This window comes from Cyanistes caeruleus, chromosome 37 (genome assembly GCF_971803275.1).
Source record: "Cyanistes caeruleus chromosome 37, bCyaCae1.hap1.1, whole genome shotgun sequence".
Lineage (NCBI taxonomy): Eukaryota > Metazoa > Chordata > Aves > Passeriformes > Paridae > Cyanistes > Cyanistes caeruleus.
This window is the reverse complement of record NC_141738.1, coordinates 495,973-601,999: the sequence shown is the minus strand read 5'-3', so window position 1 is coordinate 601,999 and position 106,027 is coordinate 495,973. Positions and strand designations below refer to the sequence as shown.

Here is a 106,027-nt window from a genome sequence, read left to right as displayed (position 1 = left end):
GCCCCTCCCAGTGCTCCCAGTACCCTCCCAGTACCCCCCAGTGCTCTCCCAGTTGATCCCAGTATGCCCCAGTTACTCCCAGTACCCCTCCAGTATCCCCCCAGTTATTCCCAGTACCCCCCCAGTATCCCCCCAGTATCCCCCAGTTACTCCCAGTGCCCCCCAGTATCCCCCCAGTGCCCCTCCCAGTATCCCCCATTACCCCCCAGTACCCTCTACAGTGCTCCCAGTACCCCCCAGTTACTCCCAGTACTCCCCAGTTACTCCCAGTACCCCCCAGTATCCCCCCAGTATCTCCCAGTGCCCCCCCAGTGCTCCCAGTTGCTCCCAGTATCCCCCAGTACCCCCCCAGTACCCCCCAGTATCCCCCCAGTACCCCCCAGTATCCCCCCAGTTACTCCCAGTGCTCTCCCAGTATCTCCCAGTGCCCCCCCAGTTGCTCCAATACCCCCCCAGTATCCCCCAGTACCCCCCCAGTATCCCCCAGTGCCCCCCAGTATCCCCCCAGTATGCCCCAGTTGCTCCCAGTGCTCTCCCAGTGCCCCCCAGTACCCCCCCAGTGCTCCCAGTTACTCCCAGTCCCCCCCAGTCCCCCCCCGCTGACCCCCCCCATTCTCCCGCAGGTTTTGGGGGGCTCTCGGGGGGTCCTGGTGCTGCTGGGGTCGGAATCCCAGTGCTCCCAGTGCCCCCCAGTATCCCCCAGTACCCCCCAGTGCCCCCCAGTACCCCCCAGTACCCCCCAGTACCCCCCCAGTACCCCCCAGTACCCCCCAGTACCCCCCAGTACCCCCCCCAGTACCCCCCAGTGCCCCCCCAGTGCCCTCCCAGTACCCCCCAGTACCCCCCAGTACCCCCCAGTACCCCCCCAGTACCCCCCAGTGCCCCCCCAGTGCCCTCCCAGTACCCCCCAGTACCCCCAGTACCCCCCAGTACCCCCCAGTGCCCTCCCAGTACCCCCAGTACCCCCCCAGTACCCCCAGTGCCCCCCAGTACCCCCCAGTGCCCCCCAGTGCCCCCCCAGTGCCCCCTCAGTGCCCCCCAGTATCCCCAGTACCCCCCCGCTGACCCCCCCCGTTTCCCCCCAGGTTTTGGGGGGCTCTCGGGGGGTCCCTGGCACTGCTGGGGTCAGAATCCCAGTGCTCCCAGTGCCCCCCAGTACCCCCCCAGTCCCCCCAGTATCCCCCCAGTGCCCCCCAGTGCTCCCAGTACCCCCCCAGTGCCCCCCCAGTGCCCCCAATATCCCCAGTCCCCCCTCGCTGACCCCCCCCGTTCCCCCGCAGGTTTTGGGGGGCTCTCGGGGGGTCCCTGGCGCTTCTGGGGTCAGAATCCCAGTGCTCTCACAGTGCCCCCCAGTGTCCCCCAGTACCCCCCCAGTGCTCTCCCAGTGCCCCCCAGTGTTCCAGTACCCCCCCAGTAACCCCCAGTGCCCCCCCAGTGCCCCCCCAGTATCCCCAGTCCCCCCCCGCTGACCCCCCCCCGTTCTCCCGCAGGTTTTGGGGGGCTCTCGGGGGGGTCCCTGGCGCTGCTGGGGTCAGAATCCCAGTGCTCCCAGTGCCCCCCAGTACCCCCCCCAGTACCCCCCCCAGTACCCCCAGTATCCTCCCAGTGCCCCCCACTATCCTCCCAGTATCCCCAGTATCCCAGTCCCCCCCCGCTGACCCCCCCCGTTTCCCCGCAGGTTTTGGGGGGCTCTCGGGGGGTCCCTGGCGCTGCTGGCCTTGGAATTCCTGGGGTTCCTCTCGGGGGTCTCCATGTTCCACCCGGCCCAGAGCCTGGGCTGTATCCTGGGGGTCCCGGGAATGGGGGAGAATCCCGGGAATTGGGGAAAATCCGGGAATTCGGGGGGAAACCGGGAAAACTGGGGGGAAAAACCCGAAAATTGGGGGGGAAATGAGAAAAATTGGGGGGAAATGGCAAAAATTGGGGGAAAATAGCAAAAATTGGGGGGAAAATGGCAAAAACTGGGGAAAATGGCAAAAATTGGGGGAAAAATCCCGAAAATTGGGGGGAAATGGCAAAAATTGGGGGAAAATGGCAAAAATTGGGGGGAAAACCGCGAAAACTGGGGGGGAAATGGCAAAAATTGGGGGAGAAATCCTGAAAATTGGGGGAAAAATCCCGAAAATTGGGGGGGAAATGAGAAAAATTGGGGGGAAAAACCCGAAAATTGGGGGGAAAAACCCGAAAATTGGGGGGGAAATGAGAAAAATTGGGGGAAAAATCCCGAAAATTGGGGGGAAAATCCCGAAAATTGGGGGGAAAATCCCGAAAATTGGGGGGGAAATGGCAAAAATTGGGGGGAAAATCCCGAAAATTGTGGGGGAAATAGCAAAATTGGGGGGAAAACCGCGAAAATTGGGGGAAAACCCCGAAAAATGGGGGGGAAATGGCAAAAATTGGGGGAAAATCCCGAAAATTGGGGGGAAAAACCCGAAAATTGGGGGGGAAATGAGAAAAATTGGGGGAAAAATCCCGAAAATTGGGGTGGAAATCCCGAAAATTGGGGGGAAAATCCCGAAAATTGGGGGGAAATGGCAAAAATTGGGGGGAAAAATCCCGAAAATTGGGGGGGAAATCCCGAAAATTGGGGAAAAGCCCGAAAATTGGGAGGGAAAATGGCGAAAATTGGGGAAAATTCCCAAAACTGGGGGGGAAAAACGCAAAAATTGGGGGGGAAATGCTGAAATTTAGGGGGGAAATCCCGAAAATCGGGGGGGAAAATCCCAAAAACTGGGGGGGAAATCCCAAAAATTGGGGAAAATCCTGAAAATTGGGGGGGAAATCCTGAAAATTGGGAAGGGGGATCCCGAAAATTGGGGAAAAGCCCGAAAATTGGGGGGGGAAATCGCGAAAATTGGGGGGAAATCCTGAAATTTGGGGAAAATTCCCAAAATTGGGGGGGAAATCCCAAAAATTGGGGGGAAAATCCCGAAAATTGGGGGGAAATTTCAAAAAGGGGGAAGAAAAGCTGAAAGTTGGGAAGAAAATCCTGGAATTTGGGAAGGAAAATCCCCAAAACTGGAAGGGAAATCCCGAAAATTGGGGGGAAATCCCGAAAATTGGGAAGGGGGACCCCGAAAATTGGGAAAAATCCCGAAAATTGGGGAAAATCCCGAAAATTGGGAAAAATCCCGAAAATTGGGGAAAATCCCAAAAATTGGGAAAAATCCCGAAAATTGGGGAAAATCCCAAAAATTGGGGGGTGAGGCCAAAATGGGGGAGGGGCTGATCCCGGAATTTTGGGGGATTTGTGGAGGGGGTCCCTGTGGGATTTTTGGGGGTCTCAGTGGGAATTTGGGGAGGGGTCTCAGTGATATTTGGGGGTCTCGATGATAATTTGAGGAGGGGTCTCAGTGGGGTTTGGGGGTCTCAGTGGGGTTTGGGGGTCTCGGTGATAATTTGGGGAGGGGTCTCAGTGATACTTGGGGGTCTCACTGGGGTTTGGGGGGTCTGTGGGATTTTGGGGAGGGGTCTCAGTGGGGTTTGGGGTCTCAGTGGGAATTTGGGGAGGGGTCTCAATGGGGTTTGGGGGTCTCAGTGGGAATTTGGGGGGGTCTGTGGGATTTGGGGAGGGGTCTCAGTGGGATTTTGGGGTCTCAGTGGGATTTGGGGGGTCGGTGGGATTTGGGGAGGGGTCTCGGTGATAATTTGGGGAGGGGTCTCAGTGGGGTTTGGGGTCTCAGTGATATTTTGGGGGTCTCAGTGGGGTTTGGGGGTCTCAGTGGGATTTGGGGAAGGGTCTCAGTGGGATTTGGGGGTCTCACTGGGGTTTGGGGATCTCAGTGGGGTTTGGGGGGTCGGTGGGATTTGGGGAGTGGTCTCAGTGATATTTTGGGGTCTCAGTGGGAATTCGGGGAGGGGTCTCAGTGGGATTTGGGGTCTCAGTGTGATTTGGGGAGGGGTCTCAGTGGGATTTGGGGAGGGGTCTCAGTGGGATTTGGGGTCTCAGTGGGATTTGGGGAGGGGTCTCAGTGGGGTTTGGGGTCTCAGTGGGATTTGGGGAGGGGTCTCAGTGGGATTTGGGGAGGGGTCTCAGTGGGATTTGGGGTCTCAGTGGGATTTGGGGAGGGGTCTCAGTGGGGTTTGGGGTCTCAGTGGGATTTGGGGAGGGGTCTCAGTGGGGTTTGGGGTCTCAGTGGGATTTGGGGAGGGGTCTCAGTGGGATTTTGGGGTCTCAGTGATAATTTGGGGAGGGGTCTCCATTGTTCCGGTCCATTTTCCGACCCCTCCCCAGCGCTGGGCTCTCACGGGGGGGGGTCAGTGTGATTTGGGGAGGGGTCTCAGTGGGGTTTGGGGGGTCAGTGGGATTTGGGGAGGGGTCTCAGTGGGAATTTGGGGAGGGGTCTCCATTGTTCCGGTCCATTTTCCGACCCCTCCCCAGCGCTGGGCTCGCACGGGGGGGGGTCAGTGTGATTTGGGGAGGGGTCTCAGTGGGGTTTGGGGGGTCAGTGTGATTTGGGGAGGGGTCTCAGTGGGATTTGGGGAGGGGTCTCAGTGGGGTTTGGGGGGTCAGTGGGATTTGGGGAGGGGTCTCAGTGGGGTTTGGGGTCTCAGTGATAATTTGGGGAGGGGTCTCAGTGGGATTTGGGGTGTCTGTGGGATTTGGGGAGGGGTCTCAGTGATATTTTGGGGTCTCAGTGATAATTTGGGGAGGGGTCTCCAGTTCCGGTCCATTTTCCGACCCCTCCCCAGCGCTGGGCTCTCACGGGGGGGGGGTCAGTGGGATTTGGGGAGGGGTCTCAGTGGGGTTTGGGGGGTCGGTGGGGTTTGGGGGGTCAGTGGGATTTGGGGAGGGGTCTCAGTGGGAATTTGGGGAGGGGTCTCCATTTCCGGTCCATTTTCCGACCCCTCCCCAGCGCTGGGGTCGCACGGGGGGGCCGCGCTCGGTCTCACCCTGGGTTGGCTCCAGGCCTGGGACGGCCCCGCCCTCTGGGCCGCGCTCGCGCTCAGGTGAGCCCGGGGGTCCCGGGGGGGTTTTGGGGACCCCCCAGACCCTCCCCTGACCCCCCCTGACCCCCCCCCAGTGTCCCCCCGGCCGTGACGGAGCTGCTGCTGCTGGGGCGGGTCCTGCTCTGCCAGAGGGGGGCGCTCTGAGACCCCCCCCGGGACCCCCCCAAACTGCCGGGACCCCCCCGGGACCCCCCAAACTGCCGGGACCCCCCCGGGACCCCCCCAAACTGCCGGGACCCCCCCCGGGACCCCCCCAAACTGCCGGGACCCCCCCCCCAACCTCATCCTGGGGGTCCCCAAAACACCCCGGACCCCCCCAAAGGGTCCCCAGCCTCGTCCTGGGGGTCTCCAAAACCCCCCAGCCCCACCCTGGGGGTCTCCAAAACACCCAGGACCCCCCCAAACCCCCCCCAGCCTCATCCTGGGGGTCCCCAAAACACCCCGGACCCCCCCCAAAGGGTCCCCAAAATCTCCCAGAACCCCCCCCAAGGGTCCCCAGAACTCCCCGGCCTCATCCCTGGGGGTCCCCAAAATCCCCCCAAAGGTCTCCCAAGGGACCCCCGAACCCCCCGCAAGGGACCCCAAAATCTCCCAGCCCCACCCTGGGGGTCCCCAAAACCCCCCAGCCCCACCCTGGGGGTCCCCAAAACCCCCCCAAGGGTCCCCAAACCCCCCCAAGGGTCCCCCAATCCCCCCCCAGGGGACCCCAAAATCCCCCAGCCCCACCCTGGGGGTCCCCAAAACCCCCCCAAGGGTCCCCAAACCCCCCCAAGGGTCCCCCAATCCCCCCCAGGGGTCCCCAAAGGCTCCGAGGGTCCCCAACCCCCCCAAATTTTTCAATAAATTCCAATTCTGGCGCGAAAACCACCCGTGGCCACGCCCCCTGATGCAAATGAGCGCCGCGGGGCACGCTGGGAGCAAAACGCGGCCTCGTTTTGGGGCGGGGGTCGCCCCAGAGGGGGAAATTTCGGGGTGGGGGAGGGGTCGAAATGGGGGGGGGGGGAGGGGCTGCGGGGAGGTTTGGAGGTCCCAAAAGCCGCCCCTCCCCCCCCACCGAGGGTCCCCAAAATTTGTGACCCTCCCCCTCCCCCAGCCGAAGAGGTTTGGGGGGGGGGGGGGGGTCCCCAAACTTCCGGAACCTTCCCCAAATCCCCTCCCCCACCCCCCGACACCCCCGGGGGTCTCCCTGACCCCTCCCCCCCAGCCTCATCCTTGGGATCCCCAAAACCTCCCGGGGGGGGGTCCCCAAAATCCCCCCAGGCCCCTCCCCTCCCCCCCTCACCCCTCCCCCTCCCCCCCGCCCCCTCCTTGGTGTCCCAACCCCTCCCCCACCCCGTTAAATCCCGTTTTTAGCGCGAAAACACCGCCCTGGCCACGCCCCTCATGCAAATGAGCGCCGCGGTGCACCCTGGGAGCGAAACCGCGCGGGGTTTCGGGGGGTCGCTCCCCGGGGGGGCGGAATTTTGGGGTGGGGGTGGGGGCGGCGGGGGAGGGGGAGGGGCGGGGTTGGGGGAGGGGTCCCGGGAGGGGTCGCGGGGGGGGTCGCGGTGACCTCGGTGGGGGAGGGGAGGGCTGGGATCCCCGCTCGGGGGGGAGGGGCGGTATCGTCAGTGCGGTACATCCTGACCTGCCCCGCACACGCGGGCAGCACGTGATGAGCGCGGCGTGATGACGTCAGTGATTACGTCAGACGCGGGGCGCGGGCCGCGCAACAACGGCCCGCGCTGCCATTGACTCTGACTGCGCCTGCGCGGGGCAAAGAGGCGGGAAAAACCGCGGGGTCACGTGAGCGCCTTCTGTGCGCGTGACTTCCTGACATGGTGACGTAACCGGTTTAAAGTGGTTTGTACTGGTTTACACTGGTTTATACAGGTGTAAACTGGTTTATGCTGGTTTGCACTGGTTTGTATTAGCGCATACTGGTTTGAACTGGTTTACACTGGTTTATACTGGTTTGTATTGGTTCATACTGGTTTGAACTGGTTTACACTGGTTTATACTGGTTTGTATTGGCTCATACTGGTTTGAACTGGTTTACACTGGTTTATACTGGTTTGTATTGGCTCATACTGGTTTAAACTGGTTTACACTGGTTTATACTGGTTTGTATTAGCTCATACTGGTTTGAACTGGTTTACACTGGTTTATACTGGTTTGTATTGGTTCATACTGGTTTGAACTGGTTTACACTGGTTTATACTGGTTTGTATTAGCTCATACTGGTTTGTACTGGTTTATACTGGTTTGTATTGGCTCGTACTGGTTTGTATCAGTTCATACTGGTCTATACTGGTTTATACTGGTTTGTATTGGCTCGTACTGGTTTGTATCAGTTCATACTGGTCTATACTGGTTTATACTGGTTTGTATTGGCTCGTACTGGTTTGTATCAGTTCATACTGGTCTATACTGGTTTATACTGGTTTGTATTGGCTCGTACTGGTTTGTATCAGTTCATACTGGTCTATACTGGTTTATACTGGTTTGTATTGGCTCGTACTGGTTTGTATCAGTTCATACTGGTCTATACTGGTTTATACTGGTTTGTATTGGCTTGTACTGGTTTACACTGGTTTATACGGGCTTATGCTGGTTTGTACCGGTTCATACTGGTTTGTACTGGTTTACACTGGTTTATACAGGTTTAAACTGGTTTACACTGGTTTGCACTGGTTTGTATTAGCTCATACTGGTTTGAACTGGTTTACACTGGTTTGCATTAGCTCATACTGGTTTGAACTGGTTTACACTGGTTTGTATTGGCTCATACTGGTTTACGCTGGTTTATACTGGATTAAGCTGGTTTATGCTGGTTTGTTCTGGTTTCCACTGGTTTGTGTTAGTTTGTACTGATTTAAACTGGTTTATACTGGTTTGTACTGGTCCATCCCAGTGTCTGTTTGTCCATCCCTGTGTCCATCCCTGTGTCCGTCCTTGTGTCCATCCCTGTGTCCGTTTGTCCATCCCTGTGTCCATGTCCCACCCCCATGTCCATCTGTCCAGCCCTGAGTCCATCCTTGTGTCCATCTGTCCATCCCTGTGTCCATCCCTTTGTCTGTGTCCATCCCAGTGTCCGTTTGTCCATCCCCGTGTCCGTTTGTCCCTGTGTCCATCCCAGTGTCCATTTGTCCCTGTGTCCATCTGTCCATCCCCGTGTCCGTTTGTCCATCCCTGTGTCCATGTCCCACCCCTATGTCCATCCCTGTGTCTGTTTGTCCGTGTCCACCCCCTTGTCCATCCCCGTGTCCATCCCTGTGTCCATCCCAGCGTCCATTTGTCCATCCCCGTGTCCGTTTGTCCATCCCTGTGTCCATCCCTGTGTCCATCCTTGTGTCCATTCCAGTGTCCATCTGTCCATCCCTGTGTCCATCCCTGTGTCCATCCCAGTGTCCATCTGTCCATCCCTGTGTCCATCCCAGTCAGTGTCCATTTGTCCATCCCTCTGTCCATTTGTCCCTGTGTCCATCTGTGTCCACCCCAATGTCCATCCCTGTGTCCACTGCCATGTCTGTTTGTCCATCCCCGTGTCCATGTCCCACCCCCATGTCCATCCCAGTGTCCATCTGTCCAGCCCTGTGTCCATTCCTTTGTCCATCCCTCTGTCCATTTGTCCCTGTGTCCATCTGTCCATCCCCATGTCCATCCCTGTGTCCATCTGTGTCCATCCCTGTGTCCATCTGTCCACCCCAATGTCCATCCCCATGTCCATCCCTGTGTCCGTTTGTCCATCTGTGTCCATCCCCCATGTCCATCCCTGTGTCCATTGCCATGTCCGTTTGTCCATCCCCGTGTCCATTTGTCCCTTTGTCCATCCCCGTGTCCATCCGTGTGTCCATCCCCGTGTCCGTCTGTCCATCCCCATGTCCGTTTGTCCATCCCTGTGTCCACCCCAATGTCCATCCCCGTGTCCATCCTTGTGTCCGTTTGTCCATCTGTGTCCATCCCTTTGTCTGTGTCCATCCCCATGTCCATCCGAGTGTCCGTTTGTCCATCCCCGTGTCCATCCCTGTTTCTATCCCCATGTCCATCCCAGTGTCCGTTTGTCCACCCCAATGTCCATCCCTGTGTCCATCCCTGTGTCCATCTGTGTCCATCCCCATGTCCATCCTTATGTCCATTGCCATGTCCGTTTGTCCATCCCCATGTCCATCCCAGTGTCCATTTGTCCATCCCCGTGTCCATTTGTCCATCCCTGTGTCCATCTGTCCACCCCAATGTCCATCCTTGTGTCCATCCCTGTGTCCGTTTGTCCATCCCCGTGTCCATCCCTGTGTCCATCCCAGTGTCCATTTGTCCATCCCTGTGTCCGTTTGTCCCTGTGTCCATCTGTCCACCCCAATGTCCATCCCCGTGTCCATCCCCGTGTCCGTTTGTCCATCCCCGTGTCCCCCTGGAGGAGCGGGGGAAGTTTCGTGGAGTTTGGGGTGGATTTGGGGGAGTTTTGGATGGAATTTGAGGAGTTTTGGGTGGAATTTGAGGAGTTTTGGGTGGATTTTGAGGAGTTTTGGGTGGATTTTGAGGAATTCTGTGCAGATTTTGGGGAGTTTTGGGTGGAATTTGAGGAATTTTGAGGAATTCTGGGCAGATTTTGGGGACTTTTGGGCCGATTTTGAGGAATTTTGGGGAATTCCATGCAGATTTTGGGGAGTTTTGGGTGGACTTTGAGGAATTTTGGGGAATTCCATGCGGATTTTGAGGAGTTTTGGGTGGAATTTGAGGAATTTTGGGTGGATTTTGGGGAGTTTTGGGCCGATTTTGAGGAATTTTGGGGAATTCCATGCGGATTTTGGGGAGTTCTGGGCAGATTTTGGGGAGTTTTGAGGGAATTTGAGGAGTTTTGGATGGAATTTGTGGAATTTTTGGCAGATTTTGGGGAGTTTCGGGCCGATTTTAAGGAGTTTTGGGTGGATTTTGAGGAATTTTGGGGAATTCTGTGCAGATTTTGAGGAGTTTTGGGTGGAATTTGAGGAATTTTGGGTGGATTTTGAGGAATTCTGTGCAGATTTTGGGGAGTTTTGGGTGGAATTTGAGGAGTTTTGGGTGGATTTTGAGGAATTTTGGGGAATTCTGTGCAGATTTTGAGGAGTTTTGGGTGGAATTTGAGGAGTTTTGGGTGGATTTTGAGGAATTTTGGGGAATTCTGTGCAGATTTTGAGGAGTTTTGGGTGGAATTTGAGGAATTTTGGGTGGATTTTGAGGAATTCTGTGCAGATTTTGGGGAGTTTTGGGTGGAATTTGAGGAGTTTTGGGTGGATTTTGAGGAATTTTGGGGAATTCCATGCAGATTTTGGGGAGTTTTGGGTGGAATTTGAGGAGTTTTGGGTGGATTTTGAGGAATTCTGTGCAGATTTTGGGGAGTTTTGGGTGGATTTTGAGGAATTCTGGGCAGATTTTGGGGAGTTTTGGGCAGATTTTGGGGAGTTTTGAGGGAATTTGAGGAGTTTTGGGTGGAATTTGAGGAATTTTGGGAGGATTTTGGGGAGTTTCGGGTGGATTTTGGGGAATTTTGGGCCGATTTTGAGGAATTTTGAGGAATTCCATGCAGATTTTGGGGAGTTTTGGGTGGAATTTGAGGAATTTTGGGGAATTCCATGCAGATTTTGGGGAGTTTTGGGTGGAATTTGAGGAATTTTGAGGAATTCCATGCGGGTTTTGGGGAGTTTTGGGTGAATTTTGGGGAATTTTGGGTTTCTTTCCCCCTGGAAACGATTCCCGAATTTCCCAAAGCCCTCGGGAGCGGCCGGAGCCGGGCGGTGCCACCGGGACGGGGAAGTGACGTCACCGAATTCCAGAAAATTCCAGAAAATTAAAAAAAAAAAAAAATCCAGAAAATTCCAGAAAATTAAAAAAAAAAAATAAATAAATACAGAAAACAAAAGAAATTATTAAAAAAAAAATCCAAAAAATTCCAGAAAATTCAAGAAAATTTCCAGAAAATTCAAAAAAATTCCAAAAATGGTTTTAATTGTCACGCAGTCACCGACTCCCAGTATCCCCCAGTATATCCCAGTACCCCCAATTCCCATTCCCAGTGCTCCCAGTGCCCCCAGTTACCCATTCCCAGTATCCCCAGTATCCCCAGTGACCCATTCCCAGCGCTCCCAGTACCCCCAGTCACCCATTCCCAGTACCCCCAGTACCCCCAGTTACCCATTCCCAGTGCTCCCAGTGCTCCCAGTTACCCATTCCCAGTACTCCCAGTGCTCCCAGTTACCCATTCCCAGCGCTCCCAGTGCCCCCAGTTACCCATTCCCAGTGCTCCCAGTATCCCCAGTTACCCATTCCCAGTTCCCCCAGTACACCCGGCGTACACCCGGTAGCGGTGGTTGAGCCGGGGGTGCCCGTGGATGCCGTAGCGCGTCCCCAGCGCTCCCAGTTACCCATTCCCAGTGTTCCCAGTATCCCCAGTTCCCATTCCCAGTACCCCCAGTATCCCCAGTTACCCATTCCCAGTGCTCCCAGTACCCCCAGTACCCCCAGTTACCCATTCCCAGTGCTCCCAGTGCTCCCAGTTACCCATTCCCAGTACTCCCAGTGCTCCCAGTTACCCATTCCCAGCGCTCCCAGTGCCCCCAGTTACCCATTCCCAGTGCTCCCAGTATCCCCAGTTACCCATTCCCAGTTCCCCCAGTACACCCGGCGTACACCCGGTAGCGGTGGTTGAGCCGGGGGTGCCCGTGGATGCCGTAGCGCGTCCCCAGCGCTCCCAGTGCCCCCAGTTACCCATTCCCAGTTCCCCCAGTATCCCCAGTTACCCATTCCCAGTGCTCCCAGTACCCCCAGTTACCCATTCCCAGTGCTCCCAGTGCCCCCAGTATCCCCAGTTCCCATTCCCAGTGCCCCCAGTCACCCATTCCCAGTGCCCCCAGTACACCCGGCGTACACCCGGTAGCGGTGGTTGAGCCGGGGGTGCCCGTGGATGCCGTAGCGCGTCCCCAGCGCTCCCAGTGCTCCCAGTTACCCATTCCCAGTATCCCCAGTATCCCCAGTTACCCATTCCCAGTACCCCCAGTGCTCCCAGTCACCCATTCCCAGTGCTCCCAGTATCCCCAGTTACCCATTCCCAGTGCTCCCAGTACCCCCAGTTACCCATTCCCAGTATCCCCAGTATCCCCAGTTACCCATTCCCAGTACCCCCAGTACACCCGGCGTACACCCGGTAGCGGTGGTTGAGCCGGGGGTGCCCGTGGATGCCGTAGCGCGTCCCCAGCGCTCCCAGTGCTCCCAGTTACCCATTCCCAGTGCTCCCAGTATCCCCAGTTACCCATTCCCAGTACCCCCAGTTACCCATTCCCAGTACTCCCAGTGCCCCCAGTACACCCGGCGTACACCCGGTAGCGGTGGTTGAGCCGGGGGTGCCCGTGGATGCCGTAGCGCGTCCCCAGCGCTCCCTGGGCGCGGCTGCTGCCGTAGAAGACGCGGCGCACGCGGGCGTGCAGCAGCGCCATGGCGCACAGCGCGCACGGCTCCCGCGTCACGAACACGTCGCAGCCGCGCAGCAGGTAACCCCCCGTGACGTCATCGCCGGCGACGTCGTCGCCGACGGCGGTGACGTCATCGGCGGCGCCCACCTCGGCCGCCCCCGGGATCACGTGACCCGTCAGGTCCAGGGGGACGGCGCCCAGGGAGGCGGCGAAGTCGTCAAGACGGCGGATGACGTCATCGTGACACCTTGTGACGTCATCGTGAGCCCCTCTGACGTCATCATTACACCTCATGACGTCATCGTGACCCCTTATGGTGTCATCATTACCAGCAATGACGTCATCGCGACCCCTTATAACATCGCTGTGACCTCTTATGACGTCATCGTGACCCCTTATGACGTCATCGCGACCCCTTGTGACATCACTGTGATCACTCATGACATCGTCATGATCCCTCATGACGTCACCATGACTACTTATGACATCATTAACCGTTATGACGTCATCATGGTGGTTTATGACGTCATCACGACCCCTTATTATGTCAGCATGACTGGCGATGACGTCATTGTGATGGCTTATGATGGCGGTGGTGGTGACGTCATTGCGGTCGCCGATGACGTCATCGTCCCCAAACCTGGCGACCTTGGCCCCGACGCCGCCGTCGTCGTCCCCGGGGTGTCCCCGCCGCCGCCGCGCCCTCCCCGTGACGTCACTGTCCTCAGCGATGACGTCACCACGCTGTCCCTGACCACGTGATGCCCTCCCCGTGACGTCACCGTCCTCAGCGATGACGTCACCGCGCTGTCCCTGACCACGTGATGCCCTCCCCGTGACATCATCACCCCTCCCCATGACGTCACCACCTCTACCCATGACGTCACCCCCGCTCCCAGCGACGTCACCGCCCTTCCCGATGATGTCAGCGCCCCTCCCCATGACATCACCACCCCCAGTGCTGACATCACCCCTCTCAGCTATGACATCACCGCCCCTCCTCATGACGTCACTCCCCTTCCCTATGACATCACCACCCTTCCCCACGACATCACCCCCGCTCCCGGTGATGTCACCGCCCCTCCCGATGACATCACCCCTGCTCCCGATGACGTCACCCCCGCTCCTGATGACGTCACCGCCCCTCCCGATGACGCCATTCCCACTCCTGGTGATGTCACCGCCCCTCCCAATGACATCATTCCCACTCCTGGTGACGTCACCGCCCCTCCCAGTGATGTCACCACCACTCCCGGTGACATCACTGCCCCTCCCAATGACATCATTCCCACTCCCGGTGACGTCACCGCCCCTCCCAATGATATCACCGCCCCTCCCGGTGACGTCACCGCCCCTCCCGCTGACGTCACCCCTCCCGGTGCCGTCCCCGCGCCGTCTCTCTCTGGCGGCGCGGCCGATGCAGTCGATGGCGGCGTGCCGCAGCGGGTGTCGCCCGTCCCCGCTCTCCCCTCTCCGGTCCCAGCCCACGGCCAACACCCGCCCGCTGCGGGGGTCCAGCGCCGCCGCCCCCGCCCCGCGCCCCGCGCCCGCCGCCCGCGCCACCGCCATGGCCGCCCGCGCCAGCCGTGCCTCGCGCCGCGACAGCGCCGGGGGAACCGGCACCGGCACCGGGGCCCGGCGCCACCACGGCCACAAACCCCCGGCCGCCGCCGCCGCCGACTCGGCACCCGGAGCGGGGACGCGGCCGGGAAGGCGGACGCGGAACGGGGTACCCAGAACAGGCGGAGCAACAGGCGGAAAGAGCGCGGAGCGAACGGCGGGCGGCCAGCGGATACCACCGGGGACACCGGGACAGGTGGCACTGGTGGCACTGGTGGCACCGGTACTGGTGGTACTGGAGTCACCGGTACTGGTTGTACTGGTGTCACTGGTACTGGTGGTACTGGTGTCACTGGTAGTGGTGGGACCGGTGACACCGGTGGTGCTGGTGCCAGTGGTACTGGTGTCACTGGTGGTACTGGTGCTGTTGGTACTGGTGGCACTGGTGTCACTGGGACTGGTGGTACTGGTGGTACTGGTAGCTCCGATACTGGTGTTACTGGTATTGGTGGTACTGGTGGCACTGGTGTCACTGGGACCGGTGGTACCGGTGGTTCTGGTGCTGGTGGTACTGGTGGTACCGGTGTCACTGGTGGTACTGGTGTCACTGGTACCGGTGGTACTGGTAGTTCCGATACTGGTGTTACTGGTATTGGTGGTACTGGTGTCACTGGGACTGGTGGTACCGGTGGTTCTGGTGCTGGTGGTACCGGTGGTACCGGTGTCACTGGTGGTACTGGAATCACTGGTACCGGTTGCACTGGGGTTACTGGTACTGATGGCTCTGGTACCGGTGGTACCGGTGGTACCGGTGGTACTGGTGGTACCGGTACCGGTGGTACTGGTGGTACCGGTAGCACTGCAGCCACTGGTACTGGTGGTACTGGTGGTACTGGTGGCAGAGATGTCACTGGTACTGGTGGTACCGGTGGTACTGGAGCCACTGGTACTGGTGGTACTGGTGATACCGGTGTCAGTGGTACCGGTAGCCCTCATACTGGTGTTACTGGTGGTACTGGTTCCACCGGTAGCAGAGGCGTCACTGGTGGTCCTGCTGTCACTGGTACCGGTTGTACTGGTGGTACTGGTTGTACTGGTGTCACTGGTACCGGTGTCACTGGTACTGGTTGTACTGGTGGTCCCCATGGGCATGCTGGTACTGGTGTTACTGGTGTTACTGGTGTTACTGGTACTGCTTGTACTGGTGTCACTGGTCCTGCTGTCACTGGTACCGGTTGTACTGGTGTCACTGGTTGTACTGGTGTCACTGGTCCTGCTGTCACTGGTACCGGTTGTACTGGTGTCACTGGTTGTACTGGTGTCACTGGTCCTGCTGTCACTGGTACCGGTTGTACTGGTGTCACTGGTTGTACTGGTGGTACTGGTACCGGTGTCACTGGTACTGGTTATACTGGCAGTACCGGTTATACTGGTATCACTGGTACTGGTTATGCTGGTGGTACTGGTGTTACTGGTGGTACTGGTTTTACTGGTGGTACTGGTGGTACTGGTGTTACTGGTGTTACTGGTTTTACTGGTGGTACCGGTCCATTTTTCAGCCCCGGGGGTCGCGGTGACGTAATCGGTGACGTAATCGGTGACGTCATCATCGACGGTGATGTAATCGATGGGGGTCCCATCGCCTGCGCCCAGGGACACCAGTGAGACCAGTAAGGGCTCCCAGTGAAACCAGTAACGGCTCCCAGTGAAACCAGTAACGGCTCCCAGTGCTCCCAGTAACGGCCCCCAGTGAGACCAGTAACGGCCCCCAGTGAGACCAGTAACCCCCCAGTGAGACCAGTAAGGGCTCCCAGTGAAACCAGTAACGGCTCCCAGTGCTCCCAGTAACGGCTCCCAGTGAGACCAGTAACCCCCCAGTGAGACCAGTAACCCCAGTGACCTCCCAGTCCCTCCCAGTCCCCTTCCAGTCCCTCCCAGTCCCCTTCCAGTCCCTCCCAGTCCCCTCCCAGTCCCCCCCAGTCCCTCCCAGTCCCCCCCAGTCCCTCCCAGTCCCTCCCAGTCCCTCCCAGTCCCCTCCCAGTCCCCCCCAGTCCCTCCCAGTCCCTCCCAGTCCCTCCCAGTCCCCCCCCATTCCCCTCCCAGTCCCTCCCAGTCCCTCCCAGTCCCTCCCAGTCCCTCCCAGTCCATCCCAGTCCCTCCCAGTCCCCCCCATTCCCCTCCCAGTCCCTCCCCAGTCCCTCCCAGTCCCTCCCAGTCCCTCCCAGTCCCCCCCAGTCCCCTCCCAGTCCATCCCAGTCCCTCCCAGTCCCCCCCAGTCCCCCCCAGTCCCCTCCCAGTCCATCCCAGTCCCCCCCAGTCCCTCCCAGTCCCTCCCAGTCCCTCCCAGTCCCCCCCAGTCCCCCCCAGTCCCTCCCAGTCCCTCCCATTCCCATCCCAGTCCCCCCCCATTCCCATCCCAGTCCCTCCCAGTCCCTCCCAGTCCCTCCCAGTCCCTCCCATTCCCCTCCCAGTCCCTCCCATTCCCATCCCAGTCCCTCCCAGTCGCTCCCAGTCCCCCCAGTACCGTGGGGGGGGTCGAGGCTCAGCAGTAGCTCCGCCCCCCCGGGCCCCGCCCGGACCCGTTTGAGGTGGGGCAGGTGGGGGAGGGGCGGCAGCTCCCGCAGCAGCCGCGGGGTCTCCCGGGGGAGCAGCAGGGGCGCCGCCCATCCCCCCAGCACCGGCAGGCCCCGCCCCCGCCCCTCCCCCCACCAGGGCACGGCGCGAGGGGGGGGAGGGGAGGGGGGGAGCGGCCCCTCCCCCACCTGCGGCATCGACCTGGGGAGAGGGGGAGGGGCTGAGAGGGGGAGGGGCTGAGAGGGGGAGGGGTGAGAGGGGGGAGGGGTGAGAGGGGGGAGGGGTGAGAGGGGGAGGGGTGAGAGGGGGAGGGGCTGAGAGGGGGAGGGGCTGAGAGGGGGAGGGGTGAGAGGGGGAGGGGTGAGAGGGGGAGGGGTGAGAGGGGGAGGGGTGAGAGGGGGAGGGGCTGAGATGGGGAGGGGCTGAGAGGGGGAGGGGCTGAAAGGGGGAGGGGCTGAAAGGGGGAGGGGCGGGAACCCCCCCAGAGCCTCCTCCCAGTGCTCCCAGTACCCTCCCAGTAACCCCCAGTGCTCCCAGTTTAACTCCCCAGTTCCCTCCCAGTGCTCCCAGTAACCCCCAGCAACCCCCCAGTTCCTCCCAGTTTGTCACTCCCAGTGCTCCCAGTAACCCCCAGTCCCCTCCCAGTGCTCCCAGTTCCCTCCCAGTACCTTCCCAGTGCTCCCAGTTCCCTCCCAGTCCCCTCCCAGTGCTCCCAGTTCCCTCCCAGTTCCCTCCCAGTTCCCCCAGTTCCCTCCCAGTTCCCTCCCAGTACCTTCCCAGTGCTCCCAGTTCGCCGCCAATTCCCTCCCACCGCTCCCAGTTCCCTCCCAGTAACACCCCCAGTGCTCCCAGTACCCCCAGTTCCCTCCCAGTACCCCCAGTTCCCTCCCAGTAACCCCCCAGTACCTTCCCAGTGCTCCCAGTACCCCCCCCAATTCCCTCCCACCGCTCCCAGTTCCCTCCCAGTACCCCCAGTTCCCTCCCAGTACCCCCAGAGACCTCCCCAGTCCCTCCCAGTCCCTCCCAGTACCTTCCCAGTGCTCCCAGTAACCCCCAGTCCCCTCCCAGTACCCCCAGTTCCCTCCCAATACCCCCAGTACCTTCCCAGTGCTCCCAGTTCCCTCCCAGTACCCCCAGTTCCCTCCCAGTAACCCCCAGTTCCCTCCCAGTACCTTCCCAGTGCTCCCAGTAACCCCCAGTTCCCTCCCAGTCCTCCCAGTCCCCCCAGTCCCTCCCAGTCCCCCCAGTACCTTCCCAGTTCCCCCAGTTCTCCCCTCACGCGTCGCTCCCGCCGCTCGCCGCTGATTGGCTGCGGGGCCGGAATGGGCGGGGCCAGAGCCGGAACCACCGAGAGGGGGCGGGGCCAGAGCCGGAACCACCGAGAGGGGGCGGGGCCAGAGCCGGAACCACCGAGAGGGGGCGGGGCCAGAGCCGGAACCACCGAGAGGGGGCGGGGCCAGAGCCGGAACCACCGAGAGGGGGCGGGGCCGGGCCTGCAGCGCCCCCTGGCGGGCGGGAGGAGCCGCCGCGCCCGATCCGACCAGGACAGACCAGTGCTCCCAGTACAGACCAGTTCGGACCAGTACAGACCAGTACAGACCAGTTCGGACCAGATCCGACCAGTTCAAACCAGTTTGGCCCAGCTCGGCCCATTTCGGCCCAGTTCTGGCCAGTACAGCCCTGGAGCACCAGTTTGCACCGGTGCCCATCCCCATCCCAAACTGGGAGCACTGGGAGCCCCAAACTGGGAGCACTGGGAGCCCAAACTGGGAGCACTGGGAGCCCCAAACTGGGAGCACTGGGAGCCCCAAACTGGGAGCACTGGGAGCCCCAAACTGGGAGCACTGGGAGCCCAAACTGGGAGCACTGGGAGCACTGGGAGCCCAAACTGGGAGCACTGGGAGCCCAAACTGGGAGCACTGGGAGCACTGGGAGCCCAAACTGGGAGCACTGGGAGCACTGGGAGCCCAAACTGGGAGCACTGGGAGCCCCAAACTGGGAGCCCCAAACTGGGAGCACTGGGAGCCCCAAACTGGGAGCACTGGGAGCACTGGGAGCACTGGGAGCCCCAAACTGGGAGCACTGGGAGCACTGGGAGCCCAAACTGGGAGCACTGGGAGCCCAAACTGGGAGCACTGGGAGCACTGGGAGCACTGGGAGCCCAAACTGGGAGCACTGGGAGCCCAAACTGGGAGCACTGGGAGCCCCTAACTGGGAGCACTGGGAGCCCCAAACTGGGAGCACTGGGAGCCCAAACTGGGAGCACTGGGAGCCCAAACTGGGAGCACTGGGAGCCCCAAACTGGGAGCACTGGGAGCCCCAAACTGGGAGCACTGGGAGCCCCAAACTGGGAGCACTGGGAGCCCCAAACTGGGAGCACTGGGAGCACTGGGAGCACTGGGAGCCCCAAACTGGGAGCACTGGGAGCCCAAACTGGGAGCACTGGGAGCCCCAAACTGGGAGCACTGGGAGCCCCAAACTGGGAGCACTGGGAGCACTGGGAGCACTGGGAGCCCAAACTGGGAGCACTGGGAGCCCAAACTGGGAGCACTGGGAGCACTGGGAGCACTGGGAGCACTGGGAGCCCCAAACTGGGAGCACTGGGAGCCCCAAACTGGGAGCACTGGGAGCACTGGGAGCACTGGGAGCCCAAACTGGGAGCACTGGGAGCCCAAACTGGGAGCACTGGGAGCCCCAAACTGGGAGCACTGGGAGCACTGGGAGCACTGGGAGCCCAAACTGGGAGCACTGGGAGCCCCAAACTGGGAGCACTGGGAGCACTGGGAGCACTGGGAGCCCCAAACTGGGAGCACTGGGAGCCCCAAACTGGGAGCACTGGGAGCACTGGGAGCACTGGGAGCACTGGGAGCACTGGGAGCCCCAAACTGGGAGCACTGGGAGCACTGGGAGCCCAAACTGGGGGCACTGGGAGCCCAAACTGGGAGCACTGGGAGCCCAAACTGGGAGCACTGGGAGCACTGGGAGCCCCAAACTGGGAGCACTGGGAGCACTGGGAGCCCAAACTGGGAGCACTGGGAGCCCAAACTGGGAGCACTGGGAGCACTGGGAGCACTGGGAGCACTGGGAGCCCAAACTGGGAGCACTGGGAGCCCCAAACTGGGAGCACTGGGAGCCCCAAACTGGGAGCACTGGGAGCCCCAAACTGGGAGCACTGGGAGCCCAAACTGGGAGCACTGGGAGCACTGGGAGCCCCAAACTGGGAGCACTGGGAGCACTGGGAGCACTGGGAGCCCCAAACTGGGAGCACTGGGAGCACTGGGAGCACTGGGAGCCCAAACTGGGAGCACTGGGAGCCCAAACTGGGAGCACTGGGAGCCCCAAACTGGGAGCACTGGGAGCCCCAAACTGGGAGCAGTGGGAGCCCCAAACTGGGAGCACTGGGAGCCCAAACTGGGAGCACTGGGAGCCCCAAACTGGGAGCACTGGGAGCCCAAACTGGGAGCACTGGGAGCCCAAACTGGGAGCACTGGGAGCCCAAACTGGGAGCCCCAAACTGGGAGCACTGGGAGCACTGGGAGCCCAAACTGGGAGCACTGGGAGCACTGGGAGCCCAAACTGGGAGCACTGGGAGCACTGGGAGCCCCAAACTGGGAGCACTGGGAGCCCAAACTGGGAGCACTGGGAGCCCAAACTGGGAGCACTGGGAGCCCCAAACTGGGAACACTGGGAGCCCAAACTGGGAGCACTGGGAGCACTGGGAGCCCCAAACTGGGAGCACTGGGAGCCCAAACTGGGAGCACTGGGAGCCCAAACTGGGAGCACTGGGAGCCCCAAACTGGGAACACTGGGAGCCCAAACTGGGAGCACTGGGAGCACTGGGAGCACTGGGAGCACTGGGAGCCCAAACTGGGAGCACTGGGAGCCCCAAACTGGGAGCACTGGGAGCCCCAAACTGGGAGCACTGGGAGCACTGGGAACCCAAACTGGGAGCACTGGGAGCCCCAAACTGGGAGCACTGGGAGCCCCAAACTGGGAGCACTGGGAGCCCCAAACTGGGAGCACTGGGAGCACTGGGAGCACTGGGAGCCCAAACTGGGAGCACTGGGAGCCCAAACTGGGAGCCCAAATTGGGAGCACTGGGAGCCCCAAACTGGGAGCACTGGGAGCACTGGGAGCCCCAAACTGGGAGCACTGGGAGCCCAAACTGGGAGCACTGGGAGCCCAAACTGGGAGCCCAAATTGGGAGCACTGGGAGCCCAAACTGGGAGCACTGGGAGCACTGGGAGCCCCAAACTGGGAGCACTGGGAGCCCAAACTGGGAGCACTGGGAGCACTGGGAGCCCAAACTGGGGGCACTGGGAGCCCAAACTGGGAGCACTGGGAGCACTGGGAGCCCCAAACTGGGAGCACTGGGAGCCCAAACTGGGAGCACTGGGAGCCCCAAACTGGGAGCACTGGGAGCCCCAAACTGGGAGCACTGGGAGCCCAAACTGGGAGCACTGGGAGCCCAAAACTGGGAGCACTGGGAGCCCAAACTGGGAGCACTGGGAGCCCCAAACTGGGAGCACTGGGAGCACTGGGAGCCCCAAACTGGGAGCACTGGGAGCACTGGGAACCCAAACTGGGAGCACTGGGAGCCCCAAACTGGGAGCACTGGGAGCCCCAACTGGGAGCACTGGGAGCACTGGGAGCACTGGGAGCCCCAAACTGGGAGCACTGGGAGCACTGGGAGCCCAAACTGGGAGCACTGGGAGCCCCAAACTGGGAGCACTGGGAGCCCAAACTGGGAGCACTGGGAGCACTGGGAGCCCCAAACTGGGAGCACTGGGAGCCCAAACTGGGAGCACTGGGAGCACTGGGAGCACTGGGAGACCCAAACTGGGAGCACTGGGAGCCCCAAACTGGGAGCACTGGGAGCCCCAAACTGGGAGCACTGGGAGCCCCAAACTGGGAGCACTGGGAGCCCAAACTGGGAGCACTGGGAGCCCCAAACTGGGAGCACTGGGAGCACTGGGAGCCCAAACTGGGAGCACTGGGAGCCCCAAACTGGGAGCACTGGGAGCCCCAAACTGGGAGCACTGGGAGCACTGGGAGCACTGGGAGCCCCAAACTGGGAGCACTGGGAGCACTGGGAGCCCCAAACTGGGAGCACTGGGAGCCCCAACTGGGAGCACTGGGAGCACTGGGAGCCCCAAACTGGGAGCACTGGGAGCACTGGGAGCACTGGGAGCCCCAAACTGGGAGCACTGGGAGCCCAAACTGGGAGCACTGGGAGCCCAAACTGGGAGCACTGGGAGCCCCAAACTGGGAGCACTGGGAGCCCAAACTGGGAGCACTGGGAGCCCAAACTGGGAGCACTGGGAGCACTGGGAGCCCCAAACTGGGAGCACTGGGAGCACTGGGAGCACTGGGAGCACTGGGAGCCCCAAACTGGGAGCACTGGGAGCACTGGGAGCCCCAAACTGGGAACACTGGGAGGAGCGGGGGAGGGGCAGGCCCTGTGTCCCCCCCCCGTTTCTCGCCCCTCCCCCAGTGACGTCACTCATTAATCAGCCCTCAGTCATTAATTAATCAATTAATTAAAGGCACTTTATTAATAATTACAGCCCCGCCCCTCCGGGGGGGTCACTGGGGGGTCGGGGGTGGTCAGTTGGTCACTCTGGGGTCAGGGGGTCACTGGTGGTCAGTGTGGGGTCACTTGGGGTCACCCAGGGGTCAGTCAGTGGTCAGGGGTCACTCAGGGGTCACTCAGGGGTCAGTCAAGGGTCACTGGGGTCACTCAGGGGTCACTCAGGGTCACTCAGGGGTCACTCAGGGTCACTCAGGGGTCAGTCAGGGTAACTCAGGGTCACTAAGGGGTCAGTCACTGGTCAGTGGTCAGGCACCACTCCAGGGCGTTGGGGGTCATTCAGGGGTCACTCAGTGGTCACTCAGCAGTCAGGGGTCACTCAGGGGTCACTCAGTGGTCAGTGGTCAGCGGTCAGATGCCACTCCAGGGCGTTGGGGGTCACTCAGTGGTCAGTCAGTGGTCACTCAGTGGTCAGTCAGGGGTCACTCAGTGGTCAGTCAGTGGTCAGTCAGTGGTCAGTCAGGGGTCACTCAGTGGTCAGTGGTCAGCGGTCAGACACCACTCCAGGGCACTGGGGGTCACTCAGTGGTCACTCAGCAGTCAGGGGTCAGTCAGGGGTCACTCAGCAGTCAGGGGTCAGTCAGGGGTCAGTCATTGTGGCCAGTCAGGGGTCAGTCAGTGGTCACTCAGCGGTCACTCAGCGGTCACTCAGTGGTCACTCAGTGGTCAGCGGTCAGACACCACTCCAGGGTGTTGGGGGTCAGTCAGGGGTCACTCAGGGGTCACTCAGCGGTCACTCAGCGGTCAGTGGTCAGCGGTCAGACACCACTCCAGGGCGTTGGGGGTCACTCAGCAGTCAGTGGTCACTCAGCGGTCAGTGGTCAGTCAGTGGTCACTCAGCGGTCACTCAGCGGTCACTCAGCGGTCAGTGGTCAGCGGTCAGACACCACTCCAGGGCGTTGCGGAACATCCTGAGCCAGGGCCCGTTGCCGCTCTTGCTGCGTCCGGCGGCGGCGGCGGCGCGTCCGGCCCAGGGGCTCTGCCAGGCGCGCACTGACCGCTCGGGGTGCGGCATGGCGGCCAGGTGGGGCCTGCGGTCACTCAGGGGTCACTCAGGGGTCAGTCAGGGGTCACTCAGTGGTCACTCAGCGGTCAGCGGTCAGACACCACTCCAGGGTGTTGGGGGTCACTCAGTGGTCAGTCAGGGGTCACTCAGGGGTCACTCAGCGGTCAGCGGTCAGACACCACTCCAGGGCACTGGGGGTCAGTCAGGGGTCACTCAGCAGTCAGGGGTCAGTCAGGGGTCAGTCAGTGGTCACTCAGCGGTCACTCAGTGGTCACTCAGTGGTCAGTGGTCAGACACCACTCCAGGGCGTTGGGGGTCAGTCAGGGGTCACTCAGCAGTCAGGGGTCAGTCAGGGGTCAGTCAGGGGTCAGTCAGTGGTCAGTCAGTGGTCAGTCAGGGGTCACTCAGCGGTCAGTGGTCAGTCAGTGGTCACTCAGCGGTCACTCAGCGGTCAGTGGTCAGCGGTCAGACACCACTCCAGGGCGTTGCGGAACATCCTGAGCCAGGGCCCGTTGCCGCTCTTGCTGCGTCCGGCGGCGGCGGCGGCGCGTCCGGCCCAGGGGCTCTGCCAGGCGCGCACTGACCGCTCGGGGTGCGGCATGGCGGCCAGGTGGCGGCCGCAGGGCGAGCAGAGCGCGGCCACGCCCAGCGCCGAGCCGTTGGGGTTCAGGGGGTAGCGCTCGGTGGGGACCCCGACGTCGTCGACGTAACGCAGCGGAGCCAGCCCCGAGCGCACGCACTGCGCCAGCGCCGACGGCGGCCGCGACACGAAACGGCCTGGGATGGACAGAGGGGACACTGGGGACACCGGGGACACCGGGGACACTGGGGGAACTGGGAACACTGGGGATACTGGGGACACTGGGGACACTGGTTAGAGACACGAAACGGCCTGGAGCGGAGAGAGGGGACACTGGGGACACCGGGGACACTGGGGACACTGGGGACACTGGGGACACTGGGGATACTGGGGACACTGGGGACACTGGTTAGAGACACGAAACGGCCTGGAGCGGAGAGAGGGGACACTGGGGACACCGGGGACACTGGGGACACTGGGGACACTGGGGACACTGGGGATACTGGTTAGGGACACGAAACGGCCTGGAGCGGAGAGAGGGGACACTGGGGACACCGGGGATACTGGGGACACTGGGGACACTGGGGGAACTGGGGACACTGGGGACACTGGGGACACTGGGGACACTGGGGACACTGGGGACACCGGGGACACTGGGGACACCGGGGACACTGGGGACACTGGGGGAACTGGTCAGGGACACGAAACGGCCTGGAGCGGAGAGAGGGGACACTGGGGACACCGGGGACACTGGGGGAACTGGTCAGGGACACGAAACGGCCTGGGATGGACAGAGGGGACACTGGGGACACTGGGGACACTGGGGACACTGGGGACACTGGGGACACCGGGGACACTGGGGACACTGGGGACACTGGGGACACTGGGGACACTGGGGACACTGGGGGAACTGGTCAGGGACACGAAACGGCCTGGAGCGGAGAGAGGGGACACTGGGGACACCGGGGACACTGGGGACACTGGGGACACTGGGGACACTGGGGGAACTGGGGACACTGGGGACACTGGGGACACTGGGGACACTGGGGACACTGGGGACACTGGGGGAACTGGTCAGGGACACGAAACGGCCTGGAGCGGAGAGAGGGGATACTGGGGACACTGGGGAACTGGGGACACTGGGGACACTGGGGACACTGGGGGAACTGGGGATACTGGGGACACTGGGGACACCGGGGACACTGGGGACACTGGGGACACTGGGGACACTGGGGATACTGGTTAGGGACACGAAACGGCCTGGAGCGGAGAGAGGGGACACTGGGGACACTGGGGGAACTGGTCAGGGACTGGTTAGAGACATGAAACGGCCTGGGATGGACAGAGGGGACACTGGGGACACTGGGGACACTGGGGACACTGGGGACACTGGGGACACTGGGGACACTGGGGATACTGGGGACACTGGGGACACTGGGGACACTGGGGACACCGGGGACACTGGGGACACTGGGGATACTGGGGACACTGGGGGAACTGGGGATACTGGGGACACTGGGGGAACTGGGGACACTGGGGACACTGGGGACACTGGGGGAACTGGGGATACTGGGGGAACTGGGGAACTGGGGACACTGGGGATACTGGGGATACTGGGGGAACTGGGGGAACTGGGGGACACTGGGGACACTGGGGACACTGGGGGAACTGGTTAAAGTGGTCAGGGACTGGGTACAGAGCAGTTAGAGACTGGTTAGACTGGTCAGGGACTGGTTAAACTGGTTAGGGACCAGTTAGGGACTGGTTAGGGACTGGTTAGACACCAGTTACACCGGTTAGAGACCAGTTAGGGACCAGTTAGAGACCAGTTACACCAGTTAGGGACCAGTCAGGGACCAGTTACACCGGTTAGAGACCAGTTAGGGACTGGTTAGACACCAGTTACACCAGTTAGAGACTGGTTAGAGACTGGTTAGACACCAGTTACACCGGTTAGAGACCAGTTAGGGACCAGTCACAGACTGGTTCTAGCCCAGTTCCAGCCCAGTGACACCAGTTAAACCAGTAACGCACCAGTGACCTCACTGACCACCCAGTGCTACCAGTCCCTCCCAGTGCTCCCAGTACCACCAGTATCCCTCATTCCCAGTGCTCCCAGTGCTCCCAGTACCACCAGTATCCCTCATTCCCAGTGCTCCCAGTATCACCAGTATCCCTCATTCCCAGTGTTCCCAGTGCTCCCAGTCCATCCCAGTGCTCCCAGTATCACCAGTATCCCTCATTCCCAGTCCCTCCCAGTACCACCAGTATCACCAGTGTCCCTCATTCCCAGTGCTCCCAGTGCTCCCAGTGCTCCCAGTCCATCCCAGTGCTCCCAGTACCACCAGTATCCCTCATTCCCAGTGCTCCCAGTCCATCCCAGTTGCCCCCAGTACCTTCCCCATGCACCACTCACACCCCGAGGGTCGCCCCCTCCATCCCCCAATCCCTCCCAGTCCCTCCCAGTTGCTCCCAGTACCACCAGTATCCCTCATTCCCAGTGCTCCCAGTCCCTCCCAGTCCATCCCAGTTGCTCCCAGTACCCTCCCCGTCCCTCCCAGTCCCCCCCAGTCCCCCCCAGTTCCCCCCAGTCCCTCCCAGTCCATCCCAGTGCCCCCCAGTTGCCCCCAGTACCACCAGTATCCCTCATTCCCAGTGCTCCCAGTCCCTCCCAGTCCATCCCAGTTGCCCCCAGTCCCTCCCCGTCCCTCCCAGTCCCCCCCAGTTCCCCCCAGTCCCTCCCAGTCCATCCCAGTCCATCCCAGTCCCCTCCCAGTCCATCCCAGTCCCTCCCAGTCCCTCCCAGTCCCTCCCAGTCCCCTCCCAGTTCCCCCCAGTCCCTCCCAGTCCCCTCCCAGTCCCTCCCAGTTCCCCCAGTACCTTCCCCGTGCGCCACCCACACCCCGAGGGTGGCCCCCTCCATCCCCCGCAGCATCAGCGCCGGGCCCGGCTCCACCCGCACGGTGACGAACCGCGACTCGAAACGGCCCGACAGGTTCGGCTGCAGCGCCAGCGCCGGCGTGGGGACAGACCCTGGACAGGGGAGTGACAGCAGTGTCACTGAGTGTCACCAGAGTGTCACCGAGTGTCACCGAGTGTCACCCGCACGGTGACGAACCGCGACTCGAAACGGCCCGACAGGTTCGGCTGCAGCGCCAGCGCCGGCGTGGGGACAGAACCTGGGACAGGGGACACCAGAGTGTCACTGAGTGTCACCGAGTGTCACCGAGTGTCACCGAGTGTCACCCGCACGGTGACGAACCGCGACTCGAAACGGCCCGACAGGTTCGGCTGCAGCGCCAGCGCCGGCGTGGGGACAGACCCTGGACATGGGGACACCAGAGTGTCACTGAGTGTCACCGAGTGTCACTGAGTGTCACTGAGTGTCACCGAGTGTCACCGAGTGTCACCGAGTGTCACCCGCACGGTGACGAACCGCGACTCGAAACGGCCCGACAGGTTCGGCTGCAGCGCCAGCGCCGGCGTGGGGACAGAACCTGGGACAGGGAGTGACAACAGTGTCACCGAGTGTCACCGAGTGTCACCGAGTGTCACCAGGGGTCACTGAGTGTCACTGAGTGTCACCGAGTGTCACCCGCACGGTGACGAACCGCGACTCGAAACGGCCCGACAGGTTCGGCTGCAGCGCCAGCGCCGGCGTGGGGACAGAACCTGGACAGGGGGGTGACAACAGTGTCACCAGAGTGTCACCAGAGTGTCACTGAGTGTCACCGAGTGTCACCCGCACGGTGACGAACCGCGACTCGAAACGGCCCGACAGGTTCGGCTGCAGCGCCAGCGCCGGCGTGGGGACAGACCCTGGGACAGGGGACACCAGAGTGTCACTGAGTGTCACCGAGTGTCACCGAGTGTCACCAGGGGTCACTGAGTGTCACTGAGTGTCACCGAGTGTCACCGAGTGTCACCCGCACGGTGACGAACCGCGACTCGAAACGGCCCGACAGGTTCGGCTGCAGCGCCAGCGCCGGCGTGGGGACAGAACCTGGACATGGGGACACCAGAGTGTCACTGGGTGTCACCAGGGGTCACTGAGTGTCACCAGAGTGTCACTGAGTGTCACCGAGTGTCACCGAGTGTCACCGAGTGTCACTGAGTGTCACCCGCACGGTGACGAACCGCAACTCGAAACGGCCCGACAGGTTCGGCTGCAGCGCCAGCGCCGGCGTGGGGACAGAACCTGGACATGGGGACACCAGAGTGTCACTGAGTGTCACCAGAGTGTCACTGGGTGTCACCAGAGTGTCACTGAGTGTCACCGAGTGTCACCGAGTGTCACCGAGTGTCACTGAGTGTCACTGAGTGTCACTGAGTGTCACCAGAGTGTCACTGAGTGTCACCGAGTGTCACCCGCACGGTGACGAACCGCGACTCGAAACGGCCCGACAGGTTCGGCTGCAGCGCCAGCGCCGGCGTGGGGACAGAACCTGGGACAGGGAGTGACAACAGTGTCACCGAGTGTCACTGAGTGTCACCGAGTGTCACCGAGTGTCACTGAGTGTCACTGAGTGTCACTGAGTGTCACCGAGTGTCACCCGCACGGTGACGAACCGCGACTCGAAACGGCCCGACAGGTTCGGCTGCAGCGCCAGCGCCGGCGTGGGGACAGACCCTGGACATGGGGACACCAGAGTGTCACCGAGTGTCACTGAGTGTCACCGAGTGTCACCGAGTGTCACTGAGTGTCACTGAGTGTCACCGAGTGTCACTGAGTGTCACCAGGGTGTCACTGAGTGTCACTGGGTGTCACTGAGTGTCACTGAGTGTCACCGAGTGTCACCAGGGGTCACTGAGTGTCACCGGGTGTCACTGAGTGTCACTGTCATTGAGTGTCATTGAGTGTCACTGAGTGTCACCAAGTGTCACCAGGTGTCACCGAGTGTCACTGAGTGTCACCAGGGGTCACTGAGTGTCACTGGGTGTCACTGTCATTGAGTGTCATTGAGTGTCACTGAGTGTCACCGAGTGTCACCAGGTGTCACCGAGTGTCACTGAGAGTCACTGAGTGTCACTGAGTGTCACTGAGTGTCACTGAGTGTCACTGAGTGTCACTGTCATTGAGTGTCATTGAGTGTCACTGAGTGTCACTGAGTGTCACCAGGTGTCACCGAGTGTCACTGAGTGTCACTGAGTGTCACTGAGTGTCACTGAGTGTCACCAGGTGTCACCGAGTGTCACTGAGAGTCACTGAGTGTCACCGAGTGTCACCAGGTGTCACCGAGTGTCACTGAGTGTCACCGAGTGTCACCGAGTGTCACCAGGGGTCACTGAGTGTCACTGAGTGTCACCGAGTGTCACCGAGTGTCACCAGGTGTCACCGAGTGTCACTGAGTGTCACCGAGTGTCACCGAGTGTCACCAGGGGTCACTGAGTGTCACCGAGTGTCAGTGAGTGTCACCGAGTGTCACTGGGTGTCACTGTCATTGAGTGTCATTGAGTGTCACCGAGTGTCACTGAGTGTCACCAGGCCAGCGGGGACATCACCTGCGACACAGGGGTGGCACCAGAGTGTCACCAGGTGGCACCAAGGGGGAGGGGACATTGCCTGTGGCGCCAGAGTGGCACCGAGAGTCACCAGAGTGTCCCTGGGGTGGCACTGGGAGGTGTCACTGGGAGGTGGCACTGGGACACCTCAGGGACACCCCAGGGACACCTCAGGGAGCCCAGAGTGGCCCCAGGTGGCACCGAGGGGGAGGGGACATCAAGGGGACACCTTGGGGACACCTCGGGGACACCTTGGGGACACCTTGGGGACAGCTCAGGGACACCTTGGGGACACCTTGGGGACACCTTGGGGACACCTTGGGGACATCTTGGGGACACCTCGGGGACACCTTGGGGACACCTTGGGGACATCTTGGGGACACCTCGGGGACACCTCGGGGACAGCTCGGTGACAGCTCCAATAGGGAAACCCCAAAGAGACAAAGCTGGGGACGCTTTTGGGGACAGCCCAGGGACACCTCAGGTGCCCCAGGTGTCCCCAGGTGTCCCCAGGTGTGTCCCCAGGTGTCCCCAGGTGTGTCCCAGGTGTGCCCCAGGTGTCCCCAGGTATGTCCCAGGTGTGCCCAGGTGTCCCCAGGTGTCCCCAGGTGTGTCAGGTGTCCCCAGGTGTCCCCAGGTGTGTCAGGTGTGTCACAGGTGTCCCCAGGTGTCCCCAGGTGTGTCACAGGTGTGTCACAGGTGTGTCCCAGGTGTCCCCAGGTGTCCCCAGGTGTGTCAGGTGTCACTCACCTGTGCTCCCCACCCAGCCCAGCAGCGCCATCAGCTGGCAGCCGTTGCACACCCCGAGGCTGAAGGTGTCCCCAGGTGTGTCACAGGTGTGTCACAGGTGTCCCCAGGTGTGTCACAGGTGTGTCACAGGTGTGTCCCCAGGTGTCCCCAGGTGTCCCAGGTGTCACTCACCTGTGCTCCCCACCCAGCCCAGCAGCGCCATCAGCTGGCAGCCGTTGCACACCCCGAGGCTGAAGGTGTCCCCAGGTGTGTCCCAGGTGTGTCACAGGTGTCCCCAGGTGTCCCCAGGTGTGTCACAGGTGTCCCCAGGTGTCACTCACCTGTGCTCCCCACCCAGCCCAGCAGCGCCATCAGCTGGCAGCCGTTGCACACCCCGAGGCTGAAGGTGTCCCCAGGTGTGTCCCAGGTGTGTCACAGGTGTGTCCCAGGTGTGTCACAGGTGTGTCCCAGGTGTCCCCAGGTGTCCCCAGGTGTCCCAGGTGTCACTCACCTGTGCTCCCCACCCAGCCCAGCAGCGCCATCAGCTGGCAGCCGTTGCACACCCCGAGGCTGAAGGTGTCCCCAGGTGTGTCACAGGTGTGTCACAGGTGTGTCACAGGTGTCCCCAGGTGTCCCCAGGTGTCTCAGGTGTCACTCACCTGTGCTCCCCACCCAGCCCAGCAGCGCCATCAGCTGGCAGCCGTTGCACACCCCGAGGCTGAAGGTGTCCCCAGGTGTGTCCCAGGTGTGTCCCAGCTGTCCCCAGGTGTCCCCAGGTGTGTCCCAGGTGTCCCCAGGTGTCCCCAGGTGTCCCCAGGTGTCCCAGGTGTCACTCACCTGTGCTCCCCACCCAGCCCAGCAGCGCCATCAGCTGGCAGCCGTTGCACACCCCGAGGCTGAAGGTGTCCCCAGGTGTGTCACAGGTGTGTCACAGGTGTGTCACAGGTGTGTCACAGGTGTCCCCAGGTGTCACTCACCTGTGCTCCCCACCCAGCCCAGCAGCGCCATCAGCTGGCAGCCGTTGCACACCCCGAGGCTGAAGGTGTCCCCAGGTGTGTCCCAGGTGTCCCCAGGTGTCCCCAGGTGTCCCCAGGTGTCCCAGGTGTCCCCAGGTGTGTCACAGGTGTGTCAGGTGTGTCACAGGTGTCCCCAGGTGTCACTCACCTGTGCTCCCCACCCAGCCCAGCAGCGCCATCAGCTGGCAGCCGTTGCACACCCCGAGGCTGAAGGTGTCCCCAGGTGTGTCACAGGTGTGTCACAGGTGTCCCCAGGTGTGTCACAGGTGTGTCACAGGTGTCCCCAGGTGTGTCACAGGTGTCCCCAGGTGTCACTCACCTGTGCTCCCCACCCAGCCCAGCAGCGCCATCAGCTGGCAGCCGTTGCACACCCCGAGGCTGAAGGTGTCCGGCCGTGTCCGGAACCGCTCCAGCTCCGCCCGGACCCGCGGGTTGAAACGGACGGAGGCGGCCCAGCCTGGAAACGGGGCAAAAACCGGGGAAAACGGGAAAAACGGGGGAAAGGGGGAAAAATGGGGAAAGAATGGGGGAAAATGGGGAAAAATGGGGAAAAACGGGGAAAGAATGGGGGAAAATGGGGAAAGAATGGGGGAAAATGGGAAAAACGGGGAAAGAATGGGGAAAAATGGGGGAAAAATGGGGAAATAATGAGGAAGAATGGGATAAAGAATGGGGGGAAAAATGGGAAAAAATGGGAAAAAAATGGGGAAAAAATGGGGAAAATAATGGGGGAAAAATGGGGAAATAATGGGGGAAAAATGGGGAAAATGGGGGGAAAAATGGGGAAAAATGGCGGGAAAATGGGGAAAGAATGGGGGAAAATGGGGAAAAATGGGGGAAAATAATGTGGGAAAAATGGGGAAAGAATGGGGGGAAAAATGGGGAAAAATGGGGAAATAATGGGAAAATAATGGGGGAAAATTTGGGAAAGAATGGGGGGAAAATGGGGAAAATTGGGGAAAGAATGGGGGGAAAAATGGGAAAAAGAATGGGGGGAAAAATGGGAAAAAATGGGAAAAAAATGGGGAAAAATTGGGAAAAAAATGGGGGAAAAATGGGGAAAATAATGGGGGAAAATGGGGAAATAATGGGGGAAAATGGGGAAAAATGGGGGAAAAATGGGGAAATAATGAGGAAAAATGGGATAAAGAATGGGGGGAAAAATGGGGAAAAATAGGGAAAAAATGGGAAAAAAATGGGGGAAAAATGGGGAAAATAATGGGGAAAAATGGGGAAATAATGGGGGGAAAATGGGGAAAATAATGGGGGGAAAAAATGGGGAAAAATGGGGAAAAATGGGGAAAAATGGGGAAAGAATGGGGAAAAAATGGGGGAAAAAATGGGGAAAATTGGGAAAAATGGGGAAAAATGGGGGAAAAATGGGGAAAAATTGGGAAAGAATGGGGGGAAAATGGGGAAAAATGGGGGAAAAAATGGGGGAAAAATGGGGAAAAAAATGAGGAAAGAATGGGGAAAAATGGGGAAAGAATGGCAAAGGAATGGGAAAAATGGGGAAAAATAGGAAAAATGGGGGAAAAACAGGGAAAAATGGGAAAAACGGGAAAAATGGGGGAAAAATGGGGGAAAATAATGGGGGGAAATGGGGGAAAATGGGGAAAAACGGGGAAAAATGGGAAAAAATTGGGAAAATCAGGAAAAAAAATGGGAAAGAATGGGGAAAAATGGGAAAAATCAGGATAATGGGGAGAAGAATGAGGAAAAAACAGGGAAAAAAGGGAAAGAATGGGGGAAAACCAGGGAAAAATGGGGAAAAATCAGAAAAATGGGGACAACTGGGAAAAAGTTTTGTGGAATTTTTCCCCTGTTTTTATGGAATTTGGGGTTTTTGGGTTTTGGGGGTTTTTTTGGGGTCGTTTTTGGGGTGAAAATCCCTAAATCCTCACCTTTAGCAGAGCCACAGTTGAACCCCAAAACTCCCCATAAAAGGGAAATTTTGGGGTTTTTTTGGGGATTTTTGTGGGATTTTGGGGTTTTTTCCTCATTTTTATGGAATTTGGGATTTTTGGATTTTGGGGTTTTTTTGGGGTCGTTTTTTGGGGTGAAAATCCCTAAATCCTCACCTTTAGCAGAACCACAGCTGAACCCCCAAAACTCCCCACAAAAAGGAAATTTTGGGGGGTTTTTTTTGGGATTTTTGTGGGATTTTGGGGTTTTTTCCCCATTTTTATGGAATTTGGGATTTTTGGATTTTGGGGTTTTTTTTGGGGTCGTTTTTGGGGTGAAAATCCCTAAATCCTCACCTTTAGCAGAACCACAGCTGAACCCCCAAAACTCCCCATGAAAGGGAAATTTTGGGGTTTTTTTTGGGGATTTTTGTTGGGATTTTTGGGGTTTTTTCCCCATTTTTATGGAATTTGGGGTTTTAGGATTTTGGGGTTTTTTTGGGGTCGTTTTTGGGGCCAAACCCTCACCTTTAGCAGAGCCCAGGACGTCAGAGCAGCTGAACCCCCAAAACTCCCCACAAAAAGGAAATTTTGGGGTTTTTTGGGGGGATTTTTGTTGAGATTTTTGGGGTTTTTTCCTCATTTTTATGGAATTTGGGATTTTAGGATTTTGGGGTTTTTTGGGGTTGTTTTTGGGGCCAAACCCTCACCTTTAGCAGAACCACAGTTGAACCCCCAAAACTCCCCATGAAAGGGAAATTTTTTGGGGTTTTTTTTGGGGATTTTTGTGGGAATTTTTGGGGTTTTTTCCCCATTTTTATGGAATTTGGGATTTTTGGATTTTGGGGTTTTTTTGGGGTCGTTTTTGGGGCCAAATCCTCACCTTTAGCAGAACCACAGCTGAACCCCCAAAACTCCCCATGAAAGGGAAATTTTGGGGTTTTTTTGGGGATTTTTGTTGAGATTTTTGGGGTTTTTTCCTCATTTTTATGGAATTTGGGATTTTAGGATTTTGGGGTTTTTTTGGGGTTGTTTTTGGGGTGAAAATCCCTAAATCCTCACCTTTAGCAGAACCACAGCTGAACCCCCAAAACTCCCCATGAAAGGGAAATTTTGGGGGGTTTTTTTTGGGATTTTTGTGGGATTTTTGGGGTTTTTCTCCCCATTTTTAAGGAATTTGGGATTTTAGGATTTTGGGGGTTTTTTGGGGTCGTTTTTGGGGCCAAACCCTCACCTTTAGCAGAGCCCAGGACGTCGGCGTAGCTGAAGCCCCCCACAAAAACGAGACCCCTGAACCCGTCCAGGGAGGCGGAGCCGGCGCAAAGGTCCTGGGTGGTCACGTCCCACACCTGGAAACCCCAAAAACCCCGGGTTTGGACCCAAAAAACACCCCCAAAACAACCCCAAAAAACCCTAAAAAACCCCAAACAACCCCAAACAACCCCAAAAAAACCCCAAAAAACCCAAAAAAACCCCAAAAAACCCAAAAAAACCAAAACCACCCAAAAAACCCCAAAACAATCCCAAACAACCCCAAAAAACCCAAAACAACCCCAAACAACCCCAAAAAAACGCCAAAAAACCCCAAAACACCCCAAACAACCCCAAAAAACCCAAACAACCCCAAAATCCCCCCCAAAAACCCCAAAACAACCCCAAAAACCCCAAAACAATCCCAAAAAACCCCGAAAAAACACCAAAAAACCCCAAAACAACCCAAAAAGACCCGCAAAAACCCCAAAACAACCCTGAACAACACCAAAAAAACCCAAACAACCCCAAAAACCCCCAAACAACCCCCAAAGAAACCCCAAATAAACACAAACAACCCGAAAAAACCAAAACAACCCAAAACAACCCAAAACAACCCCCAAAAAACCCAAACAACCCTGAAAAAACCAAAAAAACCCAAAAAAACCCCAAAACAACCCCAAACAACCCCAAAAAACCCAAACAACCCCAAAAACCCCCAAAACAACCCTGAACAACCCCAAAAAAACTCCAAAAAACCCAAAACCACCCAAAAAACCCCAAAACAATCCCAAAAAACCCCGAAAAAACACCAAAAAAACCCAAAACAACTCAAAAAGACCCCCAAAAACCCCAAAACAACCCTGAACAACCCAAAAAACCCTGAAAAAACACCAAAAAAACCCAAAAAACCCCAAAAAACCCCAAAAACCCCCCAAAAAAACCCCCAAAAACCCAAAAAACCCGAAATCAACCCCAAAATAAGCCCCACCCTAAAAATCCCAAAAGGGGAGTTTTCCCCCCAAAAATCCCCAAAAACCCAAAACAACTCCTAAAAAACCTAAACAACCACAAAAAACCCCAAAAGAACCCCAAAAAAAACCCCAAAACAACCCCCAAAAAACCCCAACCCCAAAACAACCCCAAAAAAACTAAAACAACCCCCAAGAAAACAAAAACAACCCCAAAACTCGCCCCAAACCACGAGTTAGCCCCAAAAAACCCCAAATTACCCAAAACAACCCCAAAAAACCCAAAAGAACCCAAAACAAACCCCAAACAACCCCAAAACAACCCAGAACAACCCCCAAAAAACCCCAAAACAACCCCAAAAAACCCAAACAACCCCCAAACTACCCTGAACAACCCCCAAAAAACCCAAAACAACCCCAAAAAAACCCCAAACAACCCCAAAAAACCCCAAAACAACCCCAAAAAAACCCAAACAACCCCCAAACTACCCTGAACAACCCCAAAAAACCCCAAAACAACCCCCAAACAACCCCAAAAACCCCAAAAAACCCAAAAAAACCCAAAAAACCCCAAAACAACCCCCAAAAAAACCCAAACAACCCCCAAAAAAACCCCAAACAACCCGAAACAAGCCCAAACAACCCCAAAAAAACTCCAAAAAACCTAAAACCACCCAAAAAAACCCAAAACAACCCAAAAACCCCGAAAAAACACCAAAAAACCCCAAAACAACCCAAAAAGACCCGCAAAAACCCCAAAACAACCCTGAACAACACCAAAAAAACCCAAACAACCCCCAAAGAAACCCAAAATAAACACAAACAACCCCAAAAAAACCAAAAAACCCTAAAACAACCCAAAACAACCCCCAAAAAACCCAAAAAACCCCAAAAAACTCCAAAAAACCCAAACAACCCCCAAACTACCCTGAAAAACCCCAAAAAAAACCCAAAACAACCCCAAAACAACCCCCCAAAAACCCAAACAACCCCAAAAAACCCCAAACAACCCCAAAAAACCCAAACAACCCCAAAAAACCCAAACAACCCCAAAAAACCCCAAAAAACCCCAAAAAAACCCAAACAACCCCAAAAAACACCAAACAACCCCAAAAAACCCCAAAACAACCCCAAAACAACCCTGAACCCCCAGAAAACCCAAACAACCCCAAAAAACCCGAAACAACCCCCCAAAAAAACCCCAAAAACCCCAAACAACCCAAAAAACACCCCAAACAACCCCCCAAAAAACCCAAACAACCTCAAAAAACCCGAAAGAACCCCCAAAGAAACCTCAAATAAACACAAACAACCCCGAAAAAACCCAAAACAACCCAAAAAACCCCAAAAAACCCCAAAACAACCCCAAAAAACCCCAAAACAACCCTGAACAACCCCAAAAAAACCCGAAATGACCCCAAAACAACCCAAAACAACCCCAAAAAACACCAAAAAACCCAAAACAACCCAAAAAGACCCCCAAACAACCCAAAACAACACCAAAACAACCCCCCAAAAAACCCAAACAACCCCAAAAACCCCCAAACAACCCCCAAAGAAACCCCAAATAAACACAAACAACCCCAAAAAAACCAAAAAACCCCAAAACAACCCCCAAAACCCCAAAACAATCCCAAAAAAATCCGAAAAAACACCAAAAAAAACCAAAACAACCCAAAAAGACCCCCAAAAACCCCAAACAACCCTGAACAACACCAAAAAAACCCAAACAACCCCCAAAGAAACCCCAAAAACCCCCAAAAAACCCCAAAAACCCCCCAAAAAAACCCCCAAACAACCCCAAACAACCCTGAACAACCCCAAAAACCCCCAAAACAACCCTGAACAACCCCCAAAAAAACTCCAAAAAACCCAAACAACCCCAAACAACCCAAAACAACCCCAAAAAACCCCCAAACAACCCCAAAAACCCCCAAAACAACCCTGAACAACCCCCAAAACCCCCCCAAAAACCCCAAAACAACCCCAAAAAACCCAAACAACCCCCCAAAAAACCCCCAAAACCCCAAAACAACCCCAAAAACCCCCAAAAACCCGAAACAACCCCCAAAAAAAACCCCCAAACCAGAGGATTTTGGGGTCCCCCAGGTGGATTTGGGGTCATTTCGGTGGTTTTGGGGTCATTTTGGGGTCATTTTTGGGGTGTTCTTGGGGTGTTTTGGGGTGTTCTTGGGGGGTTTTTGGGGTGTTTTTTAGGGTGATTTTGGGGTGTTTTTGGGGTAATTTTGGGGGTCATTTTAGGGTGATTTTTGGGGTGTTTTGGGTGTTCTTGGGGTGTTTTGGGGTCGTTTTGGGTGTTTTTTGGCTGATTTTTGGGGTGTTTTGGGGTCATTTTGGGGTGTTTTTGGGGTGTTTTTTGGGGTGTTTTTTGGTGTGTTTTGTGGGTGTTTTTGGTGTGGTTTTGGGGTCATTTTTGGGAGTTTTTGGGGTGATTTTTGGGGTGTTTTTGGAGTAATTCTGGGGTTGTTTTGGAGCGATTTTGGGGTGATTTTTCGGGTGTTTTTGGGGTCGTTTTGGGTGTTCTTGGGGTGGTTTTGGGGTGTTTTTGGGGTGTTTTTGGGGTCATTTTAGGGTGATTTTTGGGGTGTTCTTGGGGTGTTTTGGGGTAGTTTTGGGTGTTTTTGGGGTGTTTTTTAGGGTGTTTTTTAGGGTGATTTTGGGGTGTTTTTTGGGGTAATTTTGGGGTCATTTTAGGGTGATTTTTGGTGTGTTTTGTGGGTGTTTTTGGTGTGGTTTTGAGGTCATTTTTGGGAGTTTTTGGGGTGTTTTTGGGGTGGTTTTGGGGTCATTTTTGGGAGTTTTTGGGGTGATTTTGGGGTGTTTCTGGGGTGATTTTTGGGGTTTTTTTGTGCTGTTTTTGGGGTCATTTTGGGGTGATTTTGGTGTGTTTTTAGGGTGATTTTTGGGCTGTTTTTGGGTGGTTTTGGGGCCATATTGGGGTGGTTTTGTGGTAATTTTGGGGCTTCTTTGGGGTGTTTTGGGGTGTTCTTGGGGTGTTTTGGGGTCGTTTTGGGTGTTTTTAGGGTGTTTTTTAGGGTGATTTTCGGGTGTTTTTGGGGTAATTTTGGGGTCATTTTAGGGTGGTTTTTGGGGTGTTTTGTGGGTGTTTTTGGTGTGGTTTTGGGGTAATTTTTGGGAGTTTTTGGGGTGTTTTTGGGTGGTTTTGGTGTGTTTTTTGGGGTGATTTTTGGGGTTTTTTTGTGCTGTTTTTGGGGTCATTTTGGGGTGGTTTTGGGGTGGTTTTGGGGTGGTTTTGGGGTGGTTTTAGGGTGATTTTTGGGCTGTTTCTGGGGTGGTTTTGTGGTAAATTTTGGGGCTTCTTTGGGGTGGTTTTTTGGGGTGTTTTTGGGGTCATTTTAGGGTGATTTTTGGGGTGTTTGGGGGTGTTCTTGGGGTGTTTTGGGGTCATTTTGGGGTGTTTTTGGGGTGGTTTTGGTGTTTTTTGGGGTGTTCTTGGGCTGTTTCTGGGGTGTTTTTTGGGGTGATTTTTGGGGTGTTTTTGGAGTAATTTTGGGGTTGTTTTGGAGCGATTTTGGTGTGTTTTTTGGGGTGTTTTTGGGGTGTTTTTGGGGTGTTCTTGGGGTGTTTTTGGGGTGATTTTGGGGTGTTTTTTTTGGGCGTTTTTGGGGTAATTTTAGGGTGATTTTTGGGGTGTTTTGGGGTATTTTTGTGGCAATTTGGGGGTGTTTTGGGGGTGTTTTTTGGGGTGTTTTTGGTTTGTTCTGGGTGTGATTTTGGGGTGTTTTTAGGGTGATTTTGGGGCATTTTTCGGATGTTTTGGGGTGATCTTGGGGTCATTTTTTGGTGATTTTGGGGTGTTTTGTGGGTGTTTTTGGGGTGGTTTTGGGGTCATTTTTGGGAGTTTTTGGGGTGGTTTTGGTGTCTTTTTTGGGGTGTTCTTGGGCTGTTTCTGGGGTGTTTTTTGGGGTGATTTTTGGGGTGTTTTTGGAGTGATTTTGGGGTGATTTTTGGGGTGTTTTGGGGTGTTCTTGGGGTGTTTTGGGGTCATTTTGGGGTGTTTTTAGGGTGTTTTTTAGGGTGTTTTTTAGGGTGATTTTCGGGTGTTTTTGGGGTAATTTTAGGGGTAATTTTAGGGTGATTTTTGGGGTGTTTTGTGGGTGTTTTTGGGGTGATTTTGGGGTTGTTTAGGAGAGATTTTGGGGTGATTTTTGGGATTTTTTGGGCTGTTTTTGGGCTGTTTTTGGGGTGGTTTTGGGGTGATTTTGGTGTGTTTTTAGGGTGATTTTTGGGCTGTTTTGGGGGTGGTTTCGTGGTAATTTTGGGGCTTCTTTGGGGTGTTTTTGGGGTGGTTTTTTTGGGCGTTTTTGGGGTCATTTTAGGGTGATTTTTGGTGTGTTTTGGGGTATTTTTGTGGCAATTTGGGGGTGTTCTGGGGGTGTTTTGTGGGTGTTTTTGGGGTGGTTTTGGGATGTTTTTTGGGTGTTTTCTTAGGTTGATTTTAGGGTGGTTTTTGGGGCGTTTTTGGGGTCATTTTAGGGTGATTTTTGGGTGTTTTTGGGGTAATTTTGGGGGTAATTTTAGGGTGATTTTTGGGGTGTTTTGGGGTGTTCTTGGGGTGGTTTTGGGGTAATTTTTGGGAGTTTTTGGGGTGTTTTTGGTGTATTTTTTGAGGTGTTTTTGGGGTGGTTTTTGGGGTGTTTTTGGAGTAATTTTGGGGTTGTTTAGGAGAGATTTTGGGGTGATTTTTGGGGTTTTTTTGTGCTGTTTTTGGGGTCATTTTGGGGTGATTTTGGTGTGTTTTTAGGGTGATTTTTGGGCTGTTTTTGGGGTGGTTTTGGGGTAATTTTTGGGGTCATTTTAGGGTGATTTTTGGGGTGTTTCGGGGTATTTTTGTGGCAATTTGGGGGTGTTTTGGGGGTGTTTTTTGGGGTGTTTTTGGTTTGTTCTGGGTGTGATTTTGGGGTGTTTTTAGGGTGATTTTGGGGCGTTTTTGGGATGTTTTGGGGTGATCTTGGGGTCATTTTTTGGTGATTCTGGGGTGTTTTGTGGGTGTTTTTGGGGTGATTTTTGTGGCAATTTGGGGGTGTTTTGGGGTGTTTTTGGGGTGATTTTGGGGTGTTTTTGGGGTCATTTTAGGGTGATTTTTGGTGTGTTTTGTGGGTGTTTTTGGTGTGGTTTTGGGGTCATTTTGGGTTGTTTTGGGGGTGAGTTTGGGGTCACTTTGGGGTGCTTTTGGGGTGATTTTTTGGGTGTTTTTTTGGGTGATTTTTGGCATCATTTTGGGGTGTTTTTGGGGTCATATTTGGGGTCATTTCAGGGTGGTTTTTGGTGTTTTTTAGGGTGTTTTTAGGGTGTTTTTGGGGTGTTTTTGGGGTCATATTTGGGGTCATTTCAGGGTGATTTTTGGTGTTTTTTAGGGTGTTTTTGGGGTGGTTTTGGGGTGTTTTTGGGGTGTTTTTTGGGGTCATATTTGGGGTCATTTCAGGGTGATTTTTGGGATGTTTTGGGGGTGATTTTGGGGCGTTTTTGGGGCGTTTTGGGGTCTCACCTGGAAGCCCGCCATGGCGAAGGCGGCCGCCATCTCCCGGTCTCCGTTGCTGCCCTCCTCCCTCAGCACGGCCACCCGCGGCCCCGGCAGCTCTGGGGGACCCCAAAAATCCACATCAGCACCCCCAAAAACCCCCAGAACCACCCCAAAATCCCACACACCCCAAACAACCAAAAAAAACCCCCCCAAAAAACGGAAAATCCCATAAAAATCACTCAGAGCCCTAAAGAAATCCCACAGGAACCCCAAAATCCCCCAGATCCCACCCAGGCAGCTCTGGGGGACCCCAAAAATCCACATCAGCACCCCCAAAAACCCCCAAAACCGACCCAAAATCAAACAGACCACGAAAAAACACCCCAAAAATCCCACAAATGCCCCAAATCCTACAGAATTCCATAAAAATCACACAAGAATTCCAGAAAATCCCAGAAAACCCTCGAAAAAATCCCACAAAATCCTCCCAAATCCCAAAAAACCCTCAAAAATCCCCACAAAATGTCCAAAAATCCCAGAAAATCCCACAAAGATCCCACAAAAACCCCAAAATCCCACAAAATCCTCCCAAATCCCCCCAAAAAAACCCCAAATCCCCACAAAATGACCCCAAAATCCCTTAAAAATCCCACAGAGATCCCAGAAAAATCAAAAAAAAAATCCCATAAAATTCCCCCAAAGCCCAAAAATCTCCCCAAAATCTCCAGAAACGCCCCCAAAATCCCCCAAAATCTCAAAAAACCCCCAAAAACACCAAAAAAACCCCAAAAATCCCCAATGTCCCCCAATGTCCCCCCAATGTCCCCAATGTCCCCCCAATGTCCCCAATGTCCCGAATGTCCCCCAATGTCCCCAATGTCCCCAATGTCCCCAATGTCCCCATGTCCCCAATGTCCCAGTGTCCCCAATGTCCCCAATGTCCCCATGTCCCCAATGTCCCCAATGTCCCCATGTCCCCAATGTCCCCATGTCCCCAATGTCCCCATGTCCCCGTGTCCCCATGTCCCCAATGTCCCCGTGTACCCATGTCCCCAATGTCCCCAGTGTCCCCATGTCCCCAATGTCCCCAGTGTCCCCATGTCCCCACTGTCCCAATGTCCCCATGTCCCCATGTACCCATGTCCCCATGTCCCCAATGTCCCCGTGTCCCCGCTGTCCCCGTGTCCCCATGTCCCCGTGTACCCATGTCCCCATGTCCCCAATGTCCCCAATGTCCCGCTGTCCCCATGTCCCCATGTCCCCGTGTCCCCGCTGTCCCCAGTGTCCCCATGTCCCCAATGTCCCCGCTGTCCCCACCGCTGTCCCCATGTCCCCATGTCCCCAATGTCCCCGCTGTCCCCAATGTCCCCATGTCCCCAATGTCCCCGTGTACCCATGTCCCCATGTCCCCATGTCCCCAATGTCCCCAATGTCCCCGCTGTCCCCAATGTCCCCATGTCCCCATGTCCCCGTGTCCCCAATGTCCCCAATGTCCCCATGTACCCATGTCCCCATGTCCCCGTGTCCCCGTGTACCCATGTGTGCCACCACGGGTGCCAGGTGTTCGGGGTCGAAGCTGAGCTGGATTTGGGGTCCCCAGCGCGTCCCCAGCTCGGCCTCCTCCTGCTGCACACAGGAGGGGCTGGCCTGGAGCCGCTCCAGCCGGAAACTGCCCTGCTCCCAGAGTCCCCTGATGTCCCCAACCGGCTGGGACAGCACCTGCTGGCCACCCACTGTCACCGACACCTGTGGGGACAGGGACACTGACACCTGGGGACAGGGACTGCCCTGCTCCCAGAGTCCCCTGATGTCCCCAACCGGCTGGGACAGCACCTGCTGGCCACCCACTGTCACCGACACCTGTGGGGACAGGGACACTGACACCTGGGGACAGGGACTGCCCTGCTCCCAGAGTCCCCTGATGTCCCCAACCGGCTGGGACAGCACCTGCTGGCCACCCACTGTCACCGACACCTGTGGGGACAGGGACACTGACACCTGGGGACAGGGACTGCCCTGCTCCCAGAGTCCCCTGATGTCCCCAACCGGCTGGGACAGCACCTGCTGGCCACCCACTGTCACCGACACCTGTGGGGACACCAACACTGACACCTGGGGACAGGGACTGCCCTGCTCCCAGAGTCCCCTGATGTCCCCAACCGGCTGGGACAGCACCTGCTGGCCACCCACTGTCACCGACACCTGTGGGGACAGGGACACTGACACCTGGGGACATCACAGTGACACCTGTGACACCTGGGGACATCACAGTGACACCTGGGGACATCACAGTGACACCTGTGACACCTGTGGGGACATCACAGTGACACCTGGGGACATCACAGTGACACCTGTGACACCTGGGGACATCACAGTCACACCTGGGGAAACCACAGTGACACCTGGGGACATCACACTGACACCTGTGACACCTGGGGACATCACAGTCACACCTGGGGGCACCTGGGGACACCTGGGGACAGTGACAGTGACACCTGGGGCTTGGGGACACCTGGGGACACCTGGGGACACTCAGGGACACTCAGATGTGGGGTGTTGGGATGGTGGCACCAGGCTTGGGGACACTCAGGGACACTCAGGGACACTCAGGTACAGGGAGAGGGTGACAGGGACACGAGGACAGGGGACACTGAGGGACAGTCAGGGACAGAGGGACACTGAGGATGACGAGGGACAATGGGGACAAAAACACCACAGAGACACAGAGCCACCTCCTGTCCCCCCCTCAATGTCCCCAACCCCCCAGTGTCCCCCCAATGTCCCCAACCCCCCAGTGTCCCCCCAGTGTCCCCAATGTCCCCCCAGTGTCCCCAATGTCCCCAATGTCCCCCCAATGTCCCCAATGTCCCCCCAGTGTCCCCAATGTCCCCAATGTCCCCCAATGTCCCCCAATGTCCCCCCAGTGTCCCCAATGTCCCCAATGTCCCCCCAATGTCCCCAATGTCCCCCCAGTGTCCCCAATGTCCCCAATGTCCCCAATGTCCCCAATGTCCCCAATGTCCCCCAGTGTCCCCAATGTCCCCAATGTCCCCAATGTCCCCCAGTGTCCCCAATGTCCCCAATGTCCCCCAGTGTCCCCAATGTCCCCAGTGTCCCCAATGTCCCCAATGTCCCCAATGTCCCTAACATCCCCAGTGTCCCCAATGTCCCCCTGTCCCCATGTCCCCATGTCCCCGTGTCCCCCCCGTGTCCCCCCGTGTCCCCCTGTCCCCCTGTCCCCGTGTCCCCCCCGTGTCCCCCGTCCCTCACCGTGTCCCCGTGTCCCCCCCATGTCCCCATGTCCCCCCCCGTGTCCCCCCCGTGTCCCCTGTCCCTCACCGTGTCCCCATGTCCCCCCATGTCCCCCCGTCCCCGTGTCCCCGTGTCCCCTGTCCCCCCCTGTCCCCCCCGTGTCCCCCCCTGTCCCCCCCGTGTCCCCCCCCGTGTCCCCCCATGTCCCCTGTCCCTCACCGTGTCCCCTGTCCCCCCATGTCCCCGTGTCCCCCCCGTGTCCCCCCGTGTCCCCCCGTGTCCCCCCATGTCCCCTGTCCCCCCCCGTGTCCCCTGTCCCTCACCGTGTCCCCCCCGTGTCCCCGTGTCCCCCCCGTGTCCCCGTGTCCCCCTGTCCCCCCCGTGTCCCCCGTCCCTCACCGTGTCCCCGTGTCCCCCTGTCCCCCCCCGTGTCCCCTGTCCCTCACCGTGTCCCCTGTCCCCCCGTGTCCCCCCCGTGTCCCCCCCGTGTCCCCCCCGTGTCCCCCCCGTGTCCCCTGTCACCCCCCGTGTCCCTGTCCCCCCGTGTCCCGTGTCCCCCCGTGTCCCCTGTCCCTCACCGTGTCCCCCCCGTGTCCCCCCGTGTCCCCTGTCCCTCACCGTGTCCCCTGTCCCCCCCGTGTCCCCCCCGTGTCCCCCCCGTGTCCCCTGTCCCTCACCGTGGCGCGGGGGCCGTAGGGGCCGCTGTGGCCGATGGGGACACAGGTGACACCGGCGTCCTGGTAACGGCGGCAGACGGGGACAGCGGCCACCTCGGGGACCTCCAGCACCAAACCCGGCTCCTCCGAGAACAGCAGCGCCAGCACTGGGGACACGGGGACATGGGGACATCATTGGGGACATGGGGACATCACTGGGGACATGGGGACATCATTGGGGACATCATTGGGGACATCATTGGGGACATGGGGACATGGGGACATCACTGGGGACATCACTGGGGACATGGGGACATCATTGGGGACATCATTGGGGACACGGGGACATGGGGACATTGGGGACATCATTGGGGACATTGGGGACATCACTGGGGACACGGGGACATGGGGACATCATTGGGGACATCACTGGGGACACGGGGACATTGGGACATTGGGGACATGGGGACAGTGGGGACATTGGGGACATGGGGACAGTGGGGACATCACTGGGGACATGGGGACAGCGGGGACATCACTGGGGACATCACTGGGGACATCATTGGGGACATGGGGACAGCGGGGACATGGGGACATCATTGGGGACATGGGGACATCACTGGGGACATGGGGACATTGGGGACATGGGGACATGGGGACATTGGGGACATGGGGACAGCGGGGACATCACTGGGGACATCACTGGGGACATCATTGGGGACATCATTGGGGACATGGGGACATTGGGGGGACATTGGGGACATTGGGGACATTGGGGACATTGGGGGGATTTGGGGGGGATTGAGGGTGTTTGGGACATTTGGGGACACTCAGGGACACAGGGGACACTCAGGGACACTCAGGGGACACTCAGGGGACACAGGGGACACTCAGGGGACACTCAGGGACACTCAGGGGACACTCAGGGGACACTCAGGGACACTCAGGGACACTCAGGGGACACTCAGGGACACTCAGGGGACACTCAGGGACACTCAGGGGACACTCAGGGGACACTCAGGGGACACTCAGGGACACTCAGGGGACACTCAGGGGACACAGGGGACACTCAGGGACACTCAGGGGACACTCAGGGGACACTCAGGGGACACAGGGGACACTCAGGGGACACTCAGGGGACACAGGGGACACAGGGGACACACAGGGACACTCAGGGACACTCAGGGGACACAGGGGACACAGGGGACACACAGGGACACTCAGGGGACACTCAGGGGACACTCAGGGGACACAGGGGACACTCAGGGGACACTCAGGGGACACAGGGGACACTCAGGGGACACTCAGGGGACACAGGGGACACTCAGGGGACACTCAGGGGACACAGGGGACACTCAGGGGACACAGGGGACACTCAGGGGACACTCAGGGGACACAGGGGACACTCAGGGGACACTCAGGGACACTCAGGGGACACTCAGGGACACTCAGGGGACACTCAGGGGACACTCAGGGGACACTCAGGGACACTCAGGGACACTCAGGGGACACTCAGGGACACTCAGGGGACACTCAGGGGACACTCAGGGGACACTCAGGGGACACTCAGGGGACACTCAGGGGACACTCAGGGACACTCAGGGGACACTCAGGGGACACTCAGGGGACACTCAGGGACACTCAGGGACACTCAGGGACACTCAGGGGACACTCAGGGACACTCAGGGACACTCAGGGACACTCAGGGGACACTCAGGGACACTCAGGGACACAGGGGACACTCAGGGGACACTCAGGGACACTCAGGGGACACTCAGGGGACACAGGGGACACTCAGGGACACAGGGGACACTCGGGGACACTCAGGGACACTCAGGGGACACTCAGGGGACACTCAGGACACTCAGGGGACACTCAGGGACACAGGGGACACTCAGGGGACACTCAGGGACACTCAGGGGACACTCAGGGGACACAGGGGACACTCAGGGACACTCAGGGGACACTCAGGGGACACTGGGGACACTCAGGGGACACTCAGGGGACACTCAGGACACTCAGGGACACTCAGGGGACACAGGGGACACTCAGGGACACTCAGGGGACACTCAGGGGACACAGGGGACACTCAGGGGACACTCGGGGACACTCAGGGGACACAGGGGTCACAGGGGACACAGGGGACACTCAGGGGACACTCAGGGGACACAGGGGACACTCAGGGACACTCAGGGGACACTCAGGGGACACTCAGGGACACAGGGGACACAGGGGACACTCAGGGGACACAGGGGACACAGGGGACACTCGGGGACACTCAGGGGACACAGGGGTCACAGGGGACACAGGGGACACTCAGGGGACACAGGGGACACAGGGGACACTCAGGGACACTCAGGGGACACTCAGGGGACACTCAGGACACTCAGGGGACACTCAGGGACACTCAGGGGACACTCAGGGGACACTCAGGGACACTCAGGGGACACAGGGGACACAGGGGACACAGGGGACACTCAGGGACACAGGGGACACTCAGGGGACACAGGGGACACAGGGGACACAGGGGACACTCAGTGTCACAGGGGACACAGGGGACACTCAGGGGACACAGGGGACACTCAGGGACACTCAGGGGACACAGGGGACACTCAGGGACACAGGGGACACAGGGGACACAGGGGACACTCAGTGTCACAGGGGACACTCAGGGGACACTCAGGGGACACAGGGGACACAGGGGACACTCAGTGTCACAGGGGACACAGGGGACACTCAGGGGACACAGGGGACACTCAGGGACACTCAGGGGACACAGGGGACACTCAGGGACACAGGGGACACAGGGGACACAGGGGACACAGGGGACACTCAGGGTCACAGGGGTCACAGGGGACACAGGGGACACAGGGGACACAGGGGACACTCAGTGTCACAGGGGACACTCAGGGGACACAGGGGACACAGGGGACACAGGGGACACAGGGGACACTCAGGACACAGGGGACACAGGGGACACTCAGGGGACACACAGGGGACACAGGGGACACAGGGGACACAGGGGACACTCAGGGACACTCAGTGTCACAGGGGACACAGGGGACACTCAGGGGACACACAGGGGTCACAGGGGACACAGGGGACACAGGGGACACTGACGGGTGACGCCGGGCGGTGGCGCGGGGACGCTGACGGTGACACCGCAGTTGCCAGCGAAGGCCATCTCCAGGACACAGCCCAGGAAGCCACCGTCACTGACGTCATGGCCCGCGGTCAGGACACGCTCTGGGGACACCAGGGGACACTGGGGACACTGGGGACACCTTGGGGACACCTTGGGGACACACCTGGGCTCTCCAAATGTCACCCAAATATCACCTAATGTCACCCAAATGTCACCCAGGGTCACCCAAACATCACCCAGAGTCACCCAGGGACACTGGGGACAGCAGGGGACAGCTGGGGACACCTTGGGGACACCTTGGGGACACCTTGGGGACACACCTGGGCTCTCCAGATGTCACCCAAATGTCACCTAATGTCACCCAGAGTCACCCAGGGACACCTGGGGACACTGGGGACACCTTGGGGACACCTTGGGGACACCTCAGGTCTCCAAATGTCACCCAAACATCACCCAGAGTCACTCAGGGACACCTTGGGGACACCTTGGGGACACATCTGGGGTCTCCAGATGTCACCCAAACGTCACCCAGAGTCACTCAGGGACATCTGGGGACACCTTGGGGACACCTTGGGGACACCTCAGGTCTCCAAATGTCACCCAATGTCACCCAATGTCACCCAAACGTCACCCAGAGTCACTCAGGGACACCTCGGGGACACCTCAGGGACAGCTGGGGACACCTTGGGGACACCTGGGGACACACCTGGGGTCTCCAAATGTCACCCAATGTCACCCAGAGTCACCCAGGGTCACCCAATGTCACCCAAATGTCACCCAGAGTCACTCAGGGTCACCTCAGGGACACCCTGGGGACACACCTGGGGTCTCCAGATGTCACCCAGTGTCACCCAGAGTCACTCAGGGACATCTGGGGACACCTTGGGGACACCTTGGGGACGTCTTGGGGACACCTCAGGTCTCCAAATGTCACCCAATGTCACCCAAACGTCACCCAGAGTCACTCAGGGTCACCTCGGGGACACCTCAGGGACAGCTGGGGACACCTGGGGACACACATGGGGTCTCCAGATGTCACCCAGTGTCACCCAAATGTCACCCAGAGTCACTCAGGGACACCTGGGGACAGCTGGGGACACCTTGGGGACACCTTGGGGACACCTTGGGGACACCTCTGGTCTGAAAATGTCACCCAAACATCACCCAGAGTCACTCAGGGACACCTTGGGGACACCTTGGGGACACACCTGGGGTCTCCAGATGTCACCCAAATATCACCTAATGTCACCCAAATGTCACCCAGAGTCACCCAGGGACACCTGGGGACAGCTGGGGACACCTTGGGGACACCTTGGGGACACACCTGGGGACACACCTGGTCTCCAAATGTCACCCAAATGTCACCCAGAGTCACCCAGTGTCACTCAGGGACCTCTCGGGGACACCTCAGGGACAGCTGGGGACACCTCGGGGCCACCCAAGGTCACCTCAGGGACACCTGGGATCTCCAAATATCACCCAGGGTCACTCAGGAACACCTCGGGGACACCTGGGGACACACCTGGGGTCTCCAAATGTCACCCAGGGTCACCCAAATGTCACCCAGGGTCACTCTGGGGTCATGTCAAGGTCACCCAGGGTCTCCAAATGCCACCTTGGGGTCACCCCAGGGTCACCCAGGGCCACCCCCAGGGTCACCCATTGTCACCCATTGCCCCCAAAACCCCAAAATCCCCATTTCCCACCCCAAAATCCCCATTTCCCACCCCAAAGCCCCAAAATCCCCATTCCTCACCCCAAAATCCCCATTTCCCACCCCAAAGCCCCAAAATCCCCATTTCTCACCCCAAAATTGCCATTTTTCGCCCCCAAATCACCATTTTTTGCCCCCAAAGCCCCAAAACCACCATTTTCTGCCCCAAAATCACCATTTTTGGCCCCCCAAAACCCCAAAATCCCCATTTCCCACCCCAAAACCCCCATTTCTCACCCCAAAATCCCCATTTTTCACCCCCAAAGCCCCAAAATCACCGTTTTTACCCCCAAAATCATCCATTTTACTCCCAAAATCCCCATTTTCCTCTCAGAAAATCCCTATTTTCCACCCCAAAATCCCCATTTCTCACCCCAAAATCGCCATTTTTTGCCCCAAAATCCCCATTTCCCCCCTCCAAAGCCCCAAAATCCCCATTTCTCACCCCAAAATTGCCATTTTTTGCCCCCCAAAGCCCCAAAACCACCATTTTCTGCCCCAAAATCCCCATTTTTGGCCCACCAAAACCCCAAAATCCCCATTTTCCATGCCAAAATCATCAATTTTATTCCCAAAATCCCCATTTTTCGCCCCAAAATCCCCAATTTTAGCCTCCAAAGCCCCAAAATAGCCGTTTTTTGCCCCAAAATTGCCATTTTCCACCCCCAAACCCCAAAAATCGCTGGTTTTGGCCCCAAAATCCCCATTTCTCCCCCCCAAGGCCTCCAAAATCCCAATTTCTCACCCCAAAATCCCAATTTCCTCCCCCCCTAAACCCCAAAATCACCATTTTTTACCTCTAAAGCCCCAAAATTCCTGGTTTTTGCCCCAAAATCACCATTTTTCGCCCTCCAAAGCCCCAAAATCTCCATTTTTACCCCCAAAATCAGTTTTACTCCCAAAATCCCCATTTTCCACCCCAAACTCCCCATTTCCTCCTCCAAAGCCCCAAAATCCCCATTTCCCACCCCAAAACCCCCATTTCTCACCCCAAAATCCCCATTTCCCACCCCAAAATCCCCATTTCCCACCCCAAAATCCCCATTTCTCACCCGAAAATCACCATTTTTCGACCCAAAATCCCCGTTTTTCCCCTCCAAAGCCCCAAAATCCCCATTTCTGACCCCAAAATCGCCATTTTTCACCCCAAAATTGCCATTTTTCACCCCCAAAGCCCCAAAATACCTGTTTTTTCACCTCCAAAATCCGCATTTTTCACCCCAAAATCCCCATTTCTCCCCCCCAAAACCCCAAAATCCCCATTTTTTGCCCCAAAATCCCCATTTCTCACCCCAAAACCCCAAAATCCCCATTTCTCGCCCCAAAATCCCCATTTCTCACCCCAAAATCCCCATTTCCCACCCAAAATCCCCATTTCTCACCCCAAAACTCCCATCTCTCACCCCAAAATCCCCATTTCCCACCCAAAATCCCCATTTCTCACCCCAAAATCCCCATTTTTCACCCCCAAAATCCCCATTTCTCACCCCAAAATCCCCATTTCTCACCCCAAAATCCCCATTTCTCACCCCAAAATCCCCATTTCTCACCCCAAAATCACCATTTCCCACCCCAAAATCCCCGTTTCTCACCCCAAAACTCCCATCTCTCACCCCAAAATCCCCATTTCCCACCCAAAATCCCCATTTCCCACCCCAAAATCCCCATTTCCCACCCAAAATCCCCATTTCTCACCCCAAAATCCCCATTTCTCACCCCAAAATCCCCATTTCCCACCCTAAAAATCCCCATTTTTTACCCAAAATCCCTATTTCTCACCCCAAAATCCCTATTTCCCACCCCAAAATCCCCATTACCCACCCCAAAATCCCCATTTTTCACCCCAAAATCCCCATTTCTCACCCCAAAATCCCCATTTCTCCCCCCCAAACCCCCCATTTCTCACCCCAAAATCCCCATTTTTCGACCCAAAATCCCCGTTTTTCCCCTCCAAAGCCCCCAAATCCCCATTTCTGACCCCAAAATCGCCATTTTTCACCCCAAAATTGCCATTTTTCGCCCCCAAAGCCCCATTTCTCACCCTAAAATCACCATTTCTCCCCCCCAAAACCCCAAAATCCCCATTTTTCACCCTAAAATCACCATTTTTCATCCCAAAATCGCCATTTTTTGCCCCAAAATCACCATTTTTCACCCCAAAATCCCCATTTTTCACCCCAAAATCCCCATTTCTCACCCTAAAATCACCATTTCTCATCCCAAAATTGCCATTTTTTGCCCCAAAATCCCCATTTTTCACCCCAAAATCCCCATTTCTCCCCCCAAAATCCCCATTTTTCACCCCCAAAATCCCCATTTCTCCCCCCAAAATCCCCATTTTTCACCCCAAAATCCCCATTTCTGGCCCCAAAGTCCCCATTTTCCCCCCCAAGCCCCAAAATCGCTGTTTTTCACCCCAAACCTTTCAGCAGCTCCTGGGTGACGTTGAAGGCGCTCTCGAGGCTCCCGGGCTCGTCCAGGTCGGGGCAGGAATCGCCCAACTGGGCAAAGACCTGGGCCAGGGCCGAGCCCCCGAGGCGGTGCCGGCCCGGGGACAGCTGAACCCACAGCAGCGACCCTAAAAACCCCAAAAACACCAAAATCTGACCCAAAATCCACCCAAAAACCCAAAATCAGCACCAAAATCCACCCAAAAATGGGGAAATTCCACCCAAAAACACCCAGGCAAAGACCTGGGCCAGGGCCGAGCCCCCGAGGCGGTGCCGGCCCGGGGACAGCTGAACCCACAGCAGGGACCCTAAAAACCCAAAAACACCAAAATCAGCCCAAAAACACCCAAAATCACCAAAATCAGCACCAAAATCCACCCAAAAATGGGGAAATTGACCCAAAAATGGGGAAATTCCACCCAAAAACACCCGGGCAAAGACCTGGGCCACAGCAGGGACCCCAAAAACCCCCCCAAAAACCCAAAATCAGCCCAAAAATCAACCCAAAAACCCCCAAAAAACCCCAAAATCAGCCCAAAACGCTAAAATACCCAAAACTAGACCCAAAATCCACCCAAAAATGGGAAAATTGACCCAAAAATTGAGAAATTCCACCCAAAAACACCTGGGCAAAAAACTGGACCACAGCAGGGACCCTAAAAAGCCCAAAATCAGCCCAAAAATCAACCCAAAAAGCCCAAAAAACCCAAAATCAGCCCAAAAAAAATCAAAATCCTCAAATTCTGCACCAAAATTGACCCAAAAATGGGGAAAATCGACCCAAAAATGCTGAAATTCCACCCGAAAAATGGGGAAAGTTCACCTAAAAATGGGGAAAATTGATCCAAAAATGGGAAAATTGACCCAAAAATGGGGAAAATTCACCCAGAAATGTCCCCAGCTGTCCCCAGCTGTCCCCAGCTGTCCCCAGGTGTCCCCAGGTGTCCCCAGGTGTCCCCAGGTGTGTCCCCAGCTGTCCCCAGGTGTCCCCAGCTGTCCCCAGCTGTCCCCAGCTGTCCCCAGGTGTGTCCCCAGGTGTCCCCAGGTGTCCCCAGGTGTCCCCAGGTGTGTCCCCAGGTGTCCCCAGGTGTCCCCAGGTGTCCCCAGGTGTCCCCAGCTGTCCCCAGGTGTGTCCCCGGGTGTCCCAGGTGTCCCCAGGTGTGTCCCCAGGTGTCCCCAGCTGTCCCCAGGTGTCCCCAGCTGTCCCCAGGTGTCCCCAGGTGTCCCCAGCTGTCCCCTCACCGCGCTCGTTGGGACACTTGAGGTCGGGGGTGACGGTGGCGGTGACATCGGGGCACACGGCGTAGGCCGAGATCACCAGGGCACCTGTGGGGACAGCGGCGTCATCAGTGTCACCTCGGGGCCACCAGGGTCACCTCAGTGTCACCTCAGGGTCACCAGGGTCACCTCGGGGCCACCAGGGTCACCTCGGGGTCACCTCGGGGTCACCAGGTGCCACCAGCGTTCAAATCCCCCCAATGTCCCCAATCCCCCCTGATGTCCCCAATGTCCCCAATCCCCCCTGATGTCCCCAATGTCCCCGATCCCCCCAGTGTCCCCAATGTCCCCAATGTCCCCAATCCCCCCAGTGTCCCCAATGTCCCCAATGTCCCCCCAATGTCTCCAATGTCCCCAATGTCCCCAATGTCCCCGATCCCCCCCATCCCCCCGATGTCCCCGTTGTCACCAGGTGCCATCACGGTGTCTGTCCCCACGCGTGCCGCCATGCTGAGCGAGTCCTTGCCGCCATCGATGGCCACCCCCAGGCGCCGCATGGCGGCCACCAGCGCGTCACACGCGGCCACCAGCGCCCCGCCCTCCGCGCCCTGCTTGGAGCCCCACATCCAGTTCCCCGAGCACTTCACGTCCTGGGGACAGCGCGGGGACACCAGGGGACACCGAGGGGACATCGGGGACACATGGGACACCACGGGGACACCGGGGGACAGCGGGGGACACATGGGACACCACGGGGACATCGGGGACACATGGGACACCACGGGGACAGCGGGGGACAGCGGGGGGACACCACGGGGACAGCGGGGGACACCACAGGGACAGCGGGGGACAGCGGGGGGACACCGCAGGACAGCGGGGGACACCACAGGGACAGCGGGGGACAGCGGGGGGACACCGCAGGACAGCGGGGGACACCACAGGGACAGTGGGGGGACACCACAGGGGACACAGGGGACATCGGGGGGACACAGGGGGGACACCAGGGGACATTGGGGACATCGGGGACATCAAGGAGACACAGGGGGACACCAGGGGACATCGAGGGGACACCAAGGGGACATCGAAGGGGACATGGAGGGGGACATCGAGGGAACACCAGGGGACACAGGGGACATCAGGGGGACACAGGGGGGACACCGGGGGACACCATGGGGACACCAGGGGACACCGGGGGACACAGGGGACACCACGGGGACATCGAGGGGACACCAGGGGACACAGGGGACATCGGGGACACAGGGGGGGACATCGGGGACAGTGGGGGGACACCGGGGGGACACAGGGACAGAGGGGACACAGGGACGGGGGGACATGGGGACATGGGGACAGAGAAGGCATTGGGGACACGAGAGGGGACACAGGGACAGGACAGGGGACAGGGGGACACAGGGACAGGGGGACATGGGGGATTGGGGACATTTGGGGACATTGGGGAGACAGGATGGGGACATTGGGATGGGGACAAGGACAAGGGAGATGGGACAGGGACGGGGACACAGGGACAGGACAGGGGACAGGGGGACACGGGGACACAGGGACAGGGACACAGGGACAGGGGGACAGGGACACAGGGACAGGGACACAGGGACAGGGGGACAGGGGGACACGGAGGTGCCACAGCCGAAGGGGACACAGAGACAGAGACACGGGGGAGGGGACAGGTCAGTGCCACCGCCTGTCACCTCCCGCTGCTGCCACCCCCAGCCCCCCGATGTCCCCAACCCCCACAGTGTCCCCAACCCCCCCAATGTCCCCAATCCCCCCAATGTCCCCAATGTCCCAAATGTCCCCAAATCCCTCCATGTCCCCAATGTCCCCAATGTCCCAAACCCTCCCAACCCCACATGTCCCCAACCCCCCCAGTGTCCCCAATGTCCCCAGTGTCCCCAATGTCCCCAACCCCCACAGTGTCCCCAACACCCCCCAATGTCCCCAAATGTCCCCAAATCCCTCCATGTCCCCAATGTCCGAAACCCTCCCAACCCCATGTGTCCCCAACCCCCCCAGTGTCCCCAGTGTCCCCAATGTCCCCAACACCCCCAATGTCCCCAATGTCCCCAATGTCCCCAATGTCCCCCCAATGTCCCCAATCCCCCCGATGTCCCCCGATGTCCCCAGTGTCCCCAGTGTCCCCAATGTCCCCAATGTCCCCAGTGTCACCTTGAGGTGTGTCACCCGTGCGAACACCAGGTTGGTGATGGCCTCGGCCAGTGCCCAATGTCCCCAATGTCCCCAATGTCCCCATCCCCCCAGTGTCCCCAATGTCCCCGATGTCCCCAGTGTCCCCAATCCCCCCAGTGTCCCCAATGTCCCCAGTGTCCCCAACACCCCCAATCCCCCCAGTGTCCCCAATGTCCCCAATGTCCCCAGTGTCCCCAATCCCCCCAGTGTCCCCAGTGTCCCCAGTGTCACCTTGAGGTGTGTCACCCGTGCGAACACCAGGTTGGTGATGGCCTCGGCCAGTGCCCAATGTCCCCAGTGTCCCCAATGTCCCCAATGTCCCCAATGTCCCCAATCCCCCCAGTGTCCCCAGTGTCCCCAGTGTCACCTTGAGGTGTGTCACCCGTGCGAACACCAGGTTGGTGATGGCCTCGGCCAGTGCCCAATGTCCCCAATGTCCCCAATGTCCCCAATCCCCCTGATGTCCCCGGTGTCCCCAGTGTCCCCAATCCCCCCGATGTCCCCAGTGTCCCCAATCCCCCCAGCGTCCCCGATGTCCCCGATGTCCCCAGTGTCACCTTGAGGTGTGTCACCCGTGCGAACACCAGGTTGGTGATGGCCTCGGCCAGCGCCAGCCGCGCTCCGGCCGCGGGGTCCAGCAGCCCCTTGATTGGCTGCTCGCCGATGGCGGTGGCCGCGCCCGTGTCCCCAAAGTGGGACAGGGCCACCACGGCCACGTCGGCCAGCGGCGTGTGCAGGGGACCCACGCACTGCTGCTGGGCCACCAGGCCTGTCACCGAGCGGTCCACCTGGGGACACGGGGACATCAGGGACAGCATCAGGGACACTGGGGACACTGGGGACACGGGGACATCAGGGACAGCATCGGGGACACGGGGGACACTGGGGGATGGCAGGGACATGGGGACATCGGGGACATCATCGGGGACACGGGGGGATGGCAGGGACACGGGGACATCAGGGACAGCATCGGGGACACGGGGGACACTGGGGGATGGCAGGGACATGGGGACATCAGGGACAGCATCGGGGACACGGGGGGATGGCAGGGACATGGGGACATCAGGGGACATCGGGGCACACTGGGGACATTGGGGACATTGGGGGATTGGGGACATTGGGGACATTGGGGACAGTGGGGGACATTGGGGACATTGGGGGATTGGGGACATTGGGGACATTGGGGACACTGGGGGTTGGGGACAGTGGGGACATTGGGGGACATTGGGGACATTGGGGGGATTGGGGACATTGGGGACATTGGGGACATTGGGGACAGTGGGGACATTGGGGGGATCAGGGGATGGCGAGGACATGGGGACATCAGGGACAGTGGGGGACAGTGGGGACATTGGGAATGTTGGGGGGACATCGGGGGATGGTGGGGACATTGGGGGGGTTGTGGGGGTTGGGGACATCGGGGGACATTGGGGGGGACATGAAAGGGGCCACAGGTGGGGGTGGCACAGGTGACACCAAGGTGACGCTGAGGTGACACAGGGGTCACACAGGTGACACACAGGTGACACAGGTGACACACACAGGTGACACACACAGGTGACACAGGTGACACACACAGGTGACACACAGGTGACACACAGATGACACACGGGTGACACTGGTGTGACAGGTGTGACACAGATCACACACACAGGTGACACAGATGACACAGGAGGTGACACAGGAGGTGACACAGGTGACACAGGAGGTGACACACAGGTGACACAGGGGTGACACAGGTGACACAGGTGACACCATACCTTGTTGGTCAGGTACCTCTTGCTGCCCACGGCCGGGGTTTGGGCTCACACAGGGGTGACACAGGGGTGACAGGGGTGACACACAGGTGTGACAGGTGTGACAGGTGTGACAGGGGTGACACAGGAGGTGACACACAGGTGACACAGGTGACCCAGGTGACACAGGTGACAGTACCTTGTTGGTCAGGTACCTCTTGCTGCCCACGGCCGGGGTTTGGGCTCACACAGGGGTGACAGGGGTAACAGGGGTGACACACACAGGTAACACAGGTAACACAGGTGTGACAGGGGTGACACACAGGGGTGACAGGGGTGACACACAGGTGACACAGGAGGTGACCCAGGTGACACAGGTGACACAGGTGACAGTACCTTGTTGGTCAGGTACCTCTTGCTGCCCACGGCCGGGGTTGGGGTCACACAGGGGTGACAGGGGTGACACACACAGATGACACAGGTAACACAGGTGTGACAGGGGTGACACACAGGTGACACACAGGTGACCCAGGTGACACAGGTGACAGTACCTTGTTGGTCAGGTACCTCTTGCTGCCCACGGCCGGGGTTTGGGGTCACACAGGGGTGACAGGGGTGACAGGGGTGACACACACAGGTAACACAGGTAACACAGGTGTGACAGGGGTGACACAGGAGGTGACCCAGGTGACACTCAGGTGACACACAGGTGACAGTACCTTGTTGGTCAGGTACCTCTTGCTGCCCACGGCCGGGGTTGGGGTCACACAGGGGTGACACAGGGGTAACACAGGTGACACAGGTAACACAGGTGTGACAGGGGTGACACACAGGTGACACAGGTGACACACACAGGTGACACAGGTGACCCAGGTGACACAGGTGACACCATACCTTGTTGGTCAGGTACCTCTTGCTGCCCACGGCCGGGGTTTGGGCTCACACAGGTAACACAGGTGACACACACAGGTAACACAGGTGTGACAGGGGTGACACACAGGTGTGACAGGTGTGACAGGGGTGACAGGGGTGACACACAGGTGACCCAGGTGACACAGGTGACCCAGGTGACAGTACCTTGTTGGTCAGGTACCTCTTGCTGCCCACGGCCGGGGTTTGGGCTCACACAGTGGTGACAGGGGTGATACAGGTGACTCACACAGGGGTGACAGGGGTGACACACACAGGTAACACAGGTAACACAGGTGTGACAGGGGTGACACACAGGTGACACAGGTGACACAGGAGGTGACCCAGGTGACAGTACCTTGTTGGTCAGGTACCTCTTGCTGCCCACGGCCGGGGTTTGGGCTCACACAGGGGTGACAGGGGTGACACACACAGGTAACACAGGTGTGACAGGGGTGACACACAGGTGACACACAGGTGACACAGGTGACACAGGTGACACACAGGTGACACAGGTGACACAGGTGACACACAGGTAACACAGGTAACACAGGTGTGACAGGGGTGACACACAGGTGACACACAGGTGACCCAGGTGACACAGGTGACACACAGGTGACACAGGTGACACACAGGTGACCCAGGTGACACAGGTGACAGTACCTTGTTGGTCAGGTACCTCTTGCTGCCCACGGCCGGGGTTTGGGCTCACACAGGTAACACAGGTGACACACACAGGTAACACAGGTGTGACAGGGGTGACACACAGGTGTGACAGGGGTGACAGGGGTGACACAGGAGGTGACCCAGGTGACACTCAGGTGACACACAGGTGACACCATACCTTGTTGGTCAGGTACCTCTTGCTGCCCACGGCCGGGGTTGGGGTCACACAGGGGTAACACAGGGGTGACACACACAGGTAACACAGGTAACACAGGTGTGACAGGGGTGACACACAGGTGACACACAGGTGACACAGGTGACACAGGTGACAGTACCTTGTTGGTCAGGTACCTCTTGCTGCCCACGGCCGGGGTTTGGGGTCACACAGGGGTGACAGGGGTGACAGGGGTGACACACACAGGTAACACAGGTAACACAGGTGTGACAGGGGTGACACAGGAGGTGACCCAGGTGACACTCAGGTGACACACAGGTGACAGTACCTTGTTGGTCAGGTACCTCTTGCTGCCCACGGCCGGGGTTGGGGTCACACAGGGGTGACACAGGGGTAACACAGGTGACACAGGTAACACAGGTGTGACAGGGGTGACACACAGGTGACACAGGTGACACACACAGGTGACACAGGTGACCCAGGTGACACAGGTGACACCATACCTTGTTGGTCAGGTACCTCTTGCTGCCCACGGCCGGCAGCCTCAGCACGCGCTCCAGGGCGGCCCCGACCGAGAGCCCCGGGGGGAGGCTCAGGGGGCGCCGGGGGAGGGGCGCCAGCGACAGCTGGAACTCCTGCGGGGGGGGGGGGACCCCGAAATTTGGGGGGAAAAACTCAAATTCGGGGTCCCCCCAAAACATCTGGGCTCCCCTCCCCCTCTTGGGGTCTTTTTTTGGGGTGTCCCCCTCAAATTTGGGGTCCTTTTTTGGGGTGTCCCCCTGAAATTTAGGGTCCCTTTTTTGGGGTTCCCCCCTCAGATTTTGGGGTCTTTTTTTGGAGTCCCCCCCTCAAATCTGGGGTCCCTTTTTTGGGGTTTTGGAGTCCCTTTTTGGGGTCTTTTTTTGGGGTCCCCCCCTCAAATCTGGGGTCCCTTTTTGGGATCCACCCCCTCAGATTTTGGGGTCCCTTTTTGGGGTCCCCCCCTCAAATTTGGGGTCCCTTTTTGGGGTTCCCCCCTCAAACTTGTGGTCCCTTTTTGGGGTCCCCCTCTCAAATTTGGGGTCCCTTTTTGGGGTGCCCCCCCTCAATTTTGGGGTCCTTTTTTGGGGTCCCTTTTTTGGGGGTCCACCCCCTCAAATTTGGGGTCCCTTTTTGGGGTCTTTTTTTTGGGTGTCCCTCCCCAAATCTGGGGTCCCTTTTTTGGGGTGTCCCCCTCAGTTTTGGGCTCCTTTTTTGGGGTCTCCCCCCCCAATTTTGGGGTTCATTTCTTGTGTCCCCCCCAAATTCGGGATCTCATTTTTGGGGACCCCCACCCCCAAATCCTGGGCCCGTTTTTTGGGGGGTCCCCACTCACCTTTCGGGACCCCTTTTTTTTTTGGGGTGTCCCCCCCCAAAATCCCAGCTGCTTTGTTTTTTTTGCAGTTTCCCCTCCCCCCACCCCAATTTTGGGGTTATTTTTGGGAATTTTGGGGTCCCCCCTGACCTTTTGGGGCATCTTGCCCAGCACCCACTCCAGCTCCAGGTTGACGGGGGTGGGGAGCCCCTCGTGGGACCCCCCCTCGGGCACCGGCGCCGCCAGGTCATCGACCAGCACGATCTGGGGAGGGGGGACACCCCAAAATCACCTGGATTCACCCCAAAATCACCTGAAACCGCCCCAAAAACGGCCCCAGAAACCCCCAGAAATCATCCCCAAAATCACCCGAAACCGCCCCAAAAACAGCCCCAGAAACCCCCAGAAATCAACCCCGAAATCACCCGAAATCCCCCCAAAAACAGCCCCAGAAACCCCCAAAAATCATCCCCAAAATCACCCAAAATCCCCCAAAAACAGCCCCAGAAACCCCCAGAAATCATCCCCAAAATCACCCGAAATCACCCCAAAAACAGCCCCAGAAACCCCCAGAAACACCCACAAAAATCAACCCCAGAACATCCAAAAATCAACCCCAAAAACACCCTCAGAACCCCCAAAAATCGACCCCAAAATCACCCGAAATTGCCCCGAAAACAGCACCAGAACAGCCCCAAAATCACCCAAAATCACCCCAAAAACAGCCCCAGAAATCGTCAAAAACAGCCACAAAAACAGCCCCAGAAATCCCCAAAAATCAACCCCGAAATCACCTGAAATCACCCCAAAAACAGCCCCAGAAACCCCCAGAAATCATCCCCAAAATCACCCGAAACTGCCCCAAAAACAGCCCCAGAAACCCCAAAAATCATCCCCAAAATCACCCGAAACTGCCCCAAAAACAGCCCCAGAAACCCCAAAAATCATCCCCAAAATCACCCGAAATTGCCCCAAAACCAGCCCCAGAAACCCCCAAAAAACCCTGCAAAAATGACCCCCAAAAACCGACCCCAAAACACCTCAAAAATTATCCCAGGACCCCAATGTCCCCAATGTCCCCAATGTCCCCAGTGTCCCCAATGTCCCCAGTGTCCCCAATGTCCCCAATGTCCCCGATGTCCCCCCAATGTCCCCAATGTCCCCAATGTCCCCCCAATGTCCCCCAATGTCCCCAGTGTCCCCAATGTCCCCCCAATGTCCCCAATGTCCCCGATGTCCCCCCAATGTCCCCAATGTCCCCAATGTCCCCCCAATGTCCCCAATGTCCCCAATGTCCCCAATGTCCCCCAATGTCCCCAACCCCCCAATGTCCCCCCAATGTCCCCAATGTCCCCAATGTCCCCCCAATGTCCCCAGTGTCCCCAATGTCCCCAATGTCCCCAGTGTCCCCAATGTCCCCAATGATGTCCCCAATGTCCCCAGTGTCTCACCCGTCCGTCGTCGGTGACTGTCCCCACCACGCTCAGGGGACACCTCTCAGTGTCCCCACTGTCCCCAATGTCCCCAATGATGTCCCCAATGATGTCCCCAAGCTCACCCGTCCATCCCCGGTGACTGTCCCCACCACGCTCAGGGGACACCTCTCAGTGTCCCCAATGTCCCCAATGTCCCCAGTGATGTCCCCAGTGTCCCCAATGTCCCCAATGATGTCCCCAATGTCCCCTCATTGTCCCCAGTGTCTCACCCGTCCATCGCCGGTGACTGTCCCCACCACGCTCAGGGGACACCTCTCAGTGTCCCCACTGTCCCCAATGTCCCCAATGATGTCCCCAATGATGTCCCCACTGTCCCCAATGTCCCCAATGATGTCCCCAATGTCCCCAATGATGTCCCCAATGTCCCCAATGATGTCCCCAGGCTCACCCGTCCGTCGCCGGTGACTGTCCCCACCACGCTCAGGGGACACCTCTCAGTGTCCCCAATGTCCCCAGTGATGTCCCCAATGATGTCCCCAGTGATGTCCCCAAGCTCACCCGTCCATCCCCGGTGACTGTCCCCACCACGCTCAGGGGACACCTCTCAGTGTCCCCACTGTCCCCAGTGATGTCCCCAATGTCCCCAGTGATGTCCCCAGTGATGTCCCCAAGCTCACCCGTCCGTCGCCGGTGACTGTCCCCACCACGCTCAGGGGACACCTCTCAGTGTCCCCACTGTCCCCAATGTCCCCACTGTCCCCAATGATGTCCCCAATGTCCCCAGTGTCCCCAATGATGTCCCCAGTGATGTCCCCAAGCTCACCCGTCCATCCCCGGTGACTGTCCCCACCACGCTCAGGGGACACCTCTCAGTGTCCCCACTGTCCCCAATGATGTCCCCAATGTCCCCAGTGATGTCCCCAAGCTCACCCGTCCGTCGCCGGTGACTGTCCCCACCACGCTCAGGGGACACCTCTCAGTGTCCCCAATGTCCCCAGTGTCCCCAATGTCCCCAATGTCCCCAAGCTCACCCGTCCGTCGCCGGTGACTGTCCCCACCACGCTCAGGGGACACCTCTCAGTGTCCCCAATGTCCCCAATGTCCCCAATGTCCCCTCAGTGTCCCCAGTGTCTCACCCGTCCATCCCCGGTGACTGTCCCCACCACGCTCAGGGGACACCTCTCGCGCTGGGCCAGGCGCCGCAGCAGCGCCAGCGCCCCCGGCCGGGCCAGCAGCGCGTTGGACTCCTGGTACTCGGCCCCCCACAGCTCCAGGACACTCAGGGACGGGTCACCCAGCTGTCACCAGTGTCACCAGTGTCACCAGAGTGTCACCAGTGTCACCGGTGTAACCACAGTGTCACCAGGGAGTGAAGGGATGGGGACACTGGGGACATTGGGGACATTGGGGACATTGGGGACACTCCTGGTACTCGGCCCCCCACAGCTCCAGGACACTCAGGGACGGGTCACCCAACTGTCACCAGAGTGTCACCGGTGTCACCAGAGTGCCACCAGTGTCACCGGTGTAACCACAGTGTAACCAGGGAGTGAAGGGATGGGGACACTGGGGACACTGGGGACATTGGGGACATTGGGGACACTCCTGGTACTCGGCCCCCCACAGCTCCAGGACACTCAGGGACGGGTCACCCAGCTGTCACCAGTGTCACCACAGTGTCACCAGTGTCACCAGTGTCACCGGTGTCACCAGGGAGTGAAGGGATGGGGACACTGGGGACACTGGGGACACTCCTGGTACTCGGCCCCCCACAGCTCCAGGACACTCAGGGACGGGTCACCCAGCTGTCACCAGTGTCACCACAGTGTCACCAGTGTCACCAGTGTCACCAGTGTAACCAGGGAGTGAAGGGATGGGGACACTGGGGACACTGGGGACACTGGGGACACTCCTGGTACTCGGCCCCCCACAGCTCCAGGACACTCAGGGACGGGTCACCCAACTGTCACCAGGGTCACCAGTGTCACCAGAGTGTCACCAGTGTCACCGGTGTAACCAGGGAGTGAAGGGATGGGGACATTGGGGACATTGGGGACACTCCTGGTACTCGGCCCCCCACAGCTCCAGGACACTCAGGGACGGGTCACCCAACTGTCACCGGTGTCACCACAGTGTCACCAGTGTCACCAGTGTCACCAGTGTAACCAGGGAGTGAAGGGATGGGGACACTGGGGACACTGGGGACACTGGGGACACTCCTGGTACTCGGCCCCCCACAGCTCCAGGACACTCAGGGACGGGTCACCCAGCTGTCACCAGGGTCACCAGTGTCACCACAGTGTCACCAGTGTCACCGGTGTCACCACAGTGTCACCAGTGTAACCAGGGAGTGAAGGGATGGGGACACTGGGGACATTGGGGACATTGGGGACACTCCTGGTACTCGGCCCCCCACAGCTCCAGGACACTCAGGGACGGGTCACCCAGCTGTCACCAGTGTCACCAGTGTCACCAGTGTCACCAGTGTCACCACAGTGTCACCAGTGTCACCAGTGTAACCACAGTGTAACCAGGGAGTGAAGGGATGGGGACATTGGGGACATTGGGGACACTGGGGACACTCCTGGTACTCGGCCCCCCACAGCTCCAGGACACTCAGGGACGGGTCACCCAGCTGTCACCGGTGTCACCAGTGTCACCACAGTGTCACCAGTGTCACCAGTGTAACCAGGGAGTGAAGGGATGGGGACACTGGGGACACTGGGGACATTGGGGACATTGGGGACACTCCTGGTACTCGGCCCCCCACAGCTCCAGGACACTCAGGGACGGGTCACCCAGCTGTCACCAGAGTGCCATCGATGTCACCAGGGCCACCAGTGTCACCAGTGTAACCACAGTGTAACCAGGGAGTGAAGGGATGGGGACACTGGGGACACTGGGGACATTGGGGACACTCCTGGTACTCGGCCCCCCACAGCTCCAGGACACTCAGGGACGGGTCACCCAACTGTCACCAGGGTCACCAGTGTCACCAGTGTCACCACAGTGTCACCAGTGTCACCAGTGTCACCAGGGAGTGAAGGGATGGGGACACTGGGGACATTGGGGACACTGGGGACACTCCTGGTACTCGGCCCCCCACAGCTCCAGGACACTCAGGGACGGGTCACCCAGCTGTCACCAGTGTCACCAGTGTCACCAGTGTCACCAGAGTGCCACCAGTGTCACCAGTGTCATCACAGTGTAACCAGGGAGTGAAGGGATGGGGGACACTGGGGACATTGGGGGACACTGGGGACATTGGGGGGACATTGGGGACACAGGGGACACACTGGGGGCATTGGGGACACACTGGGGACACACTGGGGACACTGGAGGGACACCAAGGGGACACCGAGGGGACGCATTGGGGACACTGGGGGGACACATTGGGGACACTGGGGACACCAAGGGGACACCAAGGGGACACTGGAGGGACACCAAGCGGACACTGGGGACACATTGGGGACACTGGGGACACCAAGGGGACACTGGGGACACCAAGGGGACACTGGGGACACATTGGGGACACTGGGGGGACACTGGGGACACATTGGGGACACTGGGGACACCAAGGGGACACATTGGGGACACTGGGGACACCAAGCGGACACTGGGGACACATTGGGGACACTGGGGGGACACTGGGGACACATTGGGGACACTGGGGACACCAAGGGGATACATTGGGGACACTGGGGGGACACTGGGGACACATTGGGGACACTGGGGACACACTGGGGACACATTGGGGACACATTGGGGACACTGGGGGGACACCAAGGGGACACTGGGGACACATTGGGGACACATTGGGGACACATTGGGGACACTGGGGGGACACCAAGGGGACACTGGGGACACTGGGGACACATTGGGGACACATTGGGGACACATTGGGGACACTGGGGGGACACCAAGGGGACACTGGGGACACTGGGGACACATTGGGGACACTGGGGACACCAAGGGGACACTGGGGACACATTGGGGACACATTGGGGACACATTGGGGACACTGGGGGGACACCAAGGGGACACTGGGGACACATTGGGGACACATTGGGGACACATTGGGGACACTGGGGGGACACCAAGGGGACACTGGGGACACTGGGGACACCAAGGGGACACTGGGGACACATTGGGGACACATTGGGGACACATTGGGGACACTGGGGACACCAAGGGGACACTGGGGACACATTGGGGACACTGGGGACACCAAGGGGACACACTGGGGACACTGGGGGGACACCAAGGGGACATTGGGGACACACTGGGGGGACACTGGGGACACTGGGGACACCAAGGGGACACTGGGGACATTGGGGACACCAAGGGGACACTGGGGACACTGGGGACATTGGGGACACTGGGGACACTGGGGACACTGGGGACACTGGGGACACACTGGGGACACATTGGGGACACCAAGGGGACACCAAGGGGACACTGGGGACATTGGGGACACTGGGGGGACACTGGGGGGACACTGGGGACACACTGGGGACACCAAGGGGACACCAAGGGGACACTGGGGACACTGAGGGGACACTGGGGACACCAAGGGGACACTGGGGACACTGAGGGGACACTGGGGGGACACTGGGGACACTGGGGGGACACTGGGGACACCGAGGGGACACTGGGGGGACACTGGGGACACCGAGGGGACACTGGGGACACATTGGGGACACATTGGGGACACTGGGGACATTGGGGACACTGACCTGGAAGCGGCTGGCGTAGATGACGGCCCCGGCCGGCTCCGAGATCTCCTTCAGGACATTCCCTGGGGACATCGGGGACATTGAGGGGACACTGGGGACACCAGGGGGATGCTGGGGACATCGGGGGGACATTGAGGGGACACTGGGGACACCAGGGGGATGTTGGGGACATTGAGGGGACACTGGGGACACCAGGGGGACATCGGGGACATTGAGGGGACACTGGGGACACCAGGGGGATGTTGGGGACATTGGGGACAGCCCCAACCCCCACGGAGCCGCCCCCCAAAAATCCCCCCAGAGCCCAAATCCCCCCAGTGTCCCCAAATGTCCCCAAATGTCCCCAAATGTCCCCCAATGTCCCCAAACCCCCCCCGATGTCCCCAAATGTCCCCAAATGTCCTCAAATGTCCCCAATTGTCACCGTTTCCCCCGGCCCCCTGGTCGTGGATGGAGCTGATGGGGTTCCCAGTGTCCCCAAACCCCCCCAAATGTCCCCAAATGTCCCCAAATGTCCCCCAATGTCCCCAATTGTCACCATTGCCACCAGCCCCCTGGTCGTGGATGGAGCTGACGGGGTTCCCAGTGTCCCCAAATGTCCCCAAATGTCCCCAATTGTCACCGTTTCCCCCGGCCCCCTGGTCGTGGATGGAGCTGATGGGGTTCCCGGCGCCGCTCTCGGCGCAGCCCCGCAGGACCCGGTTCAGTTTCTGCTCCATCTCGGGGTCCCCGCGCTGCACCGCCCCCAGGTCCCGCTCGGCCTCGTTGTCACCCTGCACCTGGGGGGAACAGAATCCCAAAAATCCCAAAATCCCGAAAAATCCTGACCGGAAAAACCCAAAATCCCAAAAAAAACCCCAAAAAAATCCATCCAGGAGCCCAAAAAACCCCAAAAAATCCATCCAGGAGCCCAAAAAACCCCAAACCCCAAACCCCAAACCCCAAATCCCAAATCCCAAACCCCAAATCCCAGATCCCAAACCCCAAACCCCAAACCCCAAATCTCAGATCCCAAACCCCAAACCCCAAACCCCAAATCCCAAATCCCAAACCCCGCTGGGCCTCGTTGTCCCCTTGGACCTGGGGACACCAAAAATCAAAAGATATGCCAAAAAAATCCCAAAAAATCCCAAAATCCCCAAAAATCCCCAAATCCCAACTGGATAAACCCAAAACCCCAAAAAACCCCCCAAAAAAACCCAAAAAATCCCAAGGGAATCCATCCAGGAACCCCAAAAACTCCAAAAAATTCATCCAGGAACCCCAAAAAATCCCAAATCCCAAACCCCAAATCCCAAATCCCAAATCCCAAACCCCAAACCCCAAATCCCAAATCCCAAATCCCAAATCCCAGATCCCAGATCCCAAATCCCAAATCCCAAATCCCAAATCCCAAATCCCAAATCCCAAACCCCGCTCGGCCTCGTTGTCCCCTTGCACCTGGGGACACCAAAAATCAAAAGATATCCCAAAAAAATCCCAAAAAATCCCAAAATCCCAAAAAATCCCAAAAAATCCCAAGGGAATCCATCCAGGAACCCCAAAAACCCCAAAAAATCCATCCAGGAACCCTAAAAAACCCCAAATCCCAAATCCCAAATCCCAAATCCCAAACCCCAAATCCCAAATCCCAAATCCCAAATCCCAGATCCCAGATCCCAAATCCCAAATCCCAAATCCCAAATCCCAAATCCCAAACCCCAAACCCCAAATCCCAAATCCCAAATCCCAAACCCCGCTCGGCCTCGTTGTCCCCTTGCACCTGGGGACACCAAAAATCAAAAGATATCCCAAAAAAATCCCAAAAAATCCCAAAATCCCCAAAAATCCCAAAAAATCCCAAAGGAATCCATCCAGGAACCCCAAAAACCCCAAAAAATCCATCCAGGAACCCCAAAAAACCCCAAATCCCAAACCCCAAACCCCAAACCCCAAACCCCAAACCCCGCTGGGCCTCGTTGTCCGCTTGGACCTGGGGAGGATGAAATCCCAAAAATCCCAAAAATCCCAAAAAATCCAAAAAACCCAAAAATCCCCACTGGAAAACCCCAAAAAATGAAAAAAAACCCCACCCAAAAATCCCAAAAATGCCTCAGGAAACCCAAAAAATCCATCCAGGAACCCCAAAAACCCCCAAAAAATCCATCCAGGAACCCCAAAAAACCCAAAAAATCCATCCAGGAACCCCAAAAAATCCATCCAGGAACCCCAAAAACCCCAAAAAATCCATCCAGGAACCCCAAAAACCCCAAAAAATCCATCCAGAAACCCCAAAAACCCCCAAAAAATCCCAAAAATTCATCCCAGAACACCAAAAAAACCCCAAAAATTCATCCAGGAACCCCAAAAACCCCCCAAAAATCCCAAAAATCCAACCAGGATCCCCAAAAACCCCAAAAAAATCCCAAAAATTCATCCCAGAACACCAAAAAAACCCCAAAAATTCATCCAGGAACCCCAAAAACCCCCAAAAAATCCCAAAAATCCAACCAGGATCCCCAAAAACCCCCAAAAAAATCCCAAAAATTCATCCCAGAACACCAAAAATCCCAAAAAAATCCCCCCAAAAAATCCGGGAACACCAAAACCACCAAAAAACCCCAAAAATTCAGGCAGGAACCCCCAAAAAATCCCCCCCGAATTCCCAAAAAACCCCCCAAATCTGCCCAAAATTCCCCCAAAATTCCCCAAAATTCCCCCAAAATCCCCCCAAAATTCCCCAAATTCCATCCCAAACCACCCCAAAATTCCCCAGAATTCCCGAAAATCCCCCAAAAATCCCCCCAAAATCCCCAAAATCCCCCAAATCCCCAAAAATCCTCCAAAAATTCCTTAAAATCCCCTGAAATCCCCCCAAAATCTCCCAAATTCCCCCCAAAATCCCCCCAAAAATTCCCAAATTCCACCCAAAATCCCCAAAAAATCCCCAAAAATTCCCAAATTCCCCCCAAAATTCCCCAAATTCCATCCTAAACCACCCCAAAATCCCCCAGAATTCTCAAAAATCCCCCCAAATCCCCCCAAAATCCCCCAAATTCCACCCAAAATCCCCCCAAAAATCCCCAAAATTTCCCCAAAAATCCCCCAAAAAAAGCCCCAAATCCCCCCAAATTCCCCCCAAAATCCCCAAATCCCCCAAATTCCGGGAATTCCCGCACCTGGATGGAGGAGGCGGCCCCTCCCCCCACTCCGATGCGATAGACGGGACCCCCCAAAATCCCCCAAAATCCCCAAAATCCCCCCAAAATTCCCCCAAAATCCCCAAAAATCCCCAAAAATCCCCCAAAATCCCCCCAAAATCCCCCCAAAATCCCCCAAAAAATCCTCAAAATCCCCCAAAAATCCCCTCAAATCCCCCCAAAATCCCCCAAATTCCACCCGAAATCCCCCAAAAATCCTCTTGAATTCCCAAAAATCCCCAAATTCCCTCAAATTCCCCCAAAAATCCGCTCAAATCCCCCAAATTCCACCCAAAATCCCCCAAATAATCCCCAAAAATTCCCAAATTCCCCCAAAATCCCCAAAATTCCCCAAATTCCCGGGAATTCCCGCACCTGGATGGAGGAGGCGGCCCCTCCCCCCACTCCGATGCGATAGACGGGACCCCCCAAAAATCCCCAAAATCCCCAAAATCCCCAAAATCCCCCCAAAAATCCCCCAAATCTGCCCAAAATTCCCAAAATTCCACCCCAAACCACCCCAAAATTCCCCAGAATTCCCCAAAAACCCCCAAATTCCCGGGAAAATCCCCCCAAAATCCCCAAAAATCCCCTCAAATCCCCCCAAAATCCCCCCAAAATCCCCTCAAAATCCCAAAAATCCCCCAAAAATCCCCCCAAAAATCCTCCAAAAATCCCCAAAAATTCCCAAATTCCTCCAAAAATTCCCAAATTCCCAAATTCCGGGAATTCCCGCACCTGGATGGAGGAGGCGGCCCCTCCCCCCACTCCGATGTGATAGACGGGACCCCCCAAAAATCCCCAAAATCCCCCCAAATCTGCCCAAAATTCCCAAAATCCCCAAAATCCCCCAAAATCCCCCCAAAATCCCCAAAAATCCCCAAAATCCCCAAAATTCCCCAAATTCCATCCCAAACCACCCCAAAATTCCCCAGAATTCCCAAAAATTCTCCAAAATCCCCCCAAAATCCCCCAAAAATCCTCCAAAAATTCCCAAAAATCCCCTCAAATCCCCCCAAAATTCCCCAAATTCCACCCAAAATCCCCCAAAAAATCCCCAAAAATTCCCAAAATCCCCCCAAAATCCCCAAAAAATCCCCAAAATCCCCCCAAAATCCCCAAAAATCCCCAAAATCCCCCCAAATCTGCCCAAAATTCCCAAAATTCCACCCCAAACCACCCCAAAATTCCCCAGAATTCCCCAAAATCCCCCAAATTCCCGGGAAAATCCCCCCAAAATCACCTCAAATCCCCCCAAAATCCCCCAAATTCCATCCCAAACCACCCAAAAATCCTCTTGAATTCCCAAAAATTCCCAAATTCCCGGGAAATTCCGGGAATTCCCGCACCTGGATGGAGGAGGCGGCCCCTCCCCCCACTCCGATGCGATAGACGGGACCCCCCAAAATCCCCCCAAAATCCCCCCAAATCCCCCCAAATCTGCCCAAAATTCCCAAAATCCCCCCAAAATCCCCCCAAAATCCCCCAAATCTGCCCCCAAAATTCCCCAAATTCCATCCCAAACCACCCCAAAATTCCCCAGAATTCCCAAAAATCCCCAAAATCCCCCCAAAACCCCCCAAATTCCACCCAAAATTCCCCCCAAAACCCCCCAAATCCCCCAAAAATCCCCCAAAATCCCCAAAAATTCCCAAAATCCCCCCAAAATCCCCCCAAATCCCCCAAATTCCACCCCAAACCACCCCAAAATTCCCCAGAATTCCCAAAAATCCCCAAATCCCCCCAGAATCCCCCCAAAATCTCCCAAATTCCCAAAAATCCTCCCCCAAATCTCCCAAAATCCCCCCAAAAATCCCCCCAAAATCCCCCAAATCCCCAAAAATCCCCAAAAATTCCCAAATTCCACCCAAAATCCCCCAAATTCCACCCAAAATCCCCCCAAAAATCCCCAAAAATTCCCAAATTCCACCCAAATTCCCCCCAAAATCCCCAAAATTCCCCAAATTCCCGGGAATTCCCGCACCTGGATGGAGGAGGCCCCTCCCCCCACTCCGATGCGATAGACGGGACCCCCCAAAATCCCCAAAAATCCCCCCAAAATCCCCCCAAAATCCCCCAAAATCCCCCCAAAATCCCCCAAAATCCCCAAAATCCCCCAAAAATCCCCAAAATCCCCCCAAAATCCCCAAAAATCCCCAAAATCCCCCCAAATCTGCCCAAAATTCCCAAAATTCCACCCCAAACCACCCCAAAATTCCCCAGAATTCCCCAAAATCCCCCAAATTCCCGGGAAAATCCCCCCAAAATCCCCAAAAATCCCCTCAAATCCCCCCAAAATCCCCCAAATTCCATCCCAAACCACCCAAAAATCCTCTTGAATTCCCAAAAATTCCCAAATTCCCGGGAAATTCCGGGAATTCCCTCACCTGGATGGAGGAGGCGGCCCCTCCCCCCACTCCGATGCGATAGACGGGACCCCCCAAAATCCCCCCAAAATCCCCCCAAAATCCCCAAAAATCCCCAAAATCCCCCCAAATCTGCCCAAAATTCCCAAAATCCCCAAAATCCCCCAAAATCCCCCCAAAATCCCCAAAAATCCCCAAAATCCCCAAAATCCCCCAAAATCCCCAAAAATTCCCAAAATCCCCCCAAAATCCCCAAAAAATCCCCAAAATCCCCCCAAAATCCCCAAAAATCCCCAAAATCCCCCCAAATCTGCCCAAAATTCCCAAAATCCCCAAAATCCCCCAAAATCCCCCCAAAATCCCCAAAAATCCCCAAAATCCCCAAAATCCCCCAAAATCCCCAAAAATTCCCAAAATCCCCCCAAAATCCCCAAAAAATCCCCAAAATCCCCCCAAAATCCCCAAAAATCCCCAAAATCCCCCCAAATCTGCCCAAAATTCCCAAAATTCCACCCCAAACCACCCCAAAATTCCCCAGAATTCCCCAAAATCCCCCAAATTCCCGGGAAAATCCCCCCAAAATCCCCTCAAATCCCCCCAAAATCCCCCAAATTCCATCCCAAACCACCCAAAAATCCTCTTGAATTCCCAAAAATTCCCAAATTCCCGGGAAATTCCGGGAATTCCCGCACCTGGATGGAGGAGGCGGCCCCTCCCCCCACTCCGATGCGATAGACGGGACCCCCCAAAATCCCCCCAAAATCCCCCCAAATCCCCCCAAATCTGCCCAAAATTCCCAAAATCCCCCCAAAATCCCCCCAAAATCCCCCAAATCTGCCCCCAAAATTCCCCAAATTCCATCCCAAACCACCCCAAAATTCCCCAGAATTCCCAAAAATCCCCAAAATCCCCCCAAAACCCCCCAAATTCCACCCAAAATTCCCCCCAAAACCCCCCAAATCCCCCAAAAATCCCCCAAAATCCCCAAAAATTCCCAAAATCCCCCCAAAATCCCCCCAAATCCCCCAAATTCCACCCCAAACCACCCCAAAATTCCCCAGAATTCCCAAAAATCCCCAAATCCCCCCAGAATCCCCCCAAAATCTCCCAAATTCCCAAAAATCCTCCCCCAAATCTCCCAAAATCCCCCCAAAAATCCCCCCAAAATCCCCCAAATCCCCAAAAATCCCCAAAAATTCCCAAATTCCACCCAAAATCCCCCAAATTCCACCCAAAATCCCCCCAAAAATCCCCAAAAATTCCCAAATTCCACCCAAATTCCCCCCAAAATCCCCAAAATTCCCCAAATTCCCGGGAATTCCCGCACCTGGATGGAGGAGGCCCCTCCCCCCACTCCGATGCGATAGACGGGACCCCCCAAAATCCCCAAAAATCCCCCCAAAATCCCCCCAAAATCCCCCAAAATCCCCCCAAAATCCCCCAAAATCCCCAAAATCCCCCAAAAATCCCCAAAATCCCCCCAAAATCCCCAAAAATCCCCAAAATCCCCCCAAATCTGCCCAAAATTCCCAAAATTCCACCCCAAACCACCCCAAAATTCCCCAGAATTCCCCAAAATCCCCCAAATTCCCGGGAAAATCCCCCCAAAATCCCCAAAAATCCCCTCAAATCCCCCCAAAATCCCCCAAATTCCATCCCAAACCACCCAAAAATCCTCTTGAATTCCCAAAAATTCCCAAATTCCCGGGAAATTCCGGGAATTCCCTCACCTGGATGGAGGAGGCGGCCCCTCCCCCCACTCCGATGCGATAGACGGGACCCCCCAACTTCACCACCAGCATCCCTGCGGGGGAGGGGCGGCTCAGGGGGGATTCGGGGGCATTTGGGGAATTTTGGGAATTCAGGAGGATTTTGGGGAGATTTGGGATGGAATTTGGGGAAATTTGGGGGGATTTGGGGAATTTTGGGAGGATTTTGGGGGAATTTCAGGGATTTTTTGGGGGATTTTGGGGGGATTTGGGGGGATTTTTGGGGGGATTTTGGGGGGATTTTGAGGGATTTTGGGGGGATTTTGGGATTTTTGGGAATTCAGGAGGATTTTGGGGGGATTTGGGGTGGAATTTGGGTGGAATTTTGGGGATTTTGGGGGGATTTGGGGGATTTTGGGAGGATTTGGGGGAGATTTGGGCAATTTCAGGGATTTTTTGGGGGATTTTGGGGGGATTTGGGGGGATTTGGGGGATTCTGGGGGAATTTTGGGAGGATTTTTTTGGGGGATTTTGGGGCATTTCAGGGAATTTTGGGATTTCAGGAGGATTTTGGGGAGATTTGGGGTGGAATTTGGGGAATTTGGGGCAGTTTTGGGGGGATTTGGGGGAATTTTTGGGAGGATTTTGGGGGGATTTGGGGGAGATTTGGGAAAATTTGGGGGGATTTTGGGGGGATTTTGGGGATTTTGGGGAATTCAGGAGGATTTTGGGGGGATTTGGGATGGAATTTGGGGAATTTTGGGGCAGTTCTGGGGGGATTTGGGGGAATTTTTGGGGGGATTTTGGGGGGGATTTTGGGGGGATTTTGGGATTTTTGGGAATTCAGGAGGATTTTAGGGAGATTTGGGATGGAATTTGGGGGAATTTGGGGCAGATTTGGGGGGATTTGAGGGGATTTGGAAGAATTTTTGGGGGGATTTGGGGGGGATTTGTGGGAAAATTTGGGGGGATTTGGGGAATTTTGAGATATTTTTGGGGTGTTTTGGAGTGGTTTTGGGGTGTTTTTGGGGTGTTTTTGGGGTATTTCGGGGTGTTTTGGGGTGTTTCTGGGGTATTTTGGGGTGTTTTGGGGTGTTTCAGGGTGTTTTTAGGGTGTTTTCAGGGTGTTTCAGGGTGTTTTTAGGGTGTTTTCAGGGTGTTTCAGGGTGTTTTGGGGTGGTTCAGGGTGTTTTTGGGGTGTTTTCAGGGTGTTTCAGGGTGTTTTTGGGGTGTTTTGGGGTGTTTTTGGGGTGTTTTGGGGTGTTTTTAGGGTGTTTTGGGGTGTTTTTGGGGTGTTTCAGGGTGGTTTTGGGGTGTTTCAGGGTGTTTTTAGGGTGTTTTGGGGTGTTTCGGGGTGTTTTGGGGTGTTTTTGGGCTGTTTTGGGGTGTTTTCAGGGTGTTTCAGGGTGTTTTGGGGTGTTTTGGGGTGGTTCAGGGTGTTTTTGGGGTGTTTTCAGGGTGTTTCAGGGTGTTTCGGGATGTTTTGGGGTGTTTTTGGGCTGTTTTGGGGTGTTTTTAGGGTGTTTCGGGGTCTTTTGGGGTGTTTTGGGGTGTTTCTGGGGTATTTTGGGGTGTTTTGGGGTGTTTCAGGGTGTTTTGGAGTGTTTTTGGGGTGTTTCAGGGTGGTTTTGGGGTGTTTCAGGGTGTTTTTGGGGTGTTTTGGTATATTTTGGGGTGTTTTTGGGGTGTTTTTAGGGTGTTTCAGGGTGTTTTGGGGTGTTTTTGGGGTGTTTTTGGGGTGTTTTTAGGGTGTTTCAGGGTGTTTCTGGGGTGTTTCAGGGTGGTTTTGGGGTGTTTCAGGGTGTTTTGAAGTGTTTTTGGGGTATTTCGGGGTGTTTTTAGGGTGTTTCAGGGTGTTTTGGGGTGTTTTTGGGGTGTTTTTGGGGTGTTTTGGGCCCTCACCCGGCTCCGGGGCCTCTTTCCGGACGTGCTCGTCCTCCAGGGCTCCGATGCCGCCGCTGAACATGATGGGCTTGATCCACTCCCGGCGCTGCCCCCCGGGCAGGACCTGCCCGAAGGAGCGGGCGAAGCCTGGCAACCCCAAAATCCGCCCAAATTCACCCAAATCCGCCCAAAAATCCCCGCCAAAATCGGCCAAAATCGGCCAAAATTGGGGGAAATCAAAAATGGCCAAAAAAGGCAAAAATCGGCCCCGAATCCAGCCCAGAACCCCCAGGGAAAGGCTGGGAATCCCAAAATCTGCCCAAATTCACCCAAAATCACCCAAAATCAACACAAAATCACCCAAAATCATCCCAAAGTGACCCAAAATCACGAAAAATCATCCCAAAGTGACCCAAAATCACCCAAAATCACCCAAAATCACCCAAAGTCACCCTAAAGTGACCCAAAATCACCCCAAGTCATCCCAAAATTACCCAAAATCACCCAAAATCACCCAAAATCAGCCCCAAATTCAGCCCAGAACCCCCAGGGAAAGGCTGGGAATCCCAAAATCCACCCAAATTCACCCAAATCAATCAAAAAATTCCAGCTGAAATCACCCAAAATCACCTCAAATCATCCCAAAATCACCCAAAATGTTCCAAAATCACCCCAAAATCACTAAAAATCACCTCAAGTCACCCCAAATCACCCCAAAAATCCCCAAATCACTTAAAATCATCCCAAAATCACCCCAAAATGACCCAAAATGACCCAAAATCACTAAAAATCACCTCAAGTTACCCAAAATCACCCCAAAATCACCCCCAAATCATCCCAAAAATCCCAAAATCACGAAAAATCACCCCAAAATGACCCCAAATCACCCAAATTGTCCCCAATTGTCCCCAGCTGTCCCCAAAATGTCCCTAAATTGTCCCCAGATGTCCCAAAATCGTCCCAAATTTGTCCCCAAATGTCCTGAAATGTCCCCAAATGTCCCCCAAATCCATCACAAATGTCCCCAAACTTCCTCAAAATGTCCCCAAATCTGTCCCAAATGTCCCCAAATGTCCCCAAATGCCCCCAAATGTCCCCAAAACATGTCCAAACGTCCCCCAGACCCCCCCAAATGTCCCCAAATGTCCCCAAATGTCCCCAGATGTCCCCAAAATGTCCCAAATTGTGCCCAAATCGTCCCCAAATGTCCCCAGATTGTCCCCAGATGTTCCCAAATATCCCAAAATCACCCCAAATTGTCCCCAAGAGTCCCCAGATGTCCCCAAAATGTCCCCAAATGTCCCCAAATTCATCCCTAAATGTCCCCAGATGTCCCCAGATTGTCCCCAGGTGTCCCAAAATATCCCAAAATCATCCCAAATTGTCCCCAAATGTCCTCAAATTGTCCCCAAATCTGTCCCAAATGTCCCCAAATGTCCCCAAAATGTCCTCAGATGTCCCCAAACCTCCCGAAATTGTCCCCAAGCGTCCCCAAACGTCCCCAAAATGTCCCTAAACCCCCCCAAATGTCCCCAAAATTTCCCCAAATTGTGCCCAAGTCCCTTGAAATGTCCCGAAATGTCCCCAAATTGTCCCCAAATGTCCCCAAAATGTCCTCAGATGTCCCCAAACCTCCCAAAATTGTCCCCAAATGTCCCCAAATCGGAGCCAAATGCCCCCAAATTGTGCCCAAGTCCCCTGAAATGTCCTGAAATGTCCTGAAATGTCCCCAAATCGTCCCCAAATCATCCCCAGGTGTCCCCAGGTGTCCCCGAATTGTCCCCAGGTGTCCCCAGGTGTCCCCAGGTGTCCCCAGGTGTGTCCCAGGTGTCCCCAGCTGTCCCCAGCTGTCCCCAGGTGTCCCCAGCTGTCCCCAGGTGTCCCCAGGTGTGTCCCCATGTCCCCCAGGTGTCCCCAGGTGTCCCCAGGTGTCCCCAGGTGTCCCCAGCTGTCTCCATGTCCCCCATGTCCCCCAGGTGTCCCCAGGTGTCCCCAGGTGTGTCCCCATGTCCCCCCATGTCCCCCAGGTGTCCCCAGGTGTCCCCATGTCCCCCCAGGTGTGTCCCCATGTTCCCCCATGTCCCTCCAGCTGTCCCCAGGTGTCCCCAGGTGTCCCCAGCTGTCCCCAGGTGTGTCCCCAGGTGTCCCCAGGTGTCCCCAGCTGTCCCCATGTCCCCCCATGTCCCCCATGTCCCTCCAGCTGTCCCCAGGTGTCCCCAGGTGTCCCCAGCTGTCCCCAGGTGTGTCCCCAGGTGTCCCCAGGTGTCCCCAGGTGTCCCCATGTCCCCCCATGTCCCCAGGTGTCCCCAGGTGTCCCCAGGTGTCCCCACCTGCCAGCAGGGGCTCCCCGAATTTGTTGCCGTAGTCGCTGGCGCCGTCGCTGGCCCCGATGGCCACCTCGAGCGGGCGGGCGAACGCCGCGGGGTACGGGGCCAGCGCGTCCTCCCAGGGCTGCAGGAACCCTGGGGAGCGGGGCTGGGGGTGAGAAATGGGGCTGGGGGCTGAAATGGGGCTGGGGGCTCAGAAACGGGGCTGGGGGGGCTGAAATGGGGCTGGGGGTGAGGAACGGGGCTGGGGGGCTGAAATGGGGCTGGGGGGGCTGAAATGGGGCTGGGGGGCTGAAATGGGGCTGAAATGGGGCTGGGGGTGAGGGACGGGGCTGGGGGGTTGAAATGGGGCTGGGGGCTCAGAAACGGGGCTGAAATGGGGCTGGGGGGGCTGAAATGGGGCTGGGGGTGAGGAATGGGGCTGAAATGGGGCTGGGGGTGAGGAACGGGGCTGGGGGGCTGAGAAATGGGGCTGGGGGCTGAGAAATGGGGCTGGGGGGGCTGAAATGGGGCTGGGGGGGCTGGGGGTGAGGAACAGGGCTGGGGGCTGAGAAATGGGGCTGGGGGCTGAGAAATGGGGCTGGGGGTGAGAAATGGGGCTGGGGGGGCTGAAATGGGGCTGGGGGTGAGGAACGGGGCTGGGGGGGTGAAATGGGGCTGGGGGCTGAAATGGGGCTGGGGGCTGAAATGGGGCTGGGGGGGTGAAATGGGGAATTTTTGGGAAAATTTTGGGGGAATTTTTGGAATTTTTGGGATTTTTTGGGAATTTTGGGGAATTTTTTTGGGAATTTTGGTGAAATTTTGGGGATTTTGGGAAATTTTGGGGGGAATTTTTTGGGAATTTTGGGGGATTTTTTTTAATTTTGGGGAATTTTTGGGATTTTGGGGGGAATTTTTGGGGAATTTTTTTGGGAATTTTGGTGAAATTTTGGGGGAATTTGGGGAAATTTTGAGGGAATTTTTTGGGAATTTTTTTAGGAGAATTTTTTTTGAATTTTGGGGAATTTTGAGGGAAATTTTTGAGGAAAATTTTGGAAATTTTTTGGGAATTTTTTGGGAATTTTTTGGGAATTTTGAGAGAAATTTTGAGGGCATTTTTGGGAATTTTTTTGAGAATTTTTTAGAGAATTTTGAGGAATTTTGGGAATTTTTGAGGAAATTTTGGGGAATTTTTGGGATTTTTTTGGGAATTTTTTTTGAATTTTGGGGAATTTTGGGGAATTTTGGGGAATTTTGGGGAATTTTTGGGAATTTTGGGGAATTTGGGGGAATTTGGGGATTTTTGGGAATTTGGGGGAAATTTGGGGGATTTTTTTGGAAATTTTTGGGGAATTTTGGGGAATTTTTGAGGATTTTTTTGGGGAATTTTTGGGAATTTTGGGTGTTTTGGGGTGAATTTGGGGTGAATTTGGGTGGTTTTGGGTGAATTTGGGTGAATTTGGGTGGTTTTGGGTGAATTTTGGGTGTTTGGGGGTGAATTTTGGGGGTTTTCAGGTGAATTTGGGTGAATTTTGGGGTTTCAGGGTGGGATTTTGGGGTTTTTGGGGGTCCCGAGTGTGAATTTTGGGGTATTTTGGGTGAATTTTGGGTGGATTTTGGGTGAATTTTGGGTGGTTTTGGGTGTTTTTGGTGCCTCACCCGGGATCAGCAGGTTCCTGAAGCAGCAGCCAGGGTTTTCGATGGTTTTTGGGTGGATTTTGGGATTTTGGGGTTTCAGGGTGTGATTTAGGGGTTTCAGGGTGGGATTTTGGGGTTTCTGGGGGTCCCGAGTGTGAATTTCGGGTGGATTTCGGGGTGTTTTGGGGTGTTTTGGGTGGCTCACCCGGGATCAGCAGGTTGCCGAAGCAGTAGCCGGCCGTGCCCGCGATGACGTGCGCCCCCCGGCCGGTGCACTGCACGTCCCGGATCCGGCCCCCCGTGCCCGTGGTGGCGCCGCTGAACGGGGCCACGGCTGGGGACCGACGGACGGACAGGGGGACATCGGAGGGGACAGGCGGACATCGGCGAGGATGGACAGACAGACGGACAGACAGAGGGGATGGACGGACGGACGGACGGACGGACGGACGGACGGACAGGGGGACATCGGAGGGGACAGACGGACATCGGTGGGGACGGACAGACAGACGGACGGGGGGGACAGACGGACATTAGGGGGGATGGACGGACGGACGGACAGACAGGAGGAGACAGACAGACAGACAGATGGACATCAGAGAGGATGGACAGACAGACGGACAGTGGGGACAGACGGACATCAGAGGGGATGGACAGACAGATGGACAGCAGGGACAGACGGACATCGGCGGGGACGGACAGACAGACGGACAGTGGGGACAGATGGACATCAGAGAGGACGGACAGACAGACGGACAGTGGGGACAGACGGACATCAGAGGGGATGGACAGACAGATGGACAGCAGGGACAGACGGACATCGGTGGGGATGGACGGACGGACGGACGGGGGGGACAGACGGACATCGGTGGGGACGGACGGACAGATGGACAGACAGAGGGGATGGACGGACGGACGGACGGACAGGGGGGACAGACGGACATCGGTGGGGACAGACAGTGGGGACATCAGGGGGAGACAAATGGACATCAGTGGGGACATCAGAGGGGATGGACAGACAGACGGACATTGGGGGGGACAGTGGGGACATCAGTGGGGACAGGCGGACAGGGAGACGTTGGGGACACTCCAACGTCAACTGACCCCTGACCCCACTGACCCCACTGACCCCTGACCCCACTGACCCCTGACCCCTGACCCCACTGACCCCTGACCCCACTGACCCCACTGACCCCACTGACCCCACTGACCCCTGACCCCACTGACCCCTGACCCCTGACCCCACTGACCCCTGACCCCACTGACCCCACTGACCCCACTGACCCCTGACCCCACTGACCCCTGACCCCACTGACCCCACTGACCCCTGACCCCACTGACCCCTGACCCCACTGACCCCACTGACCCCACTGACCCCACTGACCCCTGACCCCACTGACCCCTGACCCCACTGACCCCACTGACCCCACTGACCCCACCGACCCCACTGACCCCTGACCCCACTGACCCCTGACCCCACTGACCCCACACTGACCCCGTGACCCCACACTGACCCCACTGACCCCACTGACCCCTGACCCCACTGACCCCTGACCCCTGACCCCACTGACCCCACTGACCCCTGACCCCTGACCCCACTGACCCCACTGACCACTGACTCCACACTGACCCCGTGACCCCACACTGACCCCGTGACCCCACTGACCCCTGACCCCACTGACCCCTGACCCCTGACCCCACTGACCCCACTGACCACTGACCCCACACTGACCCCTGACCCCACACTGACCCCTGAACCCGTGACCCCTGACCCCGTGACCCCACGCTGACCCCTGACCCCACTGACCCCTGACCCCACACTGACCCCTGACCCCACTGACCACTGACCCCACACTGACCCCGTGACCCCACACTGACCCCTGAACCCGTGACCCCTGACCCCGTGACCCCACGCTGACCCCGTGACCCCTGACCCCTGAGCGCACTGACCCCGTGACCCCACACTGACCCTGTGACTCCACACTGACCCCGTGACCCCACACTGACCCCGTGACCCCTGACCCCGTGACCCCACACTGACCCTGTGACCCCACACTGACCTGTCCCCACACTGACCCCTGACCCCACTGACCCCTGACCCCGTGACCCCTGACCCCTGACCGCACTGACCCCGTGACCCCACACTGACCCCGTGACCCTTGACCACACACTGACCCCGTGACCCCTGAGTGCACTGACCCCTGACCCCACACTGACCCCTGACCGCACTGGCCCCGTGACCCCACACTGACCCCGTGACCCCTGACCGCCCACTGACCCCTGACCCCGTGACCCCGTGACCCCTGACCCCACACTGACCCCTGACCCCACACTGACCCCATGACCCCACACTGACCCCTGACCCCACACTGACCCCTGACCCCACACTGACCCCGTGACCCCACACTGACCCCTGACCCCACTGACCCCTGACCCCACACTGACCCCGTGACCCCACACTGACCCCTGACCCCACTGACCCCTGACCCCACACTGACCCCTGACCCCACTGACCCCTGACCCCGTGACCCCTGACCCCACTGACCCCTGACCCCTGACCCCACTGACCCCACTGACCACTGACCCCACACTGACCCCGTGACCCCACACTGACCCCTGAACCCGTGACCCCTGACCCCGTGACCCCACGCTGACCCCGTGACCCCTGACCCCTGAGCGCACTGACCCCGTGACCCCACACTGACCCTGTGACCCCTGACCCCATGACCCCTGACCCCACACTGACCCCGTGACCCCTGACCCCTGACCCCGCACTGACCGGTGGGGAAGTTGTGTGTCTCGGCTGTGAAGGTCACGTGCCGGACGCTCGTTCTCTTCTCGAAGGGGCTGGGCCCGGCCGGGTCCTGCGGCCACAGCGCGGCCACCGGGACCCCCCGGATGGCGCTGGGGGGACAGGGACCCAAAATCACCAAAATCCCAAAAATCCACCCCAAAATCACCAAAATCCACCCCAAAATCCCACACCGGGACCCCCCGGATGGCGCTGGGGGGACAGGGATCCCAAAATCATCAAAATTCACCCCAAAACCCCACACCGGGACCCCCCGGATGGCGCTGGGGGGACAGGGACCCAAAATCATCAAAATTCACCCCAAAATCCCACACCGGGACCCCTCGGATGGCGCTGGGGGGACAGGGACCCCAAAATCACCAAAATCCACCCCAAAATCACCAAAATCCCAAAAACCCACCCCAAAACCCCACACCGGGACCCCCCGGATGGCGCTGGGGGGACAGGGACCCAAAATCACCAAAATTCACCCCAAAATCACCAAAATCCCACACCGGGACCCCCCGGATGGCGCTGGGGGACAGGGACCCAAAATCACCAAAATCCCAAAAATCCACCCCAAAATCACCAAAATCCACCCCAAAATCCCACACCGGGACCCCCCGGATGGCGCTGGGGGGACAGGGACCCAAAATCACCAAAATTCACCCCAAAATCACCAAAATCCACCCCAAAACCCCACACCGGGACCCCCCGGATGGCGCTGGGGGGACAGGGACCCAAAATCACCAAAATCCCAAAAATCCACCCCAAAATCACCAAAATCCACCCCAAAATCCCACACCGGGACCCCCCGGATGGCGCTGGGGGGACAGGGATCCCAAAATCACCAAAATTCACCCCAAAATCCCACACCGGGACCCCCCGGATGGCGCTGGGGGGACAGGGACCCAAAATCATCAAAATTCACCCCAAAATCGCCAAAATCCCAAAAATCCACCCCAAAATCCCACACCGGGACCCCCCGGATGGCGCTGGGGGGACAGGGACCCAAAATCACCAAAATCCACCCCAAAATCCACCCCAGGATCCCCAAAACCCCAAAAATCCAACCCAGGGAGCCTCAAAATCCCCCAAATGTCCCCAAAAGTGTCCCCAGCTGTCCCCAGCTGTCCCCAGGTGTGTCCCGGGTGTCCCAGGTGTGTCCCCAGGTGTGTCCCCAGCTGTCCCCAGCTGCCCCCAGGTGTGTCCCCAGGTGTCCCCAGGTGTCCCCAGGTGTCCCAGGTGTGTCCCCAGGTGTCCCCAGGTGTCCCCAGGTGTGTCCCCAGGTGTGTCCCAGGTGTCCCCATGCCCCCCCATGTCCCCCCAGGTGTGTCCCCAGGTGTCCCCAGCTGTCCCCAGGTGTGTCCCAGGTGTGTCCCCAGCTGTCCCCATGTCCCCCCAGCTGTCCCCAGGTGTGTCCCCAGCTGTCCCCATGTCCCCCCAGGTGTGTCCCCAGCTGTCCCCATGTCCCCCCAGGTGTGTCCCCAGCTGTCCCCATGTCCCCCCATGTCCCCCCAGGTGTCCCCAGGTGTCCCAGGTGTGTCACTCACCTGCTGTTGTCACAGAACTTGATGACGTTGTTGGGGTGGGAGGAGCTCTGGGTGTCCATCAGGCGCCCGAAGAGCGACCCCGGCACGGCGCGGCCATCGAGGGACAGGCGGCCCTTGAAGAACCAGTGACGGCTGTGCTCGCTGCACAGGTGAGACAGGTGTGTCACAGGTGTGTGTGACACTGACAGGTGTGTGTGACACTGACAGGTGTGTCACAGGTGTGACAGTGACCCCGGCACGGCGCGGCCATCGAGGGACAGGCGGCCCTTGAAGAACCAGTGACGGCTGTGCTCGCTGCACAGGTGAGACATGGACAGGTGAGACACTGACAGGTGTGTGTGACACTGACAGGTGTGTGTGACACTGACAGGTGTGTCACAGTCACAGGTGTGACAGTGACCCCGGCACGGCGCGGCCATCGAGGGACAGGCGGCCCTTGAAGAACCAGTGACGGCTGTGCTCGCTGCACAGGTGAGACATGGACAGGTGTGTCACTGACAGGTGTGTGTGACACTGACAGGTGTGTGTGACACTGACAGGTGTGTCACAGTGACACTGCCAGGTGTGTCCCAGGTGTGTCCCAGGTGTGTCCCAGGTGTGTCCCAGGTGTGTCCCAGGTGTGTCACAGGTGTGTCCCAGGTGTGTCCCAGGTGTGTCACAGTCACAGGTGTGTCACAGTCACAGGTGTGTCCCAGGTGTGTCCCAGGTGTGTCACAGTCACAGATGTGTCCCAGGTGTGTGTGACACTGACAGGTGTGTCACAGTGACAGGTGTGTCACAGGTGTGTCACAGTGTGACACTGACAGGTGTGTCCCCAGCTGTCCCCAGCTGTCCCCAGGTGTCCCCAGGTGTCCCCAGGTGTCCCCAGGTGTGTCCCAGGTGTCCCCAGGTGTGTCCAGGTGTCCCCAGGTGTCCCCAGGTGTCCCCGGGTCCATCCCAAGAGGATTTTGGAGATTTTTTCTGGGATTTTTCTGGGATTTCAGGGAGGTTTTTGGGGTATTTTGGGGTATTTTGGGTTATTTTGTGAGATTTTTGTGGGATTTTGTGGGATTTTGAGGTGTTTTGTGAGGTTTTTGGTGTATTTTGTAAGATTTTGGGGTGTTTTTTGAGGTTTTTGGGGTATTTTGTGGGATTTTGGGGTGTTTTGTGAGGTTTTTGGGGTATTTTGGGGTGTTTTGTGAGGTTTTTGGGGTATTTTGTGGGATTTTGTGGTGTTTTGTGAGGTTTTTGGGGGATTTTGGGGGATTTTGTGGTGTTTTTTGAGGTTTTTGTGGGGTTTTGGGGTATTTTGTGAGGTTTTTGGGGTATTTTGTGGGATTTTGGGGTATTTTGGGGTATTTTGTGGGATTTTGGGGTGTTTTGTGAGGTTTTTGGGGGATTTTGGGGTGTTTTGTGAGGTTTTTGGTGTATTTTGTGGGATTTTGGGTTGTTTTGTGAGGTTTTTGGGGTATTTTGTGGGATTTTGTGGTGTTTTGTGAGATTTTTGGGGTATTTTTCAGGATTTTGGGGTGTTTTGTGAGGTTTTTGGGGGATTTTGGGGTGTTTTGTGAGGTTTTTGGGGTATTTTGTGGGATTTGGGGGTGTTTTGTGAGGTTTTTGGGGGATTTTGTGAGATTTTTGGGGTATTTTGTGGGATTTTGTGGTGTTTTGCGAGATTTTTGGGGTATTTTTCAGGATTTTGGGGTGTTTTGTGAGGTTTTTGGGGGATTTTGTGGGATTTGGGGGTGTTTTTTGAGGTTTTTGGGGTATTTTGTGGGATTTTGAGGTGTTTTGTGAGGTTTTTGTGGGATTTTGGGGTGTTTTGTGAGATTTTTGGTGTATTTTGTGGGATTTTGGGGTGTTTTGTGAGGTTTTTGTGGGATTTTGTGGGATTTTGGGGTGTTTTGTGAGGTTTTTTGGGTATTTTGTGGGATTTTGGGGTGTTCTGTGAGGTTTTTGGGGTCACCTGTTGCTCTGGGCCAGGTCGAAGAGCTCCACCGAGGTCGGGTTCCTCCCGGCCTTCTGGAACAATCTCGTGTAGAATTCCAGGTCCCAGGAATCAAAGGCCAGGCCTGGGAAAGGCAAAATTCCCAAAAAACATTCCCAAAAAAATCCCAGAAACTCCCAAAACTTATCCCAAAAAATATCAGCTCAAAAAACCCCCAAAAAAACGGCTCCAAATTGCCCCAAATTCCCTGAAATATCCCCAAAATATCTTTGAAATATTCCAAAAATCCCCAAAATATTCCCAAAATGTTCCCAAAATATCCCCAAAATATCTCTGAAATATTCCAAAAAAATCCCCAAAATATTCCTGAAATACTCCCAAAATATTCCCAAAATATCCCTGAAATATCCCAAAAATATTCCCAAAATGTTCTCAAAAATTCCCAAAATATCCCCAAAATATCCCTGAAATATTCCCAAAAGTTTTCCAAAATATCCCCGAAATTCTCCCAAAAATTCCCAAAATATTCCCCAAAAAATCTCCAAAATTCTCCAAAAATTCCCCAAAATTGAAAAAAATTCCCAAAGATTCCCAAAAAAAAAATCTCAAAAATTCTCAAAAAAATTCCCAAAATTCTCCAAAAATTCCTCAAAATCCCCCCAGAATTCCCCAAAATTCCCCCTGTCCGTCTGTCCGTCCATCCGTCCGTCCCTCACCCAGCTCCGTGTCCTCTGTCTGTCCGTCTGTCCCTCACCCACCCCCCTGTCTGTTTGTCCCCTGTCTGTCCGTCCGTCCGTCCCTCACCCAGCTCTGTGTCCCCTGTCTGTCCCGTCTGTCCGTCCGTCCCCCACCCTCCTGTTCCTTGTCCGTCTGTCCGTCCGTCCCTCACCCACCCCCCTGTCCGTCTGTCCGCCTGTCCCTCACCCAGCTCTGTGTCTGTCCGTCTGTCCGTCCCTCACCCACCCCCCTGTCCGTCTGTCCGTCCCTCCCCCACCCCCCTGTCTGTCCGCCCGTCCGTCCCTCACCCACCCCCGCGTCCATCTGTCTGTCTGTCCATCTGTCTGTCCCTCACCCCCCCATCCATCCATCCATCCATCCGTCCATCCGTCCGTCCCTCACCCACTCCCGTGTCCGTCTGTCCGTCTGTCCATCCGTCCGTCCCTCACCCAGCCCCGTGTCCGTCTGTCCCTCTGTCTGTCCCTCACCTCCCTGTCCGTCTGTCCCTCTGTCCATCCCTCACCCACCCCCGTGTCCGTCTGTCCGTCTGTCCATCCGTCCGTCCCTCACCCAGCCCCATGTCCGTCTGTCCCTCTGTCCATCCCTCACCCAGCCCCGTGTCCGTCTGTCCGTCCGTCCTTCACCCAGCCCCGTGTCTGTCCATCTGTCCATCCACACCCACCCCCCCGTCCGTCTGTCCGTCCGTCCGTCCCTCACCCAGCTCCGCGTCCCCCTGTCCGTCTGTCCCCTGTCCGTCCGTCTGTCCGTCCCTCACCAACTCCCCTGTCCATCTGTCTGTCCGTCCATCCCTCACCCACCCCCCTGTCCATCCGTCTGTCCGTCCATCCCTCCCCCACCCCCTGTCCGTCCGTCCGTCCGTCCGTCCCTCACCCAGCTCTGTGTCTGTCCGTCTGTCCGTCCCTCACCCACCCCCCTGTCCGTCTGTCCGTCCCTCCCCCACCCCCCTGTCTGTCCGCCCGTCCGTCCCTCACCCACCCCCGCGTCCATCTGTCTGTCCGTCCGTCTGTCTGTCCCTCACCCCCCCCCGTCTGTCCGTCTGTGCCATCCGTCCCTCACCCCCCTGTCCACCTGTCTGTCCGTCTGTCCCTCACCCCCCCCATCCATCCATCCGTCCATCCGTCCGTCCCTCACCCAGCCCCGTGTCCGTCTGTCCCTCTGTCTGTCCCTCACCCCCCTGTCCGTCTGTCCCTCCGTCCATCCCTCACCCAGCCCCGTGACCATCTGTCTGTCCATCCCACACCCACCCCTCCTGTCCGTCTGTCCGTCCGTCCGTCCCTCACCCAGCTCCGCGTCCCCCTGTCCGTCTGTCCCCTGTCCATCCGTCCGTCCGTCCCTCCCCCACCCCCCTGTCCATCCCCCCCTGTCCGTCCGTCCGTCCGTCCGTCCCTCACCCAGCTCCGCGTCCGCCTCCTGCAGCGCGGCCCGGCCCCGGCCCAGGACGTCGATGGAGGTGACGGGGCCGGGGCTGGAGGGGACCTGGAAGGAGCTCAGGGGCTCCGGGTACAGCTGCTCCGTCACCGGGTCCCTCAGAGCCCGCGACAGCCGCTCACGCACAGCCGGAGACACCGGGACCGACAGCTGGGGACACACGGACACAGGGATGGACACACGGACACACACGGGTACAGCTGCTCCGTCACCGGGTCCCTCAGAGCCCGCGACAGCCGCTCACGCACAGCCGGAGACACCGGGACTGACAGCTGGGGACACACGGACACACCATGGGGACACACGGACACACCATGGGGACAGACACACGGACACACACGGGTACAGCTGCTCCGTCACCGGGTCCCTCAGAGCCCGCGACAGCCGCTCACGCACAGCTGGAGACACCGGGACCGACAGCTGGGGACAGACAGACACAGGGATGGACACACGGACACACCATGGGGACACACGGACACACACGGGTACAGCTGCTCCGTCACCGGGTCCCTCAGAGCCCGCGACAGCCGCTCACGCACAGCCGGAGACACCGGCACCGACAGCTGGGGACACACGGACACACCATGGGGACACACGGACACAGGGACAGACACACGGACACACGGACACACCATGGGGACAGACACACGGACACACACGGGTACAGCTGCTCCGTCACCGGGTCCCTCAGCGCCCGACACAACCGCTCCCGAACAGCCGGAGACACCGGGACTGACAGCTGGGGACAGACAGACACACCATGGGGACACACGGACACACACGGGTACAGCTGCTCCGTCACCGGGTCCCTCAGAGCCCGACACAACCGCTCCCGCACAGCCGGAGACACCGGGACTGACAGCTGGGGACAGACAGACAGACAGACACACCATGGGGACACACGGACACAGGGATGGACACACGGACACACACAGGGACGGACACACGGACACACACGGGGATGGACACACGGACACACACAGGGACGGACACACGGACACAGGGGACGGACACACGGACACACACGGGGATGGACACACGGACACACACAGGGACGGACACACGGACACAGGGATGGACACACGGACACAGGGGACGGACACACGGACACACACAGGGATGGACACACGGACACACACAGGGATGGACACACGGACACAGGGACGGACACACGGACACACACAGGGATGGACACACGGACACACACGGGGATGGACACACGGACACAGGGGACGGACACACGGACACACACAGGGATGGACACACAGACACACACAGGGACGGACACACGGACACACACAGGGATGGACACACGGACACACACAGGGATGGACACACGGACACAGGGACGGACACACGGACACAGGGATGGACACACGGACACACACAGGGATGGACACACGGACACAGGGATGGACACACGGACACACGGACACACACAGGGATGGACACACGGACACACACAGGGATGGACACACGGACACACGGACACAGGGACGGACACACGGACACAGGGACGGACACTGGGATGGACATGGGGACAGCTTTTGGGACACGGGGACAGCGTTGAACCCCCCCAGTGACCCCAAATGTCCCCAAATTGTCCCCAAATGTCCCCAAATCCCTCCTAAATGTCCCCAAATGTCCCCAAAATGTCCCCAGATGTCCCCAGCTGTCCCCAGATTGTCCCCAGATGTCCCCAAATGTCCTCAAATGTCCCAAATTTCACCCCAAATGTTTCAGAATGTCCCCAAATCCCCCAAAATGTCCCCAAAATGTCCCCAAATCCCCCCAGGTGTCCCCAGATTGTACCCAAATTTCCTCTCAATGTCCCCAGATGTCCCCAAATGCCACCAAATTGTCCCCAAACGTCCCCAAAATCCCAAATAATGTTCCCAAGTTGTCCCCAAATCCCCCCAAATGTCCCCAAGTTGTCCCCAAATTTCCTCTCAATGTCCCCAAAATCCCAAATAATGTCCCCAAATGTCCCCAAATTGTCCCCAGATGTCCCTGAAATGTCCCCAGATGTCCCTAAAATGTCCCCAAATCCCCCCAATGTCCCCTCAAAATGTCCCCAAAATCCCAAATAATGTCCCCAAAACGCCCCCAATTGTCCCAAATTGTCCCCAGATGTCCCCAAATGTCCCCAAATGTCTCCAAATTGTTCCCAAATTGTCCCTAAATGTCCCCAAATGTCCCCAAAATCCCAAATAATGTCCCCAAAACGCCCCCAAATTGTCCCAAATTGTCCCAAATTGTCCCCAAATTGTCCCCAGATGTCCCCAGCTGTCCCCAAATGTCCCCAGGTGTCCCCAAATGTCTCCAAATGTCCCCAAAATCCCAAATAATGTCCCCAAAACGCCCCCAAATTGTCCCCAAATGTCCCCAAATTGTCCCAAATTGTCCCCAGCTGTCCCCAAATGTCCCCAGGTGTCCCCAAATGTCCCCAAATGTCCCCAAAATCCCAAATAATGTTCCCAAATCCCCCCAGGTGTCCCCAGGTGTCCCCAAATGTCCCCAAACGTCCCCAAAATCCCAAATAATGTCCCCAAAACGCCCCCAAATTGTCCCAAATTGTCCCAAATTGTCCCCAAATGTCCCCAGCTGTCCCCAGCTGTCCCCAAATGTCCCCAAATTGTCCCCAAATCCCCCCAGCTGTCCCCAGCTGTCCCCAAATGTCCCCAAACGTCCCCAGCTGTCCCCAAATGTCCCCAGGTGTCCCCAAATGTCCCCAAATGTCCCCAAAATCCCAAATAATGTTCCCAAAACGCCCCCAAATTGTCCCCAAATTGTCCCAAATTGTCCCAAATGTCCCCAAAATGTCCCCAAATTGTCCCCAAATGTCCCCAGCTGTCCCCAGCTGTCCCCAGGTGTCCCCAGCTGTCCCCACCTGGATGAGGAGGCGCCGGGACCTCTCGAGGCGCCGCACTCGGCTCAGCCCGGCGGCGTGGCACAGGGACACGGCGTTGGTGGACAGGGGGGTGCACACCCCCAGCCTGGGGACAGCCCAAATTTATCCCAAAATTATCCCAAAATTATCCCAAATTTATCCCAAATTTATCCCAAAATTCCCAAAATTCCCCAAAATCCCGGAATTCCCGAAAAAATCCCCGCGGAAATGGGGAAAAAAATCAATAAAAACCCAAATTCTGCCCCAAATTGGAGCCCGGGGGGGACAGAGGGGTGGGAGGGCACCCCCAGCCTGCAGCAATCCCAAATTATCCCAAATTATCCCAAATTATCCCAAAATTCCCGGAATTCCCAAAAAAATCCCCGCGGAAATGGGGAAAAAATCAATAAAAACCCAAATTTTACCCCAAATTCGAGCCCAGGGGGGACAGAGGGGTGGGGGAGGGGTGGGAGGGCACCTGGGGAGATCCCAAATTAACCCAAATTAACCCAAATTAGCCCAAATTAACCCAAATTAGCCCAAATTAACCCAAATTAACCCAAATTAACCCAAATTAACCCAAATTATCCCAAATTAGCCCAAATTATCCCAAATCAGCCCAAATCAGCCCAAATTAGCCCAAATTATCCCAAATCAGCCCAAATTATCCCAAATTAACCCAAATTAACCCAAATTAACCCAAATTAACCCAAATCAGCCCAAATTAGCCCAAATTAACCCAAATTAACCCAAATTAACCCAAATTAACCCAAATTAACCCAAATTATCCCAAATCAGCCCAAATTAGCCCAAATTAACCCAAATTATCCCAAATCAGCCCAAATGATCCCAAATGATCCCAAATGATCCCAAATTAACCCAAATCAGCCCAAATTAGCCCAAATTAACCCAAATTATCCCAAATGATCCCAAATGATCCCAAATTAACCCAAATTAGCCCAAATTAACCCAAATTAACCCAAAATTATCCCAAATTATCCCAAATTAGCCCAAATTATCCCAAATTAGCCCAAATTAGCCCAAATTAACCCAAATTAACCCAAATTAACCCAAAATTATCCCAAATTAGCCCAAATTAGCCCAAATTAACCCAAATTAACCCAAATTAGCCCAAATTAGCCCAAATTATCCAAAAATTCCCGAAATTCCCCCCAAAAATTTCCCAAATCTCCCCAGAATCCCCAAGAAATCACAAAAAATCTCCAAATCCCCCCAAAAAATCCCCAAAAAATCCCCCCAAAAATCTCAGAAATCCCCCCAAATCCCCCAAATTCCCCCAAAAATCCCAAAATTCCCCCAAATCCCCCCCAAATCCCCAGAACCCCCCCAAAAATTCAAAATAATCCCCAAAGAAATCTCCCAAATCCCCCCAAAATTCAAAATAATCCCCCCAAATCGTCCCTAAATTCCTCCAAACTCCCCCAAAATCCCAAAATTCAAAATAATCCCAAAAGAAATCCCCTCAAATCCCCCCAAAATTCAAAATAATCCCCAAAAAAATCCCCCAAATCCCCCTAAATCCCAAAAAATCCCAAAAAATCCCAAAAAATTCTCCCAAATCCCCCCCAAACCTCCCCAAATGCTCCCAAATCTCCCCCAAAATTCAAATTAATCCCTAAAAAACCCCCAAATCTCCCCAAATTCCCCCCAAAATTCAAATTAATCCCCAAAAAAAATCCCAAAAAAATCCCCCCAAAAATCCCAAAAATTCCCCCAAATCCCCAAGAAAACGCCCAAAAATCCCCCAAAATTCTTCTAAACCCCCCCAAAATTCAAAATAATCCCCAAAAAAATCCCCCAAAAAATCCCAAATCCTCCCAAAATTCAAAATAATCCCCAAAATAATCCCAAAAAAATCCCAAAAAAATCCCCCCAAAATTCAAAATAATCCCCAAAAAATCCCAAATCCCCCCAAAATTCAAAATAATCCCCAAAGAAACCCCCCAAATCTCCCCCAAAATCCCCCAAAATTCAAAATAATCCCCAAAAAATCCCCCAAATCTCCCCCAAACCCCCCAAAATTCAAAATAATCCCAAAAAATCCCCCAAATCTCCCCAAAATTCAAAATAATTCCCAAAATAATCCCCAAAATTCTTCCAAATCCCCCCAAAATTCAAAATAATCCCCAAAAAATCCCCCAAACCCCCCCCAAAAATCCCCCAAACCCCCCCCAAAATTCAAAATAATCACTAAAAAAATCCCAAAATCCCAAATCCCCCCAAAATTCAAAATAATCCCCAAAAAAATCCCCCAAAATTCTTCCAAATCCCCTCAAAATTCAAAATAATCCCCAAAATAATCCCAAAATAATCCCAAACCCCCAAAATTCAAAATAATCCCCCCAAAAAATCCAAAAAAAATCCCCCCAAAAATCCCCAAAAATTCAAAATAATCCCCAAAATAATCCCCAAAATATCCCAACCCCCCCCCAAAATCCCCCAAAATCCCCCCAAAATTCAAAATAATCCCCAAAATAATCCCCAAAAAATCCCAAACCCCCCCAAAATTCAAAATAATCCCCAAAAAAATCCCCCAAATCTCCAAAAAAAATCCCCCCAAAATTCAAATTAATCCCCCAAAATTCTTCCAAATCTCCCCCAAAATTCAAAATAACCCACAAAAAAATCCCAAAAAAATCCCAAATCCCCCCAAAATTCAAAATAATCCCAAAAAATCCCAAAAAAATCCCCCAAATCTTCCCAAAATTCCCCCAAAATTCAAAATAATCCCCAAAATTCTTCCAAATCCCCCCAAAATTCAAAATAATCCCCAAAATAATCCCAAAAAAATCCCAAACCCCACCAAAATTCAAAATAATCCAAAAAAAATCCCCAAAAAATCCCAAACCCCCCCAAAATTAAAAATAATCACCAAAAAAATTCCCCAAATCTCCCCAAAATTCAAAATAACCCCCAAAAAATCCCCCAAATCTCCCCAAAATCCCCCCAAAATTCAAAATAATCCCCAAAAAAATCCCCCAAAAAATCCCAAATCCCCCCAAAATTCAAAATAATCCCCAAAAAATCCCAAAAAAATCCCAAAAAAATCCCCCCAAAATTCAAAATAATCCCCAAAATAATCCCAAAAAAATCCCAAAAAAATCCCCCCAAAATTCAAAATAATCCCCAAAAAATCCCAAATCCCCCCAAAATTCAAAATAATCCCCAAAGAAACCCCCCAAATCTCCCCCAAAATCCCCCAAAATTCAAAATAATCCCCAAAATAATCCCAAAAAATCCCAAATCCCCCCAAAATTCAAAATAATCCCAAAAAATCCCCCAAATCTCCCCAAAATTCAAAATAATTCCCAAAATAATCCCCAAAATTCTTCCAAATCCCCCCAAAATTCAAAATAATCCCCAAAAAATCCCCCAAACCCCCCCCAAAATTCAAAATAATCACTAAAAAAATCCCAAAATCCCAAATCCCCCCAAAATTCAAAATAATCCCCAAAAAAATCCCCCAAAATTCTTCCAAATCCCCTCAAAATTCAAAATAATCCCCAAAATAATCCCAAAATAATCCCAAACCCCCAAAATTCAAAATAATCCCCCCAAAAAATCCAAAAAAAATCCCCCCAAAAATCCCCAAAAATTCAAAATAATCCCCAAAATAATTCCCAAAAAATCCCAACCCCCCCCAAAATTCAAAATAATCCCCAAAAAAATCCCCCAAATCTCCCGAAAATCCCCCCAAAATTCAAATTAATCCCCCAAAATTCTTCCAAATCTCCCCCAAAATTCAAAATAACCCACAAAAAAATCCCAAAAAAGTCCCCAAATTTCCCCAAAATTCAAAATAATCCCCAAAAAAATCCCAAAAAAATCCCAAACCCCCCCAAAATTCAAAATAATCCCAAAATAATCCCCAAAAAATCCCAAATCTCACCCAAAATTCAAAATAATCCCCAAAAAATCCCCAAAGCCCCCATAATTCAAAATAATCCCCCCAAAAAATTCCCCCCAAAATTCAAAATAATCCCAAAAAATCCCCCAAATCTCTCCAAATCCCCCCCAAAATTCAAAATAATCCCCAAAAAAATCCCCCCAAAATTCAAAATAATCCCCAAAAAATCCCCCCAAAATTCAAAATAATCCCCAAAATAATCCCCAAAAAATCCCAAATCCCCCCAAAATTCAAAATAATCCCCAAAAATCCCCCAAAAATCCCCCCAAAATTCAAATTAATCCCCAAAATAATTCCCAAAAAAATCCCAAATCCCCCCAAAATTCAAAATAATCCCCAAAATAATTCCCAAAAAAATCCCCCAAATCTCCCCCAAAATTCAAAAAAATCCCTAAGAAAACCCCCAAAAATCCCCCAAAATTCTTCTAAATCCCCAAGAAAACCCCCAAAAATCCCCCAAAATTCTTCAAAATTCCCCCAAAATTCAAAATAATCCCCAAAATTCCCCAAAAAAATCCCCAAAAAATCCCCCCAAAATTCAAAATAATCCCCAAAATAATTCCCAAAAAAATCCCCCAAAAAATCCCCCAAATCTCCCCCAAAATTCAAAATAATCCCCAAGAAAACCCCCAAAAATCCCCCAAAATTCTTCTAAATCCCCAAGAAAACCCCCAAAAATCCCCCAAAATTCTTCAAAATTCCCCCAAAATTCAAAATAATCCCCAAAATTCCCCAAAAAAATCCCCAAAAAATCCCCCCAAAATTCAAAATAATCCCCAAAAAAATCCCCCAAATCTCCCCAAAATCCCCCCAAAATTCAAAATAATCGCCAAAAAATCCCCCAAAATTCTTCCAAATCCCCCCAAAATTCAAAATAATCCCCAAAAAATCCCAATCCCCCCAAATCCCCGTCCCCCACCTGGGCCCGATCTCCAGCAGGACGTGGGGTCCCTTTGGGGGGCTGAGGAAGCTCTGGGGGGCCACGTCCCCCCCCTCGGCCAGGGGGGACCCCAAAATCCAGTGCAGGACCCCAAACTCCTCCTGGCTCGGGGGGGCAGAGCCTGGGAATGCAAAAATAAACGTGAGGATTAGAGAATTCACCCCAAAATACCCAAAATAACCCAAAAATACCAAAAATTCACCCAAAAATACCCAAAATAACCCAAAATAACCCCAAAAATACCCAAAATAACCCCAAAAATACCCAAAATAACCCCAAAATACCCAAAATTCACCCCAAAATACCCAAAATAACCCCAAAATACAAAAAATTCACCCAAAAATACCCAAAAATACCCAAAATAACCCCAAAAATACCCAAAATTCACCCCAAAATACCCAAAATTCACCCAAAATTCACCCAAAAATACCCAAAATAACAAAAATAAACCCCAAAAAAACCACCAAAAAACAAAAAAAATCCCACAAAAAACCCCAAAAACCCAAAAAAATTCCCACAAAAAACCCCAAAAAATTCCACAAAAAAACCCAAAAAATTCCACAAAAACATTAAAAAAAATCCCCAAAAAAATGGGAATCCCAAACTCCTCCTGGCTCGGGGGGGCAGAGCCTGGGAATGCAAAAATAAACGTGAGGATTAGAGAATTCACCCCAAAATACCCAAAATAACCCCAAAATACAAAAAATTCATCCAAAATAACCCCAAAAATACCCAAAAATACCCAAAATAACCCCAAAATAACCCCAAAAATACCCAAAATAACCCCAAAAATACCCAAAATAACCCCAAAATACCCAAAATTCATCCAAAATAACCCCAAAAATACCCAAAATTCACCCAAAAATACCCAAAATTCACCCAAAAATACCCAAAATAACCCAAAAATACCCAAAATTCATCCAAAATAACCCCAAAAATACCCAAAATAACCCCAAAATACCCAAAATAACCCAAAATACCCAAAATAACCCCAAAAATACAAAAAATAACCCCAAAAATACCCAAAATAACCCCGAAAATACAAAAAATTCACCCAAAAATACCCAAAATAACCCAAAATACCCAAAATAACCCCAAAATACCCAAAATAACCCAAAAATACAAAAAATAACCCCAAAAATACCCAAAATAACCCCAAAAATACCCAAAATAACCCCAAAAATACCCAAAATTCACCCAAAAATACCCAAAATAACCCAAAAATACCCAAAATTCACCCCAAAATATCCAAAATAACCCCAAAAATACCCAAAATTCACCCAAAAATACCCAAAATAACCCAAAACTACAAAAAATTCATCCAAAATACCCAAAATTCACCCAAAAATACCCAAAATAACCCCAAAATACCCAAAATAACCCAAAAATACCCAAAATAACCCAAAAATACCAAAAATAACCCCGAAATACCCAAAATAACCCAAAAATACCCAAAATTCACCCAAAAATACCCAAAATAACCCAAAACTACAAAAAATTCACCCCAAAATACCCAAAATTCACCCAAAAATACCCAAAATAACCCCAAAATACCCAAAATAACCCAAAAATACCCAAAATAACCCCGAAATACCCAAAATAATCCAAAAATACCCAAAATTCACCCAAAAATACAAAAAATAACCCCAAAAATACCCAAAATTCACCCCAAAATACCCAAAATTCACCCAAAAATACCCAAAATAACCCAAAAATACAAAAAATAACAAAAATAAACCCAAAAAAACCCCCCAAAAAACCCAAAAAAATCCCACAAAAAAACCCTAAAACATCCCAAAAATCCCACAAAAAAACCCCAAAAAAACCCAAAAAAATCCCACAAAAAAACCCCAAAAACACCCAAAAAACCCCAAAAATCCCCCAAAAAAACCCCCAAAAAACCCCAAAAATCCCACAAAAAAAACCCAAAAAAACCCCAAAAATCCCACAAAAAAACCCCAAAAAACCCCAAAAATCTCACAAAAAAACCCCAAAAAACCCCAAAAATCCCACAAAAAAAACCCAAAAAAACCCAAAAAATTCCACAAAAAAACCCCAAAAAACCCCAAAAAATCCCACAAAAAAAACCAAAAATCCCACAAAAAAACCCCAAAAAAACCCCAAAAAATCCCACAAAAAAACCCAAAAATCCCACAAAAAAACCCCAAAAAAACCCCAAAAAATCCCACAAAAAAACCCAAAAATCCCACAAAAAAACCCCAAAAAAACCCAAAAAATTCCACAAAAAAACCCCAAAAAACCCCAAAAAATTCCACAAAAAAACCCCAAAAATCAAAAAAAATCCCACAAAAAAACCCCAAAAAACCCCCAAAACCGAAAGAAACCCCCAAAAACTCCAAAAAAAAAACCCCAAAAAATCCCAAAAAAAACCCAACCAAAAAACCCCCAAAAAACCTCAAGAATTACAAAATTCACCCCAAAATCCCCAAAATAACCCCAAAAAATCCCCCCCAAAAACCCAGAAAAGAACCCAAAAAAACCATGAAAATGACAAAATCCATCCAAAAGCACCAAAAATAACCCAAAACCACAAAAATCCCATAAAAACCATGGAAATCCCATTAAAAAACCCCAAAAATACCTAAAAAAACCAAAACCCATGGGAATCACAAAATCCCCTCAAAAAACCCCAAAAAATCACATTAAAGATCAAAAAAACCCCAAAAAATCCCAAATTGTCCCAAAATCCCGGGATTTCACCCCAAATCTCACCTGCCCAGCCCAGGGAGTCACAGAGCTCGCAGGTGACCCCAAAATCCCCCCAAAAACCCCAAAAAAACCCAAAAATCGCATTAAAAAATAAAAAAAAACCCATTAAAAATCCCCAAAAAAATTCAAAAAAATCAAAATAAATCCCAAAATGCCCCAAAATCCCCGGATTTCACCCCAAACCCTCACCTGCCCTTCCCAGAGAGTCACAGGGTTCAAAGGTGACCCCAAAATCCCCCCAAAAACCCCAAAAAAACCCCAAAAATTGCATTAAAAATTAAAAAAAAAATTAAAAAAAAATCCAAAAAAAATCCCCAAAAATCCCGAATTGTCCCAAAATCCCCGGATTTCACCCCAAATCTCACCTGCCCAGCCCAGGGAGTCACAGAGCTCACAGGTGACCCCAAAATCCCCCCAAAAACCCCAAAAAAACCCCAAAAGTTCAAAAAATAATCCAAAAAAAATCCAAAAAAATCCAAAAAAAATCCAAAAAAAATCCAAAAAAAATCCCCAAAATCCCGAATTGTCCCAAAATCCCGGGATTTCACCCCAAATCTCACCTTCCCAGCCCAGGTAGGAGCAGAGCTCGCAGGTGACCCCAAAATCCCCCCAATAAAACCAAAAATACCCCAAAAAAATCCCAAAAAAATCCAGAAAAATCCAAAATAATCCAAAAAAAATCCCCAAAAAATACAAAAAAAATCCTCCAAAATCCCGAAATGTCCCCAAATCCCGGGATTTCACCCCAAATCTCATCTGCCCAGCCCAGGGAGTCACAGAGCTCGCAGGTGACCCCAAAATCCCCCCTAATAAAACCCAAAATACCCCAAAAAAATCCCAAAAAAAATAAAAAAAAAATCCAAAAAAAATCAAAAAAAATCCAAAAAAAACCCCCAAAAAATCCAAAAAAAATCACCAAAATCCCGAACTGTCCCAAAATCCCGGGATTTCACCCCAAACCTCACCTTCCCAGCCCAGGTAGGAGCAGAGCTCGCAGGTGACCCCAAAATCCCCCCAATAAAACCAAAAATACCCCAAAAAAACCCCCAAAAATCCAAAAAAAATCCAAAAAAATCCAAAAAAAATCAAAAAAAATCCCAAAAAAATCCAAAAAAATCCCCAAAATCCCGAATTGTCCCAAAATCCCGGGATTTCACCCCAAATCTCACCTGCCCAGCCCAGGGAGTCACAGAGCTCACAGGTGACCCCAAAATCCCCCCAATAAAACCCAAAATACCCCAAAAAAATCCAAAAAAATCCAAAAAAAATCCAAAAAAACCCCCAAAAATAAAAAAAATCCCCAAAAAACCCCAAAAAAATCCCAAAAAAAACCCCAAAAAATCCAAAAAAAATCCCAAAAAACCCCCCAAAAAATCCAAAAAAAATCCAAAAAAAATCCAAAAAAAATCCAAAAAAAATCCAAAAAAAATCCAAAAAAAACCCCAAAAAATAAAAAAAAATCCCAAAAAAACCCCCAAAAAATCAAAAAAAAACCCCCCAAAAATCCAAAAAAAATCCAAAAAAAACCCCCCAAAAAAGCAAAAAAAATCAAAAAAAAATCCCAAAAAAATCCAAAAAAAACCCCAAAAAAATCCTAAAAAAATCCCCAAAAATCCCGAATTGTCCCAAAATCCCTGGATTTCACCCCAAACCTCACCTTCCCAGCCCAGGTAGTAGCAGAGCTCGCAGGTCACGGCCGTCACCGCCGGCTCCACGCCCTGAGCCGCCTTCAGGGGGGACCCCAAACCCGAGGGGACCCCGAGGTCGGGGTCGCCCCCCTGGGACCCCCCCAGGGTCTGGGGTCGGACGAAGAATCGGAGCAGCTGCATCTGAGGGGGGGGAGGGGCGTCAGGGGGACCCCAAAACCCCCCCCGGGAGAGACCCCAAAATCTGGGGGGGAAATTCCGGGATTTGGGGGGAAAAATCCCCAATTTTGGGGGGGTTTGGGAAAGAAAACGGCAAAAAATGGGGGAATTGCCCCAAAATTTGGGGGGATTTTGCCCCAAATTCCTCAAATTCCCCAAAATTCCTCCAAATTCTCCCCGAGTTTGAGGGGATTTGGGGTGACCCCAAAATCTGGAGGGGAAATTCCGGGATTTGGGGGAAAAATCCCCAATTTTGGGGGGGTTTGGGAAGGAAAACGGCAAAAAATGGGAGAATTGCCCCAAAATTTGGGGGGATTTTGCCCCAAATTCCTCAAATTCCCCAAAATTCCTCCAAATTCTCCCCGAGTTTGAGGGGATTTGGGGTGACCCCAAAATTTGGGGGGAAAATCCGGAGGGAATTTTGGGATTTGGGGGAAAATCCCGAATTTTGGGGGGTTTGGGAATAGAAATGGCAAAAAATGGGGGAATTGCCCCAAAATTTGGGGGGATTTTGCCTCAGGTGACCTCAAATATGGAAAGAAACCAAAAAGATTTGGGGTGACCCCAAAATTTGGGGGATCCCAGAGAAAATTCCCAAATTTGGGGGATTTTTCCCAAGGAAATCCCAAAATTTTGGGGAATTGACCCAAAAATTGGAGAAATTTTGCCCAAAATCCCCCCAAATTTGGGGTCTCCAACCTCTGGGACCCCCAAAATTCCCTGGGACCCCCCAAAATTCCCCCAATTCCCCCCAAATTTGGGGTCTTCAACCTCTGGGAACCCCCAAAATTCCTCGGGACCCCCCAAAATTCCCCTAAAAACCCCGAAATTCCCCCAAATTTGGGGTCTCCGGCCACCAGGACCCCCCAAAATCCCCTAAAAAGCCAAAATTCCCCCCAAATTTGGGGTCTCCAACCTCTGGGACCCCCCAAAATCCTCAAATTCCCCCCAATTTTGGGGTCTCCCACACCTGGAACCCCCAAAATTCCCCTAAAAACCCCAAAATTCCCCCCAAATTTGGGGTCTCCAGGCACCAGGACCCCCCTAAATTCCCCCAAATTCCCTCAATTCCCCCCAAATTTGGGGTCTCCCACACCCGGAACCCCCAAAATTCCCCTAAAACCCCCGAAATTCCCCCAATTTTGGGGTCTTCCACCTCTGGGAACCCCAAAATTCCCCCAAATCCCCCAAATTTGGGGTCTCCGGCCACCAGGACCCCCCAAAATTCCCCTAAAAAACCCGAATTTCCTCCAAATTTGGGACCCCCCCGACCCCTCCGTGCCCCCCAAATTCCGCCACGTGCGCCCCACGCGCGGCCCCTCCCCCCTCGCCCCTCCCCCTCCCGGGGGGTCCCCCCGGATTTTTGGGGTCCCCAAAACTCCCCCTCCCCTCCCCCACCCCGGTACCTCCCGCGGGTTTCGCCGATTCTGCCCCAAAACGGGGCCGGGGGGGCCCCAAAAAGGGGGGGAGGGGCGGGGGGAGGGGTGGGGGAGGGGCTGGAGCTCGTGGCCACGCCCCCTTTATCCCCACCCCTCCCCCACCCCCGGACACCCCAGAAAATGGCCCAAAATCGCCCAAAATTCACCCAAAATGGCCAAAAACCGCCCAAAATTCACCCAAAATGGCCAAAAATCGCCCAAAATTCACCCAAAATGGCCAAAAACCGCCCAAAATTCACCCAAAATGGCCAAAAATCGCCCAAAATTCACCCAAAATTGGGGTTTTTGTGACCCTGGGATACCCAAAATGCCAAAAATTCACCCAAAATTCCCCAAATTCACCCAAAAAGTCCCAAATTCACCCAAAAAGTCCCAAATTCACCCAAAATTGGGGTTTTTGTGACCCTGGGGGTCCAAAAATGCTCCAAATTCACCCAAAATGTCCCAAATTCACCCAAAAAGTCCCAAATTCAACCAAAATTTACCCAAAATTCACCAAAAATTCACCAAAAATGCCCCAAATCCGTCCAAAATTCACCAAAAATGCCCAAAATTCACCCAAAATGTCCCAAATTCAACGAAAATTCACCCAAAATTGGGGTTTTTGTGACGCTGGGGGTCCCAAAATGCCCCAAATTCACCCAAAATGTCCCAAATTCAACCAAAATGTCCCAAATTTGTCCCAAATTCACCCAAAATTCACCCAAAATGTCCCAAATTCACCCAAAATTCACCCAAAATTGGGGTTTTTGTGACCCTGGGGGTCCCAAAATGCCCCAAATTCAACCAAAATGTCCCAAATTTGTCCCAAATTCACCCAAAATGCCCCAAATTCAACCAAAATTCACCCAAAATTGGGGTTTTGGTGACCCTGGGACCCCCCAAAAAGCCAAAATTCACCCAAAATGTCCCAAATTCAACCAAAATGTCCCAAATTTGTCCCAAATTCACCCAAAATTCACCCAAAATGCTCCAAATTCACCCAAAATTCACCCAGAACTGGGGTTTTTGTGACCCTGGGATACCCAAAATGCCCCAAATTTGTCCAAAATTCAACCAAAATGGCCCAAATTCGTCCAAAATTCACCCAAAATTTGGGGCTTTCACACCTGGGACCCCCAAAATTCCCCAGAAAAAATTCGGGGAGGGGTCCCGGGAGGTTTGGGGGGGTCCCAGAGCCCAAATTTGGGGAAATTATGGGGATTTTGGGGATTTTTGGGAAAATTTGGGGAATTTTGGGGGTCCCGGGGGTCCTAGACCCCAAATTTGGGGGGATTTTGGGGATTTTGGGAGTTTTTAGGGAAAATTTGGGGAAAATTTGGGACTTTTGGAGGGTCTTGGGGGTCAGAGGCCACAAATTTGGGGGAATTTGGGGGATTTTTGGGGCTTTTCATGGAAAATTTGGGGAATTTTGGGGGTCCCTGCGGTCAGAGACCCCCAAATTCGGGATTTTTGGGGGAATTTTGGGGTTTTTAGGGAAAATTTGGGGGAATTTGGGGATTTTGGGGGGGTCTTGGGGGTCACAGACCCCAAATTTGGGGAAATTTTGGGGATTTTTGGGGTTTTTGGGGAAAATTTGGGGGAATTTTGGGGGTCCCGGGGGTCAGAGACCCCAAATTTGGGGCAATTTTGGGGATTTTGGGGGGGTCTTGGGGGTCACAGACCCCAAATTTGGGGGAATTTTAGGGATTTTGGGGGGGTTTTAGGGAAAATTTGGGGGATTTTGGGGGGTCCCGGGGGTCCCAGACCCCAAATTTGGGGGAATTTTGGGGATTTTTGGGAAAATTTGGGGGAATTTTGGGATTTTTAGAGAAAATTTGGGGGAATTTGGGGGATTTTTGGGAAAATTTGGGGGAATTTTGGGGTTTTTGGGGAATTTCGGGGGGTCCCGGGGTGGGGGGGGTGGGGATGGGGGAGGGGCGCTCCTCCCCCCGCCCCTCCCCCCGCCCCTCCCCCCCTCCAAGGCCGAACTCGCCCACGTGACCCGGGGGGCGGGGGAGGGGCGGGAAGGTCGCGGGTGACGTCACTGGGAGTGACGTCATCGATGTCGCCATCCCCGAGTGGCCTTGGGACCCCTCCCCCCCTCAAAAATCCCCTCGGGACCCCCAAAATCCCCTCGGGACCCCAAAATCCCTCCCGGGACCCCCAAAATCTCCCCCAGGACCCCCAAAATCCCCCCCAGGACCCCCAAAACCCCTCCCGGGACCCCCAAATTCCACCCGGGACCCCAAAATCCCTCCCGGACCCTGAAATTCTCCCCCGGGACCCCCAAAATCCCCCCGAGGACCCCCAAAAATCCCCTCGGGACACCAAAACCCCTCTGGGACCCCCAAAATCCCCCCGGGACCCCCAAAATCCCCTCGGGACCCCCAAAATCCCCCCCGGGACCCCCAAAATCCGCCCGGGACCTCCAAAACCCCTCAGGGACCCCCCGGATCTTCCCAAAGACCCCTCGGGGGGTTCCGGGACCCCAAAATCCCCCCGGGACCCCCAAAATCCCCCCCGGGACCCCCAAATTCCGCCCCCCCCCCACCTCGGGGGGTTCCGGGAGCTTCCCGCGCGTGGGGCTTGGCCACGCCCCCTGGGCGGGGTTATGCAAATGAGGCTCGGCGGGCACAGCATCCCCTGGCGGTGCCCGCCGGGATCGCGCATGCGCAGTGGGAACCGACGCGAAATGTTCCGAAATGTTCCGAAATTGCCCGAAATGGGACCCGAAATGTCCAGAAATGTCCCCAAAATGTCCTAAAATGTCCCCAAATGTTTCGAAATGGTCCCAAAATGGCCCGAAATGTCCCGAAATAGCCCCAAAATGTCCAAAAAATGTCCCGAAATGGCCCCGAAATTACCCAAAAAAACCCCCAAATTTCCCCAAATACTCCCAAAATGGCACTAAATGTCCCCAAAATGTCCCCAAATGTCCCCAAAATGGTCCCAAAGGTCCCCAAATGTCCCCAAATGTCCCCAGAACCGCCCTAAATATTCAAAAGGTCCCAAAAATGTTCCCAAATGCCTCAAAAACTTCCCCAAATGTCCCCAAAATGGCTCTAAATGTCCCCAAAATGTCCCTAAATTGGCTCTAAATGTCCCGAATGTCCCCAAAAATGAACCCAAATTGTCCCCAAATGTCCCAAAATGTGCCTAAAATGCCACGAAATGTCCCAAAATTGGCCACAAATGGCCACAAATGTCCCCAAATGTCCCAAAATGGCCACAAAATGGTCACAAATGTCCCAAAATGTCCCCAAAACGTCACTAAATGTCCCCAAATGTCCCCGAAATGTCCCCGAAATGATCCCAAATGGCCCCAAAATGATCTCAAATGTCCCCAAATTGTCCCCTGTCCCCAAAATGTCCCCAAAATATCCCCAAAATGTCCCAAAATGTCCCCCAAATGTCCCCAAAATGTCCCCAAATGTCCCCAAATTGTCCCCGGATGTCCCCAAAATGTCCCCGGATGTCCCCAAATGTCCCCAAAACGTCACTAAATGACCACAAATGTCCCCAAAATGCCACTAAATGTCCCCAAAATCTCCCCAAATTGGCTCTAAACGTCCCCAAAATGTCCCCAAATGTCCCCAAAATTGGGAATTTTCCCCCCCTCGGAGTCACCTGGAGGAATTTGGGCTCCCGGAATTCCCGAATTCCCGGAACTTCCCGGAATTCCAAAGTCCGGGAATGTTTGGATGACCCCGGTGACCCCCCCGGGGGGCGGAAAATCGGGACAGAAACCAAAAAAATGGGAATTTTGGGATCTGGGAATGGGAAAATCGGGACAGAAACCAAAAAAATGGGAATATGGGGATTTGGGATTGAAAATTTGGCGTTGGAAAATGGAAAATTGGAATTAAAACTTTAAAAAAATGGGAATTTTGGGATCTGAGAGTGGAAATTTGGGGTTGGGAATGGGAAAATTGGGATTAAAACCAAAAAAAATCCAAATTTTTGGATCTGGGATTGAAAATTTGGGGTTGGAAAATGGAAAATTGGAATTAAAACTTTAAAAAAATGGGAATTTTGGGATCTGGGAATGGGAAAATCGGGATAGAAACAAAAAAAATGGGAATTTTGGGATTTGGGTCTGAAAATTTGGGGTTGGGAAAGGGAAAATTGGAATTAAAACTTTAAAAAAATGGGAATTTTGGGATCTGGGAGTGGAAATTTGGGGTTGGGAAAGGGAAAATTGGGATTAAAACCAAATTTTGGGGTTGGAAACAGAAAAATTGGGATTGGGGACTGGAGAATTCGGATTGGGAACCAAAAATTGGGATTGGGAGTCAAAAATTTGGGATCAGGAACTGAAAATTTGGGATTGGGAACCGAAATTTGGGATCAGGAACCGGAAAATTTGGGATTTGGAGCCAAAAATTGGAGCTGGAGATGAAAAACTTGGAATTAGGAACTGAAAATTGGGATTGGGAACCGAAATTTGGGGTTGGAAACCGAAAAATTGGGATTTGGGAACAGGAAAATTTGGATTTGGCGGGAAAAATTTGGATTGGGAGCCAAAAATAGGGATTGGGAACCG

General features: G+C 55.2%; 3 protein-coding genes and 1 non-coding gene across 7 annotated transcripts in view; 2 read left to right on the top strand and 2 right to left on the bottom strand.

Annotated features, from left to right (window-relative positions):
* The window catches only part of LOC147647465 (uncharacterized), a 6,558-nt gene extending 721 nt beyond the window's left edge, over positions 1–5,837 (top strand). The window contains exons 2-4 of the mRNA XM_086871702.1: positions 1,587–1,779; positions 4,857–4,950; positions 5,025–5,837. Coding sequence (XP_086727828.1) covers positions 1,587–1,779; positions 4,857–4,950; positions 5,025–5,837 — 1,100 coding nt within the window. The remainder of the gene's footprint in view (positions 1–1,586; positions 1,780–4,856; positions 4,951–5,024) is intronic.
* Positions 5,838–6,554: 717 nt separating this feature from the next.
* On the top strand, positions 6,555–6,691 carry LOC111943203 (U8 small nucleolar RNA). Its single transcript, XR_002870829.2, has one exon. It is a non-coding gene; the product is annotated as a U8 small nucleolar RNA (small nucleolar RNA).
* A 5,542-nt stretch (positions 6,692–12,233) lies between these two features.
* On the bottom strand, positions 12,234–16,735 carry LOC111944932 (adenosine deaminase tRNA specific 3). The gene is made up of 2 exons (XM_086871700.1): positions 16,459–16,735; positions 12,234–15,577 (listed from the first exon to the last, which is right to left on the bottom strand). Exons 1-2 carry the CDS (start codon positions 16,703–16,705, stop codon positions 12,234–12,236), a joined length of 3,591 nt encoding a protein of 1,196 aa, XP_086727826.1. The 5' UTR covers positions 16,706–16,735.
* A 5,301-nt stretch (positions 16,736–22,036) lies between these two features.
* Positions 22,037–104,093, bottom strand: PFAS (phosphoribosylformylglycinamidine synthase). 4 transcript variants are annotated; one of them, XR_015281515.1, is made up of 33 exons: positions 104,036–104,093; positions 99,856–100,027; positions 95,448–95,589; positions 90,601–90,706; positions 87,674–87,860; positions 85,563–85,668; positions 83,618–83,758; positions 82,053–82,177; positions 79,479–79,607; positions 77,660–77,791; positions 75,348–75,476; positions 73,467–73,540; positions 66,814–66,970; positions 66,192–66,253; positions 62,635–62,753; positions 62,487–62,529; positions 60,170–60,283; positions 59,190–59,321; positions 55,758–55,988; positions 53,468–53,648; positions 53,023–53,106; positions 51,753–51,908; positions 47,592–47,717; positions 44,493–44,638; positions 42,099–42,309; positions 40,588–40,679; positions 34,070–34,184; positions 31,311–31,388; positions 29,937–29,995; positions 26,565–26,717; positions 23,581–23,881; positions 23,151–23,403; positions 22,037–22,886 (listed from the first exon to the last, which is right to left on the bottom strand). XR_015281515.1 is itself a non-coding variant. In XM_086871735.1 (30 exons), the coding sequence occupies exons 2-30, from the start codon at positions 100,025–100,027 to the stop codon at positions 23,394–23,396; spliced, it is 4,014 nt and encodes a 1,337-aa protein (XP_086727861.1). In that variant the 5' UTR covers positions 104,036–104,089; the 3' UTR covers positions 22,037–23,393. The 4 variants fall into 4 exon arrangements, 3 of the variants coding, with proteins under 3 accessions (XP_086727861.1, XP_086727860.1, XP_086727862.1); XM_086871735.1 differs by lacking the exons at positions 29,937–29,995; positions 62,487–62,529 and having other exon boundaries at positions 22,037–23,403; positions 31,251–31,388; positions 62,592–62,753; positions 104,036–104,089; XM_086871734.1 differs by lacking the exons at positions 29,937–29,995; positions 62,487–62,529 and having other exon boundaries at positions 22,037–23,881; positions 31,251–31,388; positions 62,592–62,753; positions 104,036–104,082.
* Between the last annotated feature and the right edge of the window lie 1,934 nt (positions 104,094–106,027).

Excerpts from the sequence above, each read along its gene's own strand:
- PFAS (XM_086871734.1), bottom strand. The coding sequence starts at position 100,027 with ATGCAGCTGCTCCGATTCTTCGTCCGACCCCAGACCCTGGGGGGGTCC. Across the intron at positions 77,792-79,478 it reads CGGCAACCTGCTGATCCCGG|GGTTCCTGCAGCCCTGGGAG; the intron begins GTGAGCCACCCA and ends CCCGCTCCCCAG. Across the intron at positions 55,989-59,189 it reads AGAGGTACCTGACCAACAAG|GTGGACCGCTCGGTGACAGG; the intron begins GTATGGTGTCAC and ends CCGTGTCCCCAG.
- LOC111944932 (XM_086871700.1), bottom strand. The coding sequence starts at position 16,705 with ATGCCGCAGGTGGGGGAGGGGCCGCTCCCCCCCTCCCCTCCCCCCCCT. Across the intron at positions 15,578-16,458 it reads GAGCCTCGACCCCCCCCACG|GCGATGGGACCCCCATCGAT; the intron begins GTACTGGGGGGA and ends CCCTGGGCGCAG.